At 39.7% G+C, this 144179-nt stretch overlaps 1 protein-coding gene and 1 non-coding gene across 11 annotated transcripts; one reads left to right on the forward strand and one right to left on the reverse strand.

The window, feature by feature from the left end:
* Window positions 1-22151: 22151 nt before the first annotated feature.
* Window positions 22152-88009, reverse strand: LOC103719076 (RNA helicase family protein). 10 transcript variants are annotated; one of them, XM_088714163.2, is made up of 17 exons: window positions 87603-87957; window positions 86140-86232; window positions 85931-86035; window positions 84498-84595; window positions 83296-83513; window positions 75209-75261; window positions 74553-74669; window positions 69322-69413; window positions 67262-67348; window positions 54122-54336; window positions 53796-53888; window positions 51871-51994; window positions 32191-32338; window positions 25790-25859; window positions 24440-24600; window positions 22765-22940; window positions 22152-22547 (listed from the first exon to the last, which is right to left on the reverse strand). In XM_088714163.2, the coding sequence occupies exons 5-17, from the start codon at window positions 83492-83494 to the stop codon at window positions 22391-22393; spliced, it is 1692 nt and encodes a 563-aa protein (XP_088570289.2). In that variant the 5' UTR covers window positions 83495-83513; window positions 84498-84595; window positions 85931-86035; window positions 86140-86232; window positions 87603-87957; the 3' UTR covers window positions 22152-22390. The 10 variants fall into 10 exon arrangements, with proteins under 10 accessions (XP_088570289.2, XP_008806370.3, XP_008806369.3 ...); XM_008808148.5 differs by lacking the exon at window positions 84498-84595 and having other exon boundaries at window positions 87603-88009; XM_008808147.5 differs by lacking the exon at window positions 84498-84595 and having other exon boundaries at window positions 85931-86059; window positions 87603-87970.
* Window positions 88010-127839: 39830 nt separating this feature from the next.
* On the forward strand, window positions 127840-127945 carry LOC120112682 (small nucleolar RNA R71). The gene has a single exon (XR_005514254.3). It is a non-coding gene; the product is annotated as a small nucleolar RNA R71 (small nucleolar RNA).
* The last annotated feature ends 16234 nt before the right edge of the window (window positions 127946-144179 follow it).

Genomic DNA, 144179 nt, shown 5'->3' on the forward strand with positions numbered 1-144179 from the left:
AACAATAAGTAAAGTATAATATAGAAAGATGGAGAAATTTGAAGTTATTTCTTCTATTTTAATTATTTTTCTTGTTTACATTTAAGTTCCATTCTTCAACATGTGTCTAGAATACCCATTGTTCAGATAATATCTTTTATTAGAACCTTGGAGAGCTAGACACACCTACTGAAAAATAATCAGATTTTCAACTTAGGAACCCAAACTCTTTTGGGTCCTTGCAGGTTAGCTATTATTGTTCCTTTTGGAACCCATATTTTCTTAATAGCTATTTTGTCCATAGGCCTGTAGATTTTAGGATTACAAGATGTGTATTTCTACATATTCTTGTTAAATTTAACAGTCATAGATTTAACATAAGTAGATGATGAATTTTTAATTTTCTGATTTTGTTCATTAGGTTCATTGAATTTATGAAAAACTATTTCAGGATGAGCAAAAGGGATTTTAATTAACTTTTGTTCATCATATTTATAAAAATCTGTTTTAGGATAGGCAATGGAGGATTTAACAACTGTATTCTTGAAAGATTTTTGGATGTACCATGGTTGATATCCCAATCTAACTTTGTCAAATTCAGCTCTTTGATTATTTATCATTAGGTTCAATTTTTCAGAGCTGAAAGTAAATCTTTCAACAATAGGTTTTAATTTGTCAACTTTTTTAGTTAATCTTCTGTTATCTTCTGAAAGTAATTCATTGTTTTTCTTAAGTTTATCATGGCTTTCGCTGAGAAGTTGATTTCTTTGATTTAGTTCTTTATTTTCTTTAATTAAGATTTCAGTTTTATTAGTTAGTTTCAGTAGTTCATCTATTAGGATTTGATTTTCATTCTTTAAGTTCTTGTTCTTACAAATAAGTTTCTTATATTCTAAATACAAATCAGAAAAGGCATCGTGAAGTTCATCAAATGTAAAAGTGTTTTCAGTTTCAGCACGTACCTCATGTGCCACGAAGCATGGATGATACTGCTCTTCTTTTACACATGATGTTTCAGATTTGTTAGTGCATTCATATTTGTCTTCAAGCATATTCCATATTTCTTTAGCAGTCATGCAAGAAGATATGCAATTAAACTCATTCCTATCTAATGCACAATATAATAGGTTCATGGCTTTTGAATTTTGTTGAACCATTTTCTCATTATGACTAGTGTTTGTGTGTGTTCCATTGACTAAAATACTCCATAGATTATAATCAAGTGATTGTATAAAAATGCGCATGCGTGCTTTCCAATGTGTATAGTTTATGCCATTAAATAGTGGAGGTGTATCAATTAATTGTCCTTCTCCTAGAAAACTATCTATTTGAGTTGTCATGATCTTTGGCTCTTGATCGTGAGATCAATAATTAATCTTAGAGCACCTGCTCTGATACCACTTGTTGCCCAGTAGATACAACCCAAGAGGGGGGGTGAATTGGGTCTTTTTAAACTTTTAGACTACTTCTAAAACTTTTCAATTAATTATGCTAAGTTATATAGATGCACAGTGAAATTTAAACTTAGCAACAGTTTGATGTATAGAATATGACTAGATTGAATATGCTTGCAACTAAAGGATGCGCGGATAAAAGTTAAGCAAGCAATTTATCTAAGTAAGTAAGTGAGTAAGTTAGACAATGACAAGAATCATTACAAACACAACAAACATATAGTGGTTCGGTGCACCCCAGCACCTACATCCACTCCCCAAGACCTCTTGGGAATTTCACTATAATCCTACAGATTACAGCCGGTTGTTTTACAAGCTCACAACCCAACTTGTTGTTTTGCGAGATAACAACGAACTCGGTCGGTTTTCACAGGCTCACCGACTAGAACCAACCGATTGTTTTTCCGGGTTCACAATCAAACCCAGTTGGTTTTTCCCACAGGCTCACCAACCACAACCTTACAACGATTGTTTTTCGGGTTCACAATCAACCCAATTGGTTTTCCCAAAGGCTCACCAACCACAACCTAACACCGTTGGTTTTCCCTTTGGCTCACCAACAAACCTTAACCCCTTGATTCAATCCCTTGATTGAATCAAGTTACAAGATATTAAAACAAAGGTTTAAAGACAAATACAAGCTTCTCACTTAAGCAGATATAGCAAATATAAATAAGTAAGGTAAAGAGAAGAAGCCCTCAAACTAATTCGTAGATGGAGGAACTCGGCTTCTTCTTCACTTGACCCTCTTCTGATTTTGCACGAAGTAGAGGATCACCGAGGCAGCACACAGTTGAAGAGGAAGCTTTGGGATTCACTTGGATGCTCTTCTTCTCTCTATTTTGCTTTGAATGGCCCTTTTGTGCTTTAGGGAGATTTTTCTTGTAATCTCTTCTAAATCTCTTTCCTAAATGTTCTCACCCACTTCCATACCGTCTCCCCTAGCTCTCCTCTTGATTTTATAGCTTTACATGTCGTGGAACCAGAAATCTAGCAGTTAGAGACAAAAATAGAGCCGTTGTCCACAGTCTGCAACTCCTGACAAAGTTCCCATTGGGAGCGGAGTCGACTCGCGCGATCTGGAGTCGACTCGACTGTAGCAGGAGTCGACTCATGCTTTTCTGGAGTCGGCTCGGCAACTGTTCCAGATTTGAATTAAAGTGGTCTTCTCGACTGGGAGTCGACTCGACTTAACCCGGAGTCGACTCGCCAAAATCTGGAGCTGACCTTGTACTTTTGGAGTCGGCTCATCCCAAGGAATCCATGGATGCATTTTTCAACTTTGCTTACTCGAGTCGACTCGTGAATTCTGGGAGTCGACTCGGCGCTCAGAGGCCGAACTCCCGATCTTCTGTCTTTTGGCTCGTTCAGTCTTGGAGTCGACTCAAACTGTTCCGGAGTCGACTCGGCTCTCAGTATCCGAAAAACAGTCTTCTGTCTTTTTGGAGTAGCGCTGCCTTGGAGTCGACTCGAACTGTCTTGGAGTCGACTCGAGTCTCAGAGACAAAAACACTGTCTTCTGTCTTTTGGTGTAGCGCTGTCTCGGAGTCGACTCGAACTGTCTCGGAGTCGACTCGGCCCTCAGTATCCAAAAAACAGTCTTCTGTCTTTTGGGGTCGCGCTGCCTTGGAGTCGACTCGAACTGTCTTGGAGTCGACTCGCCTCTCAGAGACGAAAATGTCGTCTTCTGTCTTTGGGGTTGCGCTGCCTCGGAGTCGACTCGGATTTTGCGGGAGTCGACTCGGCTCTCAGTGTCTGAAATTGGCTCTCTGACTTTTTGCTTGTTTTCCTCTAGGAGTCGACTCTAGCTTCCTTTGGAGTCGACCTGCCAACCATCGGAGTCGACTCGAGTTCCTCAGGAGTCGACTCGGCTCTCAGGGTCCAAAATAGCTTCTCTGTGTTTCTGCCTTGTTACTCCCTGGAGTCGACTCGGACTATCCAGGAGTCGACTCGAGGACTATTCTTTTGGATTTTCCTTTGAATTTGCTCTTCCAACTTGAGTCCTTTGAACTTGAAACTTGGGCCAATGAAGTGTAACTTTCTTCCAACTTTTCTTGAGAGCTTTGGAGGCCTTCTTGTGTTCTTCCAGCTTGCTATGTTCCTTGCAAAATGAATATTTTTCTCCTTGCAACACAAACATTAGTATTTATACTTCAAGATTTTTGTGATCATCAAAATCAATCTTTAAATCAATCTTTGGGTCATCAGTATCCAAATAACTCTTTAGGATATTCTATAAAACGAGCACTAATTGTCCTATCCTCTAACTTGTCCGCCTGTTGTCATTTGACTTGGGCCGGACATCCCCAAATCTTGAAATAACCAAGACTCAGCTTCTTACCATGTCATATCTCATATAGTGTGGTAGGAACAGACTTAGAGGAAACACTATTCAATATGTAAATAGCTGAAAATAGGGCATCTCTCTAAAGAAACAAGGGTTGATCAGTGAAGCTCATCATGGACCTGACAATATCCAATAGGATCTGATTCCTCCTCTCCGACACTCCGTTAAGCTGAGGTGTACCAGAAGGGATCCATTATGAAACTATACCATTCTCCTTGAGATAATCACGGATCTCTCCACTAAGGTATTCACCTCCTCGATCTGATCGAAGAACCTTAATGAGTTTTTCTGTTTGTTTTTCTACTTCATATCTGAACTCTTTGAACCTTTCAAAAATTTCAGATTTGTGTCTCATACACATATCCATACCGTGAGTAATCATCGGTAAATGAAGTAAAAATTACAACCCCTAGCTTGTACATCGAATGGGCCACACACATAAGTGTGTACTAGGGTAAGTATCGCAGTGGACCTCTCCCATGTCCTAAAAGGGATAATTTGGTCATCTTTCCTTGAAGGCAGAATTCACAAATCGGATATGACTCGAAAGTCAATGAGCTCAGAAGCCCATATTTCTTCAATTTGTTTATTCTGTCTTCTCCTATATGACCAAGCCTGAGGTGCCACAAATACTTTAGATTTATCTCATCTCTAGATCCTTTTGGATCCTATGGTACTCACTGTTTACTCAGATACATTCACAGGTACATCCAAATGTAAGTGATAGAGACGGTCAATCATAAAACCATATGCATCCAATTTATTTCTCAAACAAATTGAACAATAGTCTTATAAAAATCTTTCTGTGCTAAACAAGATACAGAAATCAAATTTCTGTTTGCAACAGGTAACAGTCCCTAAGTATCCTTTTAATAATGAGCATATCTGGCATACCTTCTGAAGGTCTGTCACCCTTCTTACTCTTTATGCTTTCCATGTATGTAGGACAGTTCCTCTTCCAATGGCCGTCTTATGATGCAATGGAAACACTTTTCCTTGCAATCGGCCTTTTTTTTTTTTTGGAACTTCCTTACTTGGCCTTTTCTCGGTCTTCTGCCTTTTCACAGGTTTCTTCTTCTTCCAAGTAGACTCTCTCTTGGAAGTACAAACCAACTCGACAGCGAGAACGATGCCCCTTGAACTCTTCAAGGTCCCTAAAGTAGTTGCCAATTTTATTTAACAATTCTATTTTGGTGCATACAATCTTGTTCATATGGTAATTTACTATAAACTGTTCATATGAAGCTAGAAGGGATTGCGGGATCAAATCCGTTTGCAATTCCTTGTGCATGGTCATGCCGAGCTTCTCAAGCTCCTCTAAGTTCTTTATCATGGTCAAACCATGATCATGGACAGACTGCCCATCACACATCTTGGCCTTGAAGAGCCTTTTGGACACTTCAAAACATGCTGCGTGACTCTGTTCACCATACAACTCTTGTAAGTGATATAATATGTCCCTGGCAATCTTCATGTTCTCATGCTGGCATTAAAATTCATTGGACATGGATGCCTTTGTGCAGCACCTAACTTTATTGTCATTGTTCGTCCACTTAGCATGCGTCATACGCTGATAGTGACCGGACAAACCGGTAACACGGGAATTTCATGGTCTAGCACATACCCTAATTTCTCACAATTCAAAACTATTTTGTAATTGCAGAGCCAGTCATTATAATTGGGTTTGGTCAAACGGTTGTTCTATAGGATATGAGTTAAGAGTCTAGAAGCTAACTTTTTAATCCTTAGAGAGTAAAGATTCTAGTTAGAATTTTGTACTTGAATTCTATTTATTTTAGGGCCTTTTAAAACAAATATATCTCCCACTATTTTCTCGAATCTCTCACACTCCTCAGGTAGAGAAACGAAAACCTTGCGACTCTAGGTTTCAAGTGGGGTGCTACGGTCCCACCAATTTACATACCACGTCACCTAATAGTTATTGGTGACAAATAAACGATGAGTGTACAACTCTTGTACAATGCTTCTCAAGCAAGTTGTAGCGCTATCAGGTCTCTAAGTAATGAAGACCTCACCTAACAGTTATTGGCCCCATTCCTTAGTTAAGTCGGACCCACCGTATAACCGCAGAAGTAAAGCCGTCATTGGGTCCCTCACCTAACAGTTATTGGGCCCAACCCTATCTTTACCCCTACAACATCTCATGCCTAATAGAGAGGTCCAGTCCCCCGATGCAACTTGCCCACTGTATCCAGCCGAGACAAATCAACGTCGGAAAGACCTTAGCAGCTCTACTACGGTGGAAGACCTATGGACTTAATATTTTCGAGGAGATTTAATTTAGGTCTCTTTTATTTAATTATCTACATCTCATGCAAATAATTATCTAACCGCTATGCATAAACATAAACATAAACATCCAGGCATAATAACAAAAATTAAACTGGTGATGATCATGGATCCAGGATGGGGTCATAGTACAAGCACATGCACGTCAATTGGTTAGATCGTCTTCAACTCTTGACTCGATCTTGAGCACCCTTGGTCCAATTGCGATCAACTCCTTGATCCATCTCCAATCAACCCTTGATCTCGATCCGCGCAAATCGTGCTTGTAGAGGCATGCACCGATCAACCATTGACATGCAAACACATCACAGATTACATCCCAGATAACTTTAAAAATAAATAAAATTAAATAATAGTTACAACCCTTTTTCATGAGACACGCAGGTCTCTAATACATCAATATAAGATGCACGCAGGCATCTAAAAATCTGATTTACATGCATCACATAACATCACAGAACATCTCAGACATTGCAGAACATTTCAGCATAATTAAAGGGTCCATCCATGATCATCACCATACGCATCTCATGCATTAAATAAAATTTACATATCTGAATATTTAACAGATTATGTCATCTTATGAGTTGCTGATCATGCAAGATATGATTCTAAATATTTTTAATCTCATTAACAAATCAATAGAATCATTAATCTAATTGCATAGAAAATCAGCATGCAGAAAAATCAGCAAGCTGAAAATTCTGCATGCAGAAAAATTCAGCAAGCATAATCTTTAAATTTTCAGATCTATTATGCCTTAATCATTTAATCCTAATCTTAATCTACGCAACCATGGCTCTGATACCACTGTTGGGGGGAGTCTCCACTCCTACATGGGTTCGGTCCTATTAAAAATAGGGTGACACCCATGTATACCTATCAGAGCACGCATCTTTATACGCCTCCGGACGGAGAGCCACGCTTCGTCACACGATCACGCGTGAGAGTTTCCGGAGATCGGTCACAACTCTTGGACCTTTGCTCTGATACCACTGTTGGAATCCCTCGCACGCCGCAGAAAATTTCAGAAAAATTCTGCGCGCAGCGAAAAACATGCGCGAGATTCCGTTCATCGCATGAACATATTTTAAAACCGTCGTTCGTAGATAGATATTTTAAAACCGTCGTTCGTAGATAGATTAGGATTAAATACTTTTTATATGATTAAGAAGATCAGATCTTCACCTTGTATGGGTAGATGATCACCGCAATCTGATGATCGTGGTATTTGTTGAAGGTTCGCTTAAAGCCGCACACGCGTCCGGCCTCTACAGGTATCCACACGAGGAGAGGACCGATTGAAGCCTTTGAATCTCCCCGGGGTGCTAGCTCCCTTGCAGAGAAGACTTTGGATGGATGAATCTCTTTCTTCTTGCAGCAAACAACTCCTTGATTGCTCTCCCTTGAACAAGAAGGATTGGAGAAAGAAGAATAAAAAGGGAGCAACAAGTTGCAGCCTTTTTATTTTGGTGGAAGAAGGAAGGGAGAAAGGAGAGCCAACGCCTCCTCCTTTTTTTTTCTCTTGTTGGCGGCTGCTAACAGGGATTAGAGAGAGTCTTTTCACGGCTGAAAGAGGGTTGAAAATCCCCCCTTTGGCGTGGGCCCCTTTCCCTCTTTTAATTAGCCGTGTGGAGCTCCTTAAAAATAGGAGCTCCATGTTTATCTTTTAGAAAAGAGGAGGGGCGGTACGCCCCTCCCTCTTTTCTTCACGTAAAAGGCATGGGAGGGGTGTGGGCCCCTCCCTCTTAGTCCCTCTTTAATCACACCCCACTTAATCATATTAAGTGGGGTGGTGTAGCCACATAGATAGGGTCTAATCCTCTTCTAAAGAGGATTAGGTGAACCCAATTCCTTCTTTCATTCAAATCCTAATCTAATTAGGATTCAATTGAACCATGACTCAATTGAACTCTTCAATCCTAATCCAATTAGGAGCCATCTTAATTTATTAGATTAAAATTAATTAGGACTTAAGAAATCCTAATCTAATTAGGACATATTAAATTTCAGTCCTAATCTAATTAGGACTATAGAAATCCTACTCTTAGTAGGACTCTAATTTAATTTAAAATCCTAATCTAATTAGGATTCTTAGAATCTTACTCCAAGTAGGACTCGTGTCTAATATGATCAAGTCCAATTAATTAAATCTAATTAATTAAATTAAATTACAATCAAATTGCAATTATTCCTTCTTCAACTTGCTAGTTATCAATCAAATTCATAATTATAAATTATTTGTGATTCCTAATCACAATTCAACCATCGGATCAGTCAATACCTCTAATGTGTGTGACCCCATAGGTTCTATTCTGTCTGGTAGTGAGATATATTGCGATCTCTATCACAATATCATTGAAAACTCCTTTCAATGGGTTGGAACAATTCCAACTCTTCTCATTCGGGTTCACTGATCACCAAGTGAATGCCTTTGAGTCTCACAATCCACCAGTGACACCTAGCAGCATGTAGTGGCAACCCAGCAGAATGGAATGATGAACCTCTAGGTGTAGTTAGTGTATGATACAATCCCTCTATCGTAGATCCCGACAAGACGGAGGTCGTGGATAACTCGTCAAACCCCTATCGTCTGTCATATGTCAAGATTTATTCGACTTAAGTTCGAGAGTGGAAAACTCCTTTTTCACTATACATACTACCCCGGCCGAGGATTTACGAACTCAGTCTCATAAATCACATAGGATCTCTCTTAACCTATCAAGGTCGATAGATTCCATCTAGATGCACCCCTACTCCTACAATGAACCTACTACAGCCAATCTGCACCACAAGAACCCAATTGGCTAGGGCTCATGTTTATGTGCTCGTCAAACTACAGCAACCTCACTGTGAATAGCCAAGGCATCGCAGGTCAAAGGACCAGTCATACAACTGCAGCATCAAGTAAGTCACTGACGAGTGGATAGACATCCAAGTGACTACTTGCTATGGTCACGTTCAGTACCCTTGTTCTCTAACAAGCACTTGCACAATTGCTCCAGTGTCGCCACACTGTGGACTCAAGACTCGTCCATCAAAGAAAGCGATCTGTGCACTAATCTCAGCGGATCGATCACCGTCCTCGTGATGATCCATCGATCAGGAGCAATTGAGAAATTAATCACCAATGACACATGCCTCAAATTCTCAACTCTTGAGAATATGCGTCATCATCTTATTAATTTCTTGGACGATTCATGGACACATAAGAACATGAATGAAAAGAATGCCCATTCTAATAAATTCATTATTAGGTCAAGTACAAATTTATGTCCCAGAATAAAATAATGCGTCAGCCAAATTGGCTTCTAGGGCATACTTCTAACATCAGGAAGGTTACATCAGAAAGATATTGTGGAGATATGGCATGGATGGAGCGAAACCGCGCCATTACCAATAGCCAGTCATGTCAGTCTTTCGAAGACAGTGTCACCACAGACTGAGGTGGAAGCTGAGGAGATGAAGAGCATTCCATATGCTTCAGGAGTTGGGAGTGTGATGTATGTCATAGTTTGCTGTAGACCAGATCTTGCACATGCAGTTAGCCTGGTCGGCAAGTTCATGGCTAACCCTAGCAAGGAGCATTGGAGAGCACTGAAAGGTGTTTTCAGATACTTGGTGGGCACAGTTGGAGTTGGTATTTTCTATGAACAGGAAGGTAGCAAGGAGAAGAATTCCAACATGACTAAGGAGAACCAGAGCCGGATGATTGGTTTTGTGGATGCTGATTACGGAGGAGACATGGACACACGGCGTTCTACCATAGGTTGTGTTTTGTTTGAACGGAGGTCCAGTGTCATGGAGATCAAGCTTGCAACCAATCACGGCATTGTCTACAACGGAAGCGGAGTATATTGGCATCACAGAAGCTGCCAAGGAAGCTCTATGGTTGAAAGGATTGGCATTGGAAATGGAATTTGCACAGGAGGCTGTCAGAGTGCATTATGATAGCCAGAGTGCATTATGTTTGGTTCAGAACTTGGTCTATCATACGAGGACCAAACATATTGACATTAGGTACCACAGGATTAGGGAGTTGGTGGAACAATGTGAAGTGGAGCTAGCCAAAGTTCATACGATGGAGAACCTAGCAAATGCACTGACCAAGACTCTTCCAAGGAATGGCTTCCTCAGGTGTGTGGCGCTGATGGGATTGATGGACCAGGAGAAGCTTGCAGAGGCTTTGGAGCACCAAGGTAGAGATTGTAGGCTGATATGTGGCGCATCCAAAGAAAAATCAGCTCAAAATTTAGTTTCTGCAAGACTGGGGTCGACTCATGGAAAGCTGGGGTCAACCCATGAAGAGCCAGGCGTGCCATTCAGTCAATGACGGGAATTTTTGACTGGCTTAGAGACTTCGTGATTTATGTTCCTAAGGGTCTAAGTCATTCTTGGGCTAGGTTTAGACTCAAGGTGAGAGAGCATGTAAGTCATGGACTTGGGTTGAGTGCTTTCCAATGTGGCTTAGGTGGAGATTGAGTTGGCTTGGGATTAGACTAAAATTGAGAGCCTATATAAAGGCTTGATGTAAACAGTTTTAGGGCTATCACTTGTATTATTTTTTGGAGAAATAAGAGCCGCCAGAAAACTTTCTCACACGTTCTCTTTTCTCTTCCTCTTCTTCTCCACGAAAACCATAGTTTGTGATTGTGGTTCTTCATCTCTTCTTCCTTCTTTCTCCACGCGGCCAGACGTCCTAGGGGATGCTCTAGGTTAGCGGTTATCAGGGATCCACACGCTTCCGCACAGCGCCAACATAAAGGTATAATTATTTAATGATCATTCTCAAGACACTAAAATTAGATTTTATAATAAGTATATAGTTAATCTTTTTGCTTGCATGTAACAATCTGAGTCTAAAAGATATTAAGAAGAATGAATAAGATGATAATTGGTTAAGTTAAACTAAATCTTATTGAAAGGGATAAAATTTTGAAATCTTGTTGAAAAATCTGAAAACTTGGTTATAATTGGAACAAAATTGAGTTTTTCATAAATGTACTTCATGAAGAAGAATTGGTGATTACTAAAAGATTCAATTAAGAAAAGATGAAATAGATCTTGATGAAATCTTTGCATGATTAGAAGCCACAGATCACCATTTTTATTTGATTGCTTTACGAGCCTTATATTTTATCAAATTAATGTGTAGAATGCACTTCTGTATGGTTACATCATTGAAGACGTTTTATGTAAAAATTGAAAGTGCAAGCCGATTTTTGCATGCATGTAATTTTTTTTAAAAAATTGCAGCGGAAAGATAGAATTAAACTATTTAATTCTAAGCATGCAAGAGATCATATCTCGAAATAAACAAGTCCAGAAACTTTAAACAACATTATGTAAAACAACTTATGCATGATTAATTGCATGATCTGAAAATTCTGCCCTAGTCAAGTTCTAAACCTAACTAAGAATGAAGAAGAGATCGGATCTCTTACCTTTCGAATGTGAAGACTCTATGGATCTGTGTCTCGCAGCCGCACACGTGTTCGGCCTCTATGGATCGTCCACGCGAAGCTCCGGGTTGATCTGATTCCGCGAAAGTGCTAGCTTGCGCAGAACCCTGCTGTGGCTGAAATTTTTCTTTCTTTCTTGGATTGATCAACCTTTGATCGGACCAAGACAAGAGGTGAATGGAGGATGAAGAGGAGGTGAAGAGGTTTTTTTTTATTTTTCACAAAAATCTCAGATCTTTATGGACGCCCTAAAGGAATAACTATTAAACCCTAGGCGTGTGAATAAAAAAGGAATGAAGAGAGGCGTGTGGGCTGATTTCAATCTCACTGAAATCTCATCAAGATACCCCTATTTCTTCACGCCATATTCTGATGTCCTTTTATGCTTGGGCGTATGAGAGGATGAAGCAAAGTGATGAGATCAAATCCCAAAAGATTGATCATATCCTTTGATCAAATCTCAATCTACCAAATTTTCTTCATACCACCTAATTTGTTTAGTTCACAATTTAGTAAATTTTGCTCACAATAAATTTTGAATAATTCCTTCATATGGCGCCCTATCTCTGATGCTTGCCATGTGTCACCATGTGCCATCAGCATTTGAATTTTAAATCCTAACTAAATTAGGATCAAATCAATCCATGGCGCCATGCAAGGAGAAAATGACATGTGTCATCCAATCCTTGATTCAAGGGATCCACTCTAATCTGATTAGAGCCCTTCTTATGGCGCATGAAAGGATGCATCACATGCTTCTTTTTTCTCCTAATCACATCAGGAAACTTCCCAATTAATTTCGAATTAATCAGGGATTAATTTTGATCAAATCAGAATTAGTTATGGCGCCAAGACAAAGTGGTGACATATGGTCTTTGTGATTCACATAATGTGATCACAACTTAAAGGAATATTCTCTAAGTTAATTCCTTGATCTAATCAGGGTATGAACCAATCATAAGCCCAAATTAACTTAGGTTGAACCTAATTTAATTAGGTCAAACCTTGATTGAAGCCTGAATTGATTTTGGTTGAGCCTAATCCAATTAGGTCAAACCCTGATGAAATCCAAATTGAATCTCATTTAATTTGGCTCATCCCAAGCTCAATCACGCAATCATATTGAGTCAATTAGCAATCTAATTGTCAATTAATCCTCCAATAATTTTTTAATTATTTTTCAGCAACCTTTACTTATGATAATTTGTCAATCAAATTGACCAAATTATTTCTGGATGATTCTTAATCGTCCATCAGCCTTTATGATCAACCTAGAAAACTTCTATGCGTGTAACCCCATAGGTTCGAACCTAAGCCAGTAGCACAGGAACGACTTCCTGCACTAATCGATGTGACCATCTAGCAATGGTACCCGACGTCCGGATAGGCCGAATATATGTGAAGCAAATATTCTAAAATCCTAGATCATGGTTACTGTATAATTCATCTCTTTGACTCTAAATGCTAGGATGACCTCAGAGTTCTGTCAACTCTCTTAATCAGTACATCCATTATGTGATCAACTTTAGAAATTCTGTGACTCATCACAAGGATTACCCTGGCCAAGGTTTTGCTAAATTGAACACAAAGCATTATCTCCTATTTTCAGGAGGGGTCAATTCCATCTTGACTCACGCACCGATTTTGCAAGTACTTGATTGCACCCAGTAACCTTCCATCTCAGAATTAGAAATTCTGCTAGTCCGATACCAAAGTACAGTGAGTTGCTTGCTAATCACTGTGGTGATCTCAGGTCTGAGGAATACTTATATCTATATCCACTTGGAACATCTCTCGACAGTAGAGCATTCTAGAATTGGTCACGTTCAGTGAAATGTACTCCTACACTTCACCTGTATAACATATCAGTGTCTCCACACTCCTTGATTAAGAGGACAACCAACGTATATGTCACACAACAACCTAATCTTGATAATGCTGTTGTCCTAGTAACAGTATATCATTTGGTCACGAACAGGTTTAAGGACTCGAAGATAAATCCTCCTTTAACATAAGGGAGTCCTAAGGACTTCATCACATAACAAGAGTTCATTTGAAGATGTATAAATATGAATAATGCCAAATAATATTTTATTAATTAATCAATTCATATACAAATTCAATCATCAACAGGCTGACGATTGATTTTTAGGATAGAATTCCCAACAAAAATAACTATCTATATTTGAAAAACATTCATTACAAACATGATAAAGCACTATTTGATTTAGAACAAGTACCAAGAGCATGATATGAAAGTTTAAGTAACTTTTTGATAGAAAATAATATTGATAAAACTATGTATCAAAAAAAAAAAATCTGATATCGTAATTTCTCAAGTATGTATTGATGATATCATTCGCGGTGCTACTAATGAAGCTTTATGTAAAGTTTTTACTAAGCTCATGCAAAGTAAGTTCGAAATGAGTAAAATGGATGAACTAACATTTTCTCTCGAACTCCAAACTATGACAAACAAGAAAGGAAATCTTCATTGGCCAAAGTAAGTTTACAAGAATATTCTCATAGAAGTTTTAGCATGAAGAAAGGTATGTCTATGACTCCATCTTGTAAAATTTGAAAATGATGAGAAAGGTAATTCTATTATTTGAAGTTGTATTATTGTATCATACAACTTGTAGGCCAAATTGTATGCTCATTTTGTGCTTATATGCAAAGATATCAAACTAATTCTAATGAATCAGATTTAATTGATATCAAAAGACTCATAAAAATCTATTAAAAAAATAAAATCTAAGATTATAAATTAATGAAATACTTAAGAGCTTGGACATCAAACAAGATTCTCATAAGATGTAAATGTCAAAAATTTAATGAAGAATCCAATTCTGCTCTTTAAAAAATGACAAGAGAACTTCGCCGGAGAAGACGATGAAGGCCAAGAGCGTGTCGATCGCCATTAGAGATGCACCAGAGAAGAAGAATCCTCTCAAACTCGCCGAAGGAACTCGTAGGGTATTCTCAAAAGTGACGAGTGAAGAATGAAGCTGAGAGGGGCATCCTTTTATAGATGTACTAATGGTCCAGCTTGAAGCGACAATTTGGATGCCTGAGCTGATTTAGTTACATGTCAACTCAAGATATGGCACAAGCAACTCCTCCAAATTTCTACTTTAAATGACTTCAAAAAATCCAATACCATCCAAAAATTTGCGCCAACATGGTGATGCTTCGAGAAGATCAACCAACGCATTAATACCTCCTTCTGGATGCTTCCTCCTCTGTCTGGATGACAATATAACTTTTATTACCAAAACTAAAATTCAATTCAGACTCGGAAGTGGGGGCAAGTGATGGGGAGAATATTGATCATTTTGACCTCGGATTGTTCCGATCTCCTTGACCTTGGCCTTGACCGAGGTGAATGACCTAGTATTGGCCAATGTGCCATGCCATTTTGGTTGATCTGGTCGATCCAATCTAGAAGTAATGCTAAAAATCATTGAAAGAGCCGCATTAATGGTCTCGACAATGGTTGATCCAGCTCGGCCATAAAGACACAATCAATATAATTAATATCGTGGACATATTGCGAAGAGTTGTTACCATGCAATTATTGTGCCTCTCAACAGATAAGGTAACTGACAATCACCCATCCTATATATAGGGATGACCGAGGGACACTCAAGATAAGCGTCTTGAAGCTTCCTCTCTCTCTCTCTCTCTCTCGAGCACTCTCTTACTCTAGCTCTCTTTTGCTCTCTTTCTCCTGTTGTTGCTCTAGATTTTCACTGACTTAAGCATCGGAGAGTCGCCCATCGAAAATCTTCCGACAAGTGGACTTCTTTGCAGATCATGCTCACCTTCCAAATTCCCAGTGCATAAAGTATTCTATTGGCCAACTTGCCTCTCACCTCGGTTCTGACCGACCTTATTATACCTCAAGCGAAGACCGACCTGTATTTAGAGTCTAGCAGAAACAATTATCATGTCTCAAATTTTCTTCATACTTATTGTTAAAAAATATTTGATTAACATGGTTTCAACTATACTATAAATAAAGGGCATGACTATTGATACAAGCCCCAATTCACAATATATAGAACTAAAATTGTGGTTTATAATTCAATAGTTTCCCCTCAAAAATAAAATCAGTAGTCATTCCAACTATAGGTTAAAAAAATGTTACATTTTCACTCCAATGTGTAACCATAATTGTATTGGATATTACACTGCAAAATCTAAATATTAGATTTCAATGGATGCAACCAAAAAGGTTCACACCAGCAAATTCGAATGAAAAATGAACTCAAGCAAGCCATATTAATCATCTCAAGAGATGCCACAACTGCAAGAATTTGCCTCAGTGACATAAACTTCCCATTTTGCATCTGTTGGTGCTTCATTCTAGAGCAACAAAGCGGCAAAATGTCATCATTGCAATGCACACAACCTTTGCCACCACTAAAATGGTACTTAGTGATTGTCATATATGACACCACCCAATCCATCTATAGCAACTTACAAGGATGCAAATGAGTCGAGCTGAGCCAAGTATCAAACTACTCAAAATAATTACACAAGTTTAGGTTGAGCTTCTTCTAAAGTGCTCAAGCTCGTCTAGACTGGGTTTTTGAGCTGAGTTTTAATCAATCTGAACCATGTTTTTCCATTATTGTCAAACAGAACTACTGTACAACTACAGCTCAGCCAAGGTCTAAAAAATGTTTGCTTGGATCATGTAATCTCCAGGCCCTTTTAAAGCCTGATACCAAACTGGGCCAGGTCCATTTAACCAGCCCAGAAGCATACTTCGGCCCAAAAGAAAAGAAAAGAAAAGGGGGCAGCACCTGCTCAGCACATGCGACAAAGGAAGAAGACTCCCAATAGGAGTCTCCTTCCTTCCGACTTCACTGGAGGAATCTGATGCCGAGGCAGATTTCGGCCTCCTCTAGCTCTATTTAGAGCCTCTCCAAGCTTCTCTTCAATCCCACCGGCGAACCCAAGCCCCGATGGAAGCCCATCGCCAGATTTTTTCGAATTTCTCTCCGAATGTCAGTCACTCTTCACAACCCTGCCAGAGCCAATCAACCAAGGACCCGACCTCTCTCGAGCTACACTTTCTCTCCTTCTTCAAGGGTTGTTGGGAGCCCTGATTTGGCTGGTGATTGCCAATTTTTGGCGAAAAAGGGTGATGCCCTATTTTCCTTTTTCGGTAGGCCAACTCTTATTTTTCTCTATTTCAGTTGTTCCCGCCGCCAGTGTGCGTTGTTGGAGTCTTCCCTTGACTCCCCGCAGTTAAGACCCGAGACCCGACCCGCGTAGAACCGATCCGACCTAAATTTTAGGACCCGAGACCCGACCCGCGTAGAACCAATCCGACCTGAATTTTAGGACCCGAGACCCAACCCGCGTAGAACCGATCCGATCTGAATTTTAGGATCCGTGGGTCCGGGTCGGATCCTAAAATTGGATCCGAATCATTTTCTGGGTCGGGTCTGGGTTCACCGAACGGATCCGATCTGACCCGAATAAACCTGAAGAGAGAGAGAGAGAGAGGAAAAGCAAAAGGGAGTCTCTTCTTTTTTTGTGTGTGTGGGTCGTGGTACTATTGGTGGTTTTTAAGTGAATTTTTGGCTGGTTTTCAACGCAGACAGGAAGGAGATAGGTTTCTTAGGAGCTTGTTAGCTTGCTCTCATGGCCTTATTATTCTCTAAGGGATGGGAAATGCCAGCCAATGAGGAGGGAAAGCTTTGTACTAAAATTAATATATATAAAAAAAAAAAAAGAAGAAAGGAGTAAAAGCCCTAAGGAGAGTAGGGTTCAAGCGTGGAAGGATAGCAACAAGCATAGGTTCACAGAATCCAAAGGAACCTCGGCCCGTCAGGATTCTCTCTCGATCTATTACACTGTTGATACCTCTAGTGTCTCGGTAGCTGGCTTTTTTTTTTTTCCTTCTGTTTCTTGGTTTTTGTTTCTTTTAACTTTTGAAGCGAAAAGGTGAGGGAACACTGAACTGAATATGGGTCATGCGCCAGTTTTCTGCAATGGAATTGGATTTTGGAAGAAGGTCTGGGATTTTTTTTGTTCTCGTGAGAGGGGAGCTGGGAGACACCAAGTTCCGTCCAATCAGTCATATAGATAAAAAATAGTGTGATATGAAATTTGGCTTGTAGACCGACTTAGTTGGTAAGTCATGGGTCATTTGTTCTGACTGGAGGTCAATTGCAAGCCTTTCAAGTCATGGGTCACCCAGCACCTCATAATTATGATATGACCAAATTAGATTTGCCCAAATTCTTTCCCAAAAGCATAAAGGAAGGGAAAACATTTGATCCGGATCCGACTCGAACCTGACCCGACCCGATCCGATCTTCAACCAGACAGGATCTGGGTCCAAAATTAGGACCCGAACAAAAAACCGGATTGGGTCGGGGTCACTCAGGACCCAACCCGACCCAACCCATTTGCACCCCTACCCGTAGTGATTAGAAGTGATGGTCGGAGTCCCAGCTGCCGGGCCATCTCGATTTCATGGGTTAAGAAGGGTGGAACTCCTATTTTAGGAGAATTTTTCCTCACCACCGGCCGCCAGTTGCCGTTGGCCACTATCCACAGGGGGCGACCATAGGTCCCCTAACCCCAGGCACCACTACAACCATTTTTTTTCTTTCTCTCTTTCTTGGCTAAAGAGAGACTCTATTTCTCCTCTCTCTTGTTTCCTGTCTCTTTTCCTCACATTTCTCTCTCTTATTTCTCTCTACCCAAACTTTCTCTCTACTCTCTCTAGAGATGTTAAGTCTAGTAAGGTATTTCTCCCAGTGATTTTGGATCAATCCTAGTGAAGGGCCCTAATCCATAGTCATCGAGCAGCATGCAACCCCTACCTTGGTCCTTTCTGAATACTGTTAGAAATGGTTATCTCCGATCTCAATTGAACAATTTTTACTCAAGTTTGAGCATGATGAGATGAATTTTATTTTGATCGGGTCAACCGGGATATTGGGTACTCCCGCAAGATTTGCCATATGAGGGTGTTAGAGTTGGAGTTTTATTTTTCAAATAATCATGATAAATTCTAATGAGTATAATTTTTAAATATCAGGATCTAAGGTGGATTCTGAAAATTGATTGAACTGATAGTGTTGATTCGCTCACAAGGTAAGTAATGTTTCACTTTTTCTAAATTAATCGGCAATTATAAAATTATTATATTCATAACTTTTGAATAGTATTATTCATGATGCATGGATTTGATGAGAATTATAATATTACTGAATATGTTTATTTTGGAATATTATGATGACATATAATCTTATTATGGATATGATTGATTGATTTCGATATTGCATGATTTTTGGTATTTTTATCGAATTGAAATATGAAGTCCTAAAGCTATTGAATTTAGACGTGGCTATGTTAAGGACTCCACCAATGGAGGCTAATATGTTGGCATTGATTTATCCTGAAGGTTGTGTCACAAGAAGATACACAATGTTATGACCTTGCCACAGAAAAAATATAGTCAGAACTTAGAGTTGATAAGATAAATTAAATATTTAAAAGAATTAGAATCTATGAAGAAAAATTTAAGTTTTTTAGAAAAATTTGATTTGTATGTTAATACTACATATATGGTTATTTTCTACAAATTATTATTTATTGATTGTGGGCTACCTAGCTCATTAAACTGATCATTGCTTACTGAGATGCCTTGCATGCTTGTGGAAAGAGTTTTCTATGAGTATATGACGGTTGCCATGATCTCCAACTTGCGAACTCGTGTCGGGGCATGGTAGCTTAGCTAACCGAGCTCGAGCTGCTAATGGGTGGCTAGGTTCATTTGCAGTCTTAGCAACATTCATGCATGAACTACTAAAGTACAAATCATTGTACAATTTTTATTGTCATGCCCTTTACCAAAAATCATGAGCCAGAAACATGGCAACTGCCACATACTCATAGGGTACTTTTCTTGTAAGTATACAAGGCTTCCATCATGATATCGATACATAGCGAAATAAAAACAACTAAAATCCAAATTTTAATAATTAATGAATCCAACTTCAAGAGATAACTAGAATTTTATTTATAGGAGTCTTACAACTATTATTCTTCAACTGTTTATTAAAATAAACTTTAATAGCAATTCTAGTTCTAAGCTATATCGGTATGATTAGTTCTCGCTTCTAATGACATGTCCACAATAGTACCCCATTAGCAACTAATCCTCAGAATTTATGAAAAAAAGAAACCAGATAATGAGCTTAACTGCTTAATAAGTAATGAACACCTTAACTAGATAATTTATGTAAAAATATAAATAAGTATATTTACCAAAGATAATCATAAACCCAGAATATTCAGTATTACTCAAATATTGATATTTGTATCATAATTCATGCAATAGCTATTCTTTACAAAAAAAAAAAGCATAAATAAAATTCTTTCACTTAAGCACAAATTCAAAATATCCAGTAATACTAAAATATTCATATTTATATTCATATTCATAAGACTGATTTCAAAACATCATGTTCAACTTTGCATCCTTTAACTATGAGCACACTTGTACCCTATGTCCAAGCTAGAGAACCAGACTTATACCCTGCAAAGCAAGTCAAAGTACCATATTTATACCACATGGCAAGGCTAAAATAATGAGCTAAAAAATAATCGAAGCGCCAATACATAACCCCCAATTGGTAGGGTACAAAACATAGTTTGGCTAAGAGTCCAAATCCGATACATATCAAAGCTCTTTTTACATAATATCAGATATACCATAATTCAATCAAAGTATCCATATTCCATATAAGATCGATAAACAATATAATTATATTGCATAAAATATTATATCGAAATCACATGTTCATCTTCCATTCAAAACACAATTTCACAAAATTTATAAATCACATATAAAATGATTTAAACTTATAATATTATTTAAATTAAAGAAATATAGAAAAGATGAATTATTACTTATCTTGTGAGAACAATTCATAGACAAATCTAACTAATTCTGATAGTTCTCTTTCAAAACCTATTATCCAAAATTATATGTTTATCAAAATATAGCCATTACAAATTTGAAAATAGAACCCTAAGTCTCGACACTTCCGCACAGAATCAAACCCAATAATTAGAGAATATTGCAATAGAAATCAAGGCTTATGGTGGAAAAATATGAGGAAAAGGTGCAGAAAAGATAGGGCCACTAAGACGTTTTAGAATTCTTTTACCAAGATCGATTGAGGTCATAGGGAAGAGACCCTCTAGGGTCCACCCAATATCAAAGGAAGAGTGAGAAAGAGAGAAGAGAGAGAAAGAGAGATAACGAGAGACAGAGGGCAACTGAAATAGGGTCAGGCCACTACTAGGCTGGTCGGCCAATGGACTAAGCTAGGCCACATTGCCGAGCAATGGGCCAGGCCTCACATTTATTTAATAGATGGATTCTCACAAAGTTTTACACCATGTTCATTTCTTTGGCGGTGCCAATTGAACGGTGGCCATCATAGATAAGCCTTGTTCATCGACCACCAAATCTAGCAAGCAAACCATATCCATGGTAATATCCAGATGGGAGATAGTCATTAGTGACAAAGAAATCAATTCTAATCACAACAGATATTGTTGCCTCCAAAACTGGGCTGAGGTCGGAGCATAGCTCAAACAATCCAGGGATCGGCTGGAAACGAGTTAAATAGGCTGACTAAGATGTAGAGAGTGATTCTCCTCCATGCGTGGCCTGCAAAAAATCCGCTTGCTTAAGAATTTCCAACGGAAGACCCTCCAATGCCTAAAAATCGAGAGCCAATGATGTGGAAGGAACAAAAAATTAGTAGAGTGTAAACTCTATGAGTAACATTGCATGCGGGCTGCTCCTTTATATAGAAAAACCTATTTTATCGTTATGCCAGATAATGTAGCATCCATTGATCGTTAGACAACAATCAGTAGTACAGTCAAAGCATGGGTGCCAATTCGCGTAGATGGGCAACAACACAATATGGTGCAGATTGTGGTGCTACTGCAACTGCAGACTGCCAGAACTATCAGTCCTTATCAACACATGTTGATTATTCTTCTCGATTGATAACTTTTCGATTAGAGTCGAGGTCCCTCACTTCAAATGATCCATTGCTCGACTGGGGCTAAGGTCATTTTTCTTGAGGTCCCTCACTTCAAATGATCCATTGCTCGACTGGGGCTAAGGTCATTTTTCTTGATTGACATCCGAAGTCGAGGAGACAAGTCTGGCCCAAGATTGAAGTATCCAATATTTCCCCCAACAGACAGTCCTTCAACCGTTAAGTTCCATGAATGTTCAGAAACTCAAAAACATGTCAATTGGGCGGCTATGATCATGCAAAGAACCACTAAATAGGCACTAGACTGATTGTTGCTCATTTATCCCCATTTAATAGAGATACTAAAGCAAGGTTCCACATATTTGCCATGAGGCCAATCAGCGTGCAGACTGGTTGGCAAAATGCTAGATCCAGGCGACCCTCATAGAGTATGGGATGCTGATCCACAAGATGGCCAAGGTCCATTTGGGGATCTTTCACTTTTTTTATCATCAAAAAATAAAAAATAAATGCAGACGTTACCATTTAAGAGGGATTCCCAATATTGAAAAGAATATTACTGTCCATTATAAACTTGGTTCAGTTTTACAAACGTATGATTGCTTAGTGCATTGAAATTAAGGTTATTAACTGTGAATTTCTCCTATAACTTCAATATAAACATTCTCACTTTCTCGCAAAAAAAAATGAATGCAACTATTTTTAGCACCTTAAAAGTAATAAAAGAAAATACAGAATTATAAAAAAACAAAAGGTTTCCTTTTGCCAAGAAGGATACAGTTGCTATTTCTTTGCTTTTCGAGCAAGATATCGCTCACGAGCTGCCCGAATTTTACTATCCACAGAGTCAGGTTTTTTGCTATCATTTGCCTCTTTCGTGGATGAGTTCATTAGTTTTTCCTTCATGGGTTCACACACCTTTGAAACGCCAGCACCACCACTGGATCATTCAAACATTATCAATGTTAAAAAATGTTGGCATTGGTTTGTCAAGGTAGTTTATCTCCAAAAAGGTGCAAGATATTGATGCAAATAAATCAATCTTACTCTGCTTAGAAAACAAGTTAACAGGCTGAATAACAGAACAAGGAATATTAGATGTAAATAGTTAGTCCCCAAATCTCCATTTCTATTCTAGGATTTTCAGTTTTCATTACCTTAGTCTGTTGGTGTCCATTTTCTCTAGTTTCTTTAACATGGGCAGAACCCATGACATTTCAACTGCACATACATTTCTCATGAAAGGGCGCGAGGTATTTATGAGTTCATGGTACACGACATAGTCTGGCAACTGCCCATCTTCATCAGCTTCTAGAACTGAGGATGGATGTACCTGCAAGATTGTGTAAAAGCCCCTACAGGTAAAATTTCTCTCACTTCATAGATGTAGCCATGTGGTGCAAAGTGGATGCTGAAAATTTGTCCATGTAAAGTGGTAATACATAAAACCAAGACTTTGAAGTGGTAACCATGTTATTCGAAGGACATAAGCTAAAAGCAAAAACCTACAAAAGGATTAACCACAGCATGAGCTCAATTTGTTGGAGAATGAAGTAAACAATCTTGTGAATATGAACATGAAGTGGACATATTTTTTGCCAAAGAAATTTCAAAGGTTTAACTCCCAATTTTATCTCTGATAAATTGCCAAGATGTGATAAGATCCTCAATAAGATTCTATCAGTGTCTGGTAAATGTTTAGCGAATCATCATCCTTCTTAGGTCACAAACACGAACTAGATTACTCAAGATCTGGTATGAAACTAAGGTAGGAGTGGAGGTCTCAAATGCTTGGATTATGTGGAAGTAACATCTAACAGGATGACGCTTGGTCCAGTTTTGAACAGACCAATTGCCAGCTTGACTGGCTAGGCACTGGCTATTTTATATGTCTAGATATCATAACCAAGTTCAACTATAGAGGAAATACTTTTAGTCCTCACCACAAGGTCTGACCCAGAAAATATTTCCTTTTTATATATTAATAGAAGTTGGAAAAACCAGAAAATTGGTGCTGATAAGTTTATTATCACATCCATCACCAAAGCAGCATCTTATTTTGCTCCTCAAGTAATTTTTCTTCCTCTAACTAAATATCCAATAAAAATTAAAAAAAAGGATTTAGCTTTGAATCTGGCCTATATAATGTCACTTTGTTTGGAATCAATTAGTTGAACTCAAATTCTACTGGTTGAGCATAGCTTTAAATAAACCATCCCACACGACTCAAATCGAATTACAGATATGTTCATATACATATAGAATAGGAGGGGCAACTAGAGCTTCTGTACATTTTCGCGAATCCATGAACTAGATATGTGAGGGTGTGTGTGTGTGTGGAGACAGTCGAAAGGGATCGGTAACCACTGGTACTCCCTTGTGCATGTTATTTGAAGATATACATACTGGTTTATGAAATAACAGAAGAAATGATCATCATATTTGAGTTATAAAAGGAAGTTCTTGAGAACTGTTTTAAAAAATAGCCAAAGAAAACCAAAATAACAAGCATAACATGAGGTAATGTGGAGAGAGGGGAAGAGACAGCTAATACAAGGACATCCGAAAGCAAATCTTTTGCACTATCCCTCTTGTAATATTTATAGAATGCGGAGAGAGATAAGGGACATCTCAAACAAGATAATCTCTTCCGCATTAAATCGAGATGCACCTGTTTGATATAGTATTCATCAAACAATTGATAAGTCTTCCTAAGAATTAAGGTAATCTTTTGTTACAAAAACATGTATATTGAATCTATTTAGTGTATTTTTCACCTATGCATGGTATAAATATGATGGCTCAATTCATGTGCTGGAGAGAAAATAATACCTGCACAAGTTGTGACCTGTAACCAAGTGTATGGTAGCCATTGTGATGCAACATTCGCTCAGCCAGCTGATTCCCATAGCCCCTGCATAAAGCTCTCCTCAATTTTTGGTAGTCTTTTTCGCCCTTTTTATATTTTAAGCTTGATTGTACATCCACTGGCCCTAAAATTTGCAAAACCAAAAGTCAAGAAATAAAAACATCCTAACATTATCTTCTAGGTAAATTACAACTAGTACTTTCAAACTAGAGGTTGGCACAACGGTAAGATTGCCCCATTGTGACCTAAATGTCACAAGTTTGAAACACGAAAATAGCATCCCTGCACACCAAGATAAGGCTACATATGTCTAACCCTCCCTAGAGCCCACTATGGAGGTTGCATCGTGCACCGGGCAGCCTATTTTTTATTTTGGATTTTCAATCATATATAGTTGAACTATACTCATTAAAGTTCTTGGGCATATCCATATGTAAACATTGTACATGAGGGCTTATGGAATTTTGAAATGGAAATGTATGCAAATCTTCCAAAGGAGGATTTATTTGTGCCATTTCAACTCTTCACTTTCTTGTCATGTCACATGTAACTGCTCACATGACGAGCAACCAAGCCCTTCTTGGAAACTTCACAAACTTGACATGCAAGATAAGACTCCGTATTGCAAATATATAATGTTGGAACAAAAATTTGAATCACATTTGAGGCACTTCCTCAACATCCTCATCTCACAAGCAGGCTATTAGATCCATCAAAAATTCACCAAAAGAGCTAAATGTTCTCATAAGCTGGTCAAGCCTGTTTCAGCATAAGGGAGTCTTGTATACAAGTAGAACTTGTAATTTGACATTGGTGTATGTTAATCTGATGGGATCATTCCCATGTGATTTAATCAACAGGCAGTTGCAATGGTTGCATTTAACTTTTAGTTTCCCTTATTGGTTGACATGCTACAAGCGTTGCTAACATCATCTTGTGCCCTCTAATACTTGATGCAATATTCTGAAAATCCATTCTCACTATTGGAGCTTGTTGGCATCAGTTCTCCATGCACAAAAAGCATATGAAGTTAATTGGAACGAGTAACCTTTACCTATATAAATCTGCAATATATATTTTAGGATCTTGGAAACACAGGTGTCTAGTTGATTAGGTGATAATTCATATCCTGGTAGAGTAAGTGGATTCTTGAACTTATACATTACAGATTAAATCTATCCAAACATGCCAACAGGCACAGCTGTTAAGTCATAGGCTATTTAATGATAGAAGAAAAGAGATTCTTTTCTGTGAAGGTAATACGTGCATAAAATATTTTCCAGTTAGAAAGCCGTAACAGATTGAATCCTGACCTTTGGCAATCTTCTGTATTATCTGAGATAATTGCTTCCTAACATCCTTGCAGAACTTCATGCTTCGTATCTGCAAAAGAGTCCATACAAAGTTGAATAGCATCTTTTACTATTGGGAAAAAACAACCCACAAAGTCAAAAATATAATGTTAAATGCATATATATGCTGATTCTAACTAATTGAATGGCCTAGCAATTTTTTTTGACTGTAAAAATAAGGGAACTTATAAATAACATTTATTTAAAATTAATACATAATGCTATTTAAAAACTACAAGAATATGAATCAAGGTATACCAAACCGAGCCGTACCGTCCGGTTCAGGTAGAACCAAACCGACCCGGTGCCAAACCAAATAGATTCACTATATAAAAATGGTTCCGGCCCCCTACGGGCTGGAACCTCAATGGCACCGGCCAGAACCGGTCTTTTTGGGCCGAAACCAGCCGAAACCGGACGAAACTGGACAAAACCATCCAGATCGATGCGAACCAGTCGGTTCGCACTGAGTCAAGCAGTGTGGCATTATTGCCACAACGCCTGCATTGGCTTTAAAAGTAGAATGCCAGTAAAGGGAAAGGCCTAAGAAAGCCTTTTCAATGGTCAGTCCATACAGAACCAAGGCTTCCTCATTTCAAAAAATCCATAAACCATCGATTCAGGCTATCAGAAGTAAGAGCAAAGGCTAAATAAGTTGTATTTTTTTTCTCCTATCTTCTTCCTTTTTTGGGAGGGATCGTGAAAAAATACCTCAAAAATTGCAAAATAAGAGATGATATGCCAATTTTTTTGATTTGGGCTTGATTTTTTTATATGTTGTAAATCTATAGACGATGTATATGCTGATATAAAATTTTTTAATTTTTGAATTATATATAATTTTTAAAAATTTAAAATATATTTTTGAATTAAAAAAAGATAAATTTTTAAAAATAAAAACAAAAAACTGTAAAATTAGAAACATATTTAGAGGCATGCAAGCTACTCTTTATAAAAATTTGGTGTCCATGCAATCATACGCAGTAGCCTAAGCTTACATTTGAAAAAAATTAAAAAATAAATAGCCTTTATGCATGCCCGAGGGCCTATAAAAATATGTGTAGCATCCAATGTTGGATTTTATATAGATCTGAGCTGAAATTTATTTTTTAAAATATTAATATCTAAAAGTTATTTTTAAATTTAAAAAATAATTGAAAATAAATAATTAATACAAAAAATTAGTAGTACGTATTACCTACTTCAGAAGTAATTTCTGAGGTAGAAATCATATTTTTCTGAATTTACGATATATAAACATTTTATGAAATTAAAAATTATTAAAAATATATAATTAATACAAAAAATTACAAAAAATTAGTAGTACGTATTACATAATTCAGAAATAATTTCGGAGGTAGAAATTATATTTTTCTGAATTTACGATATATAAATATTTTTTGAAATTAAAAATTGTTAAAAATATATAATTAATATAAAAAATTATGAAAAATTAGTAGTACTTATTACATAATTAATGAGATAAACATACAAGACTACAACGCCGCTTGGCTAGAAAGGTGGGTTGATGTGCCTCTTAATTATATTGATCCGGATATCTACAAGAAGCATCGCCACTCGATCCGATTTTAGATATCAATATGTATGTTGGATTTTAAAAGTATGTAATTAATTGTGTCTTGATTTAAAAATATTTTATGTTGTTCATTTTATAATTTGTATCATTTTAAAACAATAAGATGCATCATCTAGGATAAACCGGATTCATAGAAACATCAAAAAAAATCAAAAAAAATCAAAAAAAAAATCACATTAGACTTAAATTCATAGAAATAGTTTGAAAAAAGAGAGAACTACAAAAAAAGGACATGTCGGTCCGTACTGATTCGGTCGGTTCGGTTCAGCCAAATCGGTACCGAACCGTACCAAGTGTTGACCGGTACCGATTCAGCAAACCTTGATATGAAGTCTACAGTTATGTATATAAAAAATGCATTAATAAAGGATAAGTGAAAAAGGCATGAAGCAAAAGATAAACATATCATTTTATATATTTTGAGACTTGAGGATGTTAAATACAATGGAGCTGACTAGCTTCTTTAGAAGCGCCCAACTCAAGACTACGGAACTAAATCTCAAGCCCAGCCAATATAAAGAGAAAATCCTAGAAGGGCTTCTTGATAGATTGCAGTCTTGCCTACTAATGACTACTTATCAGCAAAAATTTGCATTAGAAACCAAAATAAAACGTAAATAGGGTAGAAAGAAATCCTTACACAGGCAAAAGAAGCCTTACATCGCTTCGAACCACTGTCTGATACTGATGAGTACCTCAGCCCCAACTCCTTATCATTGTCCATTTAGATTCGAGAAGTTCTAGTTATCATATCCCAGATCATGGGAGGTTGTTCGGGAGGCCTGGAGGGTGCCAGTGTGGGAGGAAGCTATGTACGGGGTATCCCGCAAGCTGGAGATTACCAAGCGACAGCTGCGGCAGTGGAATCGGGAGGTGGGGAATATCTTTAGGAAGGTGGCAGTTGAGGAGGTCATAGCTGAGCTGCAACACTAGGACTAGAGGGGGGGATTGACGGAAGTGGAGTTGGGGGAGCTCAGAAGCCAGTTATCTCTGCATGATTCTCTTCTCCGACAGTATGAGGTCCTATGGAAGCAGAAGTCCAGGATACAGTGGATCAGGGAGGGGGACCGGAGCAACAGATTCTTCCATCAGTCGACGATCATCCGGTGGCAGAGGAACAGGATCAGTCGCCGGGGGAGCTAATGGTCAGTGTCTGGAGGACCTGGACGCCATCAGGTGGATCTTTAAGCAGTTCTATTGTGCTAGATAGACGAATTGGGTGAGCAGTGGGAGCCCGCAGGTTGTGCAGCCCCCAACGACCAGGGTCTCAGAGGAGAATGCATCGCTGACTAGGCCGATCATGGCTGAGGAAATTCAAAAGGCGTTTTGGTCCCCTAGATGAGTATAAGGCCCCGAGACTAGATTTTTCCCTCTATCTTCTTCAGTAGGTACTAGCCACTGATCAGACAGAATGTGGGTGAGGCTATTCAGCAGTTCTTTAGCACAACTGCAATGCCAGCATACTAGAAAAGGACGTTCGTCACCCCGATTTCGAAGAGATAGGATGCCACAGAGCCGAGTCACTACCGACCTATTAGTCTGTGCACCACTCTGTACAAAGCCATGGCGAAGGTACTAGTGACCAGATTGAGATGTATCCTGCCAAGACTCATCAGCCCGGAGCAGGAAGCCTTCGTTGGGGGTCGGAGCATCTCCGACAATATTCTCATAGCACAGGAATTTATGCATGATCTCCAAAAAGCCCCAAGCTGGAGCAGCCTCATAGGGATCAAGCTGGACATGGAAAGGGCCTATGACAAGATGTGCTAGAATTTTTTGCAGTGCTCGCTGGTGAGTTTTGGATTTCACGAGGACTAGATTGGCTGGGTAATAAAGTGTGTTAGGTCTCCTTCCTTCGCCATATTGGTTAACGGCTCGCCTACAAACTTTTTTGAGTCTTCTATCAGGCTGCGGCAAGGGTGCCACTCTCTCCACTGCTCTTCATCGTGTTCAGACGCGTTGTCCAAAGCTCTTCGGCATGCTGCAGAGACCTAAGCCCTGGAGGCGTACAGCCTGGGTGCGGCGTCTACTGAGATATCACATCTACTATTTGCTAATGATTGTTTACTTCTAACGCAGGCCACAAGGCAGGCGCGAGAGCTATACGGAGAATTTTAGAAAAGTATTGTGCAGCATCTGGTCAGCAGGTTAACCTAGCCAAGTCGGCGAACAGCTTTAGCCCGAAGACCAAGCCGCAGGTGAAGGCATCTATCAAGAAGATATTGGGAGTGGGAGAATAGAAGGGCACTATGAGGTACTTAGGAGTTTTCATTACAGGTCCACACCTTCGAGGTGGTGATTGTGCTGATGTTGAGCTCAGCATCAGACAGGCTTGAGGGGTGGCAGATGGAAGCACTGTCGATGATGGGCAGGGTAACTTTGGTGCGGTCGGTTCTTAGCTCGATCTTGGTCGATCTGTTAGCGAACCCCATTATGCTAGTATCGCTCTTAAGGTCTATGGAGCAGCAGTTCAAAAAATTTATTTGAGGCAGACAGGAGGGTAGAAGAGGCATTCACTTGATGGCATGGGAGGTGGTCTGCCAGCCGGTTTGTCAGGATGGCCTAGGGATCCGGTCCTTGGTGGCGAGGCGGAAGGCGCCGGTAGCGAGACTATTGGAGCCCGATAGCCTGCGGAGTGCCCTACTAAGAGCCAAGTATGGAGTGCACACAGTGGCGGCGGATTTTCAGGTTAGGCATCGATGCTCCTTCATTTGGAGAGAGATCTGTTCCTATGCACTAATAGTGCTCGCTGCTATCAATGGGCGGTTGGTGATGGGGATCCATTGGTGTCCTGGAGGATAGCTGAGTATTTGAGTAGCAGCTTTGTCGAGTACCGACCCTAGTTGATTCAGCGAGGTTGGAGGGCAGCATAATTAGCGATCTGATCGTCCCGGGTCGAAGCAGGTGGCATGAGTCCCTGATTAGGGAGGTCGTCGGGGAGCAGTTGGCTGAGAGGGTTTTGGCCATTCCATTACCCATAGGGGAGGTGTCGAACAGTTTGGTCTGGGCAGCCACAGGCAGATCCAGGGTGCGTGCCATGGATTTATTGGAGGTGATGAGAGGGGTTGCTACTAGGCAGATAGATGGTAGATGAATTTGGAGGATGCGTGTTTATCCCCGTGTGGCCCTGTTTCTATGAAAAGTGGCATGGGGATGTCTACCAACCAAAAGTGTGTTGGCGAAAAGGGGCGTTAGAATCACTCCATGTTGTGGTTGGCGTTCGAAAGTGGAGAAATCCATCAGTTATGTTTTGCTTGAATGCTCGCGGGCTGCATAGATCTGAAGCAGGGATGTCTTTTCCTGGCCTTAGGCCATCCGATCTGTTGACGACCTCCTACGCTAGATAAGGGAGGCCATGTAGAGCCCGAGGATGGAGTGGGGGAGTGGGGGATCACATGTGCCTACTTGGCATATCACATATAGTTGGACAGGAACATTCAAGTCTTCAAAGACAGGCGGGAGCCATTGAGAAGCGTTGTGGAGAGAGCCTTCCTTCAAGTTGCTGAGATTACCAGGGCCACTGCGGCGACTTCATCTGGCATGGCCAGAGATATCTGGAACCTCCGCTCTGCTGATATAGTACCCAGGCTCGTCCTTGTTTCTTGGGAGCCCCCACCCCCCTACCATCCTAAAGTGAACTTCAATTGTAGTGCTACCAGTGATGGAAACAGAGTAGATGTGGGTTTTGTGATCAAGGGTCATGACTCACAAATGATTGTTGCGGGCGAGCGAAGCATCGATAGATTGACAACTATAAGGAAGGAGCTCAGGGTAGCATGGGAAGGCATCTCCCATGCGAGACGGAGGTTGAGGGCGAGGCGCATCATCCTCGAGAGGGACGGCCACAATGATCGATTGAATACGAAAGGAGGGGCGGAGAGAATGGGAGTCCTCTACTTTACAACATTTGTCGGATGATGAGAGATTGCAGCGCCTTTCAGGCAGTGCATGTATATCGGAAGACGGACAGGGCCCCAAACAGTACCAGGACATATTAGGAGGTCCCTCATTCACCGTTGTACCAGATTGTCACTCTTGATTCTGCTGGCTATACCTACATTAGAGTAGGATGAGCAGCCATTGTACCAAAAAAAAAGGGGGAGGCATATATATGATACTTGGAAAGTTAACATGACAAAAATTGAATCCTTCTCCTTGGCTAAAAGAATAAAAAGGAGCTGCTAGAAGTAGTGTTAATCAACACAGCTATACGAAACATAGGTGGTCATTGGTAGGGAAGGATTACAATGCAGTTGTAGTTGTGCAAGAAATATGTAGTTCAAATTGTGGCAGTGTGAAGAAAAGGACGAGAGAAGAGCATAGTGATTGTTTCAAGTTTTGAGATATATTGTCCATATAAAATTTAAAACCTAAAGAGAATCCATGAATAACTATGGATCAATATCATGTGCAATTAGTCCTGATAATTTTGTTTGCGAAATAGGTATTTAGATGAACTACAAGCTTCAACAGTAAACTGAAACACCTAATTTCACAACCAGGCCACCTGAGACAGACTATCCAGCATCAGCTCTGCTATCAGATACTGATGGTCAAAAGGCAGCAAAACTGATAAATACAGCATCATCATGACTTACTGATCCTAATACCTTCAAATCATGATTTTCATTGTTTTCCATTTCTTATTTTAAATTGCAATATGATTTTGGTAGGAAATCAACTAAAAATTAGTATGGAAATTAAAAAGAGTTATTTGTTTAAACTGTGAGTTTGAACTCTGTGAAACAATAAGCTATAGTGATACCTGCAAGTCATTATCCATACACCAATTCAGATCATAGTCAGCTTGATCCCAGCTCTCATATATTTGAAGCAACTGAATGTGATCACCCCAGCCAGAACCATCAGGAAGGTTTGAGAATGGCTGCTTCCTCTTCCTCTCCTTGGCCTTACTGCATATGTAGTATTTGGTGTAAGAAACATATGTTCGTATGATGTCCATGTGGATGTATTATCAGATAACAAGGAGCCCCATAAATTTCAGAAATGCATGCTATTTTCCAATCCAATGTTATACCATGCATTTCTTCTTATGAGCAAGAAAAGAAAAATATTAAGTGCAGAATGACAGTTTCAATTATTGCAGCTTGTGACATTTAGAGACTCTTTCAAATTCAACAGACAATACAATCCTAACATTGTCAAGCACTCGAACAAAATATACACAACCATTTAAGGAATAGATGCAATATAGCCACAGTCAATCTGGTATTTTCACACTAATAAAATATACATTATCTGTGTTTATCAGCATTACATATTTAAGAATTTAGGTAATATAATGAACTCATTTATACAGCTCTTGCATTGTAAATCATTTTGAAAACGAACTTTCTCTTTTTGGGCTAAAATTTTCAACAAGAATGTTGCTACTGATAAACATAGCATGCATGATAGGACACCCATCACCTAGACATTAACAAATCAAAAATATGATGCATAAATAAGCAGACAAGTTCTTCAAAGTAAAAGTGTCTTCATATCATATGTCAGTATGCAACAAAAGCTCACTTTTGTCCCTATTTGAGTGACCCTCCAATGCAAAGATAGAGATGAGGCAAGGCTAGCTTGAGGCTCATCAAGCCAATTTGGCCAAGGCTTTTCAACCAACATTTTTACATATTTTGGGCAGGTCAAGCCAAAGAACTAAGACCCTAAGGATTTTTAAACCAGGTCTGGCAGCTCATGGCCTGACTTAAGCTCAACAAGAAGCCTGAATACTTACCAGCATCGTCAAAGAAGCTTTTGGCACTGATCTAGGCACTCAACCAAGGCAAGGAAGCCCTTGAGCGCCTCAACAATCCCAGGTGAGACAAGTTTACCAAGGCAATGTCTAGCCTAGCCTGGGACAAACAAGAGGTATTTGGGCAAGCACCTCTCCAATGTCCAGCAGTTTCTTTCCATCCCCTTTTTGCACATTCTTTTAAAAATTTGTTAGTTTTATGTAAAGGGTTATTTTGGTCTAATAGGAGTTCTCATAAAAAAGGGTTATTTTAGAAACATCAGAAATGTTTTGGGAAGTGATATCTTGCTATCATGTTTTAATTTTGAAGCTACTAAAAGATGTCCAATGGTTTATTTTTATTGACTTTTGTTTAAAAATATGATATGGGAAAGACATGAAACATGACATCAAATGTTCAAGGCAATTATGATTTTTAATGTTGAAACTTGAATAACTAACGTTAAAATACTTGCAATATTTTCAGATGCATATAGTAGTTATTTCTAATTTATTGAACTTTTACTATGCTAGCTCCTTGCTTTCTTCAAGTGAGCATCTTTTTGGTGCGCAGAACCTCATGCAATACAGAGGCCCTATTGCCTTAAAGGCACCTTTTTACAACTATGACATTGTTGTTGTTGTTGCTGCTATTAATATTTTTATTATTGAGGGAGACTAGGATCGGATTGACCAGTTTAGAAGTCGGTTCCAAATAGATGAAATCGGAAGACACGGCCTGACATCAATAATTTGGAATAATGACGGTTTACTATCCATAAACTGCCTCCACACCAAAGATCATGTATCTTGGAGATCCCTAGCCTATGAATTAAGTCGTTATAAATGAACAGTTTTAAATAACATGATATAATGCTCATTTGTGACCACTACGGCATAGCCTACGAGTCTCCAAAATACATGATTTTTGATTTTATAGACAGTTTGGATATAGTAGATCGCATTCAAGGGTTTGGATCATTAGTGTTGAACCCACATCTTCTGGTTTCACCTGACTGAATCCAACTTCTAATTCAGTTGACCGAAGCCCAATTCATCTCTATATATTATACTTAGAGGTAATATGTTCTCTATTTTATTTTATTTTATTTTTTCTAGCTATCCAATTGCATCAATGGATGGGTAAGATCAATATCTTTACTAAAATCAAAAGTCAAAAACCCCAATTTGTCTCCCCTCATCCCATTTCGCACCTAATGACTCCCAATTCCTCCAATCCTCTTTATACGTCAATAATTGAAAAGAAAAGGCTTTAGTTAATGACAGTAGTTTATATAACATGTCAATTAGGCTCAGTCATGGAAAGCCATATGGACCACAACATTTTGAAGCTTGGAGAAACATAAAAGAGTTAATTACTCCATTCCCTCCTAATACTATATGATTGATAAATAGTGTTACTTCTCTATCACAACTTTCTAGCAGATGAAAAGGCAACGTACCTTGCAAAGCTTTACTATCATGCAAAGCAAATTATTATCTACTATAATAGGGTCACCTATCTCACCTCATCACCAGCAAACCGGAAAAGGTACTATTCTAAGGAAGGACTAATGACCTCTACACCCATGAAGGCAAGCAATTACCAAGTAGAACCACAAATATTGTACCCAGCCCAAACGTAATTTGCAGCATCAAACTTGATAGGACAGTAGAAGCCATGGTATGCCGAACCGCCCTGAACCGAAGCGGAACCGGGACATTTGGCTCTAATTTTTGAGAAATGTGGAGAACCGCTCCAAACCACCCGGTTCCACCCTAAGTTTCGAGAAATGAGGAAACCTGCTCCGAACGCCTAATTTTCCATAAATGAGGAAAACCGCTCCGAACTGGACAATTTGTAGGGGAAGTGGTGCAAACCACTCGTTTCACATAGATATGAACCTATCTTCCCCCCCCCCCCCCCCCTCCGGCTTTCCAATAATAGAGAGGCTTGAGAAGGCCTCCCGAGCCTTCTTATTTTTTTTCCAAAAACCCCTCCTTTCTGCCAAAAAATATGTGGTTTCAACGATTAAAGGCCAGATCCACCACAAACAAGGTAAGGTAGCTCTCCCCCACCTCATTTCTTCCTTTTTTTTTTCTTTTTAATGTTGAAGAATGCTGAAGAAATTGAAAAATAAGAGGTTCAATTTTGGCATAATTTTATGATATGTCATAGATCTAATCCACCCAATGAGACTAAAATCTTTAACTTTCATTAAACCTATAATTTTTTAAGTTCAAAAATATATCTCAGATTAAAAAATTAAAATAAAATAAAATAAAATACAATAAGGGTAAAATTAGAATTTTATTTAAGAGCATGCAAGCTACTCTCGACTTAAATTTGGTGTACATTAGTTCAAGGTTGGAAGCTGATGGAAAAAATATTAGACAACTCGACCTCAGACCGAGCCGACCTCGGTATAAACCAAGGCGAACTTCGGCCCCAGCCAAGGAGCCGACCGAAACGTGCCGACAAGGACTAACAATCCTGGCAATGGGCCATCGTGACAGCGACTGGCCATTCCAACATCTCTGCATTCGACGCATGGTCAGTACCATACGCCGCCCACGTGAACTGGCTCCTCTGCCATGATTGTACTACCGACCGTTGCGAGGCCATCATTGTGCGTCACATTAGCCCAGGTAAACGACAAAACAAGCTCCCCCATATAAAAGGGCAGTCTGGAAGACCTCAGGTACGCATGCAATATTACTCACTGAGACCACACTCTGCTAAAACTCTCCATTTCTACTGTTGCCTCTCTGTCCAGACTTAAGCATTAGAGGGTCTTCCGTCGGAAACTCTCCAACAAGCGGACTTTTGTAGGCCATCTCTGAAAGAGATCAACTTCCACACGTCATCCACCTCGATCTTGCTGATCTCAAGGCCATCCAAGCTGCGCTCCGACCTCAGTCCAGGACTCGGCAGCAACACAAGCGATTATAGCTTTCTACTCCCACACCTATATAAAGAGGGCCAAAGCACCGCAAAAAAAGGGACTCTTGTAGCCAGAGCTCTCGTAACCAGGAGCTCTCATAGCTATGGGCTCCCATAGCTCAAAGCTCTTATGATAAAAGGCCATCAAGCCATTATCCATTATTCTACTCTTTTTTTTTGGCAGGTTAGCAGATCTATGAGCCACCAAAGACCAAGGTGAAACCCAAGGCTGAGGTAAAACCCAAGGCCAAGGTGAAGTCCAAGGCGTAGGTGAAGTCCAAGGCCGAGGTGAAACCCAAGGCCAAGGTGAAGTCCAAGCCCGAGATGAAATCCTAGACCGAGGTGAAAAGGCCAAGATCAGCATTTCTCTGCAGATAGACTGGCACCCTCCAAACCTCCATAGTCAGACCGGATTATGTGGCAATAGATTGGCGCTAGAGGAAGGGCCATGCCCCAGCTACAGCAGTATCAAACGAAGGGAGGAATTGTCGGCATGAGGCCACAGAGCACATAGATTGGAGCAACTCGATAGCACTCTGATCCCACATTCGTATCTATTATCAGTAACGCTCGTTGTAGTCCAGACTTATTTTCAAGAAAAAACCTCTTGTTGTATTTGTCTTTCAGATCGAACGACTATGGCAACCGTATTCAACTTGGGGCACCCCAAGGACACCTAGGTCCCCAATAAAGGAGACCCCCGAGGAAACTTAGGGCCTCCCTCAAGCCGAGCTCACTTGGAATCAAGGGAACCTACTGAAGCTCCTCAAGCTGAATCAAAGGAGCCCACGGAAGCTCCTCAAGCCAAGCTCACTCAGAATCAAAGGAGCCCACTGAAGCTCCTCAAGCCAAGTCAAAGGAGCCCACTGAAGCTCCTCAAGCCGAGCTCATTCGAAATCAAAGGAGCCCACTAAAGCTCCTCAAGCCAAGTCAAAGGAGCCCATTGAAGCTCCTCAAGTCAAGCTCACTCGGAATCAAAGGAGCCCACTGAAGCTCCTCAAGCCAAATCAAAGGAGACTACTGAAGCTCAAGCCAAATCAAAGGAGCCCATTAAAGCTCCTCAAGCCGAGCTCACTCGAAATCAAAGGATCTCACTGAAGCTCCTCAAGCCAAGTCAAAGGAGCCCACTGAAGCTCCTCAAGCCGAGCTCACTTGGAAACAAAGGAGCCCACTGAAGCTGCTCAAGTCGAGCCCACTCAGATTTTCTTTAGAAGCCAACCCCAGAAATGCCTCTAAGAGCATACTCCAGAGATGAGAAGGCCGATCACCGCGCAGAAGGCTTGGCGAGTCAACCAACCTCTTCAGGTTGAAAATGGCCCGAGCAGGAAAACTGGCCGCCACGCCGAAGGCTTGGCGAGTCAACCGACCTCTTCAAGTCGAAAATGGCCTGAGCAAGAGAACCGGCCGCCAGGCCAAAGGCTCGGCGAGTCAACCAACCTCTTTAGGTCAAAAATGGCCCGAGCAGAAAAATCAACCGCCGTGCCGAAGGCTTGGCGTGCCAACCGACCTCTTTAGGTCAAAAACGGCCCAAGCAGAAGACCGAGCCTACTCGAATTTTTTCTGGAAGCCAAACCCATAGATGCCTCCAGAAGTATACTCCAGAGATGCCCTTGGAGCAAGACTCCAAGGATGACCAACAAAAAAGGGACCGACCACCCTCCGTTGAGCTCACTCAGAATTCCTCAAGAGCCAAACTTTGGAAAGATCGACCGAGAAGCCCAAGACAAGCCGAAGCCCCCCAAGGGGAAGAGCTCGGCGCAACAACCCAAGCTCAGATTGAGAAGTGGTCAAACACAAGTAAAGGTCGAAGTCAAGTACTTTGAGAATTCCTTTACTTACATTATCTTTTGGTATATATATTGAGCTCAATAGAGCCTGAACGAAAGGAACTACACAAAGGATCAAAGCTTGGGGCAACGACCTGAACTCAAGCAAAAGTAATAGAAAGGATGAAAACGAAAGTCAGATACTTCAAAAAATTTCTTTATTTTCATTGTCTTTCTGCATATGCATTTGACCTTGACAAAAACCGAACAAAAAGAGCAGTAACAAAAGGTCGAAGCTTGGAACGACGACCTGAACTCAAACACAAAAAGCAAACAACAAAGACAAATACCGAAATCGGGTACTTGGAAAATTCTTTGTTTTCATTAAGTTGAGAACTTTCACATTGACCTCCACATAGTACAGGCAAAATAAAAGGTACAATGAGCTCAATTTACCCGAGCAAAAAGAAAAAGGACTTCATTCTTCACCGCCATCATCATCATCGCCTTCGTCACCGACGCATTAAAGGCTCCCTGACAAAAGCTCCGTCCTCGGTCGAAATGACGACATTACTTCCGCCACCCAAACTGGAATGCAATTCGTCCTCGGAAGTGGGAGGCAAGTGAACGCCTCGACCTTGGACCGAACCGACCTCAGTATAAACTGAGGTGAACAACTCATCCCCAAACGAGGAGCCGATCAAAACATGCCGAAAAGGACTGACAGTCCTGGCAATGGGCCGTCGTGACAGCAACTCGCCGTTCCGACAACTCTGCATTGGACGCATGGTCAGTATCGTATGCCGCCCACGCGAACTGGCTTCTCCGCCGTGGTCGTACTACCGACCGTTGCCTGGCCTCATTGTGCGTCACGTCAGCCCAGGTAAACGACAAAACAAGCTCCCCTATATAAAAGGGCAGCCTGGGAGACCTCAGATACGCATGCAATTTTACTCATAGAGACCACACTCTGCTAAAATTCTTCCTTTCTATTGTTGCCTTTATTCGGACTTAGGCATCGAAGCGTCTTCCGCGGAAAACTCTCCGGCAAGCAGACTTCTTGTAGGCCATCTCCGAAGAAGATCAACTTCCAACACCTCGTCTAGCTCAGTTCTTGCTGACCTCAAGACCATCCAAGCTGCGCTCCGACCTCAGTCCAGAACAGCGGCAACATAGGCGATTACAATTTTCTACTCCCACACCTATATAAAGAGGGCCAAAGCACCCCAAAAAAAGAGACTCTAAAAGACAGAGCGGTTTGACCGACGAGCTACGTGGAAAATACGAGATCTAGGCAAGCCACTACATGTTCTCCCCTTGCCCTTGAACGATGGATAGAAGAACTACTTATCTTCTCTTAGATAGCGGTCGATCGGTTCGTATCTCAATAGGTCTGCGGATCTATTTTCTTCTATACGAAAAATCGCCATCTCGTTGCACCCTGACCAGTTAGAAACAAAAATAAATAAGAACATAGTTCCAATAAAGGGAACCCAAGGACCATATTCTTCTCCAATCTGAGTTTTGCATTGTCTAACCATCATTGTGCATCACGCAGCCCGGGTAAAAGACAAAACAAGCTTTCCAATATAAAGGGGCACTCTAGGGAACCTCAGGTACGCATGCAATGTTACTCACAGAGACCATACTACTGAAAGTTTCTTCCTTCCATATTGTTGCTTCTCTTCCTGACTTAGACATTGGAGGGTCCCCCGCTGGAAACTCTCTAACAAGCAAATTTCTTATAGACCATCTTCGAAGGACATCAACTTCCCACACCTCGTCCACCTCGGTTCTTACTGACCTCAAGGCCATTCGAGTTGCGCTCCGACCTCAGTCGGGGACTCAATGGCAACACAGGCGGTTACAGCTTTCTACTCCCACGCTTATATAAAGACGGCCAAAGGACCCCAAAAAAAGAGGCTCTCGTAGCTAGGAGCTCTCGTAACCAAGAGCTCTTGTAGGGCTCCCATAGCTCAAAGCTCTGATGATAAGAGGCTCTCAACCCCTTGTCCATTATTCAACCCTTTTTCGTATTAGCAGGTTAGTAGGTCTATGAGCCGCCAAAGACCGAGGTGAAACCTAAGGGCAAGGTAAAGCCCAAGGCGGAGATGAAATCCAAGGCCGAGGTGAAGTCTAAGGTCGAGATGAAGTCCAAGGCTGAGGTGAAATCCAAGACCGAGGTAAAATCCAAGGCTGAGGTAAAACCCAAGGCCGAGATCAAAATCTATGTGCTGATGATTGGCACCCTCCAAACCTCCATAGTCGGACCGAATTCTGTGGCAACAGACGCACTCATGACAGTGGCCTAAGCAAAAATTTGAATAACATTAAGAAATAAGTAGCCTTTAATACATGCCCACAGGCTAAAATATATATATGTGGCATCTATGATAGGATTATACATGGATGAGCTAAAATTAATTTTCTAAAATTTTTATATTTTAAAATTATTTATTTAATTTAAAAATTAATAAAAATACATAATCAATACAAAAAATAAAAAAAGTTATACAACATATTAGATAATTCAGAAGTATTTTTTGAAGTATAAAATATATTTTTATTAAAATAAAATTTTGCCATCTTTAAATAATTAATAAATAGGCATGTGCCTAATAAACCTGCAGGAATGGATCTGAGGAAAAAAGACCTAGAGCATGATATTAGTTGAGATCTGGAGTTGCAACTGGTGCGACAGTTCGAGAGGTAACCAGATTGAAGCAGCAACTAACGGATGGTTATTCTGATGAATCTATATGCCAGAAATGAACACAGAAGGTATGACAGCCGATGAAGAAGCACTTCATTGATTTCAGAGCAACGGAGGCTTGCCCAGAAGAAAGCAGAGATAGACTGCCGAGCAGTAGAACCACATTTTTATCACTCTAAAGTCAGAGAAGGCTTCCATTCCAGATGAGGAGGCACAGATCCAGGCTGCCATTCAGATGAGCCTGGATGATCAGTGGAAGCAGGATGAGATGGCTAGTCATAACTCATAAGACTCGATTTGGGCCCTCACACTACAAGTCAGGCTCTAGTTCGGGGACCGATGAAGCAAGCCTGGATGATCAGTTGCAGCAGGATGAGATGGTCAGTCATAGGGCTCGATTTGGGCCCTCACACTACGAGTCAAACTCTAGCTTCGAGACTGATAGGGCAGATCCAGAGTTTAGGAGGATCTCCGTCAAGGATGCCGTCAATGGAGGCAATGGCCGTATTGCATCTATGTTGGAGGCTTTTGGTAGCAGTAAAAAGTCATCCAAAGAGATTCCACTAGGAGCCACCATTTCTGATCTAGATCCACATACCTTCCTCAGTAGGGACTCAAAGCAGTAGAGGGTTGACACTATGTTGAAAGATAAGAAGAAGGATATGTGGCAAACTATTGGATCATAGTTCCACTTCAGTCATATCCCGACTAATGCACAAGCAACACGTACTATAGGTCTGCAATTTTATCTATACATGTTGCCGATCTGGATGTAGATTCTCCAAGATCGAAGGACATCTATGATGAGCTTCTTGATAACAATAACAAAAAGGAGCTATAAAAATGGATTACCTCATACTAAAGCAAGTGACCCACATATGGACTGACGGTGATGTGCAATGGTTGGATTGGTCCTACCAGATGTCATCAACTTCTTGACATACTGTGACACGAAGACATTCTTCCAAAAATCAGTTGATGCTTTTGATCAAGTGCGCAACGCCATGTACATCCTCAAATTAATAGAGATGATTGATCAGGTAGGAGAGAAAAATACCGTGCAGGTCATCACTAATAAAAGGCGACACTATAAGGCTGCCGAGAAGATTTGATGGAGCAGTGACTATATTTTTTAGACCCCATATGCTGCATATTATATCGACCTCATATTGATGGAAATGAAAAAGATTCATAGAATGCAGCAGACAGTGGAGATAGCCCAGTCCATCAACAGATTTATTTATAACCACATATGGGTCCTCGCTGATGAGAAAGTACACAGGAGGAAGATCTTGAGACCAGCTGTAACACAGTTTGCTACTACCTACATTGCAATTGTTGGGAATTGTATCCTAAATGTCAATTGTCAGCATGTTGATGATTGAATTTTGTAAATGAATTGACATATTAATAAAGTGTTATTTGGCATTATTCATCATCTCATCTTCAAATGAACTCTTATATGATGAAGTCCTTAGAAATTATGTTATGATAAAGGAGGATTTATGTTGGAGTCCTTAACTTGTTCGCGACCAAATGATATGTTGTTACTAGGACGACAGCATTATCGAGATTAGGTCGTTGTGTGACATATACGTTGGTTGTCCTCTTAACCAAGGAATGTGGAGACACTGGTATGCCACACAGGTGAAGTATAAGAGTACATTTCACTGAACGTAACCAATTTCGGAACGCTCTACTGTCAAGAGATGTTCCGAGTGAATATGGGTATAAGTTTGGCCCTCTGACCTGAGACCACAACCTGTGACTAGCAAGCAACTCACTGTACTTTGGTACCGGACTACCTGAATTTCTAATTCAGTGACGGAAGGTCACTGGGTGCAGTCAAGTACTTGCGTAGTCAGTTGTGAGTCGAGATGGTTGACCCATCCTGAAAACAGGAGATAATATCTTGTGATTAATTTAGCAAAACCTTGGCCAGGGTAATCCCAGTGAGGAGTTACGGAATATCTAAAGTTAATCACATAATGAATGTACTAATTATAAGGTTGACAGTGAGCTCTAAGTCATCCTGGCATTTGGAGTTAAAGGGATTGAATTATACAGTAACCATAATCAAGGTTCCAGAATATTTGCTTCGCATATATTCGGCCTATCCGGACGTCGGGTACCATTGCTAGATGGTCACATCGATTAGTGTAGGAAGACGTTCCTATACTACCGGCTTAGATTCGAACCTATGAGGTCACACGCATAGAAGTTTCCTGATTGATCAAGATGGCTGATAGATGATTGAGAATCATTCAGGAGTAATTTGGTCAATTCGATTGGCAAATTATCCTATAAAATAATTAAAGTAATTATTGGAGGATTAATTAGTAATTAGATTACTAATAAACTCAATTTGATTCAGTAATTGGACTAAAGATGAGCCAAATTGAATTGGATTCAATTTTGGGCTCAATCAGGATTTTTGACCTGATTGGATTAGGTCTGAATCAAGAGGACTTAGGTTGACCAAATTAAATTAGATTAAATTTGTGCTTAATTAGGGATTGACCTAATTGGATTAGGTTCAACCCAAGGTAATTGGACCATCCTAATTGTTAGGATTTAATTTAATTAAATGGGTTTGATCTGAAACTGTTCGGATCTTAAAATCCACATGTCACATATCCATGCATGGCGCCATAAATTGATTTTTTAATATGATTAAAAATTAATTTAATTTATTTAATGGCGCCATGGGACATGTGGCACACATCAGAGACCTCCTTCATCATCAGATGGGATGACATGGAGAGATAAATTCATGAAAAGAATTGGATAAGATCAAATTCTCTCTCTTTATGGCATACGTCATCTTTATCTTTATCTTACTTCTAATTAAGTTTAAATTTCGAATTTAAACACCACAAAATCACCACATGACTCTCTAATCTGGTTGTGGGCACGGAAATTCGAAATTGAAAGAGAGAAGTGACGACATGATGAATGGTTTAGATTAGATCAAGCTTCATCATGTGATGGTGCATGAACTTGAATTTTGAATTCAAAATTCAAAACCCTACTAAATCCTCCCCAAATATGGGATGGTTGGCGTGAAGTTAGAGGGGAGAGCAACATTAAAAGGACCTCCATCAGCCGGTGGTCGAATTCAAGGAAAAAAGAAAGAAAAAAAAAGAAAAAAAAGGGAAGAAGCCTAATGCATGAAAAGAAAAATCAGCCTTCCACTCGCCATTAGTTCATCTACTAAGTTCATGTTGCCATAGCTGTTAGGGATCCCTGATACGAGTCTTTAGATCAGATCTAAGTCCTCTTCAATCCATCTAAACCTTTCCTCCAAGTTCTTCCAAGAAGGCGGATCAAAAGTTGATAGCGTTGGGAAGATCAAATTTCAGCCTCAAGAAATTCTGCGCAAGCTAGCACTTCCGTAGGATTGGATCTCTCCAGAAACTTCACGTGTACTTCTCGTAGAGGCTATTCGTGTGCGTGGCTGCGAAGTCAAGGATCAGATCCACAAGTTTCATCCATCATAAAAGGTATTAATCCCACATCAATCTTTTATTTTGGTGTCAGGATCTAGGTCTGATTCTCCGAGGTTTTATCCTCCTTTGGGGCTCCTCACGGAGTTATCTCCAGAAACCATTCGATGGATATTCGGAGATTAATCGGAATAGAGTGTTTAACTTTTAGATCTGATAGTGAATCATGCATAAAGTTTTAGCATAATTGTTTAAACGATTCCGGCATAATCCTATGTATTCTTACAGTGCTGATTTCTAAATTTGATCTTATAAGCATGCACGAATTAAATTGTTTGATTCGATTTTTCCGCTGCGTTCTTGAAACTTAAAAAGAACTACGTATGGCTTGATCCCCCTTATGAAGGAATACGTAGGCAACCCGATCAGGTTCAGCCATGGTTTAAAAAAAAAAAAAATTCAGCATGCTTAACACCGAAGAACCTAGGATTCACTGTCAACAATTGATAGCCTCTTTAGAAGAAAAGCAAGCCTGCGTCAGATATTTGTCAGTGCCAGGTGGCAAGAGAGCAGATTTGCAGAGGTCGACATTGAGGGGAGCTATGTAGAGAACTTAGAGACGAGGCAAACATTCTAACAACAAATTGAGAAGATAGTGAAGACTATCAAGCCACTACATGAATGTTTCAAGCCATGGACAGTGAGAGCTACCCCCAGATGGGCTTCCAATATCATATGATGAAGGCAACAAATTAGATTAGAAAGGCAGATCTGAAACATGCCCAAGAGTACATCAATATCATTGAGCAAAGGTGGGACTACCAGATAGATAGAAAATTGAATCTAGTAAACAAGCAAGAATATTGAAAATTTGACCGCTCTTGTACTTGCAAAATTTTACTAAAACAATTACAAAGTAAGGATCGCCAAACCGGTCCGGTGGCCGACCGGTTCGGTATCGATTCGGATCGATTCGAACCGATACCAAACCGATACCACTGGTTCGGCCTCTAAAAGTCCAAAAAAAAAGGGCCTAGCCGACGCGGGCCGGTTCAGACTGATTCGGACTGATTCGGGCCAATACCATTTTTTAACGCCGAACCAAACCAGTCAGAGACTGGACCAGTCCGGTACGGGCTGAACCAGCCAGTACGGGCCGGTTCAGCATTCCTTGTTACAAACTCTATTAGCAACTAACTACCTGAATCCGAAATTCCAATACATCGTACCTAAGATTGATATGGACGAGAAACTTCTGGCAGCTCTACGTAATATGATCTACAAGATGGAGCTTAATCTAGAAGTCGCGGCCCTGTGTCTATAAGAGAAAAGTAAACTTAAGTGACATGCGAAAGTTAACTCATGTCTTCAATCATTAACATATTAAAACACACCTCTTTTTCACAGATAAAAATATTTAGGGAGGGCACTGACAGTTTTGAAGTTTCAACAGTTGTCGTAAGAAAATAATAACTATTATTTGATGTTCTATAGTTACTAATATGCTACTATCTTACATGTAATTTTCTTTAATGCTTTTACAGCTGAATAGTAGATTCATTTTGGTCTATCGATGAGACATCTTAAGTGGCTAGCCATTCCGATCATCTTTTGAACGGTCTTCTCGAGTGGTTATAAGCACAACTAGTCTACTGTCGCTCTTAACCACAGCAAGCAGAGGAACCATCTGACACAGAGGCACCTCAACGATCTCATATATATCCACTATAATCTGAGATTGAGACTGAAGTGCATTCATTAGGAAGTATAACTAAAATACATAAATCCAATCTACAATACTTTTGTTCAAGATAAGGAGATCCCATGATCGGATGACTTGTGAGCTCGATGAGCTAGGATCACCTCTACAATTAGAGACTTTCATAGCGAGGCAGGCTAGAATGGATGCAAAGCAATGGGCAGATCGCAGCATTCCATGCATGCTTCCAACGAATCAGCCACAACAACAGGGGTCGGTGAGGAGCCAAAATCACATGACTAAATATCCAAGACATCCTCGCAAAGATATTGTTGGGATACCATGCATGCCGCAGAAAATTAAAACTGAAATCTACGTTCCTAGAACGTTCATGAGATGAACAACACCGCGCGTCTTTCCGCTGCGATCGTCGCAACGCATGCGGAGGTAATCCGACAGTGGTATCAGAGCTACGTTTAAGGGATTTAGATTAAGATTAATAGGCATGATTAGGATTTAATTTAGATCTGAAATTTTTATATGCTTGCTGAAATTTTAGCATGCAGATTTTTCGTTATAAAATCTTGATCTTGCATGTTGTTCTAATTAAAACAATGAGATTGCAAATAATTAAAACATGTCTTGCATGATCACAATTTCAGTTGATAGCATATCTAAATTTTTCAGATCGAAAATTAGATGCATGAGATGCATTTAATAGAATCAAATTCAGAATTCACGTGAGAAGAGTCGACCCCAAGCATGCTCGAGTCGACTCCAATCCTTTTCGAGTCGACCCCAAGCATACTTGGGTCGACTCCAAGACTAGCCGAGCGACCGAAACACACTGAGTCGACTCCGAGACTAGTCGGGTCGACCCCAAGCATGCTCGAGTCAACTCCAATTATATTCGAGTCAACTCCAATTCTATTCGAGTCGACCTCAAGTATACACGAGTCAACTCTAAGAGACTCAGGAGCTCTCGGATTAACTGAATCCACCCGAGTCGACTCCATGTCAACTCGAGTCGACTCAAGGTTAACTCGAGTCGACTCCAAGCATACATGAGTCGACCCCTGATTGAGGATGTGTTTAAAATGTATGCATGAGATGTATGTATTAGTTAAACAGAATTTATCTGCATAAAACGTAAAAAAAATCCTTAAACAATAGGACATTTACATAAGATGTAAACTGAAACAATTGTCATTTATATAAGATGTAATCACATAATATATGAAAGAGTTTCATATTTACATAGGATGTAAACTTGAACCAATGTGATATTTGCATAAGATGTAATTATATAACATTTGGTTTGGGATAAATTGTTACATTAGATGTAAATCCTTTGAGACCTAAAACCTCCTCAATCAGTCGAGAGTGAACGATACATTAAGCTAGCCATATTTGATTAATTGATCTAATTGGTATCTAGGAAAGCATTAAAGGTGGTTAATTAGGACATTACTCTCTGAGTAAGAGGAGCCTCTCACCTGCTTATCTGGCCAATTGATCTATTACCTCCTATGAATAGCTCAAAGTTGGAATCACTAAGACTAGATTACCCCATAGTCTAGAGATCTTCCACCGTAGTAGAGTTGCTAAGGTATTTCCGACGTTAATTTGTCTCGGCTGGACACATTGGGCAAATTGCATCGGGGGGCTGGACCTCTCTATTAGCATGAGATGTTGTGGGGTAGAGCTGAGGTTGGGTACCAATAACTGTTAGGTGAGGGCCCAATGACGACTTTACTTCTGCGGAAAATACGATGGATCTAACTTAACCAAGGAACGGGACCAATAACTGTTAGGTGAGGTTCTTATGACTTGGAGACCAAGTAGGCTACAACTTGCTTGAGAAGCATTGGTGGGACCGTAGCACCCCACTTGAAACCTAGAGTCGCAGGTTTCTGTTTCTCTACTAGAGTGTAAAAGATCCAAAAAAATAGTGGGAGATGTTTGTTTTAAAAGTTCCTAAAACAAAGAAATTCAAATTCAAGTACAAAACTCTAACTAGAATCTTTACTCTCTGCAGATAAAAATATCAGCCTCTAATCCCTTGACCCGCATCCTTGAGAACAACCGATTGACCGGACCCAATTATAAGGATTGGCTCCGCAACTTGAAAATTATCTTAAGTTGTGAGAAATTAGGGCATGTACTGGACCATGACGCCCCAGTGTTACCAAATCGTCCGAGTGCCAAGCAGCGTGAGACGCATGCTAGGTGGATGGATGAAGACAATAAATTTAGGTGCTATATTTTAGCATCAATGTCCAATGAACTACAATGCCAGCATGAGAACATAAGGACTGCCAGGGACATTGCATCACCTGCAAGAGTTGTATGGTGAGCATAGTCGCACAGCTCGGTTTGAAGTGTCCAAGAGGCTCTTCAAGGCCAAAATATGCGAAGGGCAGTCTGTCCATGATCATGGTCTGACCATGATAAAGAACTTGGAAGAGCTTGAGAAGCTCGGCATGAACATGCATAATGAATTGCAAACTGATTTGATCCTGCAATCCCTTCCTTCATATGGGCAGTTTATTGTAAACTACCACATGAACAAGATTGAATGCACCAAACTGGAATTGTTAAATATGTTGGTAACAACTGAGGGAGCCTTGAAGAGTTCAAGGGGCACAGTTCTCGCTGCCGAGTTGATATCTACTTCCAAGAGAAAGTCTACCTGGAAGAAGCCTGCAAAGAAGCAGAAGACCGAGAAGAAGCCAAAGGATGTTCCAAAGAAAAAGGCTGCAGACAAGGGAAAGTGTTTCCATTGCAACGAAGACGGCCATTAGAAGAACTGTCCAATCTACATGGGGAGCATAAAAGGCAAGGGTGACACGCTTTCTGAAGGTATGTCAGATATGCTCGTAATTGAAACTAATCTAACGGTTTCTTCTACTTCCAGTTGGGTTATAGATTCTGGTTCTAGTGCTCACTTATGCACTACTATGCAGGGTCTAAAGGAAAGTAGAAGACTTACAGAAGGTGCGATAACCCTCCGGGTTGGCAATGGAGCAAAAGTTGCTACTGTTGCTATGGGCACCTACCCTCTGCGATTGCCGTCTGGATTTAGTTTGATATCTAGAGACTGTTATTATGTACCTGCTGCTAACAAAGATGGATCCTATTACCTGCAACTATGGGCAACTTGTACCCATATGGATATGGATATGGTGCGTCAGAGGCATCGTCTTCCAGTGGTACTATCTTACAAAGTCTGAAGCATCTTACAAATCGAATTTTGCTAAAGCAAATTCGAATGACCCCCTCCACAACCATATTATCAACTACATAGCACCTCCCAGAGCCAGAGCTTCAATAAGAGATCCGAAACCAGTTATAACCAAGAGTGCATATCTTATTGGATCAACGTACAGGACTACAATGCTACTTAGAAATGTGGGTTGATGTGTCCTCTGATTATGCTAATGATCATGATATCTGCAAGAGACATCGCCACTCGACAAGATTTTAGATGTCAATATGTATGTTACACTTTAAATACATCTAATTAATTGCAATATTGTCTGTTTTTTATTTCACTAATTGATTTTAGGTGTTTCATGTTGCTTCTTCTGGCATGTGAAGCCAGGATCGCTGGTTTTTTCCTTTCACATTTTGGTTTCGGACTGATGCTCACGCAAAATGTATAGCTGGAGGCAGTAAACCCAATGACATATTTGCCAGTTTTGCCCCTCCAAAGTAGCATTTTTTTCAAAGCAATGCAACAACAATGCAGAAAAATCACTCGAAAACATCAACAAGCATCATTTAAGTTGTACCGAATGATAAAAGCATCAAAAGACATCAAGAAACATTAAATTAGACCTAAAATCATTCAAAAGAATGATTACTTTTTATTAAATCTTCAAAAAATGAAAAACAAAAAAATGGCATGCCGATTTGGAACTAGTATGCCACATTGTACCATATGTTGGTACAATACAAAACTGACACCGTGCCGATAGCCAACCGGTATGGGGCACGGTACTAATTCGACTAACCTTGGCAAAAGCCACTTAGCATTAAGGCTGCAAATGGGTCGGGTCGAGTCGACCCGTGACCCGACCCGACCCGACCCCCGAATTTTAGGACCCGCGGGTTCGGGTCGGGTCCTATAATTGGACCCGAATCATTTTCTAGGTTGGGTCTGGATTTATCGAACGAACCCGACTCGACCCGACTAGACCCGAAGAGAGAGGGGAAAAGCAAAAAAGAGTCTTTCCTTTTCTTTTTTTTCGGTATGTGGGTCGTGATATTATTAGTCATTTTTAAGTGAATTAATGGCGGGTTTTCAAGGCAGATAGGAAGGAGATATAGGTTTCTTAGGAGCTTGTTAGCTTGCTCGCTAAGGGATGGGAAATGCCAGCCAATGAGGAGGGAAAGCTTTGTACCAAAAAAAAAATAAAGAGGAGGAAAAGCCCTAAGGGGAGTAGGGTTCAAGCGTGGAAGGATAGCAACAAGCATAGGTTCACAGAATCCAAAGGAACCTTGGCCCATCAGGATTCTCTCTCGATCTATTAGACTGTTGATACCTCTGGTGTCTCGGTAGCTGGCTTTTTTTTTCCTTCTGTTTTTTGGTTTTTGTTTCTTTTAACTTTTGAAGAGAGAAAGTGAGGGAACACTGAACTGAATATGGGTCATATGCCAGTTTTCTGCAATGGAATTGGATTTTGGAAGGTTTGGGATTTTTTTGTCCTCGTGAGGGGGGGAGGGCTGGGAGACACCAAGTTTCGTCCAATCAGTCATATAGATAAAAAGTAGTGTGATATGAAATTTGGCTTGCAGACCGACTTAGTAAGTCATGGGTCATCTGTTTTGACTGGAGGTCAATTGCAAGTCTTTCAAGTCATGGGTCACCTAGCACCTCATAATTATGATATGACCAAATTAGATTTGCCCAAATTCCTTTCCAAAAGCACAAAGAAAGTGGACCCGATTCAGACCCAAACCCGACCCGACCCAGACCCGACCCGACCCAGACCCAAGCCCAACCCGGACCCGATCCGACCCGATCTTCAACCGGGTCGGGTCTGGGTCCAAAATTATGACCCGAACAAAAAACCGGATCAGATCGGGGTCACTCAGAACCCGACCCGGCCCGACCCATTTGCACCCCTACTCAGCATTGATGGATGCTGCTTTAGAAATTTCTAAAAGACAAAGGCGAGTTACACTTTAAGAAACTCTAGTAACAGTCTCATGGAAGCCGGAGCTATTAGTATTCCTAGAATCATTTTTCTCCAAATGGCCCAATAGGTCAAGAACATGAGATTAATGCAACAAGGACCAGTGAAGTCCATCCTGAAGTAGGACAAGCAAATCCTGCATTTGTTATGTTATGCAACTACGTATCATTTGAGTTTTACTATCTCATCAAATTTGCACACTTGAGTTGTGTGGAATGCTAGCTTTCTTCATCCAAGGTGTTCCTATTTCAATTTTTGGACAAATCATTCCCGACCTCTGAAGTGAATGGTTTGTTCAAATTTCAGTCTTTTTTCCAAATATTTTGTGATATAAATATTACTACACATAAGATTATTACAGTTTAGAATAGTTCCTAAAAAAGTTTGGAAATTTTGTTTAAATGATAAAATGATTGGAAATCAAACATAGTTTATATATTAAGCCAGAAAGAAACAACACAACTATTTGGCTTTTTTATTCCAAACATATGAAAATAAAATTAATAGAAAGTATATCTTATAATTGGATCTTTGATATTTGGACAAAATAGCTTCAACTATTCCTCAATCATCCAGCATAATTTGAAAACTTAACAAGAAGACTAGCATTGGCAATGGCACTACAACCATGCGTACCATGTATTAGTAGCAAAACTGATAAGGCATATGGAAATATGGAAGATATTTTGTTGCTCTAAAACCATATTTTAACTGCTTCTAAGGTCAAAATTGACAATGAAATGCATTAGTCAATATGATATTGCATTTTTTCCAGGATTGTTCATATTATAAAATCTAAAATGAGTTTCAGAGTCCAGAAATGAAGACTTATTTTACTGATTTTTCAGCATACGCCAGCAAAAGGATAGAATACAAAGAATTAACAATGGCCCAAGAATAGTCTCAAGAACAAGAACAAGAACATGAAGCCACCTTCTAGTAGGACGAATTGTAATTTCTGCTGATAGAATTGCTGCAACGGTCAAAGCCTGAGACAAACATCCCAGCTCATTTGCCTCAATCAAAGTCCTTGAAAGTGAAGGCTCCAGTGGAAGCTCTGGACAAAATGTACATTAACGGGAACCGCGGTTAGTAATACGAGAATGAACAAAATGGGCAGTTATCAGTTTCAGAATGCAAAAAAAAAAAAAATCTTTTTTTTCTTTCTCTTAGGGGTGGGGGGGAAGGGGAGCAATGGCTTTAAGAAAACACTTCATAGCAATGTATTAATCACAACTTAATATTTTCAATTGCCACCATTCATAAATACAAATCTCTAAATATTTAGTTTTTCATTAGTAATTTATTTTTTTTGAACATATGATTGCACTTTATGTTTTAACCAAGCGTCGATAACCACTTAATGATTTCAGTTTTCAGCAAGCTTCGGATTTCTTACTTTAGGCAGTAGTAGACTAGAAATCAGGACCAGTCCAAAAAAACTCAAGAAAAGATTCCAAAAAGAAAAAAAGAAAAAAAGAAAAGTAACAAAGAAAAGTTATTAAACAATTTTGGAGAATATTGTGCTATATAGGTTCCCAATTGCTATATTGCTCATAGGTTTAGGCGCAGTTAAAAGTAGAATGCATGAAGCAAGTACAAAATCACAACAATTACCAACCAAATATAGTTCCAAAATAAACTATATTGAGACATAAATGCATGCCTATTTTATTATCCTTTCGTTTCATAATATATACCAACAATACACGGTGCCAATACAAACTTTGTCGACACATAATCAAGTCTTCTTTCTGACTATCGTTTCAATTTCATAATATACACATCCAGTGACGAGAGACTTTTATTGAGCATAATTGCGAGTAGACTTTGCAAGGATCTTAAAATTTGGCCATGTTCTTCTCAAATTTGGGATTATGTGGCCACTTAGCTAAATGCATGTAAACATAAAGCATTATACTTTTACATATAAACATTCTTGTTATTGTTTTGATGATCTTTTGCATTTAGTTGTTCATATTGCTCTGTAATATGCACCTCTATGGAGACTGAGGCTTGTTGAGGGATCTTGGCCAGTTTTGATCAAAATTATGGGCCACTTTCAGTAAGCTTCTTTTAATGCAACTGCAAGAAGCAATGCACATTTCATGGGGGTGTCCTTTATCCATTATGATTTACAAGTGACTCTAATTTCTTAGGTCGCACATATAGGTTATGGTTAGTTAAGTTGGATCCATAGGTTTAGCAATGCTAACAGTAACCAAACCCCCCTTGGAAGCTGTTCACTGTCATGACTTACATAACTTCCAACTTGAGTACCATGGAAACAGACGCTAACTAAAACCAAAGAAAACAGCTAAAAACTTTAAATCAAAGGGCTGATAGCTCCGTAATGGCCAAAATAGATCATTTTCAATCAAAATATTAGACCTTAACCCACCATATATTTGCTTCAATTAATTAATCAAATAAATGACCAAAACCATTCAGTATTGTAGTAGATAGACTCAATATGCACAATTAAGAAGACTTATCTTGCGAGCTCTTTTATACATCTACAATTCTGGATCATTATATATTTTATATGTGTACATACATATACATGCATACATAAACATATATTCTAAATAAAAGAAGTCTTTTAATATCGGCATGTTTTGGCTAATCGCATGGAACAAAATGAAATATTTGAAACATTTCAGCCTTAAGTTGGGCCAAAATGTCCTCTGAAACCAAACAAAATGAAATATCTGAAACATTTCAGCCCTTGGTTGGGGCAAAATGTCCTCTGAAACCAAAAGCTAAATCCTTATTATCCAATACTAAAAAAAGAATCTGAAAAAGCATCAAAATATAATTTTCTAAAAAAAGTGAATAAATATATATGAGAATGTTACCAGCCATAGTTCGTCCAATATGAGTTATCTGTCCATTTTCATCAATTGCATCAATGAGGTATAACTGCCTTAAAGCATCTTCTAGCGATTCACCTGTAGAAACATTATGCAGCCTTGGTTATCATGCTGGAATTGTCTGACAGAAATCCAATGCAATATGAAACATCATCTGCGATTTTTTTTAACTAAAAATGATAACATGAAAATATGTAGAAGTACACAGGGTATTCTGGGTTATGTACAACTAGAAGTATCTACTATTGTGTAGCTATTGAAGCAAACAGCCTCATAGAAAATAAATAAAACAAGAATGAAGCTTCTCTTACGTGATGGTGGATCAAGAAAATCAAACTTCAAAATATCAATGTCAGGAAGATCTAGGGATTTCAGGTAGAGAACACTTCCAGCAAGAGATGATCGCTGGATTTCCGGCACTGTTGCATCAAGAAACTCTTCCTGGTAGACAGAGGCAGGGTATAATCGATAGCACTTGCCAGGACGAGTTCTTCCAGCTCGTCCAGCACGCTGATTGGCTTGTACTCTGTAATCATTCACATCAGCAATTCTAACTCATTAGCAATTGAGCTTCAACAACCACATAAACTGATCTCAGAAAGAGTCACAGGGTACAAAAATTTGTCATAGATAACACCTCCAAACACAAACATGAATTAAAATAATATGGATACTCATAATTATATTATATACTCAAAAAAGCATATTGTAGAGAAATCAGAATATCAGGTTCCATCATAATATACTAAAAGTAAAAGATAACAACATTTAACGCCAAAGAAATAGTATACCTACTACTAGACACATCTCTCACATGTGATTTTCTTAATCTCTACACAGAAAGCTATTATGAGTTCCCAATGATTCACATGTATATCTCTAATGAGATTAAAGCACAAAAAATATACAATACGTAATCACCTCCATTGCCATTTATGTGCATAAGTATTTCTGAATCTGTTTGCAGTATACAGCTGATATACAAGGACATAGTATATGGTTCATTATTTCATGTGATCTCACCTTCAACATCATAGGATTCTTGAGAACATGCTAACCAATGGTAATGAATAAGAATACCAGCAATAACATATAATAACCAACACATATCTCACTATGTTTTATGCACATTACAATACCAAGTAGATGCATCCAAACACTTAATTAGTTGCAGAACGACAAAGCCAGTAAAACTAGTGCTCATAAATATGCACATTAGGTGCAACAAAAGAAGAGATAGAACCGTAAGATGCCTAAGAATAGCACCATAAAATTGTTACACTTGCATAAAATGCGCTACAAAAATATATTGTTGAAGGAAAATGGAAATTTTAAATCTCTACCTGCTAAAATGTGCAATCAGATTAAGATTATAACAATAGAGTTGGTAAATGATTTCTTAAGAATCTATAGGTAAGCAGCACATATCTAAAGAAACTTGTCAGTTAAATTTAAGTTTCATGAGTGCATAACCATGTTGACGTCAATGAACAAAAAATATAGTAAGGCTAAGAAACATGTCAGACCAAGGTTTCAAAAAGCACATGGATGAAGGCAGTCAAGGTATATGCAGCCACTTATGTCGGCACCTATGCAATTTGTATTTTAAAACATTACAAAATCAATAAATCCATAGTAATAGATAAAAGAGAAGAAATATAATAAACAGCTCAATAAAAACTAAGAAATATAAAAAAAAATTACAGAAGAGATGGACTGTCACATATTCAAGGCTTGGGATTATGCAAGAAACTTGGGCATAAACCATGCAGTCCATCAAAATCGTAGTTTGAACTTTGAACTGATCACATCATGGGTACCGAGGCATACTAAGTATGTACAGCATCCTGTACTGAGATGTATTGATGAACCCTGAGAAGACAAAGGAGTGTCCTCCAGTACATACAATACTGGTATGCCCCTGCATGCAATATTTCAAACCTTGCACCAAATAAGAGGTGCAGCAAGCTAAAGCCTTTACAGGGTGGTCAGAGAAGTTGGGGGGGCACACATGTGATAAGACAACTGAAGCAATGCAACTAGTATGCCTATCTACATGATAATATTTATGGTAAGATTTTTCTTGAGAGAACAAATTAGCTACGATAAGGATAGGCAAACTAAAGATATAAATAGGGAAGATGAATTAGTATTTTTGTTGAATTTAGATGATTACATTAAGGAAAACTCTTGAATAAAATGGAATTCTATTCTGAGGCAAATAAAATAAAATAAGGTACGAAACACAAGTGGAATTGGCTTGATTTAATTGTGCAGCTTGTTCAGTTTGATCCTAGAAATTTCAAGGAATGGTACACAGTTGCAGAGTTATGACAGATTATAGGAATTAAAGTAATCAAATGAGTTTTTTTTAAATCAAATAGACTATTGAATTAAAAATTTTAGCCATGTGTAGTTATGGAAGAAGATGATGGAATATTGGTTGAAAAAATCAATAAAAACATAAAAAATCTTAAGTAGAATGTTTATATTTCCAATATGACCAACAATACTGTTTTGAACCAAAGTTCGTTGAAACGGTATCGGGACCTATACCGGTCAGCAATCGACACAGTATGGTACGGTCCATACCATGCTGTTTCGGGGTGAACCGTATTTCTTTTTTGAATTTTTCAAATTGCCGTAGGCAACAATACAAAACAAGATCCCCTATTACGAAATGAAATAGAGGATCCTTGTTACAATTAGGGCTTCCGAGCCCTCCCTCCCTCTCTCTCGGCCTCTCTCTCCCCCTCCCTCTCCCTCTGCCTTCCTCCCTCCCTCTCCCTCTCTCTTTTCCTCTCTCCTTCTCCCTCTCCCTCCTTTCAAACCAAGGTAATGAACTGTGCCGATAACCAGCCGTTCCAATTCAATACACCCTAATCGCCCGATTTGGCATGGTTCAACAAACCATGCTTCAGATAAAATATCAGGCAATGAGGTCTAGAAACATAACACGAGCACCACAAAGACGAGAGCAAAGATTGGCCTGTTATAAACTGAGAAGAATGTCTCTTTTCTTTTCTTAGATTGTTATTTCCAGTGGTAAAACCAACATCCCCTTCAGCAGAGTAGAGAGGACTTGGTTCTCCATATGGGGTGGAATCATAACCATGGAGAGAGATAGAGAAAGAGACAATGAACAGACTAAAAAACAGGTTTTAAGAATTGAGGAAACCTGGCATAGGACAGAACCAACACACTATCAATTCCACACATGCCCACCATCATAGACTTTCGATGAAACATGACAAAATGGCCCACCAAAACACATGAGAGGGCATGTGCACTGGTTGGACTTGCATTCGGTCCACCCAAGGACCTGATGGATGAAACTCGAGAGCAATACATGCCCTAATGATCCCAGAGTCCAAGTAACAGACCAATCCAATTCTAGATATAACATATCTGAACATCGCAACATCAACAATCAACTACTGGAGGGACCTGAGAAGGATATAATGCAAACCCAACCTCAATGTTTTGAAAAGGCAGCTATATATGCAGGAAATCAAGGGGTTACATGCACAGGCGCCTATAAGATTAGCATTTTAAAAATAAATAAAATATACTAAATACAACACTAATAGCAATATTATTTACAAATAATAGCAATAATAATAAGAATAACATCTAGTAATTGGTGCTTGCTTCTTACTATTTAATTCTTAGTGGTAATATCTTGAGCAATGATCTATAGTAATAATAAAGATAGCATAATTATTATATTGACATTGTTAATACACATGTATCCAACCTGTTTGAAACCCACATACAACAAATCATTAGCTAGAACCTGTCCCGTTCATATAGGCCTGCACAAGACTGGACAGATATATGGTTGCACAATGCTAAAAGGCCCACATATGCGGTTGCACAATGACAAACAGACGGCATATGCCACTGCAAAATATTAAACCTGGTGTATATGTCCTCAAATGCTATGCAAACTGTGTTTTTGGACCATAATAACCAAAGATTGCACTAAGGCCTATCTAAGCAACACTTTGAGGCTCTCGAGCAAGCAGCAAACTATAACTTAAGCCATAGATAACTAAAACTCTAGGAGACCAACTAGGCCTGGGAGCCTACCTAAGGCTTACATCTGGCTTGGACTCTTTTAAGTTTCAATACCAATAGCTGTAGTGGTATGGCACAATGATTAGGATTAACGTTACAGTTGATATGAAAATTAAAAACACATAACATGATGATGCTATTGCTACTAAAATCATATATATGAAATAATTTTGCGAGCAATAAATGCATTAGTATTGGTATCTAGCATTAATATTATAAAAGAAATAATAAAGCTAGAGGGTTTTATCGCAAAACCAAACCAAAATAAACAAGTACAAAACTCATGAACATGCAACCAAATCCATGAGAATTATTTTAAATGACATACAATTCATCAAAATAATCATATGAAAAATATCAATGTTTCAACTAAGTGGTAACTTCAAAGTAAGGTATTTCATCCACATTATGCCACTGGATTAATGTTGATATAAATTAGACATCCGTGCAGGAATTACTCAAACAGCACTTAAAGGGACCCACTCAAATGTGCTATTCAACTTACTAGTTAAGCTCAATTTGGATTATTCCTGATCACCATCATAAACAATAACTAACCTTTCAATTATCCTGCTAAATTTATAATGAATTCTAATGAAAGCAACTCATTAGGATTAAAAGAAAACTATTAGAACTCCTAATAAAACTTAAGTACTTCAACAGGACTTTTTATTGCATTTACATAACCATTTCAAGGTTCTATGATGCACTCCACCTACAAGCTAAAATTTGGTGACTCCACAAATACCTCATAATCAAGGTTAGCTAAATCGGTACCATGACCCATACAAGTCTCGTATCGGGTCGGGAACGAAAGCTTTCTAATGTGGGTAGAGACTTTAGGCTATCGTTTCAACATGGTATCAGTTTGGTACCGTATCGACACGCAAAAAAAAAATCAATTTTTAATATTTAATGAAAAGTAATAATTTTTTTTGTTTTTTGAATGATTTTAAGTCTTATTTGATATTTCTTAATGTCTTTTGATGTTTTATCGTACATCTTAAGTAATGCTTCTTAATATTTTGGAGTGATTTTTCTGTTTTGAAAAAAAAAACTATCTTAGAGAGGCAAAAACTGGCAAATCTGTGTCATTGGGTTTGTTACCCCAGTTATACATTTTTCATGCCAAAACTAAAATGTAAAGAAAAAAGCTAGTGATCCTAACTTCGCACACCAGGAGAAGCAACATGAAATACCTAAAATCAACTAGTTAAATAAAAAACATATAACGATACAATCAATTAGATATATTTAAAGTATAACATACATATCAATTTCTAAAATCTCATTGAGTAGCGATATCTCTTGTAGATATCGAGATCATTTGAATAATCAGGCGGCACATCAGCCCACCCTTCTAACCAAGCAGCATTGTAATCCTGTGCGTTCATCTCATAAGGTATACACTCTGGGTTATAACTGGTCTCGAATTACTCACTGAAGCTTTGACTCTGAAAGGTATCCTCTAGTTGATAATACAGTCATGGAAAGGCTCATCTGAATATGCCGACAGCAAAATTCGACTTGTAAGGTGCTTTATGCTACGTAGGATAGTAGCCACTGAAAGACAATACCTTAAACGTACCGTATCCATATCTGTATGCATCATAGATTGCCTATAGTTGTAGGTAATATGATCCAACTACGACTCAAAACCTGATACGTCTACAAATTTTACTCCACAAGCGAGGTCATACACAGTTGCATCATGTCCTCTGAACGACCTTACGGAACCCATCTCCTATATGCAATCATATGCTCACGGCCTCTACCATCTCGTGCACCATAATCCTTATCCTGCATAGTATGTGTAAATTAGAACTCACCGGTGAATAGAAAACCGTCATACAACTGTCTCATAAATGGTGGTCTCATATCCTCCACTCTCCTTGACCACCGAATCTATAATCACCAGAACTGTCATCACTGCTCTCCCTGATCTCTAAGTTTGAGTAAACTAACTCATTCACTCTCTCCATTGGAGTTGGAACTGCCTCTCTTTTCTTTCCGACTACGCTGAGCATCCACCTGCTTTTCCTTCGTGTCTCTCTCTGTCCGGCTATGCTAGGAGGATGAATGTCGCTCTCCTAATTGAGTCGACTGGATAGTGTGGTAGCCTCATCTAAGCAAACTCTCGGTCATATATCTCTACAAGGATGTCTTAAATATGGAGTCATATAATGATCGGCTCCCTACTAACCTCTATGGCTGTAATTGATCAATTGGAAGCATGCGAAGAATGTTGCAATCTGCCCATTACTCTACATCCATCCTAGCCTCGATGGTTGTGCAAGTGGCTGTTCGTGGAGGTAATTCTAGCTCATCGAGCTCCAACTCATGTTGCTAGCCCACAAGCCATCCGATCATGGGGTCATCCTTATGTTGAATGAAAGTATTGTGGATTGGATCCATGTACTTCAACTCCATTTCCTTCTGAATGCACTTCAGCCTCAACCTCAAATTGTAGCGGACATATACAAGCTCATTGAGACACCTCTATGTCAGATGATTTCTCTGCTTGCTATAGATGAGGACGAATGTGGACTAGTTGTGGTCACAGCCACTCGAGGAAACCGTTTGGAAAAGAATTTGAATGGCTAGCTATTTAACATATCTCGCCAACAGATCAACATGAGTCCACCCTTTAGTTGCAAAAGCATGGAAAAAAATTACATATAAGATATTATTAACTCTAAAACGTCAAGTAATAGTTATTGTTGATATCTAATATACCTAAATTCATAGTTTTTTTACTTACAATAGCCGTAGAGACTCCAAAGCTGTTAGTGCCCACCTAAATATTTTCATCTATGAAAAAAAGACATGTTATAATATGTTAATGTTTGAAGACACGAGTTAACTTATGCATGCCGCTTAAACTAACTTACCTTTTATAGACAAAGGGCCGCGACTTCTAAATCCGACTCCATCTTATAGATCATATTACGCAGGATTACTAAAAAGTTCTCATTCATATCAATCCTAAGTACGGTGTACTAGAACCTCAGGTTCAGGTAGTTAGCTGCCAATAGAATTTGTAATTATTTTAGTAAAATTTTATAAGTATAGAAGCAGTCAAATTTTAAATATTCTTGCTTACCTGCTAGATGCAACTCTCCACCCATGTGGTAGTCCTGCCTCTACTAAATGATATTGTTGTACTCTTGAACATGCTTCGAATCTGCTTCCCTGATCTAATTCTCTGCCTTCTCCATCATATAATATAGGAAGCCCATCTGGAGCTACTTCTCACTGTCCACATTCATTAATGGCTCGATAGCCTTCACTATCTTCTCGATCCACTGCCAAAATGTTTGCCTTATAACGAAGTTCTCCACATGGCTCCCCTTAGTGCAAACCCTCACAAATCTTCTCTCATGTCACTCAGCACTGACAAACATCTGACACAAGCCTATTTTCCTCTCAAGGAGGCTATCAAGTTCAATATAGTTAGTAGCAAGCTGTCACAGTTGGCCTCAAGATCTCCTCCTGCATACCTCCTCATCAGTGATAGAACTCGTGTGGTTATAAATAAATCCGATGATGGATTGGCCTGTCTCTATTGTCTGTTGCACCCTATGGATCTTTCCAATCTCCATCAACATGAAATCGATACGATATATAGCAAATGAGAGCCAAAAAATGTGGCTAGTGCTCCATCAAAATCAACACAGTGGCCTTAAATTGTGGCATGTTATCAGTGATGACCTGCAAAACATTCTCCTCTCCTACCTGATCAATCACCTCTTCCATCAATATGAGGATATACATAGCATTGTGCACCTAATCGAAACATCAACTTCTGGAAGAAAGTCTTCGTATCATAGCATATCAAGAAGATGATGCTCCGCCTGATAGAACCGGTCCAACCATCACACATCACCGTCAGTCCATATGTGGATCACTTGCTATAATATGAGAAAATCCACTTCTATAGCTCCTTGTTATTGTTAAGAAGCTCACCATAGATGTCATTCAGTCCTAAAGGATCTACACCCGACCCAGCATCTTGTATAGAGGAACTACAAACCTATAATACGTGTTGTTTGTCGCATTCGCTGGGATATGGCTGAAGTGGAACTAAGATCCAATAGCTCGCCTCATATCCTTCTTCTTGTCCTTCAGCAAGGTGTCAACCCTCTACTGCTTCAAATTTCTATTAAGGAAGACGTGGATTTTGATCATAGATGGTGGCTCCTAACAAAATCTTTGGAGAACTTCTTCCTGTTGCCAAAAGCCCTTAGTATAGATGCAATACGGCCACTGCCTCTACTAACGGCTTTTCTAATTGAGGAGGTCCTCCTAAACTCTGGATCTGCCTCGCCGATCCCAGAACCAGCGCTTGATTCAGAGTGAGCCCAAATTGAGCTTTATGCCTGGCCACCTCATCCTGATGCCACTAATCATCTAGGCTCGTCTGAATAGCAGCTTGAATCTATGCCTCCGCATCATATAGTTATCTTTCCTCTCTTGAACTCTGTCGCACCAATTATACCTCCAATGGTGCCGATCCAAGAGCATTTGCTCATGATCCCAGCCAATTAGCAAGCACATATCAATTATTAATAGTGAAACTTTGTTATAATGAAAAAATGTTTCTACTTCATAAAATACTTCTAAATTATCTAATACATAGAACTAATATTTCATATTTCTAGTATTATTTATGTATTTTTAATAATTTTTAAATTAAAAAATAATTTTAAATAACAAAAATTCAGAAAATTTTATTTTCTACTTCAAAAAATACTTCAACATATAAAAATAATTTTTTATTTTTATTGAATAGATATTTTTAATAATTTTTAAATTAAAAATAATTTTAAAATATAAAAATTCTAAAAAAATTAATTTAAGCTCAGATCCATGTAGAACCCTATCTTGAATGCCACATATATTTTTCTCAGCTCGCAGGCATGCATCAAAAGCGGCTTATTTTTCAATTTTATTCAAATTTGGGCCTAAGCCATTGTGTGGATGATCACATCTAAATTAAAAAAAGGGCACCAAATTTAGGTTGAGAGTAGGCTGCATGCCCCTAAAAAAGCTTCTAATTACACAATTACTTTTGGAGTTTATTTTATTTTTTAATTTATAATCCAAATATATATTTTTAATGTATAAAATTGCAAATTTAACAAAAATTTAAAATTTTGGTCCTATTGTGTAGATCATCCATAGATCTATAACATATCATAAAATCATGCCAAAATCAAAAATTTTGGCATGACCTTCCTTATTTTCTAATTTTTTTGGTATTTTTTGATGTTATAAAAAAAAGTAGAAGAAATGAAGTGGAAGAGAACCACCTTACCTTGTTTTGGTTTGGATCTAGTGTTTAATCGTTGAAATCAGTCATTTTTTGGTGAAGTAGAGGAGGTTGAAAACAATGAGAAGGCCTAAGAAGGCTCGTGAGGCCATCCTAGGCCACTCTCTACTATTGGAAAGAGAGGGGCCAAACCGGTTCGTCCGATGCAAATTGAGCAATCCGCACCGGTTCTACTCAAAACCATCCAGTTCAAAGAAATTCTCTTTATTTTTCAAAAAATAGGGCCGAGTCGTCCCGATTCCTCCCTAATTCGATTCAATACGCTCCGAATCGAACGGTTTGGGGCTATTCGGCATACCATGCTCGTAATCCTATGTAGCATTTAAGAACAAAATAATTTAAAAAGGACTACCAATTTGTTATTCAAAATCAAATTATGAAGTTAAAACTTCATATACTAAGCCAAATGACCACAAAGTTTATATGTAAAGGCACCTCAAATAGAGACAACTAGTTGAACATTACTTCAAGCCACGATCTAGTGAACCATGTCAATTAGCTGGTTTGAGGCATGCCGAACCACCTAACCAGATCAGTCAAGTACCAGCATGGTTCTGGGGCTCGCTTTGAAATGATAACATTAGGGCTGAAAGTGGGTCGAATTATATCCGACCGTATCCGTTTTCGTATCCGATTTGGGCCAGATTCTGATACTCCGAATACATATTCGGATAGTCAGTTCAAAAATCCCCCAAATACGGATAAGGATGCAGATATACCTGATTTTTTTAGATTCAGATCCGGGTCTAGATATCCGTATATAAGGGTGCAAATGGATCGGGTCGAATCTTAAGTGACCCTGACCCAACCCAGTTTCTTGTTCAGGTCCTAATTTTGGACCCAGACCCAACCCAAATAAAGATTGGGTCAAGTCGGGTCGAGTCTACGGCTACAATTTTTGACCCATCAAGTCATTCGGGTCGGGTCGGGTCCATGTGTAACCCAAACCCGACCCAAAAAATTCGAGTCCAGGTCGGGTCCGGGTCTGTGTCGGGTCCGGGTCCAGAAATTCATCAGGTCCATTCTTACCTCGAGTAAATAATGCCAGCTCCATAGTCAACTTTTTGAGAGGTTTTATTGAAAGGTCCCATCCTACTTTTTGTCCTCTGCTGCAGGCCCCCGTCAAACTTTTTTTAGAGGTTTAATTGAAAGGTTCCATCCTACCTTTTGTCCTCTACTACAGGCCGCCCACCCCCCTCTCTCTGTATTCCCTTCGCAAGGAGGCACTGCAAATAGACAACAGATAGTGAGAGAGCGAGAGCGAGCGAACTCCCAGGGAGAAAGGGACTCAAAGAGAAGAGAGTGAGAGAAAGAGGAGGTATGGGAACGGGATGGGGGAGAGCATTCTGCACATTGATCCGTCGAGATCCGGATACGGCGGCGGTGGAAAGGAGCCCTGACCCCAACCCCCGAAGCTGTGCGAAGTTGAGCTTCTCTGGCAGCGGCAGCGGTAGCAATTCACCGATGCCAAGGTAGCGCAGCCTCCAGTGCCGCACCAAGTCGACACATCCGGAGAGCCCAAAGCTGCAATCCAAGACCGCGATGATGGTAAGCTCGCACACGTCGCCACCACCAACCAGCTCGAAGCGGAGCCCCACTTTCCTCCGCCGAGGTTCCTCCAACACGTCTTCACCCAGATCCCCTTCTGCGTTCGCCATCTTCAAGGCCGCCCTTCACCACTCTAGGTATGCATTTCGTCTGCACAATTCCGGCAAAGGTTCCTCCAACACATCTTTTTTTTTCCTTCATTCCGGATGAAAATACATATTTTCCTCACTCCTCAATCCTCACGGAAAACCGACTGTCGGAGGCTCGGAGCGATTTTTCCTGCGGGCTGCAGCTGCGGCCTGTGGGCCTACGGTCTGTGGCTGCGGCCTATGGGCCTGCGGCCCTAAATGGGTAATCCAGGTTTGGGTCGGGTCGGATCGGATCGTTGGATAAACGATCCAAAATTGACCAAAAAAATGGATCGAGTCAGGTCCGGGTCGGATTGAGATTCAGTAAACCCAGACCCAACACAAAAAACAGAATGGATCCAAATTTAGAGCCCGACCCGAACCCACGGATCCTCTAAAACGGATCGGGTCGGGTCGGGCCATGGGTCAACCCGACCCATTTGCAACATTATCCGTATAGCAAGGGTAAGTGAAAAGAAGTTTAAGTTAAATTACGAAACCAATTAAATGATTAAGCAAACCTAAACTATAAAAAAATCTAGATATCGGATGACCGTCACTTAAGTAACCCGAATATGGAATACCTGATTCGAATAAAATCCTTTAAATCACCCCGCACGCCTGAAAGGCTTAAACCTCTTGTTCGTCTGTTTTGTCCCTCTTTCCTCTTCGTCATCTTCAAGCAACTAGAGTTTCGAAGATCCCGTCCACTTCTTAGTTTCATCCGACAATTGCAATCGCGACAGCCATGTGATACCTTGGAGGCGCCATAAATCCCATCTAGTTCGGTGACGAGCAACCTTGAGCAGTATACCTTTTATTAAATTGTTATTTTTTTATTGATAAATGCTTGTTAAAATTATATTTTTTTAATTGAATCTTTTCTTTATGATTATATCTTTATTGCTAGTTTTCATCATCGAATTTTGCTCAAATTTGATTAATATCCGAAAAAGTATGCGATTTATATCCGTATTCGGATCAAGAAAATATGGATATCTTTAATATCTGATTCGTATTTGTATCCATTTATAACAAATATGAATATACTTAATATCCGATTTGTATCGGTATCCGTTTAGAATAAATATGGATATTAATTTTGATATCCATTTAATATCCATATCCATATTCATTGAAAAATATAGATACAAATATGGATATATCAATATCCGATCCGTTTTCAGCCCTAGATAACCTCCTCCCCCTCCCCATGCATCGAACACTCCCTCACCTCTCTCTCCCCCTCCCACCTCCAACCTCTCTCTCAAGGTTCGCTTGAAGCCCTCATCGCCAAATCCAGCCTCTCTTGTCGCGAAGCCCTCGAAGCACGTCGAAGCCCTCCTCCAAATTCAGTCTCTCCCTCGTCATGAAGACCTTAAAGCCTTCCTCCAAAATCCAACCTCTCTTGTTGTGAAGCCCTCAAAGCCCATCCAAACCCATCGAAGCTCAAGCTAGGTGAGTCCCCTCTCTCCCCCCTTTCTCTCTCCCCCTCCCTCTCCTTCTTCCTCTCCCTCCTATCCCTCTCCTTCTTCCTCTCTAGGCCCCTCTCTCTCCCCCTCCCCGTGGTTCCAATATACCGCAGTTCGGTATGGTACGAACCGTACCGTACCATACTGGTCACCTGTCGTAATCTATTCTGCTTACCTTGCTCTAAGATAGATCACTTCAACATCTAGACACTCAAGGGAAAGAGTTTAAGAATATGTGATCGTCTAAGTATTTTCTGCTATCATAGGCAACTTTTCAACTCTTCTTTATTTTTTAAGTATTCGGCCCATGTTCACGGATTTTCTTATGCTTAAAACTAGAGAGACCTATTTGAGAGACTACCACTTAAGAGAGGCATTACAGTAATTTATCCCTAGTACAATTGCCTTGTTATACATAATATTATGTGGACAAAATAGATAGCCCTTCCAATTTATTCCTTCCCTAATTGCTTTCTCTCGTTCCCTTCCTCTATCTCCCTATCATCCATTTTTATTCTCTTCCACAGCAAAGGCCTGCATGACCAAAAAACAAAAGAAGAGCCCTTTACGGAAGCATTAGTTTATTCTCAATACAAATGCCCTTAAAACTTGATCCTGACATCCATTACATTTAAAATGACTAGGAATTGATTTTTGATGACCAGCTATTGCATTACAGGTGGTCTGTAGTACTTGCAGTTAATAGTCAAGGAAGGACCCACTACATGTCACTTAATTATTTTTTTTATGCAAGTTGCAAGCACACCGGTGCAACATTAGCAATTTTATTTATTATTAAATCATTGTAAACAAGCGAAACACATATACAAAGGAATAAACAAGTAGTCTAGCAAGTACTAATTTATAATTTATAAGGTATATATTATATACCTGCTAATTTGCACAATATCAAGAGAATACATTCCAGTTGATGGGTTGTACTGACGTTGTTTCACATAACCACAATCGATAACATATCTAGCATGAGCATAGAAAGAATGAGATTAAGAAAAATAAAGCAGTAAATGAATACAAAAAGTAGATAAAATGATAGATCCAACAAGAAATAAAGGTGATGACAAGGTTCGCAATCTCGATACCTTATCCCATATCGATAACATCTTGGCACAGTGTCAGTATGCCTAGTATAGGGATCAATTCGGCGTACCAACACTTGGTACACTCCCTGTACCACGTACTGATTTAGTTATGGTACAGTATGGTATGCACCAATACAGAGTAGTACGGCATACCATGGGTGTCAAGTTACGTAATAGTGGTCCATAGATAACATTGATTTTTAAGAGCACCACTGAGTTTGGAAGCCCCAAATTTATGGCGAATTATTTAACTTTTTGTCTTTTTGATTCATTATTTCCAATCAAAGACACCATCATCTACCAATTCAAGCATCTTCAAATCCGTTTGTAACTACAATCGCCCAGAGTTCCTAAGTCTTCCCATGGTATGCCACTAAAATGAATCCCTATAATCAGTCCTATGCGGATAATCATTTCACATTATCATATAATACATTTTAGTACATTACTAGTCACAATTTAAGCTCATGGAACCAAATAGCAACCCTCTGAAATTCTCCTAGACTTTTAAAGCCTAGATAATGGAGGATAACAAGGTTCAATGTAGAAAGCTATCATGCTAAAATCTAAAAGATAAGCTAAGACCAAAGGAAAAATGAAATTAAATATTGTATGTAAATACCTTTCAGAATAACCTTGGATGTACATGCGATTTCTTTTATTCTTTGATGGATTGCGTTCTTGATCAGATATAACATTTTCTTTTATTTTTGGAACATTTGTCAGCAGTTTTTGTAGCAAGGTTTAACTGGGTGGCCCACTTTATAATGAATTAATATGTGAGTTACAAATGGCCTCTGTTGTCAATATCTTGTGATACCAGGAAAGATAGTACGATCTAGATGTCCTGAATTGGGATATGCTAAAAGCATAAGATCTGTATCAACATTATGGATAGTAAGATCTAATTAGATCATGTTATTTACATGTTAACCATGTAGAAAGTCCAATTTATATTACAAGAAATACCATTAAATTATATATAATTGACAAAGTAAAGTTTATTTGGATAGGTTTCTCTTTCTCTAGAATAATTTATATTTCTTTCTAGCAGAAAGTAGGCATGCTTTGAACTTTTAAGCATAAATCTTGATCCCAATAAACATTTTAGCTTCTTAAATCACATAAAAATGAAGATGAAAACTAAAATGTCCTAAGCGTGCACATATTTTACAATATAAGCAAGCAAAAAGAAATTAACAGCAATCATACAGAAAGAATGTGTTGGTTTATATCTCTTATGCAGTATCATAAATTCCCTGAGCAATATCACCTTCAATTCTCCATCAAAAATAGTAACACTTGCTAAAAGCTTAAAGTTTTATTGAACAATTATGTCATTTGTTTTATCTTCATCAATTAAAAGGAGGCCTAGTGCATGAGGCTCCTACCACTGTGGGATTTGAGAAGGGTCAGATGTACGCAATCTTAATTCCACTTTTGGAGAGGTTGTTTCCATGTTTCGTACCCGTGACACTCAAGTCAAGGCTCACCCTCTAAATCAATTAATAATCCCAAATATAGATATTGATAGCACAACCAACATTCACGGCACCGCTGCATGCTGCTCCTACTGGACATACTATACTATACCTAGTATTGAAGTAATACACAATCATACCGAATCGGTTCCTATACCGAGCGTGCCAATATTGTACCAAGATGGTACCAGTATGGGGATCGGTATCGAGATCATGAAGCTTGGCATAATCATACTAGAAAAGGAAAAAAATCCAAGCAGTTGGCACAAGCTATCAACCATAAATTAATTTTAAAATTAAAGAGGCAAAGATAAACATGGAATGAAATGAAATCTAAACCAAGAACAACTGCAAAGCCTAGTTTCCTTACACAACACCATCAACAGTCAAAGAAGTTTCAGCTATATTCGTCGCAACAATAAAGCGCCTACAATTTGGTGGTGCAGGACTGAATACACGTACCTATTTTGAAAAGAAAACAAAAATTCAAAGTATCAGCATAATATTCTATATGATAATTCCTCAGCCTAAATAAAAAATCATGATGCACCAAGCTTGATAACTTGAAAAAAAAACAAAATTTATAATTAATTATTGGTTTAACTTCATATGATTATAATCATGTATGTGCTACAGTAATGACAGTACATATTTAATGAAAAGGAAAGTAGGGAAGATTAAGAATCTAATGCATAGAGTAAATTGAACAATCAACAAGGAAAAGAATAGGTCCCGCTGAACTCAGTGTCATTCTTAAGCTAAAAGCAGTAATAAAGATAGCAATCAAACAACTGTTTTACTAATACAGCTTGCAGAAACTGCAAATCATGTCCAGAAAAGATGGATGTCACTGGAAAACTAGTCTTCATTCCACAGGAATAGCCCAAGATCTATTTCTTCTTAGACACTGAAGAAAAGTAAGACATGTTTAGAGTACCCACCATATTCTTCTAGGTTGATTGTACAAGTAATTAAGCTTATACTATTGCAACATCATTTTGCGCCATATACCTGTGGTATACACATTGTTAGCTTGACTGATGCAAGAACATTCAAGCGCAGGTTTTGGGAGTTGTAGTCTATAATTTTAGGGGTCATTCAAAGGTCTATGCATTTATCTTAGCTAGTAACAAAGAGTTCCAAGTCCCACATACAGAAGCAATCATCAATTGAAACAAGTAATCCCATTTAAATAAGATTAGTTTGACTTAAGGTGCAGAGTTGAAGCAACCATGCAAAAAGCTTCTGAATTGAATGTAATAATTGCCGGAAAATATGCATGAATGTGAACTAAAAGCTGCTTATTTTTAAGTTTAGATACATAATTCATGATCAGGAATCTTAAGAGGGCCTCTAAACACCTGGAGAATGGAGAGCTACCACTCTTATCACCTTGATGACCCATCAGCATCTTGACAGGATACATCAACCATACAGAACATGGATATCCAGTGCAATTCTCTTTTTCAGAAATGACTTTGTAGCAAAAAAAAAAGTTAGAATAGTAGGAATTCCATTATTTTAACGGTATAAGAGTTCTTTTTCTTCATATTAAGGTCCTAGTAAAAGGTTTGCGAGGCTTTAAGTTTTGGCAGGAATTAATTGCATTCACCAAGATCCAACAAGAATTTGACCATTGATTTTGGGGGTTTAATCAGTTTTGGTTGCTTTTGCAATTTGCAGAAACTGAAATTGATTTATGCAAGCCTTATATGACTCATTTTGGATCCATTCTTATTTCCCTTCTCCATATTGACAAAATGTAAGCTTATATTGGTAGTAGATTGTGAGACTGAACAATGATTTTGTAGGTCGTAAATAAAGTTTCTCAGAGAATTAAGAGAGTTTTTTTTATTTTATTTCCCTAAATTTAGTAGTCAAATAAGTCTTGCATATGTTTATTGGATTCTAAATTCAGGAAACCCTTTTTATAAACTAATTAAGGAAAAAAATTAGGTTATGGATTTCTTTCATGAAATATTCTGAGAACTCGTGAGGTACATATATAGCAACATTTAGACTGTATGATCTTGTTACTTGTCAAAAAAAAATAAATAAATAACAGTATTGTAAAAAATCAATAAAATACTTCACAACTTTTTGTCTCAATGAAAAATTAAATAATTAGAGATATCTTATATCTCAACATGAAACATCTTCAATACTAGTCCCAGACCTGAACGGAAAAGGTAGGAGGGTTGACATTAGATGGACAGTTCGTGGTAAAAGGCATGCAGTTTTTCTCTGATATCTGGTTATAAGAAATGGCCAAACAAGCCATAGGGTACAGTCTTGGGCCTCCTCTCTGCCTCAGCCTCATTTGGCCAAGCAGCTGTGTGAGGCAGGCCTATTGACCAACTTTCTAGTCCAAAGACACAAAACCAAAGAACTACATACCCAAGTTACATCTGAAGCCCACCCAATGTAATATAGTACACCATTAATATAAAAAAGACAACACAATCAAAAAGTTCATCATGAGGGGACGCCAACATCCTGCACCATCCAACACCACCTCTCCTACATCCCCATCATCCAACAATGCCTGAGGGGTTCAGAAAATCCTGCATAATCGGCACTAACCACAAGATATCCATACAAATTGCCCAAAACACAGTCCATCTTGGGGAAGACCTAATGGTTATGTATGATTAGGGTTATATATCAACCATGGGTTGCAGTATCATGTGACAATGGTGCACCAGCCTGGCATTAGCAAAACACGTGTTATACCATGTCGGACTATGCCAATCTTGGCATGCATTAGTATGATAGCATGCAAAATACTAACATGCAGCAGGCACCATGCCAATGTTGCTTGATGGTACAGCACTAAAACAATATGTACGTCCTCATGCAATGTCATGCCAATTAGAATGTAAATCATGATTTCAACATGAATACTTATATTAATGAATTATAACATTCAATTGACTAATGGCAAAAAATATATATATAGTCAATGCTTTGCTTGCACATTACTTTCATAAGTCATATTTGCAGTATCATGTGCCAATGGTGCACCAGCCTGGCATTAGCAAAACACGTGTTATACCATGTCAGACTATGCCAATCTTGGCATGCATTAGTATGATAGCACGCAAAATACTAACATGCAGCAGGCACCATAACAATGTTGCTTGACGGTACAGCACTAAAACAATATGTACGTCCTCATGCAATGTCATGCCAATTAGAATGTAAATCATGATTTCAACATGAATACTTATTAATGAATTATAACATTCAATTGACTAATGGCAAAAAAAAAATATAGTCACTGCTTTGTTTGCACATTACTTTCATAAGCCATATTTGACTTGACACCTTAGCACCCAGACATGGTACTAAGATACCTCAACTATTATATGAGTTTGCTTGTCACCATAAAACATATTTTATTACACACTAGTGTCTAATATTTCTTTTAACTTATTATTACTTTTACAGTTTTCCGAATTCATGCAATTTCAATCTCCATTTTATTTTAAACAACTATGACTATTTGTATGTTTAAAACTAATAGGGTGGATGGTCTTCATCTCTCCTATGCTTATGCATTTCATCTCCACCAACTACATGGATCAATTAGCAGAACAATATGTGTGTACACACATATATGTACATATACATATACATATATAATATTTATACAACATGCATATAATGCATATAGATAGCTCCAAATTACAGAATATTGTCCTATAGATTGTGTCTTCCAACATTTTGGATAAAAACATCCTTGATTTTAAAAAGTTTCCTCTTCTCCGAAACAAGAAAAAAAAGCAATCAAATATCACAATGTATTAGGAAAGAACATGCAATAAAATATCTCAATATATTAGAAAAGATGATATAATTATTATCAAAATACGTTAGGAAAAAGATGCAATCAAATATCAAAATTAGAAACTATTTCTGATTATTTTAATTTTTATTTCATATGCAATTTATTTTTAAATTTTTGACATTCCATTTGCATATAATATAAATCCATCATAACTTCCATAAGTAAAAGAATTAGAAATAATGGCACAATGATCTATAGTCATGTTATTTATATTATTTTTCCAACAGGTGAACCATGCATGCATGTTTGCTTGTGTGTTTGTGTACGTACATATGTGCGTATATGTAAAACAAACTTCTTCGGTGGCCAACCGACTCCACAACTTTCCTTCTCTAAAAAATTTTTGAAAAATTCTCAAATCAATCTATTTGAGAAAACAGTGCCTCTGGGGCATCTTCTTTTGGATTCAAGAGAGTAGAGGAACCCCATTATGTAAGGTTAGTATAGTTTGTTAGTACTAATGATTGCCGAACCAACCCAACTGGAATGTTTGGCCCATATCAAACCGAACCAATGCCAAGTTGAAATGGTCCACAGGGTGCATTCAGTTCAAATAACTCTCCCCTGGTCCCCCTCCTCCCCCACAATTTGATGCTTTGAGAGCCTTCAAGGCTCTATCCTTTGCTCTCTCTCTCACGAGAAAGCTCCAGCAGAGCCAAGATCCACACAAGGGCTTCCACCCCCTTTTCCCTCTTCTCCACCCTCCATGTACCTATCTAATGCCCAGATCCATGCTCGTGAGCATTGAATCGTATGAATCCAAATCAACCCGATGGGATCCAAATCATTCTCTCTTTCCCTTTCTTTTCTTCATCCTAGATCAATGTATGCACGCATTCTAGAACAATCTTAGGATTCGAAGGTCTTCGGAGAATAACGAGAGATCCAGGAGCCGACTAGGATTTAGGGTTTCAAATCAATCTCTCTTCCTCTTCCATGTTCAAAGCCATCCATCAACCACGACGACGACGACAAGTGAGTCTCTCTATCTCTCCCTCTCTCCCGATTGCCCTCCCTCTCTAGAATGATCTCTCTCTCCCTCTCCCCCTCTTCTCGTCTCTCTTTCTCCCCTTCTTCTCTCCGACCCCCGATTTCATAGGGTTAAGGTTAAGGTTAGGGTTAGGGCTTTCTATCCCTCTCCCTCCCTTCCTCTCTCTCCCTCCTCCCTCTTTCTCCCCTTCTTCTCTCCGACCCCCAATTTCATAGTGCTATGCTTAGGGTTAGGGTTAGTGTTTTCTCACCTCCTCCCTCCCTCCCTCCCTCTCCTCCATCCTGCCTCCCTATTTTGGTATGTCTCAAAATGGCACCGTACGAACTCTTACCGTACCGAACTAATTACCGGCCGGTATAAGCTCCAATACTAGTTCAACGAACCTTGGTTAGTACTAATATGATCAAACATGATCTAGCATTTTTTTCATAAATGCGGTATAAAATACCTTTCAGTAAATAATTCAAACATAGAAACAAAATATTATGAATCATAATTTTATAGGAATTCGAAGCACTTAACATGAACAATTGCCATTAAAAGGGGAAAAAATGAGTACAGTAAACAAACAAATGAATATGATATCTTATAAAGATTATATATAGGAGATTAGAATCAACTTCCTAAGCTATTCAATGAAGGATCATGCAATATGATGGAAATGCATCGAGCATCATATAATGAATAAATTGATATTAGCAAACAAGAATTCCTACTCAGGACATCCAAAAAATCAGAACATAAAGGGAAGACGGATTGCCTGCATTTCGGGTGGCAATGAACCATGAAGTGGGAGGACAATAGCATCCATACAAGAACCTTCCTCAAGGTTTTGAATTCTTTCCTCCAATTTTGACACCATTTTGTCAATGTCATCCTAACAACAATCACAGTTTAAGAAGTTTGTAAGGATTTAATCTTACTTTAAACAACAGAGCAAGCAAATAGAAAAGTAAAAAACTAGAACAGTCAAATCCTATTTAGAACAGTGAAATCCTGTTGTCCTATGGTACAACCACCCAGAAACACATGATGTCAGAGAAGTCCGCAATCTCGATACTAAGTACCGTATCAATAAGGTACGGTATGGTATATCTCTATGCTGAAATAGCTCTCTAACCATTTTTTTTAATTTTCATCTCGGTACGCCTCGATACGCACCTCAGTATGCCTCGGTACAGGACAATACGCCTTAGTACGGGCAATACGGGGCTTGCACCGACTTAAGGTGTGTTTCGTATCGATTTTCTTTCAGTGCGGTACAATATGCCCCATACCAGGCAGTATAGAGTAGTATGGCAGACCTTGACGTCAAATATCATACCAAGGAAACTAGGAAGTTTAAACTTTGAGATAGTGTCAACAAACCCAGCCAATATATACAGAAATATGCATCTCCTCGAGCAAATAGCTCACCTGTCCTGTCATGAATATTAAGACATCCCCAGGCGGTTCACGGACGTGTATATCTGTTAAGGCCAATATGAATGGTAAATGCAATAGGTAGAACCAACAAGATTTTCAAATATGGAACTGTGATTCAAAAGTTCCCAATTGACCACATTGAAAGTTGAACTATGATAAAACTAGAGCCTTCTAACCGCACCATTGTTTTATAGATTATGCCATATGAAAAAGGCAAAGTTGCACCATGAAGATATGTAATTTGGACAGAAAAAATTAAACAATAATAAAAGCAATAGCATATCAGGAAATCAACATATAATAGCAGATAAAGCTACTTGTATTTAAGGACCTTGACTTTAAACAACAAGCCTCAAATTGATTTCAGGGCAAATCCACAAAATGCCAAGCCATCAAAATAACTTTCCCTAGCAACCAGATTCAGTCTGCAGGTGGATCTTTAAATACAAAATAATGAATAAAATGAAAATTAGAACGAAAAAGGGGCAAAAGTGAGAATAAAAGACACAGAAACTCAGCAAGTTCAAAGAAATATATGCTGCTACTCCAGTTTTTTTAATACCATTCCAGCATAAGTGGGGGAAAGGAGAATCTCCCTGACGTACATAAATGAAATGTTTTCTTATGTAAACTATGAAATGTTGATTCTCACTAGACCATGAAAAATGAATGAAGTTTTGTATTTAAAGAATGTGGCAAAACTTCCATAATGAAGCATTCATTATGGACTGGAATAGAAGCTATACGAACAGTACCCTGATTGTCACAATAAAAAAAAAGAGATTTTCTCCTCTCCATGCCAAATTATTTCAATAAATTAATCACAAAAACTATCTTACGAGAAGTACAAACCATGGATCTTGCTATAAGATTTTTTCTTATATTCCTAGCCAGAAAGACAACTCAGACATGCTACATGAAGTACAATTTCAGGCTCATGCAGCAGTAATGCTTCGCAGCAACCTGCCCCCCCCCCCCCCCCCAACCCTCCTCTCCTGTATTTTCCATCATGCAGTCCAAGGTACTTAAGAAGTTGCTAGAACTGCATCAACTAAGAAAAGCATCTTCGTTTTTAGAAATAACATACCTCATTTTTACAACCATCTGACAAGCATGATACTTTTTGGACACAGTAACATCATGTAAAACATCAAGTCGATCAAAAATTTTCTGAAGGGTTAATTTGGTCATTCGATCATGCGAGGTGGTTTAGGTTAGGAACAAAAATGGAGATACAAGCTGTTGTGGTAGCAAATGAACTTAATGACATGGCATGACTGGATTGGTCACGGTTCAAAACTGATGTGGCGTCTATGTGGTCGAGCTAACCCTGCCTTGGTCAAACCTGAAAGACGAGCAGGCTAGGAGCAGCCAACCTTCGGAGCTAAAGTTCTCTTAGCTCAGCCTGACAACTAGTTAGCCCGGTAGTCAACCCGAGCCAAGCAGAACCTCTTCGCAGTGGAGTTGGCTCAGCCTCTGCAGTGCGCCGGTCCAAGCAATTCTGTCTTATGCCAGGCGGTTACAGCACATCCTTAGGTTGTTAGGCCTGCCAGTAGATTGTTACAGCACGACTCCGAGCTTGTTAAGATGCGATTTGTAGAAGATTTGCGATCCCAACTACAAATCAACCTAGAAACCCTCCATGAGGGGTAATCCCTCAATAACCAGAAAAACCCTAGCTGAGCGACTCTCTCTCTCTCTCTGATTCCTTCTTCTTCCCCGTCTCCCACCAAAGAACCTCTATGACTTAAGCAACAGAGAGCCCAGGCCCTGAAAGGATAGGCCAAAGTTGGAGATGATCTGGAGATGATGAACAAGCCTCCCTTTACCAAAGAGATCACGGAGGAGCTCCTGCTGAAGAAATTCAACATGCCATAGTTCGAGTGCCATAATGATATCATAGATACGATGGACCATCTCGAAAGTTTCAAAGAGCTCATATTACTCCAAGGAGCCAATGATACCGTGATGCATCGAGTTTTTCCGGCCACTCTCAAGAAGGTCGCTCGGCTCTGGTACTCGAGCCTTCGACCAAGCTCAATTGGCTCCTTCAACTAGCTCGGCCGCCAATTCGTCAGCCACTTCATTAGCAACAAAAGGCAAAGGAAGACCTCCACTAGCCTATTTGCCATCAAGCAGAAGAGAGATGAATTGCTTCGAAGCTTTATCAGCCGGTTCAACACTGAAGCGTTAGAGGTGCGCTAGATGGACCACTCCATCACTGTAGCCACAACAATGAACAGGCTAAGAAGCTAGCGCTTCAGCTTTTCGCTATAGAAAAGGCCATCCGAAAATCTAGTCGAGCTTCTGTCCTAGGTCGATAAGCACATCAACGTCGAGAAGGCCATAGTGGAGCTGCAGAAAGAAGGATGAGCCAAGGAGAAAGCATAGCCGAGAAGAAAGAATCATCATGCGACCTCGAAGTTCACCTCAAAAGTTTGAGAGGTACGCCCCTCTCAATGCTCTGAGAACACAAATCCTGATGGAGATCCAGGACAATGGCTACATGTACTAGCCTCGAAAGATGAGAACTCCCGCAAAAAAGAGAAACACGTGCAAGTACTGCCAGTTCCACAAAGATCATAGGCACGATACTAAGGAGTGCCAACAGCTGAAAAAGTATATCGAGACCCTCATCCAATGAAGGAACCCTGGCCAATATGTGGACAATGGAGGAACACCGGCCGAGACAGGCGAATCCCTGAAAGGCCAGACAAGGATCGACCACTTGCCGGGGTAATTGCCACTAGCTCTAAAGAGCTCATCACCAAAAATCCAGCCCTTCAACTTACGATCAAACCATCTGAGCTGAAGAACCAGCTATCTGAAAGGATGAAGCTGTAGAGTGAGAAGTACTCATACCAACAGCTGAGCTCAAGAAGCTCGAAAGGGAACTCTTACCCCAGACATGAAAATCCTGACATCCTCAAGGCGTATGATCAGTGAGCATCACAGCACTAGATTTTATATCTTTTATTACTAATCATCAATGAAATTATGTTTCACCTTCTCTCTAAAGATCCAAAGAGCCAAAATGCTATATGTTGTGCATATTTTGCAAGAACTACTGACCTAGAAGGCAAAGATACCTCCGTTCGAAAAAGTCCCAACTTATTATATGCTCGAATGGGAGGAGGCACATCCGGCCTAATCATCCGGATATTAGTTCTCTAGAAGAACCCAAGCAATCAAAGGACAAACGTCCAACCTCAAAGGGACCGTAGTCCACCTCGACAAGATAATGCTAAGAACCAAGGGTAAAGACCTGTTGGCAAGAAATGCTGAACCGGGCCATACCGGCCGGTTCAACCCATACCGAACCGATACCGGCTCTGACCGGTCCGATTTAGCATTAAAAATCGGTACCGGCCCATATCGGCCCGTACCGGTCAATACCGACCCAAACCGGCCAACCGTACATGCCCGTATAGGTTCTAAATTTCTTTTGAGCTTTTAGATACATGAACCAAGCCGAACCAGTGGTACCGATCCAAACCAGTACCGGCGCCAACCGATACGCCTACCGATATCGGTTCGACGATCCTTGCCTGTTGGCCCACTAGAAAATGCTCGTTAACCCATCAAAAAGGCTCATTTGCCCAACAAAAAGGCCTGTTGAACCACCAAAAAGGTCCGATAGCCCTCGAGGATCGATGATTCTGGTCTCAACCTTGGATAGGTACAATAGAGCAAGGCCTAATAACCCCCGAGGATCGACAGCTCCGATCTCGACCTCGGACAAGTACAATAGAGCAAGGCACAATGGCCCTCGAAGATCAAAGTTTATCAACTCGGCCTCCGATAGGTACTCTATATATTATTCTCAAAGCCCGAAGGCCTATGCAGGACTATGGTCTGCTACTCAACCTCTATTCATCTACATGACGATCTCAAGTACTTCAAGCTTGTTCAGGCAATATGGCTTTATTCGGCTTAGTTCTATAAGATTCTGGCTCAAACTCGTTTCATCTTTATGGAATCATTGCTTTTTTGTGGAAGATCTCGATTGCCTCTATGGTATTTTGATAATGGCTTTATCTTACCTCAGCTGACCACTTCAGATAATCTATTCTTATCTTAGCTCATTCTCATATGGACTATGATTATGGCATTATGTCTTCATTTTATCTTATTCTTGAGAGTCTGTTGATTTTATCTCAGCCCACCTTCAAGAGCGTTATGATCTTATCTCAGTCTACTTCTTAAGGCTTTATGATTATGGGTTTTCTTCTCATTTGGTTGTGCTCGGCCGACCTCATGTACTTAAGCTCACTTTTGACCATGCTAGCCTAGTTCATCCGACCCTAGCATCCAATCTTAGCATCTATAAGATGACCTCAAACTTTCGAGATGAGAAATCAAACATTCAGATAAAATACGAGGTACACACAAAAAATGATACTATTTCATTAATATTTACATGTGATAATAAACCAGGTCAAACACTAGACAACATTTCATTGCAAAAAAAAAAGTTAGAACTGGTCGAGCTCTAGTTCTACAAGCTCAACGACTCCGGCAGGGTCACTCGGCTTAGAAAGCCACCCTCCACCTCGTCCTATGCCTCCGCGGTGGCACTAAAAATCGGTTGTGTGCAGTACCACCTCAAGCTCTGCCTCCTAATGCTTGAAAGCCGAGAGGCTTTCATCCACCAGAGTCATGATGTCAGCGCCATGCAAAAGGAGAAAGCTTAGCACCGAAGTTGAACCCTTGAAATTAAATTAGAGGAGAATTGCTCTTTAGTTACTTGGGCCACACACAAACTTGATGGTCCTCGGAGGAGAAGCAAACTAGGCTATCTTCCCCCAAGACTGCGCTCCCATTCAAGAAGCCTCGGCCAGATCCATGGAAATATAGCTCTCAAAGGACAAATTGCCCTCACCAAGATTTTGAGATTCTCCAAGGTAAAGATGATAGGCAACATGCAGTCTTAAAATAGAGCCTTGAACGGCTCAGATCAGCTCAACTAATCAACTTCCGCAACCTATCAGCACGACACATGTTGAATTGGCATCCCCCAGACAATCAGCAGTGCCTTCAAGAATTGGAGCAAAGCAACTCATTCTTTGAAACATTCCCACTGGAAATTTAATATTCTCTTCAAGGCAGCATAAAGTCTGATGATGCAGTTACTTCACCCGAACCAAGACGGCTTGGACTTGGAAGTGGAGAGCAAGTGTTGTGGTGGCAAATGAACTTAATGACATGGTGCGACCAGATTAGTCCAATTCAAAACTGATGTGGCGTCCTACATGGCCAGGCCAACCCCACCTCAATCAAACCTAAAAGACGAGCAGACCAAAAGCAACCGACGTCCAGAGCTGAAGTTCTCTCAGCTCGACAACTAGTTAGCCTGGTAGTCAACCTGAGCCGAGAAGAACCTCTTCGTAGTGGAGTCAACTCGGCCTCTGCACTGAGAGCACGCATGGTCCCAGAAATTCCGTCACATGCCAGACAGTTACAGCATGTCCCTGGGTTGTTACGCCACACCAATATGTTGTAACAGCACAACTCCGAGTTTGTTAGGATACGATTTGCAGAAGATTCGAGATCCCAGCTATAAATCAACCTAAAGACCCTTTATGAGAGGTAATCCATCAAAAACCAGAAAAACCTTAGTTGAACAACACTCTGTCCCTGTAATTCCTTCTTCCCTATCTCCCACAAAGAACCTCTCTAACTTAAGCATCGGAGGGCCCAGCCAGAGTCAATCCAGCAAGCTCTCTAATCTTGTTTGGTATCTTGCAGATCCACGAAAGCAGCCCACATCATCGATCTAGGATCGGCAGTAACACAAGCATATCTCATTAGGACATAAGTGCAAGAAGATATAAATGCTTGTAGAAGCTGAGGTCACAAACTAGTGAGAATACCAAGAAAGAAAAATACACTGTGAAATAACAAAACACTTGTACTTACCATTATCCCAACCAAAAAAAAAAGGATCCCATGTATGTGTGGATGTAACATCCAAGTAAGAATCATTCTGTCAAGAATCATATGTTGTTTAGTGTCATTTCAAACAAAAAGTTTGGAAACAAAGATAGTGAAAATTTTCTTACCAAACCGGTGGGTATTAGTAAATGTTTCGGTATTTAACAAAATTTATGAGCATTTGAGATTTGAGCAAGTCCTTAGCTTTTGTTTTTGGGTGCAATGTCCTTATCATTTAAAAGTACCTATTTTCATCCAACCAAAAAATTTAGAATTTGTACTAAATCTGGAATACTGACCTTTTATTCTTAACAAATTTGAATTTTTAAGTATTTTTATGAAACTCAAATGGGGCATACTTCCCTTATGTACATGCAATATCTTATGTAACTTAAATAATATTCATGTAAATAAGTTGTCTTTAGTAGTTTCTCTTTTCTAGTTTGTTTGTCTATATGTTTTGTGGTATTTAGTCTGCTAAAGCTTTAGATATATTTGACTTAACCTAGGAAATCAACTAAGCAATTGACCTATCTAACTAACCTAATTGACCTAAGTAGGTAGGCTAACACATCTTGACTATAATAAATAGATGAGAAAAGGGTAAGCCAAGGAAAGGAAAAGAAGGGTAGATAGGCCAGACAAATGCATCCGCATGCTTGCAGACACCCACAGGGGAGGGGGAGGGGGAGGGGGAGGAGGAGGAGGGAAACCTGGACAAGGGTTTGATGTCCAACTATCTCTACCATGTGTCTTGTATTCAAGTTATGTTTGTGTTGTTAAATCTCATAGTCACTCTCAAGCCTGTGTGTTGTTTTGAAAATTTTGTTACCTACAGTCCTTTCAGAAATCTATAGTTTTATCTTTAAGAATCCGTTATCATGCATATTCAATTGAGATATATTGAACTGTTGTGTCTCTGAAACATTGATTTTAGAACTTCACTATAAAATGGTTTCACTAAACCTTCACTCAAATCTTTCTAATGATAATTTGGCTTGTGTTACATTAAGGTCATTTACTTTGAATAAAAGCTCAAATTTTTTTGACTATGAAAAGTTTACTTGCTAAACTATGTAGTTTTTTTTTTTTTGGTACACAACTATGTAGTTCACTTATTCTATTTTTTAGATTAATTAGTGAGGGATATAGTATATATTTACAAAGAAAGAGACTTGGTGTTCCATAATTGCTTTTGGATCTAGTGACTATTGAAATGACACCAAACAATAGCAGTTTGCATTTTGTTTGTATCTTTGGGGGTATAGTATTATGTAAAACAGACTATGTTTAAGTTTGTAAGTGCATTTCATTTAAAAGTCATGGATTATAATACATTTTTAGTTATGCTATGTTGGATTTAATGGTTTCTTTCCATATTAACACAAACTTTTGATCAGCTAAAACCGTTAACTCTTGGGATTCAAGTAAGTTCGAGAGCTGGGGCATGACAGGATCACACACCAAAATGTATAGGTTGGAAGAAGAAGCACCAAGAACATAAATAGTGCACAATCTCATGAAGAAGTCTGGAATATGAAGCTTTTAATGAGAGACTGTGTGCAGCATAGTTGTCATGAACTAAGTGATAATCAATCTTGATGTGCTTGGCTTTCTTAGAAAAGACCATATTGTTGGCAATTTAAATAGCAATATCTTTGTCGGAATAAAGAAAATAGCTAGAACAATGAAGACCATCTCATCACAAAGCATTTCTCAAAGCCAAACCACCTCACATGCAATATCTGTCACAGCATAGTACTTAACCTCAGCTATGGAACAGGAGATAGTCCATTTGGCCCTATAAGATAATAACAGAGGCATCAAACAACACCACAACCACTGAGCAACCAGCAATCTAATTAGGAAAGTCTTTCATAGAAACTGCATGCCGAGATAACAAACTAGGCAGCTAAGGGATTCAATTTTGGTTACTGATTCGGGTCTTTCTTTGCAAATCCACATACTTTAGGGATTCGTTCTTAGCTGAGAAAAATGTTTACCAAATAAATTCACAGGTTATACTAGGTGTTAGCACATTAGTACCAGAGCTTTTACCATCCTCCTTATCCAATAATCTACCAAAATCAGAAGGTTTGTATATTAAGGCAAACGATGTATTCAGATCAATAACGTAGTCATACCAAGAGCAGTTCTGAGAGAAGATTTGACATAGTTTGTGGTACGCTCGGTGCTGTACAACTTCTCCACAGGAAACAACGTTCCTGGGACATTCAATATAGAACAACCTGAAAAAAATCTTGATACCTTTACACCATCCAAGGTTGCCGAGGTGATAAGAACTTTTAAATTTGAAGAACGTGTCTTGACTAATCGTTTCATCAACCCCAGCAATATGTCACTGCCAAAGCATGGATGGTTAGAAATTGACCACCTCTCATGTAATAGAGACAGACAGGAACTCACTTAAGAAAAGAAACTATAAAATTCTAATTAAATTTACACAATATAAATAACTGATGATCAATGATAAGCAAAGAGTGTCTACATAATGATGTTTTGTTTGCAGAAAAACAAAAACAAAACTAGCCTTGCTTGGCTTTTTGCATGAGTCCACAAGTAAGAGTTCATATTGCAAAGTTCCACAAGTAAAAATCCACAAGTAAAACTGACCTTGCTTGGCATTTTGCATGAGTCCAGCATGAAATGAGAAGAAAAGAAAAAAGTACATATGCAACATAATAGGAGGCAAAGTCAAGTATCACTAAGGACAACATGAACATATATCATGACCAAAAACTAGAATGGAACTTGCAAATGAGTCAAACCAACATAGACCTGAACCATCTAGATAACCTCAAATTAGACATGGCAAGGACAGGATATGTGCATGCGATGAAAGGTTAAGGAGCAAAAAGACTGACAATAGAACCGATCCACTAAACTGAACTCTGTCAAACATGAATACTTTTTAAAGAACTAACAAATAAAATGGCCATAAAAATTCATATTATCATTATCAAGTTTCCATCGAGAATGGATTCCATGTGTATACGATAACTTAAAGTAGTCTGCTAAACTACATAACTGTGGCTTTTAGTAGAAAATTAATCACCTATGAGAGATGATGCACCCCGAGATCAATTTTGTACATGCTATGTGATGTTAAATGTAAAAGCAAAGTACAAAGCTGTCAATAGATAAGAGGCAAAAGGCATGATAACATATGCCCAAAAAGAAGATAAAAACATCTTAAGACCCTTGTATGGTCTTTAAGTATCTTGATTTGGTATAAATGATGAGAAGAGAGTTAAGAAGATGTCTTGGTCCCAGGTACAAAAGGAAAAATCAAAGTAACAGTCAATAAAATCAATTATATAAGTACCTTTAATTTGGTATCAATGAGGAGAGAACAGGACAAAGACAGGTGGAAATAGAATCAATTATATAAGTCAACTGAGCTCTTCTTTTTCCCATCATTACCTACAGCCAATATATATTAGTGAACATGCAGCTTAACACTGCAGTAAATGACTTTCAGTGACCACATTATCACTATTGGACTACTCAAGGAAAATTTTTGATGACCCAATTCATCATGACATTTGTAGTACTTTTAAGTTAATGCTGATCTGTTAAAATGTGACAGTTTTAAACTGATTTAAGTAAACTTTCAATAACCCATAATAATATGACACTTCAAGTACTCTTTTCAGTCATTAATAACCCATGCATCATGACTCTTAAATCACTAACAATGACCAATTAAATTTAAAAGAATGGCATACATATAACATCTCATGTGTATTATCGCCCCCAAAGAATGATATGATCACCTCTTATCACATTAGCACATTGTCACTACTACTTACAAACATAAGAAAATAGTAATGTTACAACCAAACAAATAATGCCCGCTTATAGAGCCAATCCTAAAGACATCATAGCAATTTTCCTTTAGTCAAGAAAAAAAGTCCTTTTGGCAATGCATATGCAAACACTGAATCTCTACAATCATGTTTGTTTAGCATTTTCCCCATTGCAGATATTGAGTTCTCTTTAAACAATAGGAACTAGTTAGGATACCGAGTTATCACAACATGACACTTGGACAACTCCTGATTACTCTTTAGTAAGTCATTATATCACCATTACTAGATTTAGCTTTCATGACTCTTTGTCATCTCGTGACACCATGACTTCTCATCACTCTTGAGAACTTTCAATGATCCATTTACATCATTAACTATCGGACCATTGGTAATGATTGCTTACATTTAGGAAGATGGCATATAATATATCATACAGATGGTTACATCCCAAAAGAGTGTCCTTGGCACATGACACACCATCACTATTAAACACTAATGAATGTAAATAAAATGCTGACACCTAAATATACAAGGACTCAATAAATAGTCAGCCTTAATGGTGTACAACTGACATACCACTTCAAGAGAATGCCCAGTGGGGGCATATAAGAGGTGCAGCTCCATTAGGTAAGTAATTTGTGTACGCATATAGTACATTATATTATACATATATGATAGGTATATGTAACATGCTGGAATAATTTCATCATCTATGTTCCATTCAAAGCTCAAGACAAACATCCATCAATTCTAGAATTTTCTGAAGGAAAAGGTGAAAAGTAAAATCCTTTTTACCAGTTTCAAAATAAAATTACTGACATTGAAAAATATTAAAGCTACAAAGTTGTATGGATATTGAAATGTCCTGATTAAATCAGAAAAAAACAAAAAGGCATTGTCATAAGACAGTAAAAGATAATTAAGGGACAAGTGTGATATGAAATACGTATTCAAACTACGTTCATGGGCTTCATCCAAAATAATGACTGAGTACTGCTCTAACTCCGGATTTGATAGACTCTCGCGAAGTAGACAACCGTCAGTCAAGTACCTGAGTGTTCCATAGCACAAAAGTCTATTCAAAATATGATCCTACATCCAGGATCAATGTTATGAAAAAATGAAGTTTCAAAAGGGCTAACAAAAATTTCTTACTTAATGCAAGTTCTATAAGAAGTTCGATCTTCGAAACGGATTGCATAACCAACTTCTTCACCAAGTTGAACACCAAGTTCAAGCGCAACCCTCCTATGAGCAAAGAAGAGGCAATGCTCAAGTATGTACCCCAATAATATGCCTCAATTCATAAAAATTCTTGATCGCAAACAAATATAGATCCCATTTTCTGGGACTAGTGGCATGGCGCAAGGAATGAAAAAAAGTAAATGACAGAGGCACCGTACAGCTTAATTAAACAATCATTAAAAGTAAGAAATTGTAAGCCATGTCATTTTTTTCCCTCTTCACCCTCATGTTCATATAAGCTTGTTCAAATGAAGTCACTACTTTCTAATTAGCCATATTTTATCTACTAAAGTGGTAAGAAAAGTGAAATGAAAAGACACATATATTGGTTACAAGTAATCTAATTTGTAAAAACAGGACATCCATGATGAACTTTACCAGAAGCATAGTGAGAAATTAAAGTGCTACGACTCTTCATGACTGTATTTGAATGCATAAGAACTTCATATAGCATACATCAGGCAAATAGATGAGGGAGATTATGATATTGTAAATCAGCGGTACCTCTAGGTTGTGTGGAGAAAGAAGGTTTGGACTAATGTCGGATTGGGTGGATGAAGAACATCAAATAATTGCATCAAATTTCCTCCATGTTGGTTGTTTTATCTCTAAAGGATATTTTACAAACCCCACCCCACCCCCCCTTCTCTTTCTGTGTGTTCACTACATATGATTGGCAAATGACATCCTATTGTCTTGCAAAGTTAACCTGCATAAGTTCGTAATAATTCAGCTATCTAATTAAGTGCTTTGAGTAGATGTCCACTTTGAGGGTTAACCATGGTAAGGTTCTTTCTTTATAGTAAATTATTAAGAAAGTTACTGCAAATAGTTGAAGAAGACATTTATCCATGTAAAGTAAGGAACTCTTATTCTAAGTATGTAAGTCTTTCCGCAACGTAAGACAAAGTCATGTTTTAGAATTAAAACCATGTTGAGGGTTGATAAAAAATAAAAGAAGACAACAGCCCGTTGCATTTCAGTTATATTTCAATGAAAGGACTACAGCAATTAAGGCTGTGAAGTCCAAAGTGTCAGTCTTTTTAAGAATTTCATCGATACATTTGTGGACTATAGCAGTGCACATTTTTAAATAATTCTTTGACAACTTCAAGTAGAGGGCTGAAAAGGCAGCACTCTCTTACAGTTTAGTTTAAAGAATCTATACAGGGTATCAAAAAAGATTCAATTTAAGTCTGGAATTATCATTATCAAAACAGAGAGAATAGACCGCATTGAGACTTGGAGGTCCAATCTCCGCCCTAGTATCTTCATCTTCCTCGTTGTAGTCTAGACCTCATTCAATAAAGATATCCCATAAAGCAGTCGAAAGACGCCAACTTTAGACTCAAAGAGAAAGGGAAGCCTCTTACCTAGCGACAGAGACCGCGGCAACCCTGCGAGGCTGGGTGATGGCGATCATCCCAGAACGGGTGTATCCTCTCCGGTGCAAGATCTGGGAGAGTTGAGTGCTCTTCCCCGAGCCCGTCTCCCCGATGATCACCACCACCGGGTTCTCGTCCACGGTCTCCACGATCTTCTCTTCGAATTCAAGAATCGGGAGCACCGCCATGGGTGAGGATAGATGGCTAGGAGGATCGAGCAGCTCGCGGTAGGGGAAGAGAAGAGAGGAAGAGGGAAAGAAGGGAATTAGGGGTTTTGGAGGGGAAGAAGCTTCGGAGGGTTTCTGGGATCCCTCGCTCCCTCTCCTCCCTCTCGAATGGCCGAAAACCGATGGAAATTGTGCGCGGGATAATAAAGGCTGCGTCCGTATCAGATGCTGCTCTCTTTTTTTTTCCTTTTTTTTAATAAATAATTCACACAAATCTAATACGAATATATTAAAAAATTAAAATATAATATATTTTAGAAAACTCGCGCTTTCAAACCCAAAAAGTATCACCAAAATGGTTAGCCACCCGGCCATTCATTCTGTAGCCTTATTAGCCTATCTTCAAACCTGCTTAGCTTAGTAGGCCACCCGTGATAGATTATAGCTCGAATGTTTTCGATCAATGGATGGCACTCATTCATACCGCTAATAATCTATTGGATCCAGCTCATAACCGTAGCCGAATTTTTTTCGAGCAATACCGCACTAGCCTAGGCCAGCCCAGTGATTTTTAAGAAAAAAATTTGCTTAGTGCAATTTACAGATAAAAGGTGATTTTGGGAGGGTGATTTGGAAAGGCAATTAGATTTTAAAAACTAACTGTCGCTATCTCTTCATCACATGACATAACACTTATGTAATAAGTAAGAAATCAATGACCAAGTATTTAGCTATTTTCCAGTCTTGTAATAAACGATATTAAACAATCATCCTTCTCAGCTTCCTACTGAAAATTGGATTACCACGTTGCCAAAAAATTGTTTGTGCATCAAATAAAACCATAACGAGCTATGCCAGCTTGAGTGGACCGAAATTAAAAAATTATTAGATAAAACAGTTTTACTAGACGATCCGATAACAGATCGCCGCATCATCCAATTTTGATTAAGAAAGTCCAGCAATCCTTTTTCTTTCTATAGCTAACCATGGTTATAGACGAACCTTTTTCCTTTCAAAATGTTCAACCAGACGCCAAATTTTGAATCACCGATCACCTGAAATATTTCAGGCGCCCCAAGGACTCCTTCATGCCTAGGAGACTTGGCTTCCTCCATTCCGATCCGCCTTTACGAATAAAATCCTCATCATCTGAAATATTTCACCCAAGCACCCAAGGACTCCGTCACGTTTTGGAGACTTGGCTTCCTCCCTTCCGGTCTGCCTTTATGGATAAAATCCTCGCTCATGGTCCTCTATATTTTTTTTATTTTTAATACATCGGCGCCTCACACTATACGGATGTGAGTGCAGCCAATAAAATTAAAAAAAAAATTGACAAAAAAAGTAAAAAACATCCACTTGATTTTTCCAGAGAAATCCATCAGAATGATGTGCCGCAAAGAAAGCCTTTGCCTCTCGATAAATATGGGTAGTCCGGAAGGAGTCACAACCTCTCGCAAGTCTCCAAATATCGTGGAGCAGAGAATATCTGTCTGCCATAGTATGCCGGCCTCGATCCACTCAATCATGGTAGCCGAGTCGCCCACCAGAAAAATGTAAGCCATACCTAAAGTGTGTCTCGCGTAAGAGATATCTTCCCACACCGCTATATCCTTTAAAAAAAAAAAAAAAAACCCCAACTATTTGTGGTGGAACAAAGCAAGGAGGCGAGTCCTCTTCTCGTCTTTTATGTCCTCAACGCTTTGGAAAAAAAGGGATAAGAGCCGAATGTCAAACTAATTAAAAGCTAATAAGAGAAAAAAAGAGAAATAAGAAGAGTCCCTTGCGATGCACAACAAATCCGGCAGATGGTCGATGGGATCTCCAAGACCAGATGACAATTTTTTTTTTTTACTTCTATCTCTTGTTCTTTTCTGTCTGATGTTTGTATGATATTGGCTTTGAGAGTCATATTAAAAGGGATGGTGAGAGCATGAGATCTTAGTCTCCAAATAGAAGAACATATATAATTTTATATGTTCATATTAAAATTTATAAAGGCCTGAGTTACGGTTCTTTTTCGGCCTTAAATTTTCCTCCGTAGATCTTGTAAAGGTTGATAGGCGTGATGTGCTATGTACTTCATTTTTAGTGAAACTAGTTAGGCCAATTAAAAAACTTACCCATCATGCCTCCTGTAGATCATTATTAGTGATACTAATTAGGCCAAAAAATATAATATCTAAAAAAATATTTTTGATATATCTGGTTGATAATAAAAAAATGGTACATTTCATAGTGGCAAATGTCTGATTAAGCATCTATTTTCTTAAGAAAATTATATGAAATACCAATTGTACCCTTATTAAAGGGAAAGATCTTATCCATTGATTTTAATGGATTAACAGTATTTTTGGGAAAAAAACTACAATTTCTAATTAGTGAGAAAGTAGCTTTTCCATATTCTCTAAAAAAAAATTTTCACGTGAAGCATGAAAATCTTATTCTCATAAAAATACTACTTTTCCATCTCTCTCATTTTAAAACTCCGACCAAACAAGAGACATATCTTTATTTTCTTGTTGACCATAATTTCATCCTTTCTTTTCCTGCAAACTAAATGAGTCCTAAAAGTTTTGCATATGATCAGGCTTAGCCTAGCCCATTTGTATTCTTACTACCACAAAACATCCCACTCATATGTTTGATTGTAAAATGAATGGACAAACTAAGGATGGGGGTTACGATGAATATGTTTTTGATGAGGATTTTTATCCTTCTAATTATTATAGTTGTATTCAAACAATGTAATTGTCCTCCTGAGTAAGAACCCATTGCTCTGTTTGGCTACACAAGTTATGTGTTTGTCTTTTATTCTGATTTCATTATCTGGCTGGATTATTGGTTATTTGTGTGTTTGTTTCCTGACCAATTTGGTGTGGTGTGGTGTAATAGTAACTTCAGTCCTTTTAATTTTATATTTTCTTGCGGGTTTTAAATTGGGAGAAAACAGTAGTCGCATGATACTTTGTTTTCTGATAGGCCCACTAGGCCTCAACGAGCTCGGAGACAAAATTCCCGCTACTTGGTAGCCATTGCCCGCGTCCCACACGCGTGGAACTAGAATCTTTAGAGGGCGACCCAAGTCAAGCAACAAATCCGTTCGTCGGCCATGCACGTAGTTCGAATGAAAGAAGTGGTTCTGCAATCGAGTTGGAAGCAGGAGGCAGTTCATCAACGTTTGTTTAGCTGTAGGCCTGAAGTTTCGCTTGTTTGTTATGCTTTATTAGTATAAATAATAACCCAGGGGTCTTGTTCTCAACCAAAGTAGAGCACTATAATAAAGCGAGTTTCTTTCCGGTTCGACTTTTCTTTTTTCTGGTTGGGATCTACCATCTGGTATCAGAGCCAGGTTATGTCGAACAAAGAGAGGATAGAGTATTTGGAAGCGGAGATGGGCGCTATGTGGGAGGGGTTACGTAGCTTGGAAACGCGAGTGGAAGGGCACTTCACTGAAGTCTTGGAGGCTATTTGCAACCTTCAGACCTCAATTCAGCTCCAACCACTGCCTGAGCCGCCAACTTCGCCTCCTCCGTCTCCACTGGAGGAAGGTCATGGGCGAATAGAGGATTACGTCGGGGGCCAACACCATCCGAGAATGGATTTTCTATGGTTCACCGGGGATGATCCGATCGTATAACTCGATCGAGCAAAGCAATACTTTGACAGTCAAGGCACCCCAGCTAACCAACGAGTATCCACAGCCTCGTTTTACTTGGGCGAGGAAACAAACTACTGGTGGCAATGGTTACGACGAGCATATAGAGATGAGGGAATGGTGATCACCTGGAGGGTGTTTGAGCGAGAGTTACTGGCTCAGTTTGGGCCCAACGAGTACGTAAATTTCAATGAGAAATTATTGTGTATTAAGTAGAAAGGGTCAGTGAGGGAATATCAACAAGAATTCGAAAAACTTGCCAACCGAGTCCGAGGCTTGCCACAAGAAGCCCTCATCGGCACATTCGTTGGAGGACTCAAGGAGGAGATAGCGAAAGAAGTGTGCATGAAGCAACCCCATTTTCTGCAGGAAGCAATCACGATTGCTCACATGAGGTAGGAAAGGTTGGAGCATAAGTGGAACGCCTCACGCAGCGTCGGGCCTCGTATTACCAATGCCCCAAGAGCCCCAACCATGCCAACAAATGTATCACGACTCCCTACTCCAACACCAATCTGATGCATCACATGGGAGGAAATGTAGCAGCATCGGAAGCGAGGACTTTGTTTCAAATGCAATGAGCGGTTCATCCTGGGGCACCTGTGCAAGACCCCTCAAGTCTACCTAATAGAAGCGGATTGAGTAGAAGAGATGGAAGGATCCAGCAGTGGCGAACTCGAGCACTACGGTGAAGACAAGCCCAAAGACAACGCGAACCCAGTGATCTCGCTACATGCACTATCAGGATGAAATGGGTCGAAAATAATGTAGATGACAGCTCACATCTAAGGACAACCACTGATAGTCCTTATTGATAGTGGGTCAACGGATAACTTTGTGAGTGATCGCGTTGCCAAGTTGCTTCAACTGCCTGTAGATGCCACGGTGAAATTGGGGTCCGAGTCGCGAATAGAGAAACCCTCCAATGCCAAGAACTATTTCGGTCTGTGGAGGTTGAGCTACAAGAAAAGAAGTTTCTGGTGACCTTTTATATGCTACCGTTAGTGGGGATGGATGCCATTCTTGGCATACAATGGCTAGAGATGCTTGGTCTGGTGCTTTGCGATTGGAAGTAGCCGATGATGAAGTTCTGGTGGAATGGCCAAGAGTGTGAGCTATTCGAGCAGCCAACACGACCTACCCAAGCTTTAGATCCATGTGAAATGCGGCGAGAGATAAAAGGGAGAATTTAATTATTTGTTGTATTTCTCAAAGACTTGGTCAAACACTAGCCCTTGGCCGAGACAGGAAAGCTGCCCACTGACCTACGAAAGTTGATGGAAAAGTACTCCAATCTTTTTGAGGAACCTCGAGGGCTACAACCGGAGCGAGATTTGTCCACCGGATTCCTTTACAAAGGAAATTCGACTATCAATGTATGACCATATCGGTATGCTTTTTACCAGAAGAATGAGATTGAGCGCCATGTAGTTGACATGCCGAAGACTAAGATTATCAAGGAGAGCCAGAATCCCTTTTCCTTCCTGATTCTGCTAGCGAAGAAGAAAGATGGTACTTGGAGGTTTTGCACGGATTATCGAGCACTCAATATCGTCATCCTCAAGGATAGGTTTCCTATTCCAACTGTCGATGACATGCTCAATGAACTACATAGAGCATGCTATTTTACTAAGCTAGACCTTAGGGCGGGTTATCACCAAATCTGAGTCCACCTTGAAGATATCCATAAAACGACTTTTTGCACACATAACAACCACTTTGAGTACCTTGTCATGCCCTTCGGGTTGTGCAACGCCCCATCGATATTCCAGGCTGCCATAAATTCCATCTTCAGGAGGTATTTGCGTAAATTTATTTTGGTCTTTTTCGATGATATTTTGGTGTATAGTGCAACATGGGAGCTTTATTTGTCTCATATTGACATTACACTCAAGATTCTCGTTGATCACCAATTTTACTTAAAACAATCCAAATGCTTGTTTGGGCAACAACAAGTCTAGTATCTTGGCTACATTGTTTCGGCTAATGGAGTGCAGGTAGATGACAGAAAAATAAAAGGTATGCAGGAATGGCAACGTCCCACTACTGTGACAGAACTATGGGGTTTTCTTGGGCTCACAGGGTATTACCGAAAGTTCGTCAAGGATTACGAAATCATTGCCACACCATTGATAGCGTTGCTGAAGAAAGGACAGTTCTAGTGGAGTTCTCAGGCTGAGCAAGCCTTTCACCTTCTAAAGCAAGCAATGATGACAACCCCCATGCTCACCATTCCAAACTTTTTGGAAATATTTGTGATCAAAACCGATACATCAGACAAAGAAATTGGGGTTGTACTATCACAAAATGGGAAGCCCACAGCTTACATGAGCAAGGCGTTGGGCTCGACTAAGAAGGGGTGGTCCGCTAATGCTAAGAAGATGTTGGCAATCATGGAGGCGGTACGGATGTGGCAACCATATCTGTTGGGAAGGAAGTTCCAAATACGCACGATCAAAAGGGTTTGCGGCACTTTTTGGGGCAACGAGTAAGTACGTCGGAGCAGCAAAAGTGGGTGGCTAAACTCTTGGGGTATGAGCACGAGATTGTCTACAAGCTCAAAAAGAAGAACACCGCAGCGGATGCTTTGTCTTGCCTACCCAAAGAAGCCATGCTCAATGCCCTTAGTCGCCCAGTATTTGACATTTGGGGTGAAATTCGGACTGCCAATAGTGAAAACCCTTATTTGCGATGCAAGATCCAACAATTAGAAGCCATGCTTGATGGAATAAAGAACTAGTAGCTCAAGGGAGGGATCTTGTACTACAAAGACAAGGTCCTAATTCCACCGGGGTCATCGCTTTGTACAAAATTGATGGGAGAGTTCCATAACACAAAAATAGGCGGACATTCGGGTGCACTAAGAACCTACAAACGGGTTTCTCAAGTCTTTCACTGGGAATCGATGAAAAAGGATAGACAGAGATTTGTGGTGGAATTTGTGGTTTGTCAGCACCATAAGTACGAAGTTCAAGCCCTAGCTGGGCTACTACAACTGCTTCCGGTGCCTACTCAAGTATGGGAGGACATTTCCCTTGACTTTATCGAAGGGTTGCTATTGTCCAGAGGAAAAAAATGTGATATTGGTCATCGTTGATCGACTAACCAAATACGCACATTTCTTGGCTCTCTCTCACCCGTATACTGCAAAAGGAGTGGCAGAACTTTTCGTAAGTCAAGTGGCCCACTTGCATGGGATGCCGAGGTCAGTCGTTAATGATCGAGACCCCGTGTTTGTGAGTACCTCTTAGCGTGAGTTCTTCAAACTTGAAGGAACCTCGCTCAACATGAGTTCAGCGTGTCACCCGCAACTTGACAACCAAACTAAAGTCGTTAACATATAGATGCATGGAGCAGTACTTAAGATATTTGTGTAGTCAATTTCCAAAGACATGGGAGCAAAACCTGGCTTGGGCGAAGTATTGGTATAACACTACCTTCCACTCAGCCGCTGGGATGACACTGTTAGATGTATGCCCTAGAAGCCAATCTGGCTGACACATTATTAATTCTAGGGACATAATTTTGTACTTGACTATTTATTATTGAATAAATAAAAGGCATCTTTTCATTCATATTGTTTATGTGTCTATGAATCGTCCAAGAAATTAATAAGATGATGATACATATTCTCAAGAGTTGAGAATTTGAGCCATGTATCATTGGTGATTAATTTCTAAATGCTCCTGATCAATGGATCATCACGAGGACGGTGATCGATCCGATCAGTGCACAGATCACTTTCCTTCTGGATGGACGAGACTTGAGTCCACAGTGTAGGGACACTGAAGTGATAGTGCAGGTGCTTGTTAGAGAACAAGGGTACTGAGCGTGACCAAGACAAGAAGTCACTTGGATGTCTATCCACTCGTCAGTGACTTGCTTGATGTTGCAGTAGTGTGACTGGTCCTTTGACCTGCGGTGCTTCGGCTACTCACAGTGAGGTTATTGTAGTTTGACTGCACACATACATGGTCTCTAGCCATATGGGTCCATGCAGTGTAGATTGGCTGCAGTAGGTTCACTGTAGGAGTAGGGTATGCACCTATAAGGAATCTATCGACCTTGATAGAAGAGGAGTGATCCTATGTGATTTGTTAGACTGAGTTCTAAGACCTTGGCCAGGGCAGTAATATAAAGTGGAAAAAGAGTTTTCCACTATCGAACTCAAGTCGAATAAATCTTGACATATGACAGACGATGGGGTTTGACGAGTTGTCCATGACCTCCGTCCTGTAGGGATCCACGATAGTAGGACTGTATCACATGTTAACTGCACCTAGAGGTTCATCATTCCATTCTGCTGGGTAGCCACTACATGCTGCTAGGTGTCACTGGTGGATGGTGGGACTCATAGGGATTATCTTGATGATCGATAAACCCTAATGAGTTGAGTTGGAATCGTTCCAACCCATTGAAAGGAGTTTTCAATGATATTGAGATAGAGATCACAATATATCTCACTACCAGTCAGAATAGAACCTATGGGGTCACACACACTAGAAGTATTGACCGATCCGATGGTTGAAATCGTGATTAGGAATCACAAGAAATCAATTTGATTGATAAGAAGTTGAAGAAGGAAAGGGAATTAATTAATTGGACTTGAAACAAGAATCCTACTTTGGGTAGGATTCCTAGAGTCCTAATTGGATTAGGACTGGGAATCCTAGTTGGAGTAGGACTGGGATTCCTACTTGGAATAGGATTCCTACAATCCTAATGAGATTAGGAACTTTGAATTAAAATTGGATTCCTACTTGGAGTAGGATTCCTAGAAATCCTAATTGGATTAGGACTTCGAATTCAAATAAAGTCCTAATTGGATTAGGACTAAAATTAAACAAATCCTAATTGGATTAGGATTCCTTAAGTCTAAATTAATTATTAATCTAATGAATCAACATGACTCCTAATTGGATTAGGATTGAAGAGTTCAATTAAGTCATGATTCATTCAAGTCCTAATTGGATTAGGACTAGCGTAGATTGAACCCAAATTTGGCTAATCCTAATTAGATTAGGATTAAACCATGAGAGAGGCACCTAATCCTTTTTGGAAGAGGATTGGGTTAACCAAGTAAGAGGGGCATCAGCCCCTCTTCACTTAGTTGGTGCGACATGAAGAGAGAAGGGGGGCCGGCGCCCCCTCTTGGAAAGTAGTCAAGGGCTCCTAACTTGTAGGAGCCCTTCATCCTTATTAAAGGAGGACTAGGGCCGGCGCCCTAGATGGACCTTTCTCCTCTTCATCACGTGGCCACCCCCTCTCCATCTCTCCTTGGTTCAGCCGCCATCAGCAAAGGGAAAAGAAGAGGAGGCGTCTCCCTCCTCTTGGTCTTCTTCCTTGGCTCCAACGCATGGAAAAAGAAGAAGGCTGCAGGGGCTTTTGATCTTCTTCCCATCTTCATCCTTCTTCTTCCTCCTCTCAAGCACAATCAAGGGTTGATTGAAAGAGAGGAGATCAGCCATCAAAAGCTATCTCTGTAAGGGAGCTAGCACCCCGGTGAGATAGAGAGCTTGGATCGGATCCTGCTTCGTGTGGATACCCGTAGAGGCCGGACGTTTGAACGGCTTCAAGCGAACCCTCTTCCAAAACCACGAATTCAGATTTGCGGTGATCATCTACCCGCGCAAGGTGAAGATTTGATCTTCCTAATAGTTTTAAAAGTTTTAATTCTTACCTAATTACGAAAGGTCTAGAAACAACGTTCATGCGATGAACGTCGAACCCGTGCATGCCGATTCCGCTGCCATCTGATTTTTGTTTTGAAATATCAGCGGCATGGGCGGGTTCCCAACAGTGGTATCAGAGCCAGGTTTCGTAGATTAAGGTAAGAATTAAATATCTAAAGGCATATTAGATCTGAAAATTGAATGATCATGCATGCTGAAAAATTCTGCATGCAGATTTTTCAAGGGTGCTGATTTTTTGCATGCTGATTTTTATGTGATAAAAAGATGATTCTAATTGCATTGTTAATGGGATTACAAAGTTTAGAATCATGATTAGCATGATCAGCGACCTATGTCATGATATAATCAGTTAGTTTTCAGATCTGAAAATTATAATTGTTGCATACGGTGATGATCATAGGATTCAACCCCTTTTGGTATCAAATGTAATGACCTGCGATGTGATCTGCGATGTCATGTAATTTTTCAGATGCTTGCATGCATCTTATTTGATGTTTTGAGAGGCCTGCGTGCCTCCTAAAAGGAGATGTAATTTATTTTTATTTTTATTTTACATCTGGTTGTATTTCTGTGATGTGATGTACATCAACGATCAAGTTGAAGCAAAGGCATGAGATGAAAGGTGATCTAAGCGGTTGATGGCGATGGGATCAAGAGTTGATCAAGGATCGAATCAAGGAGGCTTGGAACCAATTCAAGAGTTGAAGACCACTTGATCGATTGATGTGCATGTGCTTGTAATACGACCTAATTAAAATCCATGATCATCACCTATTTAAAGTTTAACTTTATTTGATGCTGCGATTATAACTGCCTGTGATGTACCGTTTGCATGTGATGTGAATGCGAGTTGGGTAGATAGGCTTACATGTGATGTAGCAAACCCAATTGAGACCTAAATCAAAACCTCCTAAATCAAGTCGAGAGTGAACCGACATGAGCAAGTCATATTAGATTAATTGATCTAATTGGTGTCTAGGAAAGCATGAAAGGTGGTTACTTAATTAGGACCTTACTCTCTGAGTAAGGGGAGCCTCCCACCTGCTTACCTGGCCAATTGTTCGATTACCTCTTATGAAGGGCTCAAGTTGCAAACACTAAGACCTGATTAACCAATATTAAGTCAATAGGTCTTCCACTGTAGTAGAGCTGCTAAGGCCTTTCTGATGTTGATTTGTCTCGGCTGGATACAGTGGTCATGTTGCATCGGGGGGCTGGACCTCTCTATAGACATGAGATGTTGTAGGGTAAAGGTGGGGTTGGGCACCAATAACTGTTAGGTGAGGACCCAATGACGACTTTATTCCTACGGTCATACGGTGGGTCTGACTTAACTAAGAAATGGGACCAATAACTGTTAGGTGAGGTCTTCATGGCTTAGAGACCAAGTTGCACTGCAACATGCTTGAGAAGCATTGTACAAGAGTTGTACACTCATCCATCTATGTGTCACCAATAACTGTTAGGTGAGGTGGCATGTAAATTGGTGGGACCGCAGTACCCACTAGAAACCCTAGTCGTGTGGGATTTCCGTTTTCCTACCAGGGGAGTGTGAGGAATTCGAGAAAATAGTGGGAGTTACATTTGTTCTAAAAGACCTTAGAACAGATTAGAATCAAGTACAAAAGTCTAACTAGAATCTTTACTCTCTGCAGATACAATGTCGGCTTCAAACCCTTTGACCCGTATTCTTGAGACCAATCGACTGACCGGAACCAATTACAAAGACTGGCTTAGAAATCTCAAAATAGTTTTGGACTGTGAGAAGATAGGCTACATACTCGATTCAGATATCTCCACACTACCAGCACGTCCTACTGATGTTCAGCGTGAGTTGCATAAAAAGTGGTTGGATGATGACATTAGAGTAAAATGCTATATGATGGCATCCATGTCTAATGAACTCCAATGCCAGCATGAAAATATAAAGACTGCTAGGGACATACTGGCACACCTGCAAGAGTTGTATGGTGAGCAGAGTCGCACAGCTCGTTTTGAAGTGTCCAAGAGGCTTTTCAAAGCGAAGATGCGCGAAGGGCAGTCTGTCCATGATCACGGTCTGACCATGATCAAGGACCTAGAGGAGCTTGAGAAGCTCGGTATGGACATGCACAAGGAATTGCAAGTGGATTTGATCCTACAGTCACTTTCTGATTCATTTGGTCAGTTTATAGTAAACTACCACATGAATAAGATTGAATGCACTAAGACTGAACTAATCAACATGTTGGTAACTGCTGAGGGAGCCTTTAAGGTTCAAGGGGCAATGTCCTTACTGCTGAGTTGACTTCTGGTTCCAAGAGAAAGTCTACTTGGAAGAAAAAGAAGCCTGCTAAGAAGCAGAAGAAAGACAAGAAGCAAAAGAAGGAAGTTCAAAAGAAAAAGGCTAACGACAAAGGAAAATGTTTCCACTGCAATGTCGAAGGCCACTGGAAGAGAAACTGTCCTTCATACCTCGAGAGCCTAAAGAACAAGAAAGGTGACATACCTTCAGAAGGTATAGACTTGCTCATAATTGAAACTAATCTAACGGTTTCTTCTACTTCTAGTTGGGTTATAGATTCTGGTTCTAGTGCTCATTTGTGCACTACCATGCAGGGTCTAAAAGAAAGTAGAAGGCTGGTGGAAGGTGCGGTAACCCTTAGGGTTGGCAACGGGGCAAAAGTTGCTGCTGTGGCTGTGGGCACCTACCATCTGCGACTACCGTCTGGATTTAGTTTAATACTTAGAGACTGCTATTATGTACTTGTTGCTAGCAGAAATTTGATTTCTGTTTCATGTCTAGCACAGGAAGGTCATGTTTTTACATTTGACAAAGACTGCTGTTCTATTTATTTGAGAAATAAAATAGTCGCACGTGGTTTCATGATCGACAGTCTCTATCATTTACATGTGGATGTATCTGTGAATGTTACCGAGCAAGATATGAGTGCCAAAGGATCCAAAAGATCCAGAGATGAGATAAACCAAAGATATTTGTGGCACCTCAGACTTGGCCATATTGGAGAGGATAGGATGAACAAAATGGATAAAGATGGGCTTCTCGGCTCATTGACTTCCGAGTCATATCCAGTTTGCGAGTCCTGTCTTCAAGGAAAAATGGCTAGACTGCCCTTTGTAGGACATGGGGAGAGGACCACTGAAATACTTACCCTAATACATACAGATGTATGTGGCCCATTCGATGTGCTAGCCAGGGGACGTTATTCTTACTTCATTACCTTTACCGATGATTATTCACGGTATGGGTATGTGTATCTTATGAGACACAAGTCTGAATCCTTTGAAAAGTTCAAAGAGTTCAAGAATGAAGTAGAAAAACAAACTGGAAAACCTCTTAAGGCTCTTCGATCAGATCGAGGAGGAGAATACCTTAGTGGGGAATTCCGGGACTATCTCAAAGAAAACGGAATAGTCTCACAATGGACACCTCCGGGTACACCTCAACTCAACGGGGTGTCAGAGAGGAGGAATCGGACCCTATTGGATATGGTCAGGTCCATGATGAGCTTCACTGATTTACCTATGTTCCTTTGGGGAGATGCCTTACTCACAGCGATTTATTTATTGAATAGAGTTCCCTCTAAATCCGTTCCTACCACACCGTATGAGATATGGCATGGTAAGAAACCAAGTCTGGGTCATCTCAAGATTTGGGGATGTCCGGCCCACGTCAAAAGACTACAGGCAGACAAGTTAGAGGCTAGGACCATAAGTGCTCGTTTTATAGGATATCCTAAAGAGTCATTAGGATACAATTTTTACATCTCAGAGGATCACAATGTGTTTGTGAGCCGTCATGCCATCTTCTTGGAAAATCAGTTTATCCTTGATAGAGGCAGTGGGAGGAAAATTGAGCTTGAAGAGAAAGTCTCTGAAAAGCAACGAGTCATGGATCCTATAGAACCCATTCATAAAGAGCCAGTACACGATGTCCCTCGACCACCTCGTAGATCTAGTAGGGTCTCCCATCCTCCCGATAGATACTTAGGTATACTAGAAGAGGATACCGAGGAAATATTCCTGGTGGGAGATAGGGATCACATACAGGATCCCAAAACCTACAACGAGGCGATATCTGATATCGATTCCGAGAAATGGCTGGAAGCTATGAAGTCAGAGTTAGACTCCATGCATTCCAACCAAGTCTGGACCTTAGTAGATCCACCAGAAGGTATTGTACCTATTGGATGCAAATGGATCTACAAAAGGAAGATAGGTTCGGATGGAGAGGTAGAGACCTATAAGGCAAGGCTTGTGGCAAAAGGGTATAGTCAGCGCGAGGGCATTGACTATCAGGAGACCTTTTCACCTGCAGCCATGCTAAAATCCATCCGAACATTGCTTGCCATTGCAGCATTTCATGATTATGAAATCTGGCAGATGAATGTGAAAACTGCTTTCCTGAATGGACATCTTGATGAAGATATCTATATGGAACAGCCTTTGGGTTTCACTTCCAGTGATGGAGATCACAAGGTCTGCAAGCTGCAAAGGTCCATCTATGGACTAAAGCAAGCATCTCGGAGTTGGAACACTCGTTTCGATGACGCAATCAAAACGTTTGATTTCATCAAAAACGAAGAGGAACCGTGTGTTTACAAAAAGGTTAGTGGGAGTTCTGTCGTTTTTCTCGTGTTGTACGTAGATGACATTCTCCTGATTGGGAATGATATTCCCATGCTAACCTCGGTCAAGGTCTGGTTGTCAAAAGAATTCTCCATGAAAGACCTTGGGGAAGCATCCTATATTTTGGGAATAAAGGTCTATAGAGATAGATCTAAAAGGATGCTTGGCCTTTCACAGAAATGTACATAGAGGAGGTGCTGAAGAGGTTCAGCATGGAAAACTCCAAGAGGGGTCTCTTACCCCTAAGGCATGGAATTCATCTCTCCAAGAAGATGTGCCCCAACACATCTGAAGAGATTCAACGCATGAGCAAGATTCCTTATGCATCGGCAATAGGAAGCCTCATGTATGCCATGCTATGTACACGACCTGATATAGCTCTTGCTGTGAGTGTCACAAGCAGATATCAGTCGAATCCAGGTGAAGAACACTGGATAGCTGTGAAGAACAGTCTTAAGTACTTGAGAAGAACTAAGGACATGTTCTTGGTCTTTGGGAGAAGATCAGAGTTGAAGGTAGAAGGATGCACACATATTGATAATAGAAAGTCTACATCAGAAAATGTGCAATTGTGGTTCAGTAAATTGGAAGAGTTCCAAACAACCGATCATTATAGATTCTACCTTAGAAGCTGAATATTAAGCCGTATCTAAGGGTGCAGTGGAAACCTTCTGATTAAAAGTTAATTGCAGAGTTAGGTGTAATGTCATTAGATGTCATAACACTTTACTGTGATAACATTGGCACCATAGCACTAGCTATGGTCTCATCAGAAGTCCAAGCACATAGAGCGGCGCTTCCATTTCATACGCGACTATGATGTAGAGGTGCAGAGAGTAGACTCCGCGGATAACGTGGTAGACCCGTTCACTAAGCAGCTGAGTCAGCAAAAGACTGAAGCCCACCTTGAGAAGATGGGCCTAAGATATATGACCAATTGGCTTTAGTGCAAGTGGGAGATTGTTAGATGTATGCCCTAGAAGCCAATCTGGCTGACACATTATTAATTCTAGGGACATAATTTTGTACTTGACTATTTATTATTGAATAAATAAAAGGCATCTTTTCATTCATATTGTTTATGTGTCTATGAATCGTCCAAGAAATTAATAAGATGATGATACATATTCTCAAGAGTTGAGAATTTGAGCCATGTATCATTGGTGATTAATTTCTAAATGCTCCTGATCAATGGATCATCACGAGGACGGTGATCGATCCGATCAGTGCACAGATCACTTTTCTTCTGGATGGACGAGACTTGAGTCCACAGTGTAGGGACACTGAAGTGATAGTGCAGGTGCTTGTTAGAGAACAAGGGTACTGAGCGTGACCAAGACAAGAAGTCACTTGGATGTCTATCCACTCGTCAGTGACTTGCTTGATGTTGCAGTAGTGTGACTGGTCCTTTGACCTGCGGTGCTTCGGCTACTCACAGTGAGGTTATTATAGTTTGACTGCACACATACATGGTCTCTAGCCATATGGGTCCATGCATTGTAGATTGGCTGCAGTAGGTTCACTGTAGGAGTAGGGTATGCACCTATAAGGAATCTATCGACCTTGATAGAAGAGGAGTGATCCTATGTGATTTGTTAGACTGAGTTCTAAGACCTTGGCCAGGGCAGTAATATAAAGTGGAAAAAGAGTTTTCCACTATCGAACTCAAGTCGAATAAATCTTGACATATGACAGACGATGGGGTTTGACGAGTTGTCCATGACCTCCGTCCTGTAGGGATCCACGATAGTAGGACTGTATCACATGTTAACTGCACCTAGAGGTTCATCATTCCATTCTGCTGGGTAGCCACTACATGCTGCTAGGTGTCACTGGTGGATGGTGGGACTCATAGGGATTATCTTGATGATCGATAAACCCTAATGAGTTGAGTTGGAATCGTTCCAACCCATTGAAAGGAGTTTTCAATGATATTGAGATAGAGATCACAATATATCTCACTACCAGTCAGAATAGAACCTATGGGGTCACACACACTAGAAGTATTGACCGATCCGATGGTTGAAATCGTGATTAGGAATCACAAGAAATCAATTTGATTGATAAGAAGTTGAAGAAGGAAAGGGAATTAATTAATTGGACTTGAAACAAGAATCCTACTTTGGGTAGGATTCCTAGAGTCCTAATTGGATTAGGACTGAGAATCCTAGTTGGAGTAGGACTGGGATTCCTACTTGGAATAGGATTCCTACAATCCTAATGAGATTAGGAACTTTGAATTAAAATTGGATTCCTACTTGGAGTAGGATTCCTAGAAATCCTAATTGGATTAGGACTTCGAATTCAAATAAAGTCCTAATTGGATTAGGACTAAAATTAAACAAATCCTAATTGGATTAGGATTCCTTAAGTCTAAATTAATTATTAATCTAATGAATCAACATGACTCCTAATTGGATTAGGATTGAAGAGTTCAATTAAGTCATGATTCATTCAAGTCCTAATTGGATTAGGACTAGCATAGATTGAACCCAAATTTGGCTAATCCTAATTAGATTAGGATTAAACCATGAGAGAGGCACCTAATCCTTTTTGGAAGAGGATTGGGTTAACCAAGTAAGAGGGGCATCAGCCCCTCTTCACTTAGTTGGTGCGACATGAAGAGAGAAGGGGGGCCGGCGCCCCCTCTTGGAAAGTAGTCAAGGGCTCCTAACTTGTAGGAGCCCTTCATCCTTATTAAAGGAGGACTAGGGCCGGCGCCCTAGATGGACCTTTCTCCTCTTCATCACGTGGCCACCCCCTCTCCATCTCTCCTTGGTTCAGCCGCCATCAGCAAAGGGAAAAGAAGAGGAGGCGTCTCCCTCCTCTTGGTCTTCTTCCTTGGCTCCAACGCATGGAAAAAGAAGAAGGCTGCAGGGGCTTTTGATCTTCTTCCCATCTTCATCCTTCTTCTTCCTCCTCTCAAGCACAATCAAGGGTTGATTGAAAGAGAGGAGATCAGCCATCAAAAGCTATCTCTGCAAGGGAGCTAGCACCCCGGTGAGATAGAGAGCTTGGATCGGATCCTGCTTCGTGTGGATACCCGTAGAGGCCGGACGTTTGAACGGCTTCAAGCGAACCCTCTTCCAAAACCACGAATTCAGATTTGCGGTGATCATCTACCCGCGCAAGGTGAAGATTTGATCTTCCTAATAGTTTTAAAAGTTTTAATTCTTACCTAATTACGAAAGGTCTAGAAACAACGTTCATGCGATGAACGTCGAACCCGTGCATGCCGATTCCGCTGCCATCTGATTTTTGTTTTGAAATATCAGCGGCATGGGCGGGTTCCCAACAGACACCCTTTCACGTGTTGTATGGGAGAGCACCGCCCTCGATCATTCGGTACATGGAAGAGGTTTCGGCTGTCAATGAGGTCGACAGAAACTTGACCCACCGTGACTAGTTGATGAGAGAGTTGAAAAGTAACTTGGAGAATGCACAATGCCATATGAAATAGCAGGCGGACAACAAGAGGAGGGAGGTTACATTTGCAAAAGGAGAACGGGTGTTTCTGACCCTATCGTATCACCGAGTGCATAGGGCCAGTAGCCTATCGGCTTGCATTACCAAAAACCGTTAAGATTCACCCAATGTTTCATGTATCACTTCTCAAAAAGAGGCTTGGAGATAGGCAAGTTTATTGTACGGAACCACCGCCAATATGTGATGATAGAAAATTAGTGCTGGAGCCTACAATTGTCAAAGACTACTGTTGGGTCAAAAAAGGAAAAAGTTAACAGAAGTCCTCGTGCAATGGCATTCGCTCCTGAAAAAGACGCCACCTAGGAGAATTATGGCCAGCTGAAGAAACAGTACCCAAAGGCAAACCTTGAGGACAAGGTTTTGGCTGAAGGAGGGAAGAATGATAAGCCTACTAGGCCTCAACGAGCTCAGAGACCAAATCCCCACTATTTGGTAGCCATTGACCACGTCCCACACACGTGGAACTCAGTTTTGGAATCTTTAGAGGGCGGGCCAAGTCAAGCGACAGATCCGTTCGTCGGCCATGCACGTAGTTCGTATGAAAGGAATGGTTCCGCTGCAATCGAGTTGGAAGCGAAAGGCAGTTCGTCAACGTTCGCTTAGCTGTAGGCCTGAAGTTTCGTTTGCTTGCTATGCTTTACAGGTATAAATAATAGCCGAGGGGTTTGGGATGAGGAGGCATGAGTTTGAGTTGTTGTTTCTTGATGCATTGTACTGTGGTCCTGTTCTCACCCGAAGTAGAGTACTATAATAAAGTGAGTTTCTTTCCGGTTCGACTTTCACAGAATTGCTATTCAGTTGACCTGCATTAATAATCTTAGGGCTCGTTTGGTTCACAAGAAAAGGAGGGGGGAAAGTGTGGTCAACGGGAAAGTAATGAAATGCCTCTTGTTTGGTTGAAGTTTTCAAAGGAGAGAGATGGGAACGTTGTATTCTCATGGGAATATGATTCCCACATTTCATGGAAAAGTCTTTCCCATGAGAAACATGGGAAAGTTACTTTCCCATGAGGTGGGAATCACTCTTTTTTTATTTTTTCCCAAAAAGACCCTTCAGCATTAAAGAAGCATTAAAGAGGCATTAAAAACCTAATTTTTATTAAGGGCATAATAGGAATTATACATAACTTTCCCAGGAAAGTGGATGGTCAACCAAACATAAGCACTTTGAAAATTTGTCACTTTCCCATGGTTAACCAAACATGCCAAAAGTACTTTCCTAGGTATCCTCTTCCTAGGAATCTGATTCCCAGGAATCATATTCCTAGGAGGGAAAATACTTCCCGCGAACCAAACGAGCCCTTAGTTTTTAGAGTTTGAATTGAACCTTCAGCTATTGTCCTTGCATCCTCCAACCACCAAGGTGGGTGAACCAAGGAACATACATACCCTCATCTAAAAGGCTTGCCATCTATTGGATTCTGGTAGAAACAGTATTGTTAGCTGCTGAAAATCTCTAAAAATGATGTGCCTTAAAAAGTAGACTCTAGAATTAATTCCTGTTGCTGTTACCTGCAGCAACAATTGAACAACAAATATGAAAAATAAAATTGAATAGCAATTTTGATAAACAAATTACTGGAGTCAAATTACAAAAAGGAATCAACCACCATAAGATTACAAGTGTCATAAACCAGATTACAATGTCATACATCAAGTTACATCATTACAATGAAGCAACCAACCACCACTACATCATCAAAACAAACCATCAAGAGTCTCTATAGCCGCAACATAGCCACAAAAGTAAATTTGTTATAACATTGGAAGTACCAGTTCACAGTACTTGAATTATGGTTTTATTAATATTATTTTCATTCCTCCAGTTATTTAAAAAACTATATATTTTTTTTCTGTGTTATGTCACAAAAGAAGATAAAGGTTCTCATGCCGCAGGTTTTACATATTTGAGTACCATAAAATGGTTTACCTAAACCTCTCATGAAAAGGTAAGCTAGCTTGACTATAAATTCTATGATCTTTGCTAGGGACACTACCAAATATATATATTTGATGCAACACCACTTTTTCATTAAGCGGCACCGGCAGCATTCACAGAAAAATGGAAGAGATAAAAACTTCACTTAGTACACCATAGTTTTTCAAAAAAAAAATGCGAAAAACTTCAAAAACCCCTCCAGGGGAACTGCACGCAATCCAATCAGATGGTGTCTGGTTGCTAATAAAATGGCGATTAGCGGGTGGTTAAGAAGTGATAAGTGGTTTCACCCCCTATGAAACTTATTTCACCCCTGCAGGTGAAAATTCTGTGAATGAAAATTCTGTGAATTCAATAAACATCAACAAGCAGAGAAAACAATTCAAACCTATTTAGAGGAAATAAAGAAAATCCACAACCAATTGGGCATGCAATATGACATAATAAAACTAAGCCTCAGAATGCTCATAATGCAAAGTGGTATTAACAACAGCCCGAGGATGTCAATTCTATCAACAATTTATGTAGACAACCGAGAGATATTACAAACAAAACAGAGAGAAGGAAATGCATATAATCAGAATGATCCATAGGCAGGCATCAACAAGGAACAAATCTAGGTCTGGATGAGACTTTAACATGCAGAATTCTCTTCCCCCTCTTACTTTTTCCCTTTTTTCCATGGCTCACTAACTCTCAAACTTCAACCAAATAGGAGATAATACTAATCCAGAGATACATGATTGGAGAGGGTCCCTTGGGGATAAAAATGTCACCTGGAGTTATAAAAATGAACTGTGGAGAGGATTATGGGGAAGACGGGGGCGGGGGCTGAGCCAAAGGTTGGCGGTGGCGTTGAGATGGTGGGGTTGGCTCCGAAGAGGGAGGAGGCCGGCGAGATGGAGCTGAAGAGAGGATAGTGGAAAGGACGGTGGCAAGGGCCGAGCCAAAGAGTGGCGGTGGCGTCGAGATGGTGAGGTTGGCTTCGAAGAGGGAGGAGGCCCATGAGACGAAGCTGAAGAGAGGATGGTGGAAAGGACGGCGGAAAGGGTTGAACCAAAGATTGGTGGCGTCGAGATGGTGGGGTTAGCTCCGAAGAGGGATCGGAGGCCGGCGAGATGGAGCTAGGGAGAGGACGGTGAGGAGGACCATGCGAGAGCCGAGCGAGAGGTCAGCGGCGACGGCGGGGTAGTGGGGTTGGCTCTGAAGAGGGAGGAGGCCAGCGAAATGGAGCTAGGGAGAGGACAACAGGGAGGACGATGGCGGGGGTCGAGCCAAAGGTCGGCAGTAGCATCAAGGTGGTGGGGTTGGCTCTGAGGAGGGAGGAGGCCTGCAAGATTGAGCTGGGTAGAAGAGGGCGGGGAGAGGGGAGAGGGGAGGGGACCCGGGACGATTATCTATATCTAAATCCCACAACCAATTTCAACTTTTTAATCCCTAAATTCCTTTCTCATTGTCCTAACTAATTTCTCTCTACCAAACTAATTTCCTGCCATCCCCCTCTGACTGTATTATCCATCTCCAATTTCTGTCTCCCTTTTTTATTTTTTATTTTTTATTTTCTATTTTTATTAATATTATTTATTATTTATTATTTAATTTGTTCGTTACCAAATGTGCATCATGTATAACTGTATACTAGTATGAGTCCGTTGGCGTATATAAGGGGAGACTTAGTTACACTCAAGCGTAGCCATTCTATAATTATCGTTAACAGCCCTCACCCATAGCATTCAAAAAAAAAAAGCATTACTAGTGTTGGGGAAAAAATGGACCGCACAAAGCATGCGGTCAAATCGTCGGCACTTGACGACAAACGTGACAATAGCTAGCATACTCTCAGAGCGCCCGACCTCAGAGCACCCGACCTCGGAACACTCGGTCCTAACATCGACGACCTCGGAGCACTCGGCCTCGGCCTCGGCACTAGCAGCCCCAGGGCTTAACAACCTCGACCTCGGCAGAGTTAAGCCCGATCAACTTCAAGGCCAAGAAAGACCCAGTCAAAGGAAGAAGCAAACCTTCCCACTCCACCGAAAATCAAGTCCTCCTCCATATCCGGGATCAAATCTCGCGATCTCCGCCTCAACGACTGTCAACGTTTAAATGCACACGATCTCAACGAATCGCCAGCCAGCCCAAAATCTCGGGCCATCTACGGTAACTCAACAATTCACACGATCACATCCAATCACTACGGTAACTCATTAATTCGCACGGTCACGTCCAGTCACAGGTAACCCCTGTGTTGACCCCCTAATGGATTTTGATGAATACAAAATACTAGAGTATAATTCCATTTATCTTAACAATTTACTTGAGGATTTCATGTGTTTAATTAAGAATATTGTTAAGAAATGTCTAGGCAAGTTCCCATAATTTTATGAATTTATTGAAGAATTTTTGAGCTGAAGAAAACAGATCAGGGACAGCCGAGACGTCTTCGGGTTGTCTCAGAGACGTCTCTGGCACAAACAGGAAGAACTGGCACGACTGGAGACGTCCCCGGCACCTGCCGAGTCGTCCCCGCGATAGCGGAGTCGACTCTCTCAGTAGCGGAGTCGACTCTCTCAGAGGCGGCAGAAAGGCCGATTTCAAGTGATATGCGCGAGTCGTCTCCACAGTAAGCGGAGTCGTCCCCGCAAGTAAAAAGTAAACCTCCCGAGTCGTCCCCGAGGTAGCGGAGTCGGCTCTCTCAGGGTTTTCCAGAGGATGTCTTTTTCGGTGTTAAGGCAGCGGAGACATCCCCTGAAAGAGCGGAGTCGACTCTCTCAGAGAATTCCAGAAGACATGTTTTTCGGAGATATAACAGCGGAGTCGACCCCGAAGCAGCGGAGTCGTCCCCATGCAAAAAGCGCAAACAAGCCGAGACGTCCCCATAAAGCGCCGAGTCGACCCCAAACAACGTCAAAAGTAAAATCTTACAGCCGAGACGTCTCGCGTTGAAGCGGAGACGTCTCCGGAGCGCCTGGGACGCGACTGACACCTTTTTGCAGGATGTTTTGAATTTCAAATCTCTTTAACTTTATCTCTAATGGCTATATTTGCTTTTTGGGCTATAAAAGGGACCTCTTAAGTGCTTCTCAACAACTTCTCACCAACCCAACACAAGATCATTCAAGAGAGAAGCAAGAGAGAGAGGTTCAAGGGAGTTAGTGCATTCAAGTGAAGAAATCAAGTGCCTTCAAGCTTCCCAACTGATTTCAAGCTCAACTACTCTCTTCCGCTCGGGATTCAAAGCTCACACTCAAGCCAACGCGATCCACATCGGAAGAACCATCATCTCCCACGCTTCCAACAGCTAAAAGGGTTCTTCCGGGTTCTATTGCTTATCATTGTTATATTTGCTTATTTAGAGCTTTTAAATCCTTGTAAAACTTTTTCAATATTGTGCTTGTTCCAGTCAAGGGACTTGGAACAAGGGAAAGGCGTCCCAAGCCTAGGTTAAATTGGGGGTTATAGGGTTCGTTGTTAGCCCAGTGTAAAACAACGAGTTGGGTAGTGCACTCGCAAAACTACCAGACTGTAATCTTGGATTATAGTGGAAATTCCCAAAGGTGCTTTGGGGAGTGGATGTAGGAGCAGTGGAAGCTCCGAACCACTATAAAACCTCGTGTTTGCGATTGACTGTTCTCATCCCTCCATCTTTACTTTAGTTCATACATCTGCGTGTTTTATTTTTTAAATAGTCAAAAAGTTTTAAAACACCCAATTCACCCCCCTCTTGGGTGACCATCTCTGGGCAACAAGTGGTATCAGAGCAGGTGCTCTGTGTATTTCTTGAAAGACCTAACCGTCTTAGCCAAAGATCTAGATGGCAACACCCTTTAACAATGTTCCTGCTGAGGGGCAGGCAACCAATAGACCTCCACTCTTCAATGGGACAAATTATACCTATTGGAAGACTAGAATGAGGATCTTTATTCAAGCACAAGATTATGCCTTGTGGAGGGTTATAGTCAAGGGACCACAAGAACCATCACACATGGTGAATGGCATTCAAGTTCCCAAACCTGAGGAGGATTGGGATGAGAATGATAATAGGATGGTTCAACTCAATTCTAGAGCCATGAACTCACTATTTTGTGCTCTAGATGTAAATGAGTTTAATAGAGTCTCCACATGTAGTTCCGCTAAGAAAATATGGGATAGGCTTGAAGTTACCCACGAGGGTACAAATCGAGTCAAAAAGTCTAAAGTGAACATTCTTGTTCACAAATATGAGTTGTTTAAGATGGAACCCAATGAAACCATCACATGCATGTTTACACGCTTCACCGATATAATTAATGGTCTAAAGAGTTTGGGTAAATCTTATACTAATCCGGAACTTGTGAGTAAAATTCTCAGGTCTTTGCCGAAAGCATGGGAAGCAAAGGTCACGGCAATCGTAGAAGCCAAAGACCTCAACACCTTGGGACTAGAACAACTATTGGGCTCATTGATGACGCATGAGCTCACAATGAAGCAACATGAAGAAGAGTTGCCAAAGAAGAAGACAATCGCACTCAAGGCTACCTCGAGTGTGTGTGAAGAAGAAAGTAGTGAGAGTGAAGAGGAAAGCAAATATGAGGATTTGGGTTTAATAGTAAGGAAGTTTAAGAAATTTATGAGAAGAAAGAAATCCTTCCCAAGAAAGAAATTTGGAGGGAGAAATGATTGGGAAAAAGAAAAGGAAAAAGAAAGAGACCCAATCATATGCTATGATTACAAGAGACCGGGACACATTCGTTCCGAATGCCCTCAACAAAAGAAGTACTTTGGGAAGAAGAAGAAGGCATTAAAGGCAACTTGGGACGATAGTGACACATCCTCCTTCGAGGAAGAGAAGGAAGAGACCGCCAATTTGTGCTTCATGGCGTTCGAAGACGACGAGGTATGTCAAAACTCAACTATAAACTTTACTTTAGAAGAATTGTATGAAGCTTTTCAAGAACTTATGAGTGATTGTAGTATGTTAGGAGCAAAGAATAAAGAATTAAAAGCCTCCAATCTAAAACTAAAGGAAGATATTAAAAATCTATTGATTGAGAAAGAGAGCGTTGAAAATGTTAACACCATTGATCTAGAAAACAAAAATTCAAAACTTAGCATTGAAAATGAAACGGCAAAAACACTAATTAAGGAATTGAATCTAAAAGTTAAATCTCTACTCAATAATAATACCTCACTTGCACAAAATGTTGAATCCCTTAAAAAGGACAAGGAAGAACTAGTTAAAGAAAATTTGAATCTTAAGAATGAGGTACATAAGTACAAACCAATTGTTGAAAAATTTACATAAAGCTCTGAAAAATTAAATCTTATTCTTTCAAATCAAAGAGCTGTTTTTAATAAAGCCGGATTAGGATATAAAACTAACAAGCAACAAAAGTATCTAAAGAATTTCTTTGTGAAAACAAAAGACGTCAAAACTGAAAAACCTACATGCTTTCATTGTAAAAAAGGTGGACATAAAGCCTACTCTTGTATTCAAAGAAAGATCCAAACTAATAAGAGTACATTTGTAAAAGCTAAAAACATAACTAAAGTATGGGTGCCTAAGGGAACCAACTACACTAACCACGAAGGACCCAAGAAGACTTGGGTACCTAAGAGCCTCACATAATCATTTTGCAGGTATGCCTTGCAGCCGGGAATAAAAAGAGAATGTGGTATCTTGATAGTGGTTGCTCAAGGCATATGACCGGTGACAAGAGTCTCTTCGTCACCTTGAAATCAAAAGAAGGAGGAGTAGTCACATTTGGAGACAATGCTAAAGGTCAAATAATTGGTGTTGGTAAAATCTCCATATCACCCTCCTCTTTTATTGACAATGTATTGTTAGTTAATGGACTAAAACATAATTTATTAAGTATAAGTCAATTTTGTGACAAGGGCTTTAAAGTGTCATTTGAATCATCACTATGCATAATTAGTAGTCCAATTGACAATGAGATCATACTCACAGGACATAGGCATGGAAATGGTTACATGGTAGATCTTGATGATCTCACCATGAAGGATGGCCAATGTCTTGTAGCCATGGATCCCAAAGTCAATGAGACTAGTTGGTTATGGCATCGTAGGTTAGGACATGCTAGCATGAATTTAATTTCTAAATTGATTACAAAAGATCTAGTCAAAGGACTACCAAAGATAGATTTTGAAAAGAACAAAATTTGTGCTGCATGTCAATTAGGAAAACAAACGATAAGCTCTTTCAAGCCTAAAAACATAGTCTCAACAACAAAACCCTTAGAACTAATTCACATGGATTTATTTGGACCCACTAGAACTGCTAGTCTAGGGGGTAAGAGATTTGGTCTTGTAATTGTTGATGATTTTTCACACTTTACATGGGTTTCATTTCTTACACATAAAGATGAGTCCTTTTCCGCTTTTATCAAGTTTCATAATAGAGTTTCGAATGAACTCAATCTTAAACTAAAAGCAATTAGGAGTGATCATGGTACCGAGTTTGAAAATCAGCACTTTGAAAAGTTTTGTGACGAAAATGGTATCAATCACAATTTCTCGGCCCCTAGGACACCCCAACAAAATGGGGTGGTAGAAAGGAAGAATCGCACATTAGCAGATATGGCTCGTACCATGTTGTGCGAATCGGATCTACCAAAATATTTTTGGGCTGAAGCAATAAATACTGCATGTCACATTTTAAACCGTGCATTAGTTAGATCTATTTTAAAGAAAACACCTTATGAGCTAATAAAAAATAAGAAGCCCAATATAAGTTACCTTCATGTGTTCGGTTGTAGGTGTTTTATTTTAAACAATGGAAAGGACAATCTAAGCAAATTTAGTGCTAAATCAGATGAGGGGATCTTCTTAGGTTATTCCTCATCTAGTAGAGCATACAGGGTCTTCAACAAGAGAACTCTCGTTGTTGAAGAATCCATTCATGTTGTTTTTGATGAAGCTAATGGAGATTCTTCTAGAAAAGAAGAAGATGGTGATGCAGGTATACTTGAAGACCGAATGAAGGAATTCTTCATACAAGACAAACAACATGAGGATGAGATCAAAGAAGATACAATTCAGCAAGATGAAGAAGATCAACCTCCATTGAGAAATTAAGATCTTCCTAAGGAATGGAGGTATGCACATGGTCATCCAAAGGATCTAATCCTTGGTGATCCCTCACAAGGGGTAAGGACAAGATCCTCTCTAAGAAATACTAGTAATTATCTTGCTTTCGTTTCACAAATAGAGCCTAAATCACTAGAAGAAGCCGAAAAAGATGATAATTGGATGAATGCTATGCAAGAAGAATTAAACCAATTTGAAAGAAATGAAGTTTGGACTCTAATGAAAAGACCTCCTAATGTTTCAATTATAGGCACCAAGTGGGTGTATAGAAATAAACTAGATGAAGATGGAATAGTTATAAGAAACAAAGCCAGACTAGTTGCCAAAGGCTATAATCAGGAGGAAGGAATAGATTTTGATGAAACTTTTGCTCCTATTGCTAGGTTAGAGGCTATCAGACTACTTTTGGCATATGCATGCTTCATGGATTTTAAACTCTATCAAATGGATGTAAAAAGTGCCTTTTTAAATGGTTATATAATGGAGGAAGTTTATGTAGGACAACCTCCAGGTTTTGAAAATCACTTACATCCAGATTATGTATATAAATTGCATAAAGCATTGTATGGACTTAAGCAAGCCCCTAGAGCATGGTATGAAAGATTAAGTAATTTCCTAATTGAAAATAAATTTAAGAGAGGAAATGTAGACAAAACCCTCTTCATTAAAAGAAAAGGAAATGACTTATTGCTTGTACAAATTTATGTGGATGATGTAATTTTTGGTGCTACTAATGATAGTCTTTGTCAAGAGTTTGCCAAGCTTATGCAGGGAGAATTTGAAATGAGCATGATGGGTGAGCTCAACTTCTTCCTTGGGCTACAAATAAAACAATCAGAGGAAGGCATCTTCATCAGTCAGTCCAAATATATCAAGGAAATGTTGGAAAAATTCAAGATGAAGGATGCAAAGGAAATTAGCACACCCATGGGCTCAAGCTGCAAGCTTGACAAAGATGAAAAAGGTAAAAGTATAGACTGCAAATTGTACAGAGGTATGATAGGCTCTTTACTTTACCTTACTGCTAGTAGGCCAGATATATTATTCAGTGTTTGCATGTGTGCTAGATACCAAGCATGTCCTAAGGAATCACATTTGCAAGCTGTTAAAAGAATTTTCAGATATCTAGTAGGGACACCTAATGTAGGCTTATGGTATTCTAAACAATCTGACATAAATTTAATTGCTTACTCCGATGCTGATTTTACCGGGTGCAAACTCGACAGAAAAAGCACAAGTGGCACATGTCAATTCTTGGGTGCTAATTTGGTTTCTTGGTTTAGCAAGAAACAAAATTCAGTTGCCTTGTCCACAGCTGAGGCTGAGTACATTGCAGCTGGAAGCTGTTGTGCCCAAGTTCTTTGGATTAAGCAACAACTTGAAGACTTTGGTATCAAAATGGACAATATACTAATTAGATGTGATAACACAAGCGCAATTAATTTAACGAAAAATCCTGTCCAACACTCAAAATCAAAACATATAGAGATTAGGCATTACTTTATTAGGGATCATGTGCTGGAAAACGATGTGATGATTGAATATGTATGTACTGAAAATCAATTGGCCGATATCTTTACAAAACCCCTTTGTAAAGATAGGTTCAACTTCTTAAGGAATGCCTTGAGCTTGTATGATCCTAGCAAATAAATTCAACTTGTATTGCAATACTTTGCTACTCAAGCTAGTAATCCACCTCAAGGTCAACATAAGTGAAAGCATGAATCCATCTAAGCTAAATGACGAACTGTTTGACTTTCCGGAGGATGGTTACCCTCCCTTGGACTCTTCGTGGAGATATTTTCAGAGCCTATTTCATAGATACTCGAAATTTGGTCAAACATTCCTCATTTCAATATTAATGATTCAAAAATCATTATCAAACTTTTATAGGATGTATTATTAAGGGGGAGGATCACAAACAAACTCACTCTGTATTCACAAAAAGAAATCATGTTGATTAAATTGATTAAATGAAACAAATTGGGAAAAGATAAAAAACAGTCTGAAATTTTTTAGTGCTGGAGACGTCTCTGGCAAATCGCAGAGACGTCCCCCCGGCGAGACGTCTCGCATTAGTCGCGGAGACGTCTCGGGGACCGAACGAGGTTTTTTTTTAAATAAGTCGAAACAGCTCGAGCCGACCCGAGCTATACCTTTCATCCCCGACAAAAACAAAAACCCTAGCCTCCATTTTCTCTCCAACACAAACCCTAGCCTCTTTCTCCTCATTTCCCTAGGATTTCCATTCAATGGCACCTAAAAGAGCTAGGAGGACTGGTGGGAGGCGTCCTAGGGCAGCGACCGATGGTGAGGAACGGAGGGAAGAGCCTTCCGCGCCGTCTCCTCCGGTTGCTCCGCCAACCATGACCATTTCCTGTGCGAATCGCACAGTAACCACTGGGAGGTACATAGATTTCCATTTTCTAGATAGTGAGGGGTTCTCTATTGGAGAGAGACTCCGTGCCCAAGAGTGGGAATATCTTTGTACACTCAATACTTCAACCTACCCCGGCCTAGTTAGAGAACTATTTAGCACTATGGCCTTAGGGGACTTAGGGTACACTGCATATGTTCGGGGGACGTTGGTAGAAATTAATGAAGATGTCCTATCTAGCGTCTTGCAAATCCCTAAGGACGGTGAGGCTCCGACCTCACATCCCCAAAGGGAAATAGCCCTAAACTTGCTTTTAGGACGAGAGGACTGCAGCCCTCTCGATGTGGTTAACTCCCAAGACCTAAATGCCGAGATGAGACTCCTTTTGAGTATTGTCAACCGAGTCTTATTCCCTAAAACCGGCCGCTTCGATTTTGTTTCGGAGCGAGACCTAGTTATCATGCACCACATCCTACTAGGGATTCCCCTAAACCTCCCTAGACTTATGTTGAACTACATTGCTACATGTCATAGGTATTCTAGGTTTAGCATACCTTATGGGATGATCCTTACCCTACTCTTCAAACATTTCAAAGTACCCATTCCAGAAAATGAGCCTGCAAAACCCTTGAGAAACACCGACTATTATAATGAGAGCACAATGCGTAGAATGGAGTTTCACAAGGTAGATGGGTCATGGGTCAAGGTACCAAAGAGAAAAGCTCAAACCCTAGAGCCTGAGATCCCACTTCAGGAGCCTGACCACCACTCTCCTCCACATAGCCACATGGACTTTCCTGATGTACCCTCCAGCTCAGCTGGACCTTCCACATCCATGCCACCACCTCCTCCAGTCAGTGGGCCCTACTCCCTATCAGAAGACCAGATGCGCACTTTAGCATCTGTAATTTGCTAGCAGATGAGGGAGGAGATGAGATCGATGATCTCTACTGAGTTGGCCCCCATCAGAGCCTCACATGAAGGGATTCTACAAGAGCTGAAGGAAATTAGAGCTCAGATAGAAGCTACAGCGCAAGAACTAGTTAGTGTGAATGCCACCCAAACCTTCAGATCAATTGAGCTACAAGACAGCTTGAGGACCATTTCAAATAGCCTTCAAGAATTGACAAGCCCTGGAGGCAATGTGGGCACTTTGGTTGCCCAACTTAGAGGAAGAATTGATAGGGCAAGCATTGAATTTGAAGCACTAGTGGCAGCCTTTCATCAGTCACAGGGAGATCAATTCAGAACACTGCTAGATTCCATCAATGCTTTTATAGATGCAGCTGCCAGAGTTTATGAGCAACGTCGCCGATGAGGGACACCTTGTAGACAACTAGGGTTCTTCTTTTTGTAAACCCTAGGCTCATTTTGAAACACTTTTTGTATTAGAAATCAATACTTGTAATGATTTCCTCTTTTAACTTTGTAATGACTTCAAAGGTTTACAATGATACATAAATGACATACAATTTCTTTTGAAACCTTGTGTACATTGTTGCTAACTCTGTGTATGTGATTCTGTGATTGTGTATGTGATTCTGTGATGTGCCATAAAAATCTCATAACATACCTTAAATGTTCAAATTTGACATAATTTATCAATGCATATAAAACAGGAGGAGAAAAGAGGAGTCTGAAATGAATTCCAAAACAAAGGGGGAGTAAAATGAATGCAGAATTCATTAATAGAAATAACTTGAATATCCTTGAGTGGTTCATGGTAATATGCTGAATTTTACTAGAACTTGAGTTTTAAGTACCTAAGGATAATTTGTCCCCTTCATTGTTGATGACAAAAAGGGGAAGTAGAACCAATATGGATATTGGATATATTGGAATGCAAAATTTTGCCCTTCTGGAAAAGAAAGGGGGAGTCAAAAAGAATTTAGCTTTCAATTATCTTGAACATCAATATTTCATTTTAACTTGATTCAAATTCAGTTGATATGCTAAAATTGCTTAAGAGCTATTAAGATCAATCTTATGCATAAGGATAGAAATGAAAGTTGACTATTTTGAATTATGCACACTGTATCTAGCTCTAATCAAAACATTATACTTGTACATCTGATCAAATACTGTGTATATGTTTAAATTTCGAATTTTGCATATACTCAGTGTTTTGTCATCATCAAAAAGGGGGAGATTGTTGACCCCCTAATGGATTTTGATGAATACAAAACACTAGAGTATAATTCCATTTATCTTAACAATTTACTTGAGGATTTCATGTGTTTAATTAAGAATATTGTTAAGAAATGTCTAGGCAAGTTTCCATAATTTTATGAATTTATTGAAGAATTTTTGAGCTGAAGAAAACAGATCAGGGACAGCCAAGACGTCTCCGGGTTGTCTCAGAGACGTCTCTGGCACAAACAGGAAGAACTGGCACGACTGGAGACGTCCCCGGCACCTGCCGAGTCGTCCCCGCGATAGCGGAGTCGACTCTCTCAGTAGCGGAGTCGACTCTCTCAGAGGCGGCAGAAAGGCCGATTTCAAGTAATATGCGCGAGTCGTCTCCACAGTAAGCGGAGTCGTCCCCGCAAGTAAAAAGTAAACCTCCCGAGTCGTCCCCGAGGTAGCGGAGTCGGCTCTCTCAGGGTTTTCCAGAGGATGTCTTTTTCGGTGTTAAGGCAGCGGAGACATCCCCTGAAAGAGCGGAGTCGACTCTCTCAGAGAATTCCACAAGACATGTTTTTCGGAGATATAACAGCGGAGTCGACCCTGAAGCAGCGGAGTCGTCCCCATGCAAAAAGCGCAAACAAGCCGAGACGTCCCCATAAAGCGCCGAGTCGACCCCAAACAATGTCAAAAGTAAAATCTTACAGCCGAGACGTCTCCGGAGCGCCTGGGACGCGACTGACACCTTTTTGCAGGATGTTTTGAATTTCAAATCTCTTTAACTTTATCTCTAACGGCTATATTTGCTTTTTGGGCTATAAAAGGGACCTCTTAAGTGCTTCTCAACAACTTCTCACCAACCCAACACAAGATCATTCAAGAGAGAAGCGAGAGAGAGAGGTTCAAGGGAGTTAGTGCATTCAAGTGAAGAAATCAAGTGCCTTCAAGCTTCCCAACTGATTTCAAGCTCAACTACTCTCTTCCGCTCGGGATTCAAAGCTCACACTCAAGCCAACGCGATCCACATCGGAAGAACCATCATCTCCCACGCTTCCAACAGCTAAAAGGGTTCTTCCGGGTTCTATTGCTTATCATTATTATATTTGCTTATTTAGAGCTTTTAAATCCTTGTAAAACTTTTTCAATATTGTGCTTGTTCCAGTCAAGGGACTTGGAACAAGGGAAAGGCGTCCCAAGCCTAGGTTAAATTGGGGGTTATAGGGTTTGTTGTTAGCCCGGTGTAAAACAACGAGTTGGGTAGTGCACTCGCAAAACTACCGGACTGTAATCTTGGATTATAGTGGAAATTCCCAAAGGTGCTTTGGGGAGTGGATGTAGGAGCAGTGGAAGCTCCGAACCACTATAAAACCTCGTGTTTTCGATTGACTGTTCTCATCCCTCCATCTTTACTTTAGTTCATACATCTGCGTGTTTTATTTTTTAAATAGTCAAAAAGTTTTAAAACACCCAATTCACCCCCCTCTTGGGTGACCATCTCTGGGCAACACCCTGCACCCCCTCGTATAAAAAGGAGGGGATCTCGAGGCAAGGAGGCTCCTTCTTCTCCTTCCTCTGGACATTCTTACGTGCTCTCTCTATTACTCTTCTCCACAAAAAAAACCCTCTCTGACTTAAGCATTGGAGGGACGGCGCCGGAACCCCTGGCCACTGGCTTCTTGTAGGTCCCCCGGAGGAAGCTGTCCGCTGCTGCACCATCTGCCAGAGCTCCTCCTCTTCTGTCCGCGGTCACCTCCGGGTCCAAATTCCAGCAACGGTCGGCGCTAGAGGAAGGGCCCGAGTCGTGATCATGAGACTCAAAAGCAGAGGAGCCTCTAAAGCCTCCCGGCATCGAGCACCAAGTCCTGGCCACTCAGTCCATAACCCGCCACCAAGACCTCCAGCGGATCAAGTTCCTCAGGTCTAGCCAGAGCAATTCAACACGCTGGTGCAACAAGTCCAAGCCCTGGCAGCAGCAGTCCAAGGCCTGCAACGAGTGGAGGCCCCTCGTGTGCCGCCTCCACAGGTCTAGGTCCAATCGACGCTCTTTCTACATGGACCGGTGTTCCAAGGCTGAGATCCCCATGACTCTTCGAGGGTCAACAATGGAGAACGGCGGTGTCACCAGGGTTCAACCCAAGCGTCTCCCTAGAGAGAGCCGCTAGGGAAGAACCAGGGTAGAAGGCCACAACTTTCGGAGGCCGAATCGACCCCGGGTCCATCAGTACCGGAACAGACCACTATGGCAATCTCCCAAAGCGGAGAACTCGACAAGAAGGTCGAGTGACTCGAGCGGCAGATCGAGTTCACCACCAAGTCACCTTTCTCCCGCCAGATCGAGGATGAACAGGTCCCACCGAGGTTCAAAATATCTCAAATAGAGCCCTACAACGGGACCACTGACCCTCTGAACCACTTGGAGAGTTAACGAGCCCTCATGGTGTTGCAGGGATCCTCGGAGGCTGTGCTCTGCAAGGCTTTCCCTGCAACTCTCCGAGGAACGGCTCGGCTTTAGTTCTCCGGTCGAAAGCCGAGCACCGTGTCTTTCTTCGAGCAGCTTTGCAGGCAGTTTGCTGCCAATTTCGCCGCCAGCCGACACCAGCGGCGAACGTCAGATTCTCTCCTCGACATCAAGCAAAATAAAGGAGAGTCCCTCAAAGACTACATTGACCGTTTTACCGCCGCAACTTGGAAGGTTCGTGAGCTCGATCAGTCAATCGCCATGTTCGCGCTGAAGACAGGAGCTCGGTCCTACAGGTTTCTTTTCTCCATTGAGAAGAATTTTTCCGCCGACTTCACCGAGATGCTGACCCGAGCTCGAAAATATACAAAGGTCGAGGAGGCTATCGCCTCCCGGCAAGGCGCAGCTGAGCATGCCTTAAAGGGACAGAAAAGGCATCGCGTGGAGCGCGGCCGCCCAAGAAGTCGGTCTCCCCGCCGAGAGAAGAACCTACCTTATTTGAGGAGTCCGCCTCGTCAGCGGGTGCAGCCCCGATCGAGGTCTCCACCTCGGCCGAGATCCCCGCCTTGGCCGAGAATGCCCCCGGGGAGGTATGGGAACTACACTCCCCTCAATGCAACTCGGGTAGAGATCCACATGGAAATAGAAGGCCGAGACTATTTCCGACCTCCGCCTCCGATGCGGAAGTCAGAAACTCGACAGCGCTCTAGGAAGTATTGCCGCTTCCATCGAGACTACGGCCACGATACAGAGGAGTGCTTTCGACTCCGAGACGAGATTGAAGCACTCATCCGCCGTGGGGTGCTCAACCAGTTCGTGCAGAACCGGCGTGATGAAAGAAGGCCGGCGGAGAATGCCGCACCGTCTGAAAATCAAAATGACTATAGGCCCATCGCTGGTACCATCAACACCATAGGGAGAGGCCCGACCGAAGGGTGCTCAGCTGAAGAACCGACCGAGAGGAAAGTCCCTCGGAAGCGTCAGCGCACCTCTGAAGCCATCTCGTTCTTGTTAAATATATGCCCTAGAAGCCAATCTGGCGGACACATTATTAATTCTGGGACATAAATTTGTACTTGACTTTATTATTATTGAATAATAAATGGGCATCTTTTCATTCATATTGTTTATGTGTCTATGAATCGTCCAAAAAATTAATAAGATAATGATACATATTCTCAAGAGTTGAGAATTTGAGCCATGCATCATTGGTGATTAATTTCTAAATGCTCCTGGTCAATAGATCATCACGAGGACGGTCCGATCAGTGCACAGATCGCTTTCCTTATGGATGGACGAGACTCGAGTCCACAGTGTAGAGACACTGAAGTGATAGTGTAGGTGCTTGTTAGAGAACAAGGGTACTGAGCGTGACCAAGATAATAAGTCACTTGGATGTCTATCCACTCGTCAGTGACTTGTTTGATGTTGCAGTAGTGTGACTGTGATCGGTTCTTTCAATTTCAAAAGTAAACCACGCAATAGCACGTATCCTGTAGGATAGTGATTACGGGTGTCGGTCCACAGGAATTGAAGAATAAGTTATTTTTCTTTTAAAAATAAATCAAGAAGAAGGATTTACTAACTTGATTTAACTAAATTAATCTATGAATACGAATTGAAATTTATCAAAGTAGATAGATATAGGGTTTGAAATCTACCGCATAGCATTGCATTAGGGACTGTGTTCTTAATTTTTATCTTTTGGAGAGGCATGCAAATTGGCTACAAGCCTTCTAAAATAAAAACATAAAGAGTGTTAGGAAGATCCATCTTCGGTGTAGCATGAAGTGTCTACCTAAGTATGCTAATCTAGGATGCAGCACACTTCATCTTCCTAGGCATGAACCATCTTAGACTACTTTAGCAAACATGATTAGTAACTAGCATGCTCAAAGTTTAAATATCATAAAGGAATATTTCATTGAAAATAAAAATTTAAACAAGCTCCAAAATAATAATAAAAATAAGAACTACAATGCCCTGATACATTGCTAGGGCTTCATCCAGCCCTAGACTAGGTGTTCAGCCGCGCATGGTGGCCGGATGTCCTTCCATCTTCAAATGAAAGCCTTCACCTCCCATTCTTCCAAAAATAACACAACTATTCTCTTTCCCCCCTTTTTCTCTCTTTTTTTTTATTTCTTTTACTCTCTTTTCTCTCGGCTGGTGGCTTCTTCTCTTCACCGAAATAGGGGTCTCCCCTGTTTTTTTTTTCTTCTCAATCGAGCTCCCCTCTCCCCTCTTCTTCGTCTTCCTCTTATAGATCGCCGAAGACCAGCGATGGATCCCGAGAGAGGAGGAGGGCGTGATGCTGGGAGAATGGCTGGATCTCGGGCGACGATGGGGATGGAGCTCGAAACGGGTGCCGATCCGGAAGGAGCTGGGTTACCGGCTCGTTGAATGCAGTTGGCTGGGATCGCGGTGAAGGCTGAATCACAGGGATTGGAGCTGGGAATCGATGGGATCTCTTCTTGGAATGAATCCGGGTGAAGCTCGGGATGGCTGGAATGCTTGGAGGAAATGGCTGATTTCCGGCTGCTGGGAGGTGGAACGGGCGGCGGATGGCACGCGGTTGATGCGGCTGGCACGGAGCTGATGCGGTGGTGCTGGATCTCGGCTGAAGACGCGGGAAGCGATGGCAAAGGGGCTGGATCTCCGCTGCTGGGAAGAGTCGACCGTACGGGCACGGTGGGCACGCGGCTGATTGCGGCCGACTGGAATCACAGAGGACTGGTCGCCGGCGGATTTGATCGCGGGATCGTCGGGAGGAAGCCGCGGACGGTGGGCGGCCGCAGGATCAACGGGAAGACACCGCGGGGGACCGTCGGTGGGCTGTGCGTGAGATGTTCATCGGGGGAGGAAGAAGATGAACAGTGGCTGAGTCATTTTTTATATTTTTTTTTGTAACACTGTTCATATGAATAGTGTTTTCACGGAACACTGTTCATATGAACAGTGTTTTCAGCATTTGGGGAAAAACTCTTTTTCTTGCTCTATTTTAACGTGAAAATGGGCATATATGGATTTAAAGAGGTCTCCCTTATTTTGCTTAGTTTGGAAACATGATGCGGAGACGGGAATTTCTGAACCGTTGGATCACTTGGGGAGCCACGGACGGTGGACAGTGCTTGGGTGCATGCATGTCAGTTGGGCATTGGGCTCGAACCCAGTGTTATTGAACTGAAACGTGCTGACTGGTATGGAAGGCGAGGACATGTGAATTATTTATTTCTTATCATATTTTAAATTTATTTTAAAGATTGTTCTATTTTGTAGTAAAATAAGTAGTTATCCGTTTAAAAACGTTGACATGTGCTGGAAAAAGAATATTAAATTATAGATTAATCAGCACTTATCACACCCCCAAACCTACATTTTGCTAGTCCTCGAGCAAAATAAAACTAGAAAAGAAAAATTCTAACTCACTTTCGCAGGCATCGCGATTGCATTTACCATATGCAACAAGGCATTAAACCCCTAGGTTACCCTAGTGGACGAGTTATAGTCTCGTGAGGGTTTCCAGTGAAGATACCCACAAACTTCAATATTAAAATAAATCATTTATGATTATTATTATTATTATTATTATTATTATTATTATTTAGTCGATTGATCTATAAAGTGAAAATCAAATTCCAAATGCATACTAGCTAAGAATTTCAAAAACTCTCTTTTTTTTATTATTATTAAAATCTAATTTAAGATACATAAATGATAAGAATTTCAAAGCACAGACGGTTTTATTTACTCAGTCAGCCCAAATTCTAGGTTAGTATGCAATCTAAGTTAAAGTCATTAAGTTTCCGTTTAGGGAGTTGTAAGACTTATTTATACTGGAGTGCTCGGTGAAATCTGGACCGTACACAAGCTAAGGGTTCGGATCTCCAAAATATTGTTAATACTAGTAGTTTCCAAAGATTGGTCGAAAAGACCTGCTCACTGATTCAAAATCATCATATCTGCAGGATTTCGAGAGTTGTGGATGTTTACTTTAGTACCTCACGGGCTTTATCTGTAATATTCCAGTTTACTCGAATTTTTACAACGACGGCTTTCACACTATTGTCTTTTTCAAGGTCAATACAGAACTTTTTTTTTTTTTTGAAGATGTATACTTTTTTTTTTTGAAAGATGTATAATTGTGTACTTTTACTCTTGTGGTGATTTCTCCGGGTAACGAGCAATCAGTCGACAACTCTCACACCAGTTGGCACAAGGTGTCAGGCATCAAGACTCCCCTATGGACTTATGCTCGGAGTCCTCATCACAAGCCCACTTAACCTTTGACAATAGGTAGCCCTTTTCGATGTTCCTGACTAAATCCATTTTTATTGATGATTTTTTTTTTTTTTTTGGATTGGATAAGTATGCTTCATCAGGGTCCAAGGTTGCTACTATACTATCAACATAATGTCGAGCCTAGACCTTAGAAGGGTCGGCCAGTGTGTAGTGAAATTCCAAAGTATTAATTAGCTTACAACTCCCTAAGAGAGACTTAATAAAAAGAACTTAAATTTGTATTACTTCCGACTAGTCATTGGGCTTTTTAGATTTTATATACCTTGTGTATTTATCATTCTCGCATAAATGTATAGAAATTAGGTTTTTTTTTTTTAAAAAAAACTTTTTTTTATTATTTTTAATTTTTTTTTGATGAAAATCAAGATGAATACCTCCAAACCTAAACCTGACATTGTGAAGTGAAAACGAATGCAAGAGATGCAAACAAAACCAAAAATTCTTAAAAATACTCAAAAATACCCTCAAACCTAAACCTAATATTGTCCTCAATGTTAAAGAAATCTAAGAGAATTGGGTTGCCTCCCAACAAGCGCTAAGTTTATTATCTTCAGCCAGACATAGTGAGGTAGTTTTTTGCATCTCCTTTTATGAGGTCATCTATTTTGTCTATCATAAAACACTCAACTTTCCTCGCGGGTTGGTCGGCCGCATTGAACACATTTAATTTTACCTTCATGTTCCCAAATGCACGCATTGGCTGTTGCTAAAAAGGGGCGCCCAAGGATCACGGGGATTTGTTTCTTAGGATTAGGTTCATGTTCCATATCAAGGACGATGAAATCTACTGGAAAATAGAATTTATCTACCTTGACAAGAACATCTTCAATTATCCCACGTAGTGTTTTTACAGATCGATCAGCCAATTGAAGGGATACTGAGGTTGGTTTTAACTCACCTAACCCAAGCTTCTCATAAACTGAGTAAGATAAAAGGTTGACACTTGCTCCTAGATCTAAGAGTGCTCGATCAATAAAATTATTTCCTAAGACACAGGAGATGGTAGGAGCACCAGGATCTTTGAATTTTGGAGGGGTGTTGTGTTGGAGAATAGAACTCACTTGCTCAGTTAGGAAGACCTTTCTAGGCACATGTGTCCTAGATTTTCGCTTTTGGGTGCACAGGTCTTTAAGAAATTTGGCATAGGAGGGAACTTGTCTAATAGCATCAAGAAGTGGAAGGTTGATCTTCACTTGTTTGAAAACCTCCATCATCTCCTCTAGTGAAGTTCTCTTTTTGCCAAATGGAGAGGGTGAAGTAAGAGCTTCAGGAAATGGGGCCTTTGGGATGTGAGTTTTGGCAGAAGATGGACTAGCCGAAGAAGAAGAAGAAGGTTTTAGATTTTCTTTTGACACATTTCTATCCTCTTCTTCACCTTTCTTATTGTTGTCCTCCCCAATCTTATTGTCTATTATACGTCCACTCCTTAGGGTAGTCAAAGCATTGGCTTGTTCATGATGAATTGCATTTAATTGATTTTCTTGAGCTATGTATTGTCCCCTAGGATTACTTAGCGGTTGGCTTGGAAGCTTTCCTTCCTCTCGCTTGTTCAGTGCATTAGCTAGTTGCCCCATCTGGAATTCTAGCTTGGCGATTGATTGCGTGTGAGAGTGCATCAATTGTGTAATAGTTTCCAAACCTTGAAGGGCGTTCAACACTTTCTCCTCAAAGGCTGTGTTTCTTTGGGGTGGAGGAGAAGTATGTTGAAATTGAGTCGAGGGACGGTAGGGATGAATACTTTGTTGGGTTTGAAAATTCTGAGGATTTTGAAAATTTTGGGAATAGGGTTGGGCTGTGTTCGAAGCTTGCTGCTTCCAAGAAAAGTTTGGATGATTTCACCATCCCGGATTATATGTATTGGAAAATGGGTCATTACCCGGTCTGGGCTGTGTTTGAGCAGCATTGATGTGTTCTTGCACGAGTTCGGGGAATTGGGGCGCTGAGGGGCACTCATGAATAGGGTGGGATGGGCTAGAACAAATAGTACACACTTGTGCTTGGGAAGAGTTCATGTAATGCCCACCTATCATCAGTTGGTCAATCTTATAGGACAATGCATCTACCTTGCTAGACAGGTCCATAGAATGACTTATTCCACAAATGGCCCCTTTTCTTTGAAAATTCGGGGGTGCTTGACGAGAACATGAAGCATGGTGGAGGGAGTTTTCATTAAGATTTTCAAATAGTTGCCATGCTTCATGCTCATTTCGAAGCATGAAAGTCTCCCCGCATGTGGCATCAATCATCTGACGGTTTCGTTCAGTCAATCCGTCATAGAAACATTGCACTAGCTGCCACTTAGGTATTTGATGATGAGGGCATTTACGGATTAGGTCTCGAAATCTCTCCCAAGTTTCATGAAGTTCTTCTCCCTCAGTTTGGGAGAAGCTTGTAATGGCACGTCTAAACTGGTTCGTTCTTCCTATGGAAAAGTATTTTTTAAGGAATTCTTGTTGCATTTGATCCCAAGAACGAATCGAGTTGGCTTCTAAAGAATTCAGCCATTGTTTGGCTCTATCTTTAAGGGAGAAGGGAAATAATCTAAGTTTCAGAGCATCATCAGTGAAGTTCTGAATCTTGACAGTGGTGCAAATCTCAAGGAATTCATCTAGGTGTTTATATGGGTCTTCATTGGTGAGCCCATAAAAAGATGGGAGCATTTGGATCACACTAGACTTTATTTCATATTGTACCGCTGCTACTTCAGGTAATTGAATGCAAGATGGGGAAGTGTAAATGGTGGGAGTAAAGTACTCTCTCAGGAGTTTGGGTTGTTCTTCAGCCATCTTAAGAGGTGGGGATGATCCTAATGTTTTGATCTTAGCTCGAATGTTTCTAAGGGTTCGTTCTATTTCAGGGTCAAAGGGTAATAGGTTTCGTACTCTAGAACGACTACGTTGCATACACTAGTCCTTGATCAATCGAGCATGCAATAAAAGAGAAAAACATATCAATCCTAGTCTTTGTCCTAAAACCACTAGACAGCTCCTAACTGGTTTGAAGAGGGCACCTAAGCCTCCAATCCGGTCTAATGAACCGAGTTGACCAGATAAGCTCCCAGGTAAGTGGAGGGGTTGTTCGTCCTTTCCTGTCTACCTAAAAATATGCTAGACAGATCGTTGTTAGAATCGACGAACAAAGTTTAAATTTAATTCTACTCTTACCTTTCCTACTCGAAGAATAGCGGTTGTAAGAGGTCGATCCACAGGGAGGCGATTGGAGTTGCATAAAAATTAGAACGTTCACTCGGATTTGAAATCGATTTTTGAATGATAAAAGGAAAACATTATTTTGAGGATGTTGAATGTTTTCTAATTGAAATTAACTAAAAGATAGGTACTTAGATTCGAAAAGCATGTATTTAATTAATCAAAAAAAAGAGTTTTGGCATAAATTAAAATAGACGACACTAAGAAGATTGAAGCCTGAAACATAAATTTCATAAAAGAAAATTAAATATATTGCATCAAAGAAAAATTAAAAGATTGCATAAAAAAATAGAAATTAATTTGAATCTAGAACAGGGATTGCATGAAAGAAAATTGATGGATTTCATAAAAGGGAAAACTGATTACAAATAAAAATGGAGATTAGAGGCCTAATTCTCCTTCTATTTTGCAAATCAAATAAAGAAAGAAAAATAAAAAAAACAAATTACTTCTCTTTTCCCTCTCTCTCTCTTTCTCACGGTGGAACATAAAATACTAATTCCCCTTTTTTTTTTCTTTCTTCTTCCCAAAAGAACAGAGCATCCCCTGTTCTTTTCTTTCTCTCTTCTCTCCCAAGCCGATGGCCTCCCTCCTCCCTGGTTCTTAGCCTCCACCGAGCACACCTCTCTTCTCTTTCTCTTTCTCCTTTTATAGCCGCGGACGGGCGCTTGATGCGGAAGGGAGATGGCAGACGCGGTGAGGACGCGGGTAGGAGTCGATCACGGAATGCTTGCAGTCGGACGCGGGGATCACGGGATGCTGTGATCACGGCTTGAAATCGGAAGGGAGGAGATGCAGTGGGCGGACGGGATGCTTGCAGCGCGTGAAGAACGCGGGCGTTGCTGGCACGGTGGCTGGCATGGAAGGTGGCGACGCGGATCCGGGCTTGACGGCTGGCAGCGACTGTGAGATCACGGCTGGGATCTGCCTTGCTGGGAGGCTGCTGGGTTTCCGGATCGCGGAAGGAAGGCGGGGATCACGGGATGGGCGCACAGCTGGGATTGGGTCGCGGGGATCTTGAATCCGGGAGAGGGGATTCCAGGCGTGGCTGGCACGGTGAAAGCGGAAGGAGGAGACGCGCGCTGAGGAGGAGGGGCTGCAGTCTTGATCGTGGAAGAGCTGCGGGAGTGCATCACGGGATGGATCGCGGAGAATGCGGACGGCCTGGAATCGGAAGGTGGGAACTGAATGCGAAAGGAGCTGATGGTGATCCGTGGACGGCTGGGAGGAGAAACGGGCATTGCTTCATCACGGAAGATCTGGATGTTGTGGGACCGCTGGAAGCATGATCGACGGGGTGGCTTGGAGGAGCTGATCTGCCGTGGATCCGGGAAGAGTTGGACTTGAATTGAGCTTGGGCTGCTGCGCATTGGACTCAAACCCAATGTTATTGGGTCTTTTGGACTCCTTGCACTCAAACACAAATACAATGTTAATTAATTAATTTTATTATTAAAAATTAACTATAATACTAATTATGGTGGTACGATGATTGCACTTTTGTGCTCTCATCACACCCCCCAACTAGCTTATTGCTAGTCTCTAGCAATTTAGTGCGAAAATAAGAGTGCAAAAGTGTTATTTATTATATAAATATACTAAGATAAATACTCACTTTCGTAGAGCATCACGATTGCACTTAGCATGTGCAACAAGCCGTTAAACCCCTAGGTTACCCTAGCGGACGAGTGTTGTCTCGTGAGGGTTTGCAGTGAAGTTACCCACAAACTTCATTAGTCAGGGATTTCCAAATTTTAACTCGAAATTTGAACAAGTATTACTGTATGAAACTAGAATTGCAAGGACAATAGAGACTTGTTGTTATCATATTTAAACAGACTCTAACTCAAATTTCATTACACCCCATCTATCTGCTAACAAGTCAAGAATGTAGTGAGGTGCAAGATAGTATCATATAAATGAGTGGCTTTTACTTTACTTCCAACATGATTACTTTAGTTTTCAAGACTTTCTAGAGTTAAATGGTAATGAACACCCCGGATTTATTTATTCATTTTTTTTTTCAGACTGAAGTGCTAAGAAGAATGACTTGTGCAATATCTAGCCTTATTAAGCTTTCTAGCTAACCCATGTAGCGAGTGTTAGGCCAATGACTCCCGATCCAGATGGCTCAGGGCACTAGGTGTAGAGACACCCTAACAGGCTTAATAACTCAGGTTAACTAGGCTTCAAGGCCAAATTAGTCACTCAGAGTTTAATCTCAATCATCCTCACCTTTTTACGCGAACACTCGCTGCTTGCCAGGCAGGAGGCCCGGTTACTCAGTGAGAAGACTTAAATTAAACTCATTATTTTATTTTATTTTATCTCTCTTTTTTTTTCTTCTTTTTTTTTTTTTTGGTTAGGCTAGGGTGTTCATCACACATATAACTCTAAATTATCCCAAAAATTAAAAGTATTCATATTAGTCGTAAGTTTACATACCTCACTATTCATGTGCTTACGTGTAGGTGCTAACTCATCTTGTATCATGTTAGCAGAAGATAGGTGGGATGAAAACTTAAGCTAGAACTGCTATCATATTTCTTAACTCAAAGCTATTGTCAGAGCAATTCGTAGTTTGTACAGCCAAAAAGATTAGAGTTTGAGTTAAAAATTTGAAATTCCTTTTTTTTTATTATTTTTTGAAATTTTAATAATTTTTTTTTAAATTTTTTTTAATTGCATAAAAAAATCAAAAATATTCTCTCCTTTTTTTTTTTTCAAAAATATTCTCACCCCCATACCTAAATCTAACATTGTCCTCAATGTTAAAGAAAATTTAAAGCAGTAAGAGGACAGAGGAGAAGGTACCTGATATGGGCGGGTAAATTGGGGCAAAATACCCCCAAACCTGCATTTTTTTTTTTTGAGAATATTTACATGTTGGGTTGCCTCCCAAGAGCGCTAAGTTTTATGTCTTCAGCCAGACAATTCTAATTCATTCATGATAAACAGGGTCGGTCAGAAGTGTCTCCTCAACATCTGGACTCAGATATTCAAGGTATGGTTTTAAACGATGTCCATTGACTTGAAAGGACCTACCATCCTTGGTATTGCATATTACTACTGCACCATGCGGGTGCACTTTCTCTACTGTGTATGGGCCAGTCCAGCGAGATTTATGTTTTTCAGGGAATAGATGTAATCGAGAATCATATAGAAGGACTTTTTGTCCTTGGTGAAATTCCTTACGAATGATCATTTTATCATGCATGATCTTCATGCGATCTTTGTACTTTTTGGCACACTCGTAAGCATCGTTTCTAATTTCTTCAAGCTCATCGAGTTGAAGCTTCCTATGTTCTCCTGCTTTGTCAAGATCGAAATTTAAATGTTTAATAGCCCAATAGGCCTTGTGCTCTAACTCAACAGGTAAATGGCAGGCCTTGCCATAGACAGTTCTATATGGAGACATTCCAATTGGTGTTTTGTAAGCCGTCCGATATGCCCACAGTGCATCTGTTAGCCTAAGAGACCAATCCTTCCGAGATGTATGAACAGTTTTTTCAAGGATGGTCTTGATCTCCCGATTGGAAATTTCGACTTGTCCACTTGTTTGTGGATGATATGGTGTACTGACCTTATGATTAATGTTGTACTTTCTCATAAGGGCTTTAAAGATTTTATTACAAAAATGTTTCCCCCCATCACTAATGATAGCACGAGGGGTGCCAAAACGAGCAAAGATAGATTCTTTAAGGAACTTGATCACCACTTTGTGATCATTGGTCTTACACGCGATAGCCTCAATCCATTTTGATACATAGTCAACTGCCACAAGAATGTACTGATGCCCAAACGACATAGGAAAAGGACCCATAAAATCAATACCCCAAACATCGAAAATTTCTGATGACCCAAAGATTGATTCATAGATTGATTTTGATGATCACAAAACCTTGAAGTATAGATACTAATGTTTATGTTGCAAGGAGAAAGATATTTATGTTGCAAGGAACATAGCAAGTTGGAAGAACACAAGAAGGCCTCTAAAAGCACTCAAGAAAAGTTGGAAGAAAGCTACAAGTTATTGGCCCAAGTCTCAAGTTCAAAAGATTCAAATTGGAGGAGCAAATTCAAGGAAAATTTAAAAGAATAGTCTTCGAGTCGACTCCTGAGGAATTCGAGTCGACTCCAATGCTTGGCGAGTCAACTCGAGAGTAGAACGAGTCGACTCCAGGGTGTAAAAGGCAGAAAAGTCAGAGAGGGATTTTCGACCCTGAGATTCGAGTCGACTCCTGAGGAATGCGAGTCGACTCCAATGGTTGTCGGGTCGACTCCAAAGAAAGCGAGAGTCGACTCTCAGTGGTACACAAGGGAAAACTCAGAGAAGCAGTTTTTGGACACTGAGATTCGAGTCGACTCCCACAAAGTCCGAGTCGACTCCAAAGACAGCGCAACCCCAAGACAGAAGACGGTATTTTCGTCTCTGAGAGGCGAGTCGACTCCAAGACAAGTCGAGTCGACTCCAAGGCAGCGCGGCTCCAAAATACAGAGGATCAGTTTTCCGACTCTGAGATTCGAGTCGACTCCCAGACAGCTCGAGTCGACTCCAAGGCAGCACTACACTAAGATGGCAGAAGACCAACTTTCGAAAACTGAGAGCCGAGTCGACTCCAAGGAAGTTCGAGTCGACTCCAAGACTGGACGAGCCAAAAGACAGAGGATCGGGAGTTCGGACTCTGGGATTCGAGTCGACTCCCAGGATAGTCGAGTCGACTCGAGTGGACAAAATTCAAATTTGGAACAGTTGCCGAGTCGACTCCGGAAAAGCTTGAGTCGACTCCCGCTACAGCCGAGTCGACTCCTGATCGCGCGAGTCGACTCCGATCCCAACGGTAATATTGTCAGGAGGTGCAGACTGGTTCCAACGGCTATATTTTTGTCTCTAACGGCTATATTCTTGTTTCCACTCCATCTAAAGCTATAAAAACAAGAAGAGAGCTAGGGGAGAACTCATGGAAGTGGGAGAGAACTTTTAGGGAAGAGATTCCAAACAGATTACAAGGGAAATCTCCCAAAAGCACAAAAGGGCCATTCAAAGTGAAATAGAGGGAAGAAGAGCATCCAAGTGAATCCCAAAGCTTCCTCTCCATCCGTGTGCTGCCTCAGTGATCCTCCACTTCGTGCCAAATCAGAAGAGGGTCAAGTAAAGAAGAAGTCGAGCTCCTTCATCTTACAAACTCGTTTGAGGACTTCACTTTACTCTATTTGCTTATAGTGTTATATTTGCTTGTTTAAGAAGCTTTGATTTATCTTAAACTTTGTTATAATATCTTGTAACTTGATTCAATCACGGGATTGAATCAAGGGGTAAAGGTTTGTTGGTGAGCCAAAGGGAAAACCAACGGTGTAAGGTTTGTTGGTGAGCCAAAGGGAAAACCAACGGGGTTTAGGTTTGTTGGTGAGCCGAGGGTAAAACCAACGTGTAAGGGTTTGATTGTGAGCCCGGGAAAACAATCGGAGTGGTTCTAGTCGGTGAGCCTGGGAAAACCGACCGAGTTCGTTGTGCGCTCGTAAAACAACAAGTTGGGTTGTGAGCTTGTAAAACAACCGGCTGTAATCGCTAGGATTATAGTGAAATTCCCAAGAGGTCTTGGGGAGTGGATGTAGGTGCTGGGGTGCACCGAACCACTATATTTTTGTTGTGTTTGTGATGCTCTTTGTTGACTGACCTCCTCACTCACTTACTTAGATATTAAGCTTGCTTAACTCTTCTTCGTGCATCCTTTAGTTGCAAGCATAATCAATTTACTCAATCATTAAATTGAATAGCATACTAGGGCAAAATTAGACTAATCTTTTATTGAACCCACTGCTTAATAGTTGATTAGATTAGAATCATACTCTTGCTAAGGTTAAGCTTCACTAAGCATCCATACAACTTAGCATAATTAATCTAAAAGATTAGAAGTAGTTTAAAAGGTTTTAAAAGACCCAATTCACCCCCCCCTCTTGGGTTGTCACCTTGGGCAACAAGTGGTATCAGAGCAGGTGCTCAAATATTATTTGTAGTCTTAACCGACTAGAGCCAAAGATCATGACAACTCAAATAGATAGTTTTCTAGGAGAAGGACAATCAATTGATACACCACCACTATTTAATGGCATAAACTATACACATTGGAAAATACGCATGCGCATCTTTATTCAATCACAAAACTATTATTTATGGAAAATCATAATAAATGATCTTCACACACTCTCTCAAACTTTTAATGAAAAGGATTTAGCACAATTGAATGCTGATGCCATGAACCTTTTATACTGTGCATTAGATAGGAATGAGTTTAATTGCATATCTTCTTGCATGACTGCTAAAGAAATATGGAATATGCTTGAAGACAAATATGAATGCACTAACAAATCTGAAATATCATGTGTAGAAGGAGAGCAGTATCATATTGAAAATCTATGCTTGGTGGCACAAGAGGTACATGCTGAAACTGAAAGCAATTTTACATTTGATGAACTCCATGATGCCTTTTCTGATTTGTATTTAGAATATAAGAAACTTATTTGTAAGAACAAAAACTTGAAGATTGAAAATCAAATTCTAATAGATGAAAAACTGAAACTAACCAGTAAAACTGAAATCTTAATTAAAGAAAATCAAGAACTAAATCAAAGAGATCAACTTCTCACTGAAAGTCATGATAAACTTAAGAAAAACAATGAGTTACTTTCAGAAGATAACAGAAGATTAACTAAAGAAGTTGACAGATTAAAACCTGTTGTTGAAAGATTTACCCTCAGCTCTGAAAAATTGAACCTAATGATAAATGATCAAGGAGCTGAATTTGATAAAGTTACATTAGGATATCAACCTTGGTACACCCAAAAACCTTTTAAGAATATGTTTGTTAAAACAGTTTTTAATTACTCTAAAACAGATTCTCATAAACAAAAGCTAAGTAAAATCTCTTCTGTTGTCCCTAAATCTATACATTACAAATTTAATGAACCAAAAAGGGAGAAACAGAAAATTAAAAGTTTTCCTACTACTCATGTTCGATCTAAGTTTGTTAAATTCAACAAGAGGATACAGAAATACATCCCTTGTAATCCTAAAATCTGTAAATTCATGGACAAAATAGCTATTAAGAGAATATGGGTTCCAAAAGGAACAATTATAGCTAACCTACAAGGACCCAAAAGAGCTTGGGTTCCTAAGTTGAAAATATGATTATTCTTTCAGCAAGCATGTCTAGCTATCCAAGGTTCTAATGAAAGATGTTATCTAAACAATGGGTGCTCTAGACATGTGTTAAAGAATTGAATTTAAAATGTAATTAAAAAGAATGATTTAAATGAAAGAAAGGATGAAATAAGTAATTCTTACATCTTCTCGTATTGAAATTACTTTATTAGTTGATTAAAACATAACTTGAAAGTATTAATCATTTTTGTGATATAAGTGATATTTGTCTTTTTGGGTATGAAAAGAAAATATATTCAAATCACTTCATTTTTTTTTGTATGCTCCACTCACTATTGGATAAGTTGCTAAATGATTAATTAATTCATTAAAAATAACTCTATGAACCCTCTATATGCTTGATTAAGAATTTTTGTCTATGGCATTATTTTTATTGATCATCAATATGATAATGTGTACTTGGTATGCTTTTGAATACCAAGATTAAAGAAACCATCCTTGGCACATAGAATCAACTCATGCTAGTATGTACTTAATATCAAAAGACCTTGCCATAGGCTTGTTTAGATTATCTACTTAAAGGTCAAAGTTTTGCTATGCATGCTAACTAAGGAAACAAACAAAAATCATTTCTAAATCTAAAGATGTTGTTTCCATCTCTAAGTCTTCAAAAGCTTACATTGGACTTGTTCTTGGAGAATAAAACTGAAGTATTTTTCTGTATTTACTAAATCTTGTAGAAGCGTTTCAAATGAAAAAGGTTTCCAAACTGTGAAGATCATGGCACAGTGTTGAAAACCAAAATCCAGATTAAGGTTATACAGAAAATAGTATTAAATTCAATTATTTCAGCTCCATGGACATCATAAGTAAAAAGGGGTTAATAGAATTCTTGAAGAAATGAAAAAGACAATTATGTATGATAGTCATCTACTTAAATAATTTTTAAAAGACTATCATCACTGCTTGTCATACATATGATTTCTATTAGATCTATTTCTGATGAAAATTTTGATCTTCTGAAAAAAATGAAAAATGAACCATTGCATATCTTTCATATTTTTCAGTCGTACACGTTATGCTTGATATGCTCTTATGAAAATAATGCCAAATCTGATAGAGATATGTCTATCCTTGGATATCATTCATCAAGCAATGCATATAGAGTATTCAATGAAAAGTTTTTAGTTGCAAAAATATCAAGGTATTTTATTCTTTATGAGACTAATGATTTATTATCAAGATACTAAAATTAAATTATGTATGTATATGGTTAATCTTTTACATATAACAATCTGAAAAACTTGTTAATAATTAGAACCAACTTGGATTTTCAGATATGCTCTTAATGAAGAAAAAGTGATGACTACTAAAAGACTAAATTAAGAAAAGATGAAATAGATCTTGATGAAATTTTTGCATGATTAGAAGTAAAGATCACCATCATCATTTGCTTGCTTTATGAGCTTTATAGTCCATCAAATGAGTGTGTAGAATGGACTCCTATGTGCTTACTTTATTAAAGAAGATATATGTTAAATAACCACCATATTTGAAAACACTCATTACAAATATGATAAAGCAATATATGATTTGATACAAGCATCAAGAGCATGATATAAAAGCTTAAATAACCTTTTTGATAGAAGGTAATAGTGATAATTCTTTGCATCAAAAAAATGTGTGACACCTCACTTGCTCAAAGTATACATTAATGACATCATTTCTGGTTCTACTAATGAAGAGTTATATTGCAAGGTGAGTTTGAAATATGTATGATGAATGAATTAACATCTTCTCTCAAACTCCAAATTAAGACAAACAGGAAAGGGGATCTTCATTGACCAATGTTAGTCCACAAGAAAACTCTCATAGAAGATTGGCATGAGGAAGGTATGTCTATGACCCCATCTTGTAGAATTTGAAAAGAATGAGCAAAATAGATCTACTGTTTAAAGCTGTATTGAAGCATGATAGAATAATTATTTTATCATACAGCTAGTAGACCAGGTTGTATGCTCATTATGTGACCTTGTGCAAGACATCAATCTAACTTTAATGAATCATATCTTATTGATAAACAAATAAATCATAATCTGAATTGTGATAGAAATAACTGTTTAAGATAAGTTGATTAAAACTTAGCTAGCGTGCCTTATTGAATAAAATCTAAACTAAATTGATTTTGAAAATAAGAAATTGATTTGACCTTGATAAATCTACCTATTGCCTCACATGCTTGTCCTTGAACCATCTGATTTAATGAAACTATCTCTTTAGTTCAAGTGATATGTGCTTGCTTATATTTAGGCAATCTCTTGAATAAAGTGACTCAACATGCAACTATTGTCATATCTCATATTGAGTCATCTAATTAAAAAATATATATATATTGGATGAATGCTTTGTATCTTAAAGAAACTAATGACCTTCCTTCAAGAAAGAAAAATGAGAAATTTCAACTTGAAGGATATCTTCATGTAAGATACACTAAACATTCACATGCAAACAAGAGAGAGGATCTTCTTCAGCCAAAAGTTCACACATAAGAAATCTAATTTGGCTTGAAGAACATATAATGAATAGGTAATTTTAGATACCTTTCTCACAAATTAATTGAGCAAAGTCAATAACTTAAATCCTATTATGGCATGATTAAATTCTTTAATTATTAATTTTTGATATCATGTCTATATGTGTATTGACTGACTTATACTTTTAGAAATTGTTTCATGGTTTGCTCAATCTAAAATATTTCTATGGCTGTATCATAACCATGAAATACACAAGTATATGATTAAAACTCTGATTTAGAATGACTTGTGAGAAGCTACGAATTCTTGGGCATAATGAAAATAGTGTTTGCATGATATACCTCTATACGATACATTTCATTATTTCTTTATTCTGCTCTTTCATGTAGATTACTTGAGAATAACAAAAAGAGAGAGAGATAAAGAAAAGAAAATGGATATTATTCAAGAGAAGTAAAATCCAAGTAGAGGCAAACACTTCAACCTTAAGGAAAAGCAAAACAAACTTAATATATTCGACACATTTGTGAGACTTGTGTGAGCATTCTTTTGGAAGGAATAAAATCCATAATTAATTACACTTAAACAGGGAGTTTTTGAAGTAAACATTTTAACCTTTCTATATTGCTTATCATAGGGATGGTGCCAATGGGGAGGCTAGTGGTAGTACCCGGCACTATTTGACCCAACTATTCGGTGTAGGGCATATTAGGGACGGCACAAGAGGGAGGCTAGTGGTAGTACCTCGTGCCCCTTCCCAACTCCACCGGATAGGGAGCAAATAGAGTATAGAGCATAAGAAAGTTATAAATGAAAAACAAAGTAAATGAAAGTAGAATTAAGTCAAATTTTTAATCACTTGAAAACACACTTTAAGGATGAAATCATTGCAAGATTATATTTAAATAGGGGGAGTTTATTTGAAAAGAATTGATTTTGATCCTTGACATTCTTGTACTTAGTATTTTAATGCATGACTTAACACATGGTATATTTTGCATATGGTATGATGTCTTGATTTATGGATTCTCAATATTTTGTAATGTTTCATACTTGGACAATTTGATTGAATGTTTGAATTGCTACATAACATCTTTTGTTTAGTTTTATTGAAAAGAAATTTCAGATTTGTCATTCACAATCATTGTTAAAATCTGAAAGCTAAATAAAATTGCAGAAAGGAGAAGAGAAGAACATCTCTATTTAGGAAAAATAAACTGATATTGATCTATCTTTCTACTTGCCTAACTTTGATACATAATGTCCTAATACTTGTTAAAATATCCTTTATTTTGTATCGAAACTCAAAATTAAACACAAAGATTCTGAAAGTGCTTTAATGTTATTGAAATATGTATTTTTCAATCGTAACAATTTAAGATGAGCTACATTGTGAAAGATACATATCTCATATTATGACTTAGAAAGCTTCTATTGAAAATCCTATGTAATTCAGAATCCGATTTTGTATAAAAGTTTAAACTCCATATGATTACTAAATAAAATGTTAATGTAAGAAAAACAGAATTTATTTTGATCGCTCCGATACACTTCCGAAACATATCATTTCTTATCTTCAAAGTGTACTCATATTGGTCTAAATGGTGTGTCTTTCAATGATCTTGATTACAAGCAAATATTTTTAAATATATGACTTTATTTTAATATTTAAAATTTTATTGAGCTTCATGTGTACATAGCTGAAAAACTGTGATTAAGAAATTGAAGTTTATAAAATATATACCTCAATGATCATCTATATGTTTTTCCCTCCTACATTATAAAAGACTTCCATTAATATAGTGAATGATCTTAAAGCCTAGAAATATTTCACCTCACTCAAATGAGTCTAAAAGAAAGAAAATGTAAATGGTTTTGAAAGAAACTGAGCTTCAAATGAATCATTTTTGATTAATATTTCAGTACATTTTCTCAAAGTTGAAGAGGAAGCATACCTTGTTCTTAAAGGATTAGAAAGAGTAATTGCTACAAATTTTGAATAATACTAGATTACTCTACATTCTCGATGTCATAGAATTTCAGTGTTATTCACGTTTATCACTATAATCTGAAATTCAACAATTTAAAATGATTAAAGAAGAATGCATCTTTTGAGGGGGAGCTTTAGATATTCAGTATCCTATCCCAAAGACACTTTATTTTGATGCATGCTTTGAACTTTATGGATTGATTTTGATGAACCTCCTTATATTGCAAGACATGCTTTAATTACCTTGAGATGAGTTCTATAAAGGTTGTCTTATCTCAAACCTTGAGTCTTATGAAAATAAGCTGAAACTTATAGAAAATATATTTTTGAGATTGACAATTTTGTTGAACATTATCTTAGGATTCTAAACTCTTAAATGGAATGATCAATTGAGGGGGAGAAAGAAAATTTCAGAAGGAGAGGTCTTATGGAACTTAATTACATGAATCTATAGGAGAGGGAAAGAATACTAAATGAAAAGTGATCCTAATACTCTCCAATATGTATCATCTGAAATTTAAATCTGAAAATCTTTATGATACACCTTGAGGCGTGTTATTTGGTTAGTATATCTTATGCATCACTCATGAACCAAATTACAAATCTTGAGAGCCTCTAACTTAATGAAAAAGGGGGAGAATAACGTGTAATTGACTTGAACTTTAGAACTTAAATTGTGTGCCAATTCATATTGTTATGTATCAAATTGTGCTTACTTTCTACAGAGATAAAAGAAAGTCTCTAAAGAAATCATGTTGCATGATTTCATATTTTGGTGTTTGTGCCCCAATGATCTTATTATCATTAAAGAACTTTGAAGTTATTAAGACTTAATGATCCAACATGATGATGTGTCTTTTACATATATAGGTTTTGACCTGTTACTCTGAAAATTAATTAAATTGCTCTCCTGTTGATAAAACACTTAATAGATTGGGCAAAAGATCTTAAATGAACAAGCTTTCATACTTATTATTGAAGAGATGTTAGACTTCCATTCGTGCTTTTCATTGAATATCATTTGTGGTACTTCTTGAATTAACCTAAGAGAGATTCCACCCACACTTGATTAGAAAACTATCTGTGGTATCAAATTAGAAAACTTCTTGAAATCACATTCAATGTGTTCTGCTCTGAAATTATCTTAATTGGCTCTGATCTGTGCTCACTAATCTGATTCCAATATTATTGCCTTGAGTTATATGATTCATATTCTTGCAATAATTCAACATTCAAATCAGAGTACAATAAGGAAAAGAAATATTTGTGCTTAATGTTTCCCTATTTTTTTTTGATGTTGTCAAAAAGGGGGAGAAATATTTAAGTATATGCTTATAATGCTTTTTGTATTGAGTACAAATCAGCTTAAATTGATTGTGTTAAGCTGATTGAATCTAAAGCAGTATCATGAAGTATGTTTCAAATATATATGTTTTCTACTTCATGCAACTTAGCTATGTATTACTTCTAGAAAACAATATCTTTTATATTGCATATACTCCAAGTTTTGTCATCATCAAAAAGGGGGAGATTGATGACCCAAAGATTGATTCATAGATTGATTTTGATGATCACAAAACCTTGAAGTATAGATACTAATGTTTATGTTGCAAGGAGAAAGATATTTATGTTGCAAGGAACATAGCAAGTTGGAAGAACACAAGAAGGCCTCTAAAAGCACTCAAGAAAAGTTGGAAGAAAGCTACAAGTTATTGGCCCAAGTCTCAAGTTCAAAAGATTCAAATTGGAGGAGCAAATTCAAGGAAAATTTAAAAGAATAGTCTTCGAGTCGACTCCTGAGGAATTCGAGTCGACTCCAATGCTTGGCGAGTCAACTCGAGAGTAGAACGAGTCGACTCCAGGGTGTAAAAGGCAGAAAAGTCAGAGAGGGATTTTCGACCCTGAGATTCGAGTCGACTCCTGAGGAATGCGAGTCGACTCCAATGGTTGTCGGGTCGACTCCAAAGAAAGCGAGAGTCGACTCTCAGTGGTACACAAGGGAAAACTCAGAGAAGCAGTTTTTGGACACTGAGATTCGAGTCGACTCCCACAAAGTCCGAGTCGACTCCAAAGACAGCGCAACCCCAAGACAGAAGACGGTATTTTCGTCTCTGAGAGGCGAGTCGACTCCAAGACAAGTCGAGTCGACTCCAAGGCAGCGCGGCTCCAAAATACAGAGGATCAGTTTTCCGACTCTGAGATTCGAGTCGACTCCCAGACAGCTCGAGTCGACTCCAAGGCAGCACTACACTAAGATGGCAGAAGACCAACTTTCGAAAACTGAGAGCCGAGTCGACTCCAAGGAAGTTCGAGTCGACTCCAAGACTGGACGAGCCAAAAGACAGAGGATCGGGAGTTCGGACTCTGGGATTCGAGTCGACTCCCAGGATAGTCGAGTCGACTCGAGTGGACAAAATTCAAATTTGGAACAGTTGCCGAGTCGACTCCGGAAAAGCTTGAGTCGACTCCCGCTACAGCCGAGTCGACTCCTGATCGCGCGAGTCGACTCCGATCCCAACGGTAATATTGTCAGGAGGTGCAGACTGGTTCCAACGGCTATATTTTTGTCTCTAACGGCTATATTCTTGTTTCCACTCCATCTAAAGCTATAAAAACAAGAAGAGAGCTAGGGGAGAACTCATGGAAGTGGGAGAGAACTTTTAGGGAAGAGATTCCAAACAGATTACAAGGGAAATCTCCCAAAAGCACAAAAGGGCCATTCAAAGTGAAATAGAGGGAAGAAGAGCATCCAAGTGAATCCCAAAGCTTCCTCTCCATCCGTGTGCTGCCTCAGTGATCCTCCACTTCGTGCCAAATCAGAAGAGGGTCAAGTAAAGAAGAAGTCGAGCTCCTTCATCTTACAAACTCGTTTGAGGACTTCACTTTACTCTATTTGCTTATAGTGTTATATTTGCTTGTTTAAGAAGCTTTGATTTATCTTAAACTTTGTTATAATATCTTGTAACTTGATTCAATCACGGGATTGAATCAAGGGGTAAAGGTTTGTTGGTGAGCCAAAGGGAAAACCAACGGTGTAAGGTTTGTTGGTGAGCCAAAGGGAAAACCAACGGGGTTTAGGTTTGTTGGTGAGCCGAGGGTAAAACCAACGTGTAAGGGTTTGATTGTGAGCCCGGGAAAACAATCGGAGTGGTTCTAGTCGGTGAGCCTGGGAAAACCGACCGAGTTCGTTGTGCGCTCGTAAAACAACAAGTTGGGTTGTGAGCTTGTAAAACAACCGGCTGTAATCGCTAGGATTATAGTGAAATTCCCAAGAGGTCTTGGGGAGTGGATGTAGGTGCTGGGGTGCACCGAACCACTATATTTTTGTTGTGTTTGTGATGCTCTTTGTTGACTGACCTCCTCACTCACTTACTTAGATATTAAGCTTGCTTAACTCTTCTTCGTGCATCCTTTAGTTGCAAGCATAATCAATTTACTCAATCATTAAATTGAATAGCATACTAGGGCAAAATTAGACTAATCTTTTATTGAACCCACTGCTTAATAGTTGATTAGATTAGAATCATACTCTTGCTAAGGTTAAGCTTCACTAAGCATCCATACAACTTAGCATAATTAATCTAAAAGATTAGAAGTAGTTTAAAAGGTTTTAAAAGACCCAATTCACCCCCCCCTCTTGGGTTGTCACCTTGGGCAACAATTTCTATAATTAAGATAGGGTTCAGGGGCATCTCATTCTTTCTCGAAAGTTTTCCTAATCGTTGACATCGATCGCAAGATTTACAATA

This window comes from Phoenix dactylifera, chromosome 18 (genome assembly GCF_051530095.1).
Source record: "Phoenix dactylifera cultivar Ajwa chromosome 18, Ajwa_hap1_PhDact_Kaust_v1.1, whole genome shotgun sequence".
In the NCBI taxonomy this organism is placed as follows: domain Eukaryota; kingdom Viridiplantae; phylum Streptophyta; class Magnoliopsida; order Arecales; family Arecaceae; genus Phoenix; species Phoenix dactylifera.

Coding starts and splice junctions, on each gene's coding strand:
- LOC103719076 (XM_008808147.5), bottom strand. CDS start 87,802: ATGGCGGTGCTCCCGATTCTTGAATTCGAAGAGAAGATCGTGGAGACC. Junction 67,349..69,321: donor TTGACTGTTGATGGTGTTGT/GTAAGGAAACTA, acceptor TGCTCATGCTAG/ATATGTTATCGATTGTGGTT. Junction 25,860..32,190: donor GTATGGATAATGACTTGCAG/GTATCACTATAG, acceptor ACTCTTTTGCAG/ATACGAAGCATGAAGTTCTG.